Below are 144179 nucleotides of genomic sequence, written 5' to 3'. Positions count from 1 at the left end.
TTTGTACATACTGTACCCGATACCATCTACTGTATCTTGCCTATGCTGCTCTGTACCATCACTCATTCATATATCCTTATGTACATATTCTTTATCCCCTTACACTGTGTACAAGACAGTAGTTTTGGAATTGTTAGTTAGATTACTTGTTATTACTGCATTGTCGGAACTAGAAGCACAAGCATTTCGCTACACTCGCATTAACATCTGCTAACCATGTGTATGTGACAAATAAAATTTGATTTGATTTGATTTGATTTGATTTGATTTGAATTTACCTCGAGACACCAGAAACACACATTCACCAGTAACACGATCCTCAATCAGCTTTCTGAATTTACCTCGAGACACCAGAAACACACATTCACCAGTAACACGATCCTCAATCAGCTTTCTGAATTTACCTCGAGACACCAGAACATCACATTCATCAGTAGTAAGATCCTCCATTGTTTTATTTTAGTTTTTTATTTCACCTTTATTTAACCAGGTGGCCAGTTGAGAACAAGCTCTCATTTACAACTGCGACCTGGCCAAGATAAAGCAAAGCTACACATGGAATAAACAAATGTACAGTCAATAACACAATTGAAAGGTCTATATACAGTGTGTGCAAATGAGGTAAGATTAGGGAGGTAAGGCAATAAATAGGCCATAGCGGCGAAGTAATTACAGTTTAGCATTAACACTGGAGTGATAGATGAGCAGATGATGATGTGCAAGTAGAGATACTGGGGTGCAAAAATAAATAACAATATGGGGATGTGGTAGTTGGGTGGGCTATTTACAGATGGGCTATTTACAGATGGGCTATTTACAGATGGGTGCAGTGATCGTTAAGCTGCTCTGACAGCTGATGCTTAAAGTTAGTGAGGGAGATATGAGTCTCCAGCTTCAATGATTTTTGCAATTAGTTCCAGTCATTGGCAGCAGAGATCTGGAAGGAAAGTCGGCCAAAGGAGGAGTTGGTTCATAGATGAACAAGTGGGTTTGGCGATGAATATGAAGCGAGGGCCAGCCAACGAGAGCATACAGGTCGCAGTGGTGGGTAGTATATGGATATTTGGTGACAAAACGGATGGCACTGTGATAGATTACATCCAATTTGCTGAGTAGAGTGTTGGAGGCTATTTTGTAATTGACATCGCCGAAGACAAGGATCGGTAGGATAGTCAGTTTTACGAGGGTATGTTTGACAAAATGAGTGAAGGATGCTTTTTTGCGAAATAGGAAGCCGATTATAGATTTCATTTTGGATTGGAGATGCTTAATGTGAGTCTGGAAAGAGAGTTTAAAGTCTAACCAAACACCTACAGTTCAAGTCGGAAGTTTACATACATTTAGGTTGGTGTCATTAAAACTCGTTTTTCAACAAATATCTTGTTTAAACTTCTTGGTGACAGGGGGCAGTATTTTCACATCCGGATGAAAAGCAAAGTAAACTGACCGCTACTCAGGCCCAGAAGCTAAGATATGCATATTATTAGTATATTTGGATAGAAAACACTCTGAAGTTTCTAAAACTGTTTGAATCATGTCTGTGTATAACATAACTTATTTGGCAGGCAAAACCCAGAGGACAAACCATTCAGAATTTATTTTTTTGAGGTCACTCTATTTTTCATTGGGATTCCAGATTTCTAAGGGACTTGCTTGCAGTTCCTATCGCTTCCACTGGATGTCAACAGTCTTTAGCAATTGGTTGAGGTTTTTCATTTGAGAAATGAAGAAGTAGCACTGTTCAGAACGAGGGTAGAGGGAAGTGAACTCTTTGTTAGAGGTGCGTGACCTGAAAGCTAGCTCCACTTTGTTTTCCTCCGGTATGGAACACAGTTTATCCCGTCTTAAATTTTATCTTATTTACGTAAAAAACTACCTAACGTTGTATCAGGAAAGTTGTTTGAAATGTTTGGACAAAGATTACAGGTAACTTATGCGATATTTTGTAGTCATGTTGCGTGAGTTGGAACCAGTGTTTTTCTGGATCAAACGATGCCAAATAAATGGACATTTTGGATATATATCGATGGAATTAATCGAACAAAAGGACCATTTGTGATGTTTATGGGACATATTGGAGTGCCAACAGAAGAAGCACGTCAAAGGTAAGACATTAATTATATTTTGATTTCTGCGTTTTGTGTCGCGTCTGCAGGGTTGAAATATGATTGTCTGTGTTTGTTTTCTGGGGTGCTGTCCTCAGATAATAGCATTGTTTGCTTTCGCCGTAAAGCCTTTTTGAAATCTGACACGTTGGCTGGATTCACGACAAGTGTAGCTTTAATTTGGTGTATTGCATGTGTGAATTCATGAAAGTTAAAAAAAAAAGTAATTTATTTGAATTTGGCACTCTGCATTTTCACTGGATGTTGGCCAGGTGGGACGCTACCGTCCCACCTATCCCTGAGAAGTTAACAAACTATAGTTTGGCAAGTTGGTTAGGACACCTACTTTGTGCATGACGCAAGTAATTCTTCCAACAATTGTTTACAGACAGATTATTTCACTTATAATTCACTGTATCACAATTCCAGTGGGTCAGAAGTTTACATACACTAAGTTGACTGTGCCTTTAAAACAGCTTGGAAAATTCCAGAAAATGATGTCATGGCATTAGAAGCTTCTGATATGCTGAATGACATCTGTGGATGTATTTCAAGGCCTGGCTTCAAACTCGGTGCCTTTTTCCTTGACATATTGGGAAAATCAAAAGAAATCAGCCAAGACCTCAGAAAAAAAATGTAGACCTCTACAGGTCTGGTTCATCCTTGGGAGCAATTTCCAAACGCCTGAAGGTACCACGTTCATCTGTACAAACAACAGTACCAAAGTATAAACACCATGGGACCACGCAGCCGTCATACCGCTCAGGAAGGAGACCAAATCAAATGTATTTATATAGCCCTTCGTACATCAGCTGACATCTCAAAGTGCTGAACAGAAACCCAGCCTAAAACCCCAAACAGCAAGCAATGCAGGTGTAGAAGCACGGTGGCTAGGAAAAACTCCCTAGAAAGGCCAAAACCTAAGAAGAACCTAGACACATTCTGTTTCCTAGAGATGAACCTACTTTGGTGCGAAAAGTGAAAATCAATCCCAGAACAACAGCAAAGGACCTTGCTGGAGGAAACAGTATCTATATCCACAGTAAAACGAGTCCTATATCGACATAACCTGAAAGGTCGCTCAGCAAGGAAGAAGCCACTGCTCCAAAACATCCATAATAATGACAGACTACGGTTTGCTACTGCACATGGGGACAAAGATCATACTTTTTGGAGAAATGTCCTCTGGTCTGATGAAACAAAAATAGAACTGTTCGGCCATAATGACCATCGTTATGTTTGGAGGAAAAAGGGGGAGGGTTGCAAGCCGAAGAACACCATCCCAACCGTGAAGCACAGGGGTAGCAGCATCATGTTGTGGGGGTGCTTTGCTGCAGGAAGGACTGGTGCGCTTCACAAAATAGATTGCATCATGAGGAGGGAAAATTATGTGGATATATTGAAGCAACATCTCAAGACATCAGTCAGGAAGTTAAAGCTTGGTCGCAAATGGGTCTTCCAAATGGACAATGACCCCAAGCATACTTCTAAAGTTGTGGCAAAATGGCTTAAGGACAACAAAGTCAAGGTATTGGAGTGGCCATCACAAAGCCCTGACTTCAATCCTATAGAAAATTTGTGGGCAGAACTGAAAAAGCGTGTGCGAGCAAGGAGGCCTACAAACCTGACTCCGTTACACCAGCTCTGTCAGAAGGAATGGGCCAAAATTCACCCGACTTATTGTGGGAAGCTTGTGGAAGGCTACACAAAATGGTTAAAAGTTAAACAATTTAAAAGCAATGCTACCAAATACTAATTGAGTGTATGTAAACTTCTGACCCACTGGGAATGTGATGAAAGAAATAAAAGCTGAAATAAATAATTCTCTCTACTATTATTCTGACATTTCACATTCTTAAAATAAAGTGGTGATCCTAACTGACCTAAGACAGGGAATTTTTACTAGGATTAAATGTCAGGAATTGTGAAACACTGAATTTAAATGTATTTGTCTAAGTTGTATGTAAACTTCTGACTTCAACTGTATGTATTTGTAGTTGTCCACATATTCTAAGTCAGAACCGTCTGGAGTAGTGATGCTAGTCGGGTGGGAGGGTGCGGACAGCGGTCGGTTTAAGAGCATGCATCTAGTTTTACTAGCATTTAAGAGCAGTTGGAGGCCACGGAAGGAGTGTTGTATGGCATTGAAGCTCGTTTGGAGGTTTGTTAACACAGCGTCCATAGATGGGCCAGGAGTATACAGAATGGTGTAGTCTAGGTTGAGGTGGATCAGAGAATCACCAGCAGCAAGAGCGACATCATTGATATCTACAGATAAAAGAGTTGGCCTGAGAATTGAACCCTGGGGCACCCCCATAGGGACTACCAGAGGTCCGGACAACAGGCCCTCCGATTTGACACACTGAATTCTATCTGAGAAGTAGTTGGTAAACCAGGCGAGGCAGTCATTCATTTGAGAAAGCAAGGCTATTGAGTCTGCCGATAAGAATGCGGTGATTGACAGAGTCGAAAGCCTTGGCCAGGTTGATTTTGACGGCTGCATAGTACTGTCTTACAGTAGCCACTCAATTGCAGCTAGCTAGCTGCGATGATTCAGTGTAATGGTCCAGAGCTTGCGTCAGGAATCCGGACTTGTGGTAGAGAAAAGCAGTCCGATTTGCTCTGGCTAACTGGCTACAAGCTAGTTAGCTGGCTAGCTCCTGATGGAGGTTCCAGTTATAAGGAATGAAAATAGCAGATCTGTACCACATTGGGTGAGACAGGTTGCAGGAAAGTATATTTAGTTCATAGATAGAAAGTGAGATTAAAATATATATATATAAAAAAAAACAATTCTTACACGGGATAAGACAAAGACAACGTCCGATTCCATCTTGGACAAATCAGCTTTCTGCCACTGTTCTTGAACCCCTTTTCATTCTTGCTCGGAGGCTGATTTAACAATTCGATGTACATCATTAATTTTCATTTCAGGCAAGTCCTGAAGACACCTAGTAAAAAACTGCGACATAGTGGTAGTAACGCTCCATCGTTGATAACAACTAGACTGACCAGAAATTGCCAAACCGATAGGAAGTGTGTTTAGAAAGTTTGATCATGGAATGTGCATAAGGGCTATTGAGGAAAGCATCAGGTTGCAGGTATGACCCAGTGTCGAAGAAATAAACGTTTATTTTTAAAACAGGGGCAGGCAAACCACAGGTCAAATGCAGGCATGGGTCAGTAATCCAGAGAGGTTGTGTAAGGGTCCAGAACAGCAGGCAGTCTCAGGGTCAGGGCAGGCAGGGGTCAGTAATCCAGACAGGTGTAAGGGTCCAGAACAGCAGGCAGTCTCAGGGTCAGGGCAGGCAGGGTCAGTAATCCATAAAGGTGGGGTAAGGTACAAAATGGCAGGCAGCCTCAGGGCAAGGTCAAAACAAGGCAAGGTCAAAACTGGGGAGGGCTAGAAAACAGGAGCAAGAAACAGGCAGGGGGAAAACGAGCTGGCAACAGACAAACAGATAAAAACAGGTATAAATGCACAGGGGATAATGGGGAAGGTGGGCGACACCTGAAGTGGTGTGGAGACAAGCACAAAGACAGGTGAAACAGATCAGGGTGTGACAGAAGCTTCTGAATTAGCAGTGAGTGATCAACAGTATTGAAAGCCTTTGACCAGTCAATGAAGAAGGCAGCACAATGTTACCTTTTATCCATACAGTTCACATCATTTATAACTAGGGATTGCAGCAGAGATAGTGCTATGACCTGGTCTAAAATCAGACTGATGTAATTTACAATACATTTCAAAGATAAAAAAGATCTCAGCTGAGAATGCATCGTGGATTCTAATATTTTAGCTAGGCATGTTTAGGAATATGTCGATAATCACTTTTATCCCTGACATCCTTACACAGCTCTCTGGTCTTGGCCATTGTGGAGAGGTTGGAGTCTGTTTGATTGAGTGTGTGGACAGGTATCTTTTATACAGGTAACGAGTTCAAACATGTGCAGTTAATACAGGTAATGAGTGGAGAACAGGAGGTTCTAACAGGTCTGTGAGAGCCGAAATTCTTACTGGTTGGTAGGTGATCAAATACTTATGTCATGCAATAAAATGCTAATTAATTACTTAAAAATCATACAATGTGATTTTCTGGATTTTTGTTTTAGATTCCGTCTCTCACAGTTGAAGTGTACCTATGATTAAAAAAAATACAGACCTCTACATGCTTTGTAAGTAGGAAAACCTGCAAAATCGGCAGTGTATTGTCGATGTTCAGCCACGACTCCGTGAAGCATAAGATATTATAGTTTTGAATGTCCCGTTGGTAGTTTAATCTTCTGCGTCAATTATATTCTCCAAAGCAGAATGGAAGGAAGTGGGGGTTTATTTGATCCACCTACGATTTCTCAGAAGGCAGCCCCGCCCTCCGGACCATTTCTCTGCCTCCTCTTCATGCAAATCGCGGGGATTTGGGCCAGTTCCCGAGAAAGCAGAATATCATTCACTTCGGGCTCGTCAGCCTCATTAAAGGGGAAAAAAGTATTTTGCCAGTCCAGGTGAGTAATCGCAGTCCCGGATGACCAAAGTTATTTTCGGTCACAAGAGACGGTAACATTACATTATGTGCAAAATAAGTTACAAACAATGCAAATAAACGAACAAAAAACACAATTGGTTAGGGACACGTAAAACGTCAGACTTCTTCTCCGGCGCCATTAAGGGGTTGAGGGTTTGAATGGTTGCCTTTCACCAGCAGGACCGATATATTTTAAATGTTAAGAAGGTGGACTTTGTGGCCTTTCTAGCTGTGGTAATTAAGGGCACTGCCAAGGTGGAGAGAAGGTGGACTTTGTGGCCTTTCTAGCTGTGGTAATTAAGGGCACTGCTAAGGTGGAGAGAAGGTGGACTTTGTGGCCTTTATAGCTGTGGTAATTAAGGGCACTGCTAAGGTGGAGAGAAGGTGGACTTTGTGGCCTTTCTAGCTGTGGTAATTAAGGGCACTGCCAAGGTGGAGAGAAGGTGGACTTTGTCGCCTTTCTAGCTGTGGTAATTAATGGCACTGCCAAGGTGGAGAGAAGGTGGACTTTGTGGCCTTTATAGCCGAGGTAATTAAGGGCACTGCCAAGGTGGAGAGAAGGTGGACTTTGTGGCCTTTCTAGCTGTGGTAATTAAGGGCACTGCCAAGGTGGAGAGAAGGTGGACCTTGTGGCCTTTCTAGCTGTGGTAATTAAGGGCACTGTCAAGGTGGAGAGAAGGTGGACTTTGTGGCCTTTCTAGCTGTGGTAATTAAGGGCACTGTCAAGGTGGAGAGAAGGTGGACTTTGTGGCCTTTCTAGCTGTGGTAATTAAGGGCGCTGCCAAGGTGGACTTTGTGGCCTTTCTAGCTGTGGTAATTAAGGGCGCTGCCAAGGTGGAGAGAAGGTGGACTTTGTGGCCTTTCTAGCTGTGGTAATTAAGGGCGCTGCCAAGGTGGACTTTGTGGCCTTTCTAGCTGTGGTAATTAAGGGCGCTGCCAAGGTGGAGAGAAGGTCCAGGAAGATATACATTATTGTGGATGCGGCAGAGCGGTTCCACCAAAAATAATAATTCAAGACATTATTTAGATGTGACAAGGCAAGGACACAGTATATTGTGGTGCGTGAACTGGCCATACACGTTCGCTTAAAGTTACAGTCTTACCGTTGGCTAACGTTACCTAGCTAGCTAACTGGCTATCAGCAGCCAAGGACGTTCGCTAGCTTTATTTGTCCATATTTGTTTTGTGCTCTGATTACACGCATGTTTTTTACGTCAGCAATTTACACATGATGACTTCATCCGTAATATGAAAAACCGTTCTTGGCTAAATATAGCTATCTAGATGTCCTCGCAGGTTGGTTAGCTATCTAGCCAACGTTAGTTCTCATCTTTCACTTTTAAACAGTAACATGCAAAACACTAAAAAATTCCACAAAGAAATAAGAAAAATGTAAAATAATGCAGATCCACATTATATCAATTCAAATACAGACATGTAGCGAATAAATTATTTTGACATTTTTTTGTGTGTGTATACATTTGAATGATTCTAAATAGTTTTCTAAATCAGATGTCAAGTTATTAAACCAAATCTTCATCAATTTTGATTTGTGAATGAAACATTTTCCTGATAAAATAAAGAGATATGACATTTTCACGTTAAATTGTGGATTCAGTATTGTAAAAATAACATGTCAAACTTAAGATATTTCAATGGTTGTATGCATTATGTTGCCAAGATATAGTTTTACATCAGTCCAGAACACTTCCCCATGTAAACAATGACAGAATAAGTGTTCAATAGATTCAGTTTCTAGTTCACAAAAACTGCATTCACTGGTAACATCAGGTATATATATATTTAGAAATCAAGCTACGACACGGATAGAATCTATGGAGCATCTTAAAGGAGATCTCCTTTACGTTATTGATTATCACCATACATTTGTTCTGAGTGAGCCAAGCACAGCGCCAGTCTACATCAAACAATGAAGCTCAACAAAATATTGCAGAGGGAATAGACTTCCTGTAGAAAACATCCCATAATAAACAATAGTTGAATTTCTTATCTAGTAAACCTTTGTCATTCACCTGGATACCGCTTACTCTTACTGGTATAATGTCAGAAATTGGCTAGCTACCTTTTTTCCCTGTTCGTTAGCTATCTTTCAGCGGACTGGTGTTCGCTAGCTACAGAGGTTAGCCACTGGACTTTGTACAAGCTAGTTAACGTTAGCTACTTAACTACCTCGCTAATCAAAATATCTGTTTGCATTTATTGATTAGTTACAGTTACAGTTTTAGAGCAGTGGTGTAAAGTACTGAAGTACGTTTACTTTTGATACTTAAGTATATTGTATCAATTATATTTACATTTGATACATAAGTATATGTAAAACCAAATACTTTTAGACTTTTCCTCTAGTATTTTACTGGGTGACTTTTACCTGAGTCATTTTCTATTAAGGTATCTTTACTGTTACTCAAGTATGACAATTGGGTACTTTTTCCACCACTGGTTTTAAAGCACATTCTCTTGCAATTCTATACCTTTTCCCGTGTCTATTGTGTATTCATGTGATACTCGAAAACTACCACAATATCTATGGAATAAAAACCGTGAGCTGACATGGGATAGTTGATCTGGACATTTCAGACAAGTTATAAATATCTCTCTAAGGCTTGTAATGACTGACATGACAGGGTCAGTCTCTGGTCTATTCAGTAGGTCAGGGTTTCGCAAACTCGGTCCTGCCCCCCCTCTCCCGGTGCACGGTCGTTTGCTAGCACTACACAGCTGATCAAGCTTTGGTTATTTTGGGGTGGGGGCAGAAACCGAGTTTGAGAAACCCTGCCGTAGGGCTCGGTACCGTCGGGAGGGTGTAAGTCTTTAGTAGACGACAGTGTGTCTGGGTAATGAATACAGAGGTCCATTACGTCATTCAGACAGGTGCTTTTTTACTCAGTGTTTTCAGACTATACATCACTTGCAGCATAGCTTTTATAGTTGATGCACGTCGATAACTTATATTACGCTAACATTTCATTAAATAAGCCACTATTCAGTCTCTTGAATATAATAAAATTTGCGCTTTGCAATTGGAGACTGCTGTATATGGGCGGGACTTCCTTGTAGCCAACACTGTTTATATGTGCGTGTTGCAGAAATAGCAGAGAGATCTTGCACAGAGCAGATAAGAAGGTAAGGTTGACTTTAGTTCGTCTATTTAGTCTTTATAAATGTCCGCACTCTAAAACGACGTTTAGTCATTTTGAATCTTCATCTCGACCATTATACATTATTATGAACGTCTCCCTTTGACCGTGTTATGGGTGACTGATGGGCAGCAGTCACTTCGGGGAAATTAGCTAACAGCTGATTATGAATACCATAATAATTCAATTTTGCAGTAGGTAACTACCGAGCTACTGCTAGCGGTATATTGGTTACATTCCCGACTGTTGCATTATTGGGAGGTCGGTCGAGGTGACCGCTGTCATTTAGATGCAGTTTGTGCCCAGTAACCCTCCGGATAACTCATAGGTAGCTACATCATAACAATCCTACTGTCTGTCGTTATACTCGTTGCAATATGTCTGCTGTGCAGCTGTGAGTGGGTTTGCTTTAGCACTCGTTTCATATGGATTGTCATTGTTTGTACATTTTTAATAAGAGTGCAGTAATAAACATGTTGTGCAACATCATTCTACTGTACACTGTAGCAGTAACACAGGACTAGTAGCCGTCTCTTCTCCAAGCACATAGACCAGGCTACTGTAGCAAGTCACCAACGTGTTTGTAAACAAGCCAAGGAGGATACATAGCGAAGTGCACGTAGACACACTACTGGACACTGAACACGTCTATGTTAACCACAGCACTGTATTCAACACTGTATTCAACACTGGCTATATTCACCACAACACTGTATTCAACACTGCCTATATTAACCACAACACTGTATTCAACACTGTCTATTTTAACCACAACACTGTATTCAACACTGGCTATATTCACCACAACACTGTATTCAACACTGTCTATATTAACCACAACACTGTATTCAACACTGCCTATATTAACCACAACACTGTATTCAACACTGTCTATATTAACCACAACACTGTATTCAACACTGGCTATATTCACCACAACACTGTATTCAACACTGGCTATATTCACCACAACACTGTATTCAACACTGGCTATATTCACCACAACACTGTATTCAACACTGCCTATATTAACCACAACACTGTATTCAACACTGTCTATTTTAACCACAACACTGTATTCAACACTGGCTATATTCACCACAACACTGTATTCAACACTGGCTATATTCACCACAACACTGTATTCAACACTGTCTATATTAACCACAACACTGTACTCAACACTGGCTATATTCACCACAACACTGTATTCAACACTGGCTATATTCACCACAACACTGTATTCAACACTGTCTATATTAACCACAACACTGTATTCAACACTGTCTATATTAACCACAACACTGTATTCAACACTGGCTATATTCACCACAACACTGTATTCAACACTGGCTATATTCACCACAACACTGTATTCAACACTGGCTATATTCACCACAACACTGTATTCAACACTGCCTATATTAACCACAACACTGTATTCAACACTGTCTATTTTAACCACAACACTGTATTCAACACTGGCTATATTCACCACAACACTGTATTCAACACTGGCTATATTCACCACAACACTGTATTCAACACTGTCTATATTAAGCACAACACTGTATTCAACACTGTCTATATTCACCACAACACTGTACTCAACACTGTCTATATTCACCACAACACTGTATTCAACACTGTATTCAACACTGTCTATATTAACCACAACACTGTATTCAACACTGTCTATATTCACCACAACACTGTACTCAACACTGTCTATATTCACCACAACACTGTATTCAACACTGTATTCAACACTGTCTATATTAACCACAACACTATATTCAACACTGTATTCAACACTGTCTATATTAACCACAACACTGTATTCAACACTGTCTATATTAACCACAACACTGTATTCAACACTGCCTATATTCAAAATCGCACTATATTTCACACTGCCTATATTCACAATAACACTATACTGCAGTTTGTATTACAGGGTGGTATGCTGTTGTGGAGCATAATGCTGGGTTGCAGCTCACGAAGAGGAGGAAGCTGCTATCTGGGATGGCTTATGACCTTAACCCTGACCCTGCCTCTGGCCTCCCTACAGATGGACCACCATGGACACCAAGGTAGGGTCAGGGAACATGGAGTAGGGTCAAGGACCTGGGGTCAGGGAGCATGGAGTAGGGTCAAGGACTCGGGAGCATGGGGTAGGGTCAAGTACTCGGGTGCAAGGAGCATGGGGTAGGGTCAAGGACTCGGGGGCAGGGAGCATGGAGTAGGGTCAAGGCCTCGGGGGGGCAGGGAGCATGGAGTAGGGTCAAGGACTCGGGGGGCAGGGAGCATGGAGTAGGGTCAAGGACTCGGGGGGGCAGGGAGCATGGAGTAGGGTCAAGGACTCGGGGGGCAGGGAGCATGGAGTAGGGTCAAGGACTCGGGGGGGCAGGGAGCATGGAGTAGGGTCATAGACTCGGGGGCCAGGGAGCATGGAGTAGGGTCAAGGACTTGGGGGGCAGGGAGCATGGAGTAGGGTCAAGGACTCGGGGGGCAGGGAGCATGGAGTAGGGTCAAGGACTCGGGGGGCAGGGAGCATGGAGTAGGGTCAAGGACCCGGGGGCAGGGAGCAGGGAGGATGGGGTAGAGACCATGGGGCAGAGACCATGGGGCAGGGAGCATGGAGTAGGGTCAAGGACCAGGGAGCATGGGGTAGGGTCAAGGACCAGGGAGCATGGGACAGGGAGCATGGGGTAGGGTCAAGGACCAGGGAGCATGGGGCAGGGTGCATGAGGCAGGGAGCATGGGGTAGGGTCAAGGACCAGGGAGGATGGGGTAGGATCAAGGACCAGGGAGCATGGGGTAGGGTCAAGGACCAGGGAGCATGGGGTAGGGTCAAGGACCAGGGAGGATGGGGTAGGATCAAGGACCAGGGAGCATGGGGTAGGGCCAAGGACCAGGGAGCATGGGGTAGGGCCAAGGACCAGGGAGCATGGGGTAGGGTCAAGGACCAGGGAGCATGGGGCAGGGAGCATGGGGCAGGGAGCATGGGGCAGGGTCAAGGACCAGGGAGCATGGGGTAGGGTCAAGGACCAGGTAGCATGGGGTAGGGAGCATGGGGCAGGGTCAAGGACCAGGGAGCATGGGAGCATGGGGCAGGGAGCATGGGGCAGGGAGCATGGGGCAGGGTCAAGGACCAGGGAGCATGGGGTAGGGTCAAGGACCAGGGAGCATGGGGTAGGGTGCATGAGGCAGGGAGCATGGGGTAGGGTCAAGGACCAGGGAGGATGGGGTAGGATCAAGGACCAGGGAGCATGGGGTAGGGTCAAGGACCAGGGAGCATGGGGTAGGGTCAAGGACCAGGGAGGATGGGGTAGGATCAAGGACCAGGGAGCATGGGGTAGGGCCAAGGACCAGGGAGCATGGGGTAGGGCCAAGGACCAGGGAGCATGGGGTAGGGTCAAGGACCAGGGAGCATGGGGCAGGGAGCATGGGGCAGGGAGCATGGGGCAGGGTCAAGGACCAGGGAGCATGGGGTAGGGTCAAGGACCAGGTAGCATGGGGTAGGGAGCATGGGGCAGGGTCAAGGACCAGGGAGCATGGGAGCATGGGGCAGGGAGCATGGGGCAGGGTCAAGGACCAGGGAGCATGGGGTAGGGTCAAGGACCAGGGAGCATGGGGTAGGGTCAAGGACCAGGTAGCATGGGGTAGGGAGGGGCAGGGTGGGGCAGGGTCAAGGACCAGGGAACATGGGGCAGGGTGCATGAAGTAGGGTCAAGGACCCGGGAGCATGGGGCATGGAGTAGGGTCAAGAACCCGGGAGCATGGGGCAGGGAGCATGGGGCAGGGAGCATGGGGTAGGGTGCATGGAGTAGGGTCAAGGACCAGGGTCAAGGACCAGGGGGCAGGGTGCATGAAGTAGGGTCAAGGACTAGGGAGCATGGGGCAGGGTGCATGAAGTAGGGTCAAGGACCAGGGAGCATGGGGCAGGGTCAAGGACCAGGGAGCATGGGGCAGGGTCAAGGACCAGGGAGCATGGGGCAGGGTCAAGGACCAGGGAGCATGGGGTAGGGTCAAGGACCAGGGAGCATGGGGCAGGGTGCATGAAGTAGGGTCAAGGACCAGGGAGCATGGGGCAGGGTCAAGGACCAGGGAGCATGGGGCAGGGTGCATGAAGTAGGGTCAAGGACCAGGGAGCATGGGGCAGGGTCAAGGACCAGGGAGCATGGGGCAGGGTGCATGAAGTAGGGTCAAGGACCAGGGAGCATGGGGCAGGGTCAAGGACCAGGGAGCATGGGGTAGGGTGCATGAAGTAGGGTCAAGGACCAGGGAGCATGGGACAAATGCAAGAGATATACATTGCCTACCCCTTTACTAGCAGTGTTGGTCCCTCTTGTTGCAGGCTTTATGTTGCCTGTTGCCATTCTAACATTACCCTCTCCTCTCTCTATACCCCAGGACACCCCCTCCATCCTCACCACCAGGCCACCAGAGGGGCTCGCCCCAAGCTACTGCTGCTGTCTTTCGATGGGTTCCGCTGGGACTACGTGGACCGTGTCCCCACCCCTAACTTCCATGCCCTGATGGAGGAAGGGTCAATAGTTGAGCAGGTTGAGAACACCTACATCACTAAAACCTTCCCTGACCACTACACCCTGGTCACCGGGCTGCATGCCGAGACGCATGGCATCGTGGGTAACGAGATGTACGACCCAGACCTTAACGCCTCCTTCTCCATGGAGACGCATAGCGCCTACGAGCCACGCTGGTGGGCTGGGGCAGAGCCTCTGTGGGTGACCAATCAGAAGCAGGGTGGGCGGAGCGGCGGGGTTATGTGGCCGGGGTCGGACGTGGAGATCGGGGGGGCCTACCCGTCACGCTACCTTCCGTACAACGCATCGCTGAGCTTCGAGAGGCGCGTGGAGACGATGGTAGCCTGGCTGATGGGGGAGAGGCCAGGGGAGGGGGTTCGGTCTGTGCAGGGGGGTGTGGACTTTGGCGTGTTATACTGGGAGGAGCCTGACGAGAGCGGTCACAACCTGGGCCCAGAGAACCCTCTAATGGACGCGGTCATTGCTGATATCGACGACAAGCTGGGCTTCCTCCGCAATGAGCTGCGCAAGATGGGTCTGTACCTGCTGTCTATGTACATTATACATTATGATCTAAATAAGGGGTTGCTAATGTTCCCCCCTGCAATGTCTATTTCTATAGGCACAAGCCCTGTGACAACTGTTCACCCCCCCCTTCCAGTATTAAACTGTTCACCCCCCTTCCAGTATTAAACTGTTCACCCCCCCACCCCCCTTCCAGTATTAAACTGTTCACCCTCCTCTTGTTGGCAGAGAGAACATGTTGCAGGTTTAAAGCTTATTTTCTGCAATTCTACACATTTTGTCATGGGGTACAGAGGACATTTTGTCATGGGGTACAGAGAACATTTTGTCATGGGGGTACAGAGAACATTTTGTCATGGGGGTACAGAGAACATTTTGTCATGGGGGTACAGAGAACATTTTGTCATGGGGTACAGAGAACATTTTGTCATGGGGTACAGAGAACATTTTGTCATGGGGTACAGAGAACATTTTGTCATGGGGGTACAGAGAACATTTTGTCATGGGGGTACAGAGAACATTTTGTCATGGGGGTACAGAGAACATTTTGTCATGGGGGTACAGAGAACATTTTGTCATGGGGGTACAGAGAACATTTTGTCATGGGGGTACAGAGAACATTTTGTCATGGGGGTACAGAGAACATTTTGTCATGGGGGTACAGAGAACATTTTGTCATGGGGGTACAGAGAACATTTTGTCATGGGGGTACAGAGAACATTTTGTCATGGGGTACAGAGAACATTTTGTCATGGGGGTACAGAGAACATTTTGTCATGGGGTACAGAGAACATTTTGTCATGGGGGTACAGAGAACATTTTGTCATGGGGGTACAGAGAACATTTTGTCATGGGGGTACAGAGAACATTTTGTCATGGGGGTACAGAGAACATTTTGTCATGGGGTACAGAGAACATTTTGTCATGGGGGTACAGAGAACATTTTGTCATGGGGGTACAGAGAACATTTTGTCATGGGGTACAGAGAACATTTTGTCATGGGGGTACAGAGAACATTTTGTCATGGGGGTACAGAGAACATTTTGTCATGGGGGTACAGAGAACATTTTGTCATGGGGGTACAGAGAACATTTTGTCATGGGGTACAGAGAACATTTTGTCATGGGGGTACAGAGAACATTTTGTCATGGGGGTACAGAGAACATTTTGTCATGGGGGTACAGAGAACATTTTGTCATGGGGGTACAGAGAACATTTTGTCATGGGGTACAGAGAACATTTTGTCATGGGGGTACAGAGAACATTTTGTCATGGGGGTACAGAGAACATTTTGTCATGGGGGTACAGAGAACATTTTGTCATGGGGGTACAGAGAACATTTTGTCATGGGGGTACAGAGAACATTTTGTCATGGGGGTACAGAGAACATTTTGTCATGGGGGTACAGAGAACATTTTGCAGTTTTAAAGCATATTTTCATGCAATTTTGTGTATTTTGCCATGTTTTATGTGTACTCGTGATATTTGAGACACTCGAACATTACTACAAAATCTATGGGCTAAAAAACATTAGCTGACTGGGATAGTTGATCTGGACATTTCTGACAAGTTATAAATATCTCTAAGGTCTGCAATGACTGACATGACAAGAGGAACTGATGATGCACTACCCAATTTAGAAAGATTACCTTATGCTTTAATACATTTATCAAGAAACGCATGTAATTGATCAATTCATGAAATAAATATTTAAATATTGGTCAATTAAATGTAATTAGTTGTATTTTGACTGCATTCCTAGGTCTGTACGAAAGTGTGAACCTGATTGTGACCAGTGATCATGGCATGACCCAGCTCTCCAAAGACAAGGTGATTGAGCTGGACCAATACCTGGACAGAGACCTCTACACCTGGGTGGACAAGAGTCCTGTGGTGGGGATACTGCCTAGAGACGGTAAGATCCTGGGGATGCTGCCTAGAGACGGTAAGATCCTGGGGATGCTGCCTAGAGACGGTAAGATCCTGGGGATGCTACCTAGAGACGGTAAGATCCTGGGGATGCTGCCTAGAGACAGTAAAATCCTGGGGATGCTGCCTAGAGGAGGTAAGATCCTGGGGATACTGCCTAGAGGAGGTAAGATCCTGGGGATACTGCCTAAAGGAGGTAAGATCCTGGGGATACTGCCTAGAGGAGGTAAGATCCTGAGGATACTGCCTAGAGGAGGTAAGATCCTGGGGATACTGCCTAGAGGAGGTAAGATCCTGGGGATGCTGCCTAGAGGAGGTAAGATCCTGGGGATGCTGCCTAGAGGAGGTAAGATCCTGGGGATGCTGCCTAGAGGAGGTAAGATCCTGGGGATGCTGCCTAGAGGAGGTAAGATCCTGAGGATGCTACCTAGAGGAGGTAAGATCCTGGGGATGCTGCCTAGAGGAGGTAAGATCCTGGGTATGCTGCCTAGAGAAGGGACTGTCCCACCTGTCCTGTAGGTAAGTTAGAGGAGGTGTATAGTAACTGTCTCACCCGTCCTGTAGGTAAGTTAGAGGAGGTGTATAGTAACTGTCTCACCTGTCCTGTAGGTAAGTTAGAGGAGGTGTATAGTAACTGTCTCACCTGTCCTGTAGGTAAGTTAGAGGAGGTGTACAGTGCGCTGGTTGAGGCCAATCCCAACATGGTGGTGTATAGGAGGGAGCAGATCCCCGAGCGTCTCCACTACCGTCACAACAACAGGATCATGCCCATAATTATCGAGGCCAAGGAGGGCTGGACCATCACCCAGAACAGAACCACAGGACCACACATGTGTAAGGAAATACTAGATCAACTAAATTCCAATTTTGAAATATGCAGTATTATTGTAACTCTCAGACTTTCACAAGTTCAGATATTTAGGCTGTCCGTTAAACATTTAGAGTTACCAATATTAGGATTCAGTCCACAATGACCGCTAATTAACAGTAAACGTGTTCTAAATGTTTTAATCCTATTTAATGCTGTTCTCTCTCTGTGTTTCACAGTGGGTAACCACGGCTATGACAACACCCTACCCAGCATGCATCCTGTCTTGGTGGCGCGTGGCCCCGCCTTCCGTCAGGACTACGTGAAGAGTTCCATGCGTTCCGTTGACCTCTACCCACTCATGTGTCACATCCTGTCTGTCCGGCCCCGCCCCAACAATGGTTCTCTAGCCCGGGTTATGGACCTCCTCTCCGAGCCTTCCCCCCCCACACACTCCACCCCGCTGGAGGGCAGATACCAGCCTTCCTTCGCCACCGCCCTGGGCGTGGTCCTGGGGGTTGTCATGGTGACAGGGTTCCTGGTGGTTATCGTCAAACAGATGACGCTCCGACAACTACCCAGCAGGCAGAGCGAGATGGCCCAGCCGCTATTACTTGAAGAACTACAGCTTTAGAGGAGAGGAGAAGAGAGGAGAGGGAGTTAGGAGAAGAGATAGAGGAGAGAAGAAAGTAGAAGGAGAGGATAAGATGAGAGTTGGCTCCGTACACCGGTAAAGGACAGTAGCTTCAGTGTGGTGGAGGAGGAGGAGGAGAGGATAAAGTGTGGCTTTGTTCTGATGGTTATTTTGTTGTTTATCTCATCAGAGAGGAGCAGTCATAATAACAATAAGAGCCAATAGTACACTGGACACCAAGCATAATAAGTGAGTAAATCTAGTATGTGGTTGAGTTGTTATGCTAAGCCGCACAGTGACTCAGAGGTTTTAGACCACTGTGGGATCTGAGTTCAGTTAGTCAGGCTGTTGCTTTCAGTCTTCAATAGATCCATGACTGCCACCTTTACTACTTTAGTCCATGTTGTTGTCGTCATGACTACCACCTTTACTACTTTAGTCCATGTAGTTGTCGTCATGACTACCACCTTTACTACTTTAGTCCATGTAGTTGTCGTCATGACTACCACGTTACTGCTTTAGTCCATACAGTTGTCGTCATGACTACCACCTTTACTACTTTAGTCCATGTTGTTGTCGTCATGACTACCACCTTTACTACTTTAGTCCATGTTGTTGTCGTCATGACTACCACCTTTACTACTTTAGTCCATGTTGTTGTCGTCATGACTGCCACCTTTACTACTTTAGTCCATGTTGTTGTCGTCATGACTACCACGTTACTGCTTTAGTCCATACAGTTGTCGTCATGACTACCACCTTTACTACTTTAGTCCATGTAGTTGTCGTCATGACTACCACGTTACTACTTTAGTCCATGTTGTTGTCGTCATGACTACCACCTTTACTACTTTAGTCCATGTTGTTGTCGTCATGACTACCACCTTTACTACTTTAGTCCATGTTGTTGTCGTCATGACTACCACCTTTACTACTTTAGTCCATGTTGTTGTCGTCATGACTACCACCTTTACTGCTTTAGTCCATGTAGTTGTCGTCATGACTACCACGTTACTGCTTTAGTCCATATAGTTGTCGTCATGACTACCACGTTACTGCTTTAGTCCATATAGTTGTCGTCATGACTGCCACGTTACTACTTTAGTCCATATAGTTGTCGTCATGACTACCACGTTACTACTTTAGTCCATGTTGTTGTCGTCATGACTACCACATTACTACTTGTTCCTGTTCAGTACTTACAGTTATCCTCTACTTCATAGGAGATCATCTTTCTATTATATGTGCAATAATGTTGTTTTAATATTGTTATTGTCTGTAGGGGGCGTGTTTCTGTACAGACGCATGTTTATTGCCCCTATAAAGTGTTAGAATCATAAACCACTAACCATTCAGGGCTTGACATTCAGGTAAATTTGTCAGTGGCACACCTTGCCAGTACCAAGTGGAAAACTACTGTCCCGAATGAGAAAATGACTGGCTGGGCCAAGTTATGCACACAGAATTTGAATCATGGGTGATTTCATGTTTCATTTGTCGTCTGGGCAAGTACCTTTTTTAATTTCCTATAGAGCCATACAATCTGATATTTACACTGGTTGTTTGGAAAACAAAATTAAAGCCACCCCTCTCAGTGATGACATATAGCCTTAACCTTTAAAGAAAATGTCATAAATTAGCCCAATAACATATTGATGACATGTAATATCTTCAGGGCCTATATAGTAAATGGTGCTTATTAGAGGTCGGTATGCCAATAAGCATTATCACCTGTAGCATGATACAGCATGGTGACTACATGGTGACTACATGGTGACTACATGGTATCCTGTCTAATACAGCATGGTGACTACATGGTGACTACATGGTCTCCTGTCTGATACAGCATGGTGACTACATGGTGACTACATGGTGACTACATGGTATCCTATCTAATACAGCATGGTGACTACATGGTGACTACATGGTCTCCTGTCTGATACAGCATGGTGACTACATGGTGACTACATGGTCTCCTGTCTGATACAGCATGGTGACTACATGGTCTTCTGTCTGATACAGCATGGTGACTACATGGTCTTCTGTCTGATACAGCATGGTGACTACATGGTCTCCTGTCTGATACAGCATGGTGACTACATGGTCTCCTGTCTGATACAGCATGGTGACTACATGGTCTCCTGTCTGATACAGCATGGTGACTACATGGTCTCCTGTCTGATACAGCATGGTGACTACATGGTCTCCTGTCTGATACAGCATGGTGACTACATGGTGACTACATGGTCTCCTGTCTGATGCAGCATGGTGACTACATGGTGACTACATGGTCTCCTGTCTGATACAGCATGATGACTAGATGGTCTCCTGTCTGATGCAGCATGGTGACTACATGGTGACTACATGGTCTCCTGTCTGATACAGCATGGTGACTACATGGCCTCCTGTCTGATGCAGCATGGTGACTACATGGTCTCCTGTCTGATGCAGCATGGTGACTACATGGTGACTACATGGTCTCCTGTCTAATGCAGCATGGTGACTACATGGTGACTACATGGTCTCCTGTCTGACACAGCATGGTGACTACATGGTCTCCTGTCTGATACAGCATGGTGACTACATGGTCTCCTGTCTGATACAGCATGGTGACTACATGGTGACTACATGGTCTCCTGTCTAATACAGCATGGTGACTACATGGTCTCCTGTCTGATACAGCATGGTGACTACATGGTGACTACATGGTCTCCTGTCTGATGCAGCATGGTGACTACATGGTCTTCTGTCTGATGCAGCATGGTGACTACATGGTCTCCTGTCTGATACAGCATGGTGACTACATGGTCTCCTGTCTGATATAGCATGGTGACTACATGGTGACTACATGGTGACTACATGGTCTCCTGTCTGATGCAGCATGGTGACTACATGGTCTCCTGTCTGATGCAGCATGGTGACTACATGGTGACTACAATGTCTCCTGTCTGATACAGCATGGTGACTACATGGTCTCCTGTCTGATACAGCATGGTGACTACATGGTCTCCTGTCTGATACAGCATGGTGACTACATGGTCTCCTGTCTGATACAGCATGGTGACTACATGGTGACTACATGGTCTCCTGTCTGATACAGCATGGTGTCTACATGGCCTCCTGTCTGATGCAGCATGGTGACTACATGGTCTCCTGTCTGATGCAGCATGGTGACTACATGGTGACTACATGGTCTCCTGTCTGATGCAGCATGGTGACTACATGGTCTCCTGTCTGATACAGCATGGTGACTACATGGTCTCCTGTCTGATACAGCATGGTGACTACATGGTCTCCTGTCTGATACAGCATGGTGACTACATGGTGACTACATGGTCTCCTGTCTGATGCAGCATGGTGACTACATGGTCTCCTGTCTGATGCAGCATGGTGACTACATGGTGACTACATGGTCTCCTGTCTGATACAGCATGGTGACTACATGGTCTCCTGTCCGATGCAGCATGGTGACTACATGTTGACTACATGGTGACTACATGGTCTCCTGTCTGATGCAGCATGGTGTCTACATGGTCTCCTGTCTAATACAGCATGGTGACTACATGGTGACTACATGGTCTCCTGTCTGATACAGCATGGTGACTACATGTTGACTACATGGTCTCCTGTCTGATGCAGCATGGTGACTACATGGTCTCCTGTCTGATACAGCATGGTGACTACATGGTCTCCTGTCTGATACAGAATGGTGACTACATGTTCTCCTGTCTGATACAGCATGGTGACTACATGGTCTCCTGTCTGATACAGCATGGCGACTACATGGTCTCCTGTCTGATACAGCATGGTGACTACATGGTGTCTACATGGTCTCCTGTCTGATGCAGCATGGTGACTACATGGTATCCTGTCTGATACAGCATGGTGACTACATGGTCTCCTGTCTGATGCAGCATGGTGACTACATGGTATCCTGTCTGATACAGCATGGTGACTACATGGTCTCCTGTCTGATACAGCATGGTGTCTACATGGTCTCCTGTCTGATGCAGCATGGTGACTATATGGTCTCCTGTCTGATACAGCATGGTGACTACATGGTCTCCTGTCTGATACAGCATGGTGACTACATGGTCTCCTGTCTGATGCAGCATGGTGACTACATGGTGACTACATGGTCTCTTGTCCGATACAGCATGGTGACTACATGGTCTCCTGTCCGATACAGCATGGTGACTACATGGTCTCCTGTCTAATACAGCATGGTGACTACATGGTCTCCTGTCTGATACAGCATGGTGACTACATGGTGACTACATGGTCTCCTGTCTAATACAGCATGGTGACTACATGGTGACTACATGGTCTCCTGTCTGATACAGCATGGTGACTACATGGTGACTACATGGTCTCCTGTCTGATGCAGCATGGTGACTACATGGTCTCCTGTCTGATACAGCATGGTGACTACATGGTGACTACATGGTCTCCTGTCTGATACAGCATGGTGACTACATGGTGACTACATGGTCTCCTGTCTGATGCAGCATGGTGACTACATGGTCTCCTGTCTGATACATTATGGTGACTATATGGTCTCCTGTCTGATACATTATGGTGACTACATGGTCTCCTGTCTGATACAGCATGGTGACTACATGGTCTCCTGTCTGATACAGCATGGTGACTACATGGTCTCCTGTCTAATACAGCATGGTGACTACATGGTCTCCTGTCTAATACAGCATGGTGACTACATGGTCTCCTGTCTGATGCAGCATGGTGACTACATGGTCTCCTGTCTGATACATTATGGTGACTATATGGTCTCCTGTCTGATACAGCATGGTGACTACATGGTCTCCTGTCTGATACAGCATGGTGACTACATGGTCTCCTGTCTGATGCAGCATGTTGACTACATGGTGACTACATGGTCTCTTGTCCGATACAGCATGGTGACTACATGGTCTCCAGTCCGATACAGCATGGTGACTACATGGTCTCCTGTCTGATACAGCATGGTGACTACATGGTGACTACATGGTCTCCTGTCTAATACAGCATGGTGACTACATGGTGACTACATGGTCTCCTGTCTGATACAGCATGGTGACTACATGGTGACTACATGGTCTCCTGTCTGATACAGCATGGTGACTACATGGTGACTACATGGTCTCCTGTCTGATGCAGCATGGTGACTACATGGTCTCCTGTCTGATACAGCATGGTGACTACATGGTCTCCTGTCTGATACAGCATGGTGACTACATGGTGACTACATGGTATCCTGTCTGATACAGCATGGTGACTACATGGTCTCCTGTCTGATGCAGCATGGTGACTACATGGTCTCCTGTCTGATACAGCATGGTGACTACATGGTCTCCTGTCTGATACAGCATGGTGACTACATGGTCTCCTGTCTGATACAGCATGGTGACTACATGGTCTCCTGTCTGATACAGCATGGTGACTACATGGTCTCTTGTCTGATACAGCATGGTGACTACATGGTCTCCTGTCTGATACAGCATGGTGACTACATGGTCTCCTGTCTGATACAGCATGGTGACTACATGGTCTCCTGTCTGATACAGCATGGTGACTACATGGTCTCCTGTCTGATACAGCATGGTGACTACATGGTCTCCTGTCTGATACAGCATGGTGACTACATGGTGACTACATGGTCTCCTGTCTGATGCAGCATGGTGACTACATGGTCTCCTGTCTGATACAGCATGGTGGCTACATGGCTGAAGCATGGGATTTCTCCTCTGCATTGTTTACCCCAATTGGTGAATCATTAGCTAGATCAGACTGTAAATATGATATTGTTGCTTGTTTAAGGTATGAAAAAACTACCACTAGCAAATTAATTTAGGAATGTTGCCCAGTGACTGGGTTTATTAGAACACAGCATATAGGAATGTTGCCCAGTGACTGGGTTTATTAAAACACAGCATATAGGAATGTTGCCCAGTGACTGGGTTTATTAGAACACAGCATTTAGGAATGTTCCCCAGTGACTGGGTTTATTAGAACACAGCATATAGGAATGTTGTCCAGTGACTGGGTTTATTAGAACACAGCATTTAGGAATGTTGCCCACAGACTGGGTTTATTAGAACACAGCATATAGGAATGTTGTCCAGTGACTGGGTTTATTAGAACACAGCATTTAGGAATGTTGCCCACTGACTGGGTTTATTAGAACACAGCATTTAGGAATGTTGCCCACTGACTGGGTTTATTAGAACACACTTCTTTCCACCCAGCTGAGGAGTTGAGAGCTCTCGCCATCTGACAGTTGATATTTAGCTGATAAATAAACCACATAGCTCATCTGGAATGTAAATCTGTTTTTTTTAAACAATTATGTGTGTGTGTGTGTGATATATATATATATATATATATATATATATATATATACACACACACATATATAAAATATACATACACACACACACACTACCGTTCAAAAGTTTGGGGTCACATAGAAATGTATTTAGTTTTTTAAAGAAAAGCACATTTTTTTGTACCTTTTTTTAAATTACATCAAATTGATCAGAAATACAGTGTAGACATGACTATTATAGCTGGAAACGGCCTTCTAGGCAGAGTTCCTCTGTCCAGTGTCTCTGTTCTTTTGCCCATCTTAATATTTTATTTTTATTGGCCAGTCTGAGACATGGCTTTTCTTTGCAACTCCCGGAGTCGCCTCTTCACTGTTGATGTTGAGACTGATGTTTTACGGGTACTATTTAATGAAGCTGTAAGTTGAGGACTTGTGAGGCATCTGTTTCTCAAACTAGACACTCTAATGTACTTGTCCTCTTGCTCAGTTGTGCACCGGGACCTCCCACTCTTTCTATTTTGGTTAGACCCAGTTTGCGCTGCTCTATGAAGGGAGTAGTACACAGCGTTGTACAAGATCTTCAGTTTCTTGGCAATTTCTCGCATGAAATAGCCTTCATTTCTCAGAACAAAATAGACTGACGAGTTTCAGAAGAAAGTTCTTTGTTTCTCACCATTTTGGGCCTGTAATCGAACCCACAAATGCTGATGCTCCAGATACTCAACTAGTCTAAAGAAGGCCAGTTTTATTCCTTCTTTAATCAGACAACAGTTTTCAGCTGTGCTAACATAATTGCAAAAGGGTTTTCTAATGATCAATCAGCCTTTTAAAATGACAAACTTAGATTAGCTAACACAATGTGCCATTGGAACACAGGAGTGATGGTTGCTGGAGATGGGCCTCTACGCCTATGTAGATATTCCGTAAAAAATCAGCCTTTTCCAGCTACAATAGTCATTTACAACATTAACTTCGGGATCGAAGATGTAGGCTAATGCGATTAGCATGAGGTTGTAAGTAACAAGAACATTTCACAGGACATAGAAATATCTGATATTGACAGAAAGCTTAAATTCTTGTTAATCTAACTGCACTGTCCAATTTACAGTAGCTATTACAGTGAAAGAATACCATGCTATTGTTTGAGGAGAGTGCACAATTTTGAACATGAAAAATTATTAATAAACACATTAGGCACATTTGGGCGGTCTTGAGACAAATTTTTTAAAAGAAATGCAATGGTTCACTGGATCAGTCAAAAAATGTGCACATACACTGCCATCTAGTGGCCAAAATCTAAATTGCACCTGGGCTGGAATAATGCATTATGGCCTTTCTGTTACATTTCAAAGACGATGGTACAAAAGAACGGTTGGTTTTGTCTTTGTATTATCTTATACCAGATCTATTGTGTTATATTCTCCTACATTCCTTTCACATTTCCACAAACTACAAAGTGTGTCCTTTCAAATGGTGCCAAGAATATGCATATCCTTGTCAGGTCCTGAGGTACAGGCAGTTAGATTTAGAATATGCATATCATTGCGTCAGGTCCTGAGGTACAGGCAGTTAGATTTAGAATATGCATATCATTGCGTCAGGTCCTGAGGTACAGGCAGTTAGATTTAGAATATGCATATCATTGCGTCAGGTCCTGAGGTACAGGCAGTTAGATTTAGAATATGCATATCATTGCGTCAGGTCCTGAGGTACAGGCAGTTAGATTTGGAATATGCATATCATTGCGTCAGGTCCTGAGGTACAGGCAGTTAGATTTAGAATATGCATATCATTGCGTCAGGTCCTGAGGTACAGGCAGTTAGATTTAGAATATGCATATCATTGCTTCAGGTCCTGAGGTACAGGCAGTTAGATTTAGAATATGCATATCATTGCGTCAGGTCCTGAGGTACAGGCAGTTAGATTTAGAATATGCATATCATTGCGTCAGGTCCTGAGGTACAGGCAGTTAGATTTAGAATATGCATATCCTTGCGTCAGGTCCTGAGGTACAGGCAGTTAGATTTAGAATATGCATATCATTGCGTCAGGTCCTGAGGTACAGGCAGTTAGATTTAGAATATGCATATCATTGCGTCAGGTCCTGAGGTACAGGCAGTTAGATTTAGAATATGCATATCATTGCGTCAGGTCCTGAGGTACAGGCAGTTAGATTTAGAATATGCATATCATTGCGTCAGGTCCTGAGGTACAGGCAGTTAGATTTAGAATATGCATATCATTGCTTCAGGTCCTGAGGTACAGGCAGTTAGATTTAGAATATGCATATCATTGCGTCAGGTCCTGAGGTACAGGCAGTTAGATTTGGAATATGCATATCATTGCGTCAGGTCCTGAGGTACAGGCAGTTAGATTTAGAATATGCATATCATTGCGTCAGGTCCTGAGGTACAGGCAGTTAGATTTAGAATATGCATATCATTGCTTCAGGTCCTGAGGTACAGGCAGTTAGATTTAGAATATGCATATCATTGCGTCAGGTCCTGAGGTACAGGCAGTTAGATTTAGAATATGCATATCATTGCGTCAGGTCCTGAGGTACAGGCAGTTAGATTTAGAATATGCATATCATTGCGTCAGGTCCTGAGGTACAGGCAGTTAGATTTAGAATATGCATATCATTGTCAGGTCCTGAGGTACAGGCAGTTAGATTTAGAATATGCATATCATTGCGTCAGGTCCTGAGGTACAGGCAGTTAGATTTAGAATATGCATATCATTGCGTCAGGTCCTGAGGTACAGGCAGTTAGATTTAGAATATGCATATCATTGCGTCAGGTCCTGAGGTACAGGCAGTTAGATTTAGAATATGCATATCATTGCGTCAGGTCCTGAGGTACAGGCAGTTAGATTTAGAATATGCATATCATTGCGTCAGGTCCTGAGGTACAGGCAGTTAGATTTAGAATATGCATATCATTGTCAGGTCCTGAGGTACAGGCAGTTAGATTTAGAATATGCATATCCTTGCGTCAGGTCCTGAGGTACAGGCAGTTAGATTTAGAATATGCATATCATTGCGTCAGGTCCTGAGGTACAGGCAGTTAGATTTAGAATATGCATATCATTGCGTCAGGTCCTGAGGTACAGGCAGTTAGATTTAGAATATGCATATCATTGCGTCAGGTCCTGAGGTACAGGCAGTTAGATTTAGAATATGCATATCATTGCGTCAGGTCCTGAGGTACAGGCAGTTAGATTTAGAATATGCATATCATTGCGTCAGGTCCTGAGGTACAGGCAGTTAGATTTAGAATATGCATATCATTGCGTCAGGTCCTGAGGTACAGGCAGTTAGATTTAGAATATGCATATCCTTGCGTCAGGTCCTGAGGTACAGGCAGTTAGATTTAGAATATGCATATCCTTGCGTCAGGTCCTGAGGTACAGGCAGTTAGATTTAGAATATGCATATCATTGCGTCAGGTCCTGAGGTACAGGCAGTTAGATTTAGAATATGCATATCCTTGCGTCAGGTCCTGAGGTACAGGCAGTTAGATTTAGAATATGCATATCATTGCGTCAGGTCCTGAGGTACAGGCAGTTAGATTTAGAATATGCATATCATTGCGTCAGGTCCTGAGGTACAGGCAGTTAGATTTAGAATATGCATATCATTGCGTCAGGTCCTGAGGTACAGGCAGTTAGATTTAGAATATGCATATCATTGCGTCAGGTCCTGAGGTACAGGCAGTTAGATTTAGAATATGCATATCATTGCGTCAGGTCCTGAGGTACAGGCAGTTAGATTTAGAATATGCATATCCTTGCGTCAGGTCCTGAGGTACAGGCAGTTAGATTTAGAATATGCATATCCTTGCGTCAGGTCCTGAGGTACAGGCAGTTAGATTTAGAATATGCATATCATTGCGTCAGGTCCTGAGGTACAGGCAGTTAGATTTAGAATATGCATATCATTGCGTCAGGTCCTGAGGTACAGGCAGTTAGATTTGGAATATGCATATCATTGCGTCAGGTCCTGAGGTACAGGCAGTTAGATTTAGAATATGCATATCATTGCGTCAGGTCCTGAGGTACAGGCAGTTAGATTTAGAATATGCATATCATTGCGTCAGGTCCTGAGGTACAGGCAGTTAGATTTAGAATATGCATATCATTGCGTCAGGTCCTGAGGTACAGGCAGTTAGATTTAGAATATGCATATCATTGCGTCAGGTCCTGAGGTACAGGCAGTTAGATTTAGAATATGCATATCATTGCGTCAGGTCCTGAGGTACAGGCAGTTAGATTTAGAATATGCATATCATTGCGTCAGGTCCTGAGGTACAGGCAGTTAGATTTAGAATATGCATATCATTGCGTCAGGTCCTGAGGTACAGGCAGTTAGATTTAGAATATGCATATCATTGCGTCAGGTCCTGAGGTACAGGCAGTTAGATTTAGAATATGCATATCATTGCGTCAGGTCCTGAGGTACAGGCAGTTAGATTTAGAATATGCATATCATTGCGTCAGGTCCTGAGGTACAGGCAGTTAGATTTAGAATATGCGGAAATTGAAAAAGAAGGGGCGGATCCTTGAGTTTTTTTTTAACAATGTCTACACTGATCAATTTGATATTTTAAACAAGGACATTTCTAAGTGACCCCAAACTTGTGTGTGTTACAGAATAGCATTATTACAATACCATTTTTTTCTTCTAACAAGTGATTTGTGTAAAGAATGGATGTCTTGATAAGCAAGCAGCTACAAAGTGTAGGCCTAGTTCTAGGTAAACCTTGCCTTGCTAATAATGATATGAAATAATACTGACGATCAGGGGGAGGACTTTTTTTTATTCCGCCTCCGCTGAGAACGGTCTGACGCGAGTATCTAGGCCATACTGTGACGGGGCTTACTCCAGATGGAAGGCTTTGCCTCAGCTTGGAAACCAAATGCTGGTTGATAACAAGTGTGAATCGTCAGATGTCAGGAAGATTGTCAAGGATTAAATCCAAATATAAATCATTATTTTCTGTTTTGTAGTTTGGAAATGTACTGGGCCAAACGGGTCATGTGAAAGCTTGATTTAATTGGCTCGGTGAGCTCGGCAGAAGTTGCCAGCTCGCAGGCCTGAATGTCAAGCCCTGCCCATTAGTTGGTGATGTCATAACCATTCGCTATTGAAAATTGCTATATGTTTTAAGGACTGTGATGTGTGAAGTGCAATAGGTTTTAAGGACTAGGAGGGATTCTTAATTTAGGAGGGATTCTGAATAATATGTGTAATTCTTAACTTTCTGTGTTGATAGTTGACTACTGAGTTGTGCGGTCTGAGAGGCCATTTTGCGCTAAATTAACTGAATTGTGATGAGGGAGCAGTGCGATGAAGTGCTGTGTAGGACATGTATGTTTTTGCACTCTTTATTTACAGAGCCTTCGGAAAGTATTCAGACCCCTTGACTTTTCCACATTTTGTTACGTTACAGCCTTCTTCTAAAATGGATTAAATAGCTTTTTTTCCCTCATCAATCTAGACCCAATATCCCATATTGACATCACAATATCCCATAATGACAAAGCAAAAAACAGTTTTTCTGAAATGTTTGCAAATTTATAAAAAAGCAACAAATGAAAACATTTACGTAAGTTTTCAGACCCTTTACTCAGTACTTTGTTGAAGCACCTTTGGCAGCGATTACAACTTCAAGTCTTCTTGGGTATGACTTGCCTAGTTAAATAAAGGTTAAACATATGTTTATAAATTCAAGCTTGGCACACCTGTATTTGAGGAGTTTCTCCCATTCTTCTCTGCAGATTCTTTCAATCTCTGTCAGGTTGGATGGGGAGTGTCGCTGCACAGCTATTTTCAGGTTTCTCCAGAAATGTTCGATCGGGTTCAAGTCCAGGCTCTTGCTGGGCCACTAAAGGACATTCAGAGACTTGTCCTGTTGGAAGGTGAACCTTCGCCCCAGTCTGAGGACCTGAACGCTCTGGAGCATCATCATCAGGGATTTCTCTGTACTTGGCTCTGTTCATCTTTCCCTTGACCATCACTCCCAGTCCCTTCTGCTGAAAAACATCCCCACAGCATGATGCTGCCACAACCATGCTTCACCGTAGGGATGGTGCCAGGTTTCCTCCAGACGTGACACTTGGCATTCAGGCCAAAGAGTTCATTCTTGGTTTCATCAGGCCAGAGAATCTTGTTTCTCATGGTCTGAGAGTCCTTTAGGTGCCTTTTGGCAAACTCTAAGCGGGCTGTCGTGTGCCTTTTACTGAGGAGTGGCTTCCGTCTGGCCACTCCACCATAAAGGCTTGATTGATGGAGTGCTGCAGAGATGGTTGTCCTTCTGGAAGGTTCTCCCATCTCCACAGAGGAACTCTAGAGCTCTGTCAGAGTGACCGTCTGGTTCTTGGTCATCTCCCTGACCAAGGCTTTTGTCCCCTGATTGCTCAGTTTGGCCAGCCGGCCAACTCTAGGAAGAGTCTTGGTGTTTCCAAACTTCCATTTAATAATGATGGAGGCCACTGTGTGCTTGCGGACCTTCAATGCTGCAGAAATGTTTTGGTACCCTTTCCCAGATCTGTGCCTCGACACAATCCTGTCTCTGAGCTCTACGGACAACTCCTTTGACCTCATGGCTTGGTTTTTGCTCTGACATGCACTGTCAACTGTGGGTCCTTATATAGACAAGTGTGTGCCTTTCCAAATCATGTCCAATCAATTGAATTTACCAACGTGGGTGGACTCTAATCACGTTGTAGAAACATCTCAAGGATGATCAATGGAAACAGGATGTCTGAATACTTTGTTTTTGCTTTGTCATTAATGAGGTATTATGTGTAGATTGATGGGGATTTTTTGTTTTAATCCATTATAGAATAAGGCTGTAACGTAACAAAATATGGATAAAGTCACTGGGTCTGAATACATTCCGAAAGCACTGTAAATGCTTTTTGATGTTGATAACTGATAGGTGCCTCCTGCCAAAATGTTTTTTCATGTATTCAAAGAGTTGACATAGCAGCTTCCTACTCTGTCATAGGATACCTTTTATTGTATCGATACTATAAATCATTGTAGTAGATTTATTTAATTCAGATTATTGAGTGGTAGAAAATGTCCTTTGTGCGATTTTGTTAGACTCATTGATTGATTGATTTAATGAACACCAGCGCCCAAAAATAGACAACTTCACTGTGATGTAATAAATAAGGAGACACTCAGAAAGAATTCAGACCCCATGACTTTTCCCACCATTTCTTTTACAACCCAGTCTAAAATGGATTAAATGATATTCCTCTTCAATCTACACACAATACCCCATAATGACATCACAATACCCCATAATGACATCACAATACCCCATAATGACATCACAATACCCCATAATGACATCACAATACCCCATAAAGACATCACAATACCCCGTAATGACATCACAATACCCCGTAATGACATCACAATACCCCATAATGACATCACAATACCCCATAATGACATCACAATACCCCGTAATGACATCACAATACCCCATAATGACATCACAATACCCCATAATGACATCACAATACCCCATAATGACATCACAATACCCCATAATGACATCACAATACCCCATAATGACATCACAATACCCCATAATGACATCACAATACCCCATAATGACATCACAATACCCCATAATGACATCACAATACCCCATAATGACATCACAATACCCATAATGACATCACAGTACCCCATAATGACATCACAATACCCATAATGACATCACAATACCCATAATGACATCACAATACCCCATAATGACATCACAATACCCCATAATGACATCACAATACCCATAATGACATCACAATACCCCATAATGACATCACAATACCCCATAATGACATCACAATACCCCATAATGACATCACAATACCCCATAATGACATCACAATACCCCATAATGACATCACAATACCCCATAATGACATCACAATACCCATAATGACATCACAGTACCCCATAATGACATCACAATACCCATAATGACATCACAGTACCCCATAATGACATCACAATACCCATAATGACATCACAATACCCATAATGACATCACAATACCCCATAATGACATCACAATACCCCATAATGACATCACAATACCCCATAATGACATCACAATACCCCATAATGACATCACAATACCCCATAATGACATCACAATACCCATAATGACATCACAGTACCCCATAATGACATCACAATACCCATAATGACATCACAATACCCATAATGACATCACAATACCCCATAATGACATCACAATACCCCATAATGACATCACAATACCCATAATGACATCACAATACCCCATAATGACATCACAATACCCCATAATGACATCACAATACCCCATAATGACATCACAATACCCCATAATGACATCACAATACCCCATAATGACATCACAATACCCCATAATGACATCACAATACCCATAATGACATCACAGTACCCCATAATGACATCACAATACCCATAATGACATCACAGTACCCCATAATGACATCACAATACCCATAATGACATCACAATACCCATAATGACATCACAATACCCCATAATGACATCACAATACCCATAATGACATCACAATACCCCATAATGACATCACAATACCCCATAATGACATCACAATACCCATAATGACATCACAATACCCCATAATGACATCACAATACCCCATAATGACAAAGTGAACAGGTTGTTTTCAAATGTATTAAAAATAAAAACAGAAATACCTTATTTACATGGCAAAATGGGATTAACATTAATTTGATCTAATATTAATAAAAAGGAAAGTAATATCTCATCTCGCGTTTTATGATATCTTACAGTATTAGAGGTGTTGTAATTAATGAGGTACGTTAAAGAGGTGTTGTAATTAATGAGGTACGTTAAAGAGGTGTTGTAATTAATGAGGTACGTTAAAGAGGTGTTGTAATTAATGAGGTACGTTAAAGAGGTGTTGTAATTAGTTATGTACATTAAAAGGAGAATCTGGGCTTGTTTTCGTCATGTCTGAGGCATTTCAATGTAATACTGATTGCACTGTATGTTTTTGTGGGTGTACAGTCATGGCCAAAAGTTTTGAGAATGACACATATTAATTTCCACAAAGTTTGCTGCTTCAGTGTCTTTTAGATATTTTTGTCAGATGTTACTATGGAATACTAAAGTATAATTACAAGCATTTCACAAGTGTCAAAGGCTTTTATTGACAATTACATGAAGTTGATGCAAAGAGTCAATATTTGCAGTGTTGACCCTTCTTTTTCAAGACCTCTGCAATCCACCCTGGCATACTGTCAATTAACTTCTGAGCCACAAGCATTAGAATGACACATTTCCTGAACAAATTCAGTGATATCTGCTAACAAGACGTGTCAACCTCTCATTAAGCGATGGTCTTGTACTGCTAAAGAATTCAGATGGTTAGTGATGGCAGCCCAGAATTTGTGGGTTTTTGTTTGTCCACCCGCCTCTTCAGGATTGACCACAAGTTCTCAATGGGATTAAGGTCTCTGGAGTTTCCTAGCCATGGACCTAAAATATTGATGTTTTGTTCCCCGAGCCACTTAGTTATCACTTTTGCCTTATGGCATGGTGCTCCATCATGTTGGAAAAGGCATTGTTCGTCACCAAACTGTTCCTGGATGATTGGGAGAAGTTGCTCTCAGAGGATGTGTTGGTACCATTCTTTATACATGACTGTGTTCTTAGGCAATATTGTGAGTGAGCCCACTCCCTTGGCTGAGAATCAACCCCACACATGAATGGTCTCAGGATGCTTTAATGTTGGCATGACACAGGACTGATGGTAGCGCTCACCCTGTCTTCTCCGGGCAAGCTTTTTTCCGGATGCCCCAAACAATCGGAAAGGGGATTCATCAGAGAAAATGACTTTACTCCAGTCCTCAGCAGTCCAATCCCTGTACCTTTTGCATAATATCAGTCTGTCCCTGATGTTTTTCCTGGAGAGAAGTGGCATCTTTGCTGCCCTTCTTGACACCAGGCCATCCTCCAAAAGTCTTCACCTCACTGTGCGTGCAGATGCACTCACACCTGCCTGCTGCTATTCCTGAGCAAGCTCTGTACTTGTGGTGCCCCGATCCCGCAGCTGAATCAACTTTAGGAGACGGTCCTGGCGCTTGCTGGACTTTCTTTGGCGCCCTGAAGCCTTCTTCACAACAATTGAACTGCTCTCCTTGAAGTTCTTGATGATCTGATAAATGGATGGTTTAGGTGCAATCTTACTGGCAGCAATATCCTTGCCTCCGAAGCCCTTTTTGTGCTGTGCAATGATGACGGAACGTGTTTCCTTGCAGGTTACCATGGTTGACAGAGGAAGAACAATGATTCCAAGCACCACCCTCCTTTTGAAGCTTCCAGTCTGTTATTCGAACTCAATCAGCATGACAGAGTGATCTCCAGCCTTGTCCTCGTCAACACTCACACCTGTGTTAACGAGATAATCCCTGACATGTCAGCTGGTCCTTTTGTGGCAGGGATGAAATGCAGCGGAAATGTTTTTGGGGGATTCAGTTCATTTGCATGGCAAAGAGGGACTTGGCAATTAATTGCAATTCATCTGATCACTCTTCATAACATTCTGGAGTATATGCAAATTACCATCATACAAACTGAGTCAGCAGACTTTGTGAAAATTCATATTTGTGTCATTCTCAACTTTTGGCCACGACTAGATATGGTTGTCCCTGTTCGATAGAGTCATTGGACAACTTTCAGTGATGTTCCTATCGGCAAATTCATTGCTAAATATACAAGTCAACACATTTTTTTCCAATCTCTGAACGTCTACAATTTGTGTGGGGCGATGCTTCATCCTTCCGTCCCTTCCCCAAGGCGGGCATTTTTGAATAGGAAGCTAACGCTAACAACATAATCCTTTGGGCAAAACCGTAAGAACTGACTAGACTACAATGGGTTCATGTGATTCCTTTCATCAACACAGAGCACGGCCAGAGGCAGAGCACGGCCAGACGCAGAGCACGGCCAGACGCAGAGCACGGCCAGACGCAGAGCACGGCCAGACTCAGAACACAGCCAGACGCCGAGCACGGCCAGACTCAGAGCACAGCCAGACACAGAGCATGATAACACGTTAGTGAAAAAATGTATTTGTACCAGCACCAGTCAAAGGTTTGGACACATCTACTCATTCAAGGGTTTTTCTTTATTTTTACTATTTTCTACATTGTAGAATAATAGTGAAGACATCAACACTACGAAATAACACATATAGAGTCATGTAGTAACCAAAAAAAGTGGTTAAACAAATCAAAATATTTTATATTTGCGATTCTTCAAAGTAGTAGCCTTCACTAAACTGAATAAAAAGAAGCAGAAGAAACTATACTATGGAACAAAAATGAAAAATGTAAAAATGAAATTGGGGCCTTAAATGACATTTTGGGCAAAAAAGGCAAACTCAGCTCCGTCATTCATTGAGTCAGAAGGCTCATTCATTACAAAACCCACTGATATTGCCCAGTACTTTAATGATTTTTTCATTTGCAAACGCCAACTCTACTGTCCATATCCAAGTATAACTGACCAAATTCTGGAATGCAAGCATTGTCATTTTGAATTCCGGAAGTGAAAAGGTGAATATTTTTATATTTTTTGTCTGTCAACAACGACAAGCCACCGGGGTCTGACAATCTGGATGGGAAATTACTGAGGATAATAGCAGAAGATATTGCCACATCTCCTATTTACCATATCTTCATTCTAAGCCTACTAGAAAGTGTGTTGCCCTCAGGCCTAGAGGGAAGCTAAAGTCATTCCGCTACCCAAGAATAGTGAAGCCCCGTTTACGGGCTCATACAGCCGACCAATCAGCCTGTTACCAACCCTTAGTAAACTTCTGAAAAAGTGTTTGTCCAGATACAATGCTATTCCACAGCAAACAAATTGACAAACAGACTTTCAGCATGCTGATCGGGAAGGACATTCAACAAGCACAGCACTTACACAAATGACTGACTGGCTTAGAGAAATTGATGATGAAATGATTGTGACATTATTGATCATAGTCTGCTGCTGGAAAAACGTATGTGTTATGGCTTTACACCCCCTGCTATAACATGGATAAAGAGTTACCTGTTTGTAATACCCTTGTTTGAACTAGGTATTGAGTTTATTTGTTATAATTAATTGAAATTAGATTTAAAAGATGATTGAATTGCTCCTAAATTGTAATGTTCTTAATGCATTTCTTTTTGAAGAAATATTTATTGAATTTATAAATGAATAACTTGGTTTACTTTTAAGTTTAAGTTTTGACCAATAGGGTCGCTTGTTAAGATGTGGCCAATGGGAGAGTTGACCTGGTTAATGGGAGGCTTGGGAAAAAGAGAGGGAAAGAGCCGTTGAGAAAATGATGGACGTTTTACATTAGGACCGTTGGTGAAGAGAATTATAAAAGACGACAAAACTAGAACAGAACCCATACCTACTAAGACATGAAGGGAAATACCGATTTTATTTTAAGAGAGATGTTATAATTTTGTTAAGACTAAAAGTAAAGACTGAAGCTACAGTCTCATCGTGGAGGTATTTGACAGCCTTGAGGTTAGCCTAGCATCGTGTTGGGAAAGCTTAACAAGTTCATGTTCCCATGGGATATCGGTTACGGCTAAGGAGTACTGTCTGCATTGATAGCGGTGCTTGCTGTGGATGTTGTGAGGAAACCTGCAAGGAACTGCCATACTTCGCTGAAGGAATAGTAGTGAGTAATCACAACGTGAGGTGCTTCTGGACTTTGTGTGTTGTCTTTTTTTTTTTTTTGCTCCAACGCACGCCAACAGGCTATTAAGCTTTAAATAATTTGGACTTGGGTTGTGCACGACTCATTGGGGTTTATTATTATTTTTATTTTTTTATGTTGTGCTATGAAAATGTAATCATACACATATTGAACCTTATGTATGTTGCCTTGGTGGAGTCATTTAATGTTTCAATTTAATTGAATGCATGGGATAGCCTATCCTGATACAATAACATAAACCTATAATCATTTCATCTTTAGTTAATACCCTATTGTCATCACCCTAGACAGTTTACAATAGGGATTCTTATTGGAGATGTCCTTCTCACCTAACATCACATGCTGTTGAGATACTCTACGTAAGGTAATATCATGAGAGTCAAATTCGAGCCTGGTGAGAGGGTCTACCTGTCTAACAGAACACAGAGGGTGTTCTTTAATGGAAGCCTCTAAAACATAATCCAGGTAGAATCAGGAATTCCCCAGGGCAGCTGTTTAGGACCCTTGCTTTTTTTCAATATTTACTAACGACATGCAACTGGCGTTGAGTAAAGCCAGAGTGTCCATGTATGCAGATGACTCAACACTATACACGTCAGTGTTATGTGTCAGTGTGCAGCGGTTAGGAGGGAGTCAGGCGCAGGACTGAGTAAAATACATACTTTACTCGAAAATAAATAAAAAAAATTCCACACAGGGAAAACACACCAGCTCACAGAAGTCTTGAACACTAAACAAAGAACAAACACGCACAAAACCATGTGGGAACTAGAGGGTTAAATAGGGAATCATTATAACGTAATGGGAACCAGGTGTGTACAATCAAGACAAAACAAATGGAAAAAGAAACGTAGATCGGTGGCAGCTAGAAAGTTGGTGACGACGACCGCCGAACGAACAAGGAGAGGCAGTCAGCTACTACAGCTAATGAAATGACTGCAACACTTAACAAAGAGCTGTTGGTTTCAGAATGGTAGCAAGAAATAAGTTGGTCCTAAATATTTCCAAAACTAAAAGCATTGTATTTGGGACAAATCATTAACTAAACCCTAAACCTCAACTAATTATTGTATTATTAGTAGTAGTAGTATAGTATTATTAGTAGTAGTACTATTAATAGTGTGTAAATATTGTAATATTGTAATTAATAATGTGGAAATTGAGCAAGTTGAGGTACAGTGGGGCAAAAAAGTATTTAGTCAGCCACCAATTGTGCAAGTTCTCCCACTTAAAAAGATGAGAGGGGCCTGTAATTTTCATCATAGGTATACTTCAGGTATGACTGAGAAAATAAATTCCAGAAAATCACATTGTAGGATTTTTAAATTCAAATTATGGTGGAAAATAAGTATTAATAGTATTAGTATAGTATGCAGCTTTTAATCGTCTACACCAGTCTCAATATGTGGACAAAACCAGGACAAAGGATGCATGTTAGCAGCGGGTATAAATGGGTCTCTTGATAAGGAGTTTCTCTGTAGTGATTTCAGACTATATGCTATGTGGTGATTATTGTGAAGGGTTTGCCCACCTGCACCCACCCTGCAGGGTGTTATGTCACATTCCAAATAGCACCCTATTCCCTATGTAGTGCACTACTTTAGACCAGAGCCCTATGGCACCCCATTCCCTATATAGTGCACTACTTTAGACCAGAGCCCTATGGCACCCTATTCCCAATACAGTGCACTACTCTAGACTAGAGCCCTATGGCACCCTATTCCCAATATAGTGCACTACTCTAGACCAGAGCCCTATGGCACCCTATTCCCTATATAGTGCACTACTCTAGACCAGAGCCCTATTCCCTACATAGTGCACTACTCTAGACCAGAGCCCTATGGCACCCCGTTCCCTATATAGTGCACTACTTTAGACCAGAGCCCTATGGGGGTCGTGCACTATATAAGGCATTGGGGAGCCTATATGCTCTGTTCCCGTCTGTACCAGTGTTTTCACTTGTTCATATACAGGATGTCACAATGATGTCATACCTTCCTTCCTTTAGAAGTATAGACATGCTGTGTGACATCTCCAATGTTATTATTATTATCGGCTAATGGGGATCCTAATGGATCCAATCAAATAGTTAACGTGTGAAATACCAGCCATCGTTAAAGGCTAGTCTTTATAACCAGGTCTCCTTACAAGCAGCCAGCTAGGGCTTGAATCACCTGAGACCGGGCTGCTACTGAAGGATCAAAGTTCTGTCTGAGTTATCATTGCTAGAGCTCACTCATGCGCGTAATCAGGGGGAGGGGGGAGAGAGAGAGAGAGAGGGCAAGCCCATTGCACCGAGAGTGAGAGAGACCAGCGCGGCTACAGACAATCACCAGTCAGTTAGTTGCAGCAACCTTGTAACGGACAACTCTCCCCCCCAGTCGGCCCTGAACATTTAGCCAGAGAAGCGGCCAGCATGGAGAACTTGTACGAGACCGTAACAGAGGGGAGCGTGTATGAGCGGCCCGACAGTCCTGCCGAGGCCAAGTATGAGAACCAAGGAGTTATCTATGAAACTCCCAGTGAGGTGGAAGAGGCGTTGCACAGAGAGGAGCAGGTGTACTCATCCCCGAGAGGGAAGCGATCTTCGCCGGACTACATGGACACCAGAGACGCGCCGGAACAGGCAGCAGAGAAAGATTGTTCTTCTTCAGCCTCCTCGTACGGCAACAACGAGGAGGATAAGTGCACGGTGGAGGAGATTAAATTAGCAGCAGAGGTTGAGGCTGTCCTCGAGGTTAACGGTGATGGAGCTGGCTCGAGACGGTCATCGTCATCATCATCCTCCTCTTCCTCCTCCAAGCACGAGGACAACCTGCAGGACAGGCTGGTGGATGCCTACAGCCACAGTGAGAAGAGTCTGAGCGACAAGGAGGAGGAAGAACCGGTGGACTACAGTCTGAAGACCATCGAGACTCTAGAAGCCATTACTCTGAACGAGGACAGTGCCACTCCTGATGACCCCAATGCGCCCGAAATCTCCCTGTTTGTCAAGGTAAGGAAGAGGAATTGTCAACTTTCTCAAACTGTCTCCAACTGTCTCAGAAGGGATATTCCTATAAACAACCGTGGAATAGGTATAGACAGGCTCCGAGATAAACAGGATTAGGATTAAACAGCTGTTTCTCCAACTGTCTCAGAAGGTAGGCCTAAGGAATGGGATTAAACAGCTGTTTCTCCAACTGTCTCAGAAGGTAGGCCTAAGGAATTTGATTAAATAGCTGTTTCTCCAACTGTCTCAGAAGGTAGGCCTAAAGAATGGGATTAAACAGCTGTTTCTTCAACTGTCTCAGAAGGTAGGCCTAAGGAATGGGATTAAACAGAACTCCCGTTGTGTGACAGTTGGAGAAACACGGATTACGTTGGCCTATATATATGTCTATAATTGAGGAAGAGGAATATATATAGTATATATAGGCCAACATAATCTGTATTTCTGCAACTGTCACACATGGTTTCAAATGTTTTCAAATGTCATTAGTCTTCTGAGGGATAAAGGTGATGTTTAAAACAGCCATAAGAAAGCAAGCATTGACTATAACGTGTGTTAAAGGTTGTATATGGTCTGTATACGATCTATCTTCATCAGATAGTGTTTTTCAGGGAAAGACAGGGTCATTGAGTTACCGTCTAAGATTGGCCCGTACCCTCCTCACCACTCTGCAGTAGTCTGAAGGTCGTTAAGGTGTGGCTGTGTGAGTGGTCATCCCCCTCCACATGGACTTTGCTATAGTAGGCCTCACAGCAGGATAGGCCTCGTCCAGGGCTATCCACATCCGAGCCTGGAGGTCCAGACGACAGCAGGTTTCCTGTTCTACCTGATAATGAACCCACCTGGTGTTTAAATCAGGTGGGTTCATCAGGTTTAAATCAGTTCTTGAAATAGAATGAAAATCAGTGGTGGAACTGTCTTCGACCCTCAGATTTGAAAACACAGAGTCCGACAGAACACAGTGGTTATAGGGAGTTCAGAGAGGCACTTGGCCTCCTATTAATGTTTTCTTTATCAACAAGCTCATTTCTGTGTGTAGAGCAGGAAGTGCTGTTTTATTCCACTGTGTCTATATCCTCTGTACACCGTCTTTGACTTTGACAAGCCCTGGAGTCAGCCTTGTAATCATTAACTATAGTTCACTGTACCACCATAGAAACAAGAGGTGAGCTCTATGGCTGGGCAAACCCCCCCCCCCCCCCCCCCCGCCACACACACACTGGCTGTAATCAGTGTTTTCTGTTCTAGCACGGTCACCCTGATAATTGAGCAACACAGATTAACAGAGAGAGAGAGAGAGAGAGAGAGAGAGAGAGAGAGAGAGGGGTTTGAACAAGAGAGTGGTTGGACATGTTTGAGTCTGAGAAAGTCCAGATATACGGTAGCCTCGTACCTATCTCCTGCCCTAGCTCTTATCCCCTATCCCCTAGCCCATAGACCCTATCCCCAAGCCCATATACCCTATCCCCTAGCCAATAGACCCTATCCCTTAGCCCATAGACCCTATCCCCTAGCCCATAGACCCTATCCCCTAGCCAATAGACCATATCCCCTAGCCAATATACCCTATCCCCTAGCCAATATACCCTAGCCAATAGACCCTATCCCCTAGCCAATAGACACTATCCCCTAGCCAATAGACCCTATCCCCTAGCCCATAGACCCTATCCCGTAGCCCATAGACCCTATCCCGTAGCCCATAGACCCTATCCCCTAGACAATAGACCCTATCCCCTAGCCAATAGACCCTATCCCCTAGCCAATATACCCTAGCCAATAGACTCTATCCCCTAGCCAATAGACCCTAGCCAATAGACCCTATCTCCTGCCCTAGCTCTTATCCCCTAGCCAATAGACCCTAGCCCCTAGCTAATATACCCTATCCCCTAGCCAATAGACCCTATCCCCTAGCCAATAGACCCTAGCCAATAGACCCTATCCCCTAGCCAATAGACCCTATCCCCTAGCCAATAGACCCTATCCCCTAGCCAATAGACCCTATCTTCTAGCCAATAGACCCTATTTCCTAGCCAATAGACCATATCCCCTAGCCAATATACCCTATCCCCTAGCCAATAGACCCTATCCCCTAGCCAATAGACCCTATCCCCTAGCCAATAGACCCTATCCCCTAGCCAATAGACCCTATCCCCTAGCCAATAGACCCTATCCCCTAGCCAATAGACCCTATCCCCTAGCCCATAGACCCTATCCCCTAGCCCATAGACCCTATCTCTTGCCCTAGCCCTTATCCCCAGCCCCTATCCCCTAGCCAATAGAACCTATCTCCTGCGCTAGCCCTTATCCCATAGCCCCTAGCCAATATAACCTATCTCCTGCCCTAGCCCATAGACCCTATATCCTGCCCTAGCCCTTATCCCCTAGCCTCTATCTCCTATATCCTGCCCTAGCCCATAGACCCTATCTCCTGCCCTAGCCCTTATCCCCAGCCCCTATCCCCTAGCCAATAGAACTTATCTCCTGCCCTAGCCCTTATCCCCTAGCCAATAGAACCTATCTCCTGCCCTAGCCCATAGACCCTATATCCTGCCCTAGCCCTTATCCCCTATATCCTGCCCTAGCCCTTAGACCCTATCTCCTGCCCTAGCTCTTATCCCCTAGCCCCTAGCCCGATTTACATTTTTTTTTTATGGGTTTTGTTTTTTCTCTCCTGAGTAGCCTCGTTTCACTGCCAAAAATAACATTAAACCTTCTAGTGTTCAGCGAAATAACAACACAAGGTCAAATACAGGAAGCCTAGTCAAATAATTAAGATCTAATCACATTAACCGTGTCACCACTCCTCTAGTGTCACCACACCTCTACACCTCTAGTGTCACCACACCTCTAGTGTCACCACTCCTCTAGTGTCACCACTCCTCTAGTGTCACCACTCCTCTAGTGTCACCACACCTCTAGTGTCACCACTCCTCTAGTGTCACCACTCCTCTACACCTCTAGTGTCACCACACCTCGAGTGTCACCACTCCTCTAGTGTCACCACTCCTCTAGTGTCACCACTCCTCTAGTGTCACCACACCTCTAGTGTCACCACACCTCTAGTGTCACCACACCTCTACACCTCTATTGTCACCACTCCTCTAGTGTCACCACTCCTCTAGTGTCACCACACCTCTACACCTCTAGTGTCACCACTCCTCTAGGGTCACCACACCTCTACACCTCTAGTGTCACCACTCCTCTAGTTTCACCACTCCTCTAGTGTCACCACTCCTCTAGTGTCACCACTCCTCTAGTGTCACCACACCTCTAGTGTCACCACACCTCTAGTGTCACCACACCTCTACACCTCTATTGTCACCACTCCTCTAGTGTCACCACTCCTCTAGTGTCACCACACCTCTACACCTCTAGTGTCACCACTCCTCTAGGGTCACCACACCTCTACACCTCTAGTGTCACCACTCCTCTAGTTTCACCACTCCTCTAGTGTCACCACAGCTCTACACCTCTGTCACCACACCTCTAGTGTCACCACACCTCTACACCTCTAGTGTCACCACTTCTCTAGTTTCACCACTCCTCTAGTGTCACCACTCCTCTAGTGTCACCACTCCTCTAGTGTCACCACTCCTCTAGTGACACCACTCCTCTACACCTCTAGTGTCACCACACCTCTAGTGTCACCACTCCTCTAGTGTCAACACTCCTCTAGTGTCACCACACATCTAGTGTCACCACACCTCTAGTGTCACCACACCTCTACACCTCTAGTGTCACCACTCCTCTAGTGTCACCACACCTCTAGTGTCACCACACCTCTAGTGTCACCACTCCTCTAGTGTCACCACACCTCTAGTGTCACCACTCCTCTAGTGTCACCACACCTCTAGTGTCACCACTCCTCTAGTGTCACCACACCTCTAGTGTCACCACTCCTCTAGTGTCACCACACCTCTAGTGTCACCAATCCTCTACAACTCTAGTCTCACCACACCTCTAGTGTCACCACACCTCTAGTGTTACCAATCCTCTACACCTCTAGTGTCACCACTCCTCTAGTGTCACCACACCTCTAGTGTCACCAATCCTCTACACCTCTAGTGTTACCACAACTCTAGTGTCACCACTCCTCTACACCTCTTGTGTCACTACTCCTCTAGTGTTACCACACCTCTAGTGTCACCAATCCTCTACACCTCTAGTGTTACCACAACTCTAGTGTCACCAATCCTCTACACCTCTAGTGTCACCAATCCTCTACACCTCTAGTGTCACCACACCTCTAGTGGTACCACTCCTCTACACCTCTAGTGTCACCACTCCTCTTGTGTGACCACTCCTCTCGTGTCACCACTCCTCTAGTGTCACCACACCTCTAGTGTCACCACTCCTCTACACCTCTATTGTCACCACACCTCTAGTGTCACCACTTCTCTATTGTCACCACTCCTCTAGTGTCACCACTCCTCTATTGTCACCACTCATCTAGTGTCACCACTCCTCTAGTGTCACCACTCTATTGTCACCACTCCTCTATTGTCACCACTCCTCTAGTGTCACCACACCTCTACACCTCTAGTGTCAGCACTCCACTAGTGTCACCACTCCTCTAGTGTCACCACACCTCTAGTGTCACCATGCATCTAGTGTCACCACACCTCTAGTGTCACCACACCTCTAGTGTTACCAATCCTCTACACCTCTAGTGTCACCACTCCTCTAGTGTCACCACACCTCTAGTGTCACCAATCCTCTACACCTCTAGTGTTACCACACCTCTAGTGTCACCACTCCTCTACACCTCTTGTGTCACTACTCCTCTAGTGTTACCACACCTCTAGTGTCACCAATCCTCTACACCTCTAGTGTCACCAATCCTCTACACCTCTAGTGTCACCACACCTCTAGTGGTACCACTCCTCTACACCTCTAGTGTCACCACTCCTCTCGTGTCACCACTCCTCTAGTGTCACCACACCTCTAGTGTCACCACTCCTCTACACCTCTAGTGTCACCACACCTCTAGTGTCACCACTTCTCTATTGTCACCACTCCTCTAGTGTCACCACTCCTCTATTGTCACCACTCATCTAGTGTCACCACTCCTCTAGTGTCACCACTCTATTGTCACCACTCCTCTATTGTCACCACTCCTCTAGTGTCACCACACCTCTAGTGTCACCATGCATCTAGTGTCACCACACCTCTAGTGTCACCACACCTCTACTCCTCTAGTGTCACCAATCCTCTAGTGTCACCACGCCTCTAGTGTCACCACACCTCTACTCCTCTAGTGTCACCAATCCTCTAGTGTCACCACACCTCTAGTGTCACCAATCCTCTAGTGTCACCACACCTCTAGTGTCACCACTCCTCTAGTGTCACCACTCCTCTAGTGTCACCACTCCTCTATTGTCTCTACACCTCATGTCTCTACACCTCTAGTGTCACCACTCCTCTATTGTCTCTACACCTCTAGTGTCACCACGCCTCTACTGTCACCACTCCTCTAGTGTCACCACTCTATTGTCACCACTCCTCTATTGTCACCACTCCTCTATTGTCACCACTCCTCTACACCTCTAGTGTCACCACTCCTCTAGTGTCACCACACCTCTAGTGTCACCACTCCTCTACACCTCTAGTGTCACCACACCTCTAGTGTCACCACTTCTCTATTGTCACCACTCCTCTAGTGTCACCACTCCTCTATTGTCACCACTCATCTAGTGTCACCACTCCTCTAGTGTCACCACTCTATTGTCACCACTCCTCTATTGTCACCACTCCTCTAGTGTCACCACACCTCTACACCTCTAGTGTCAGCACTCCTCTAGTGTCACCACTCCTCTAGTGTCACCACACCTCTAGTGTCACCATGCATCTAGTGTCACCACACCTCTAGTGTCACCACACCTCTACTCCTCTAGTGTCACCAATCCTCTAGTGTCACCACGCCTCTAGTGTCACCACACCTCTACTCCTCTAGTGTCACCAATCCTCTAGTGTCACCACACCTCTAGTGTCACCACACCTCTAGTGTCACCACTCCTCTAGTGTCACCACTCCTCTAGTGTCACCGCACCTCTACTGTCACCACTCCTCTATTGTCTCTACACCTCGTGTCTCTACACCTCTAGTGTCACCACTCCTCTATTGTCTCTACACCTCTAGTGTCACCACGCCTCTATTGTCACCACTCCTCTAGTGTCACCACTCTATTGTCACCACTCCATAGACCCTATCCCCTAGCCAATAGACCATATCCCCTAGCCAATATACCCTATCCCCTAGCCAATATACCCTAGCCAATAGACCCTATCCCCTAGCCAATAGACACTATCCCCTAGCCAATAGACCCTATCCCCTAGCCCATAGACCCTATCCCGTAGCCCATAGACCCTATCCCCTAGACAATAGACCCTATCCCCTAGCCAATAGACCCTGTCCCCTAGCCAATATACCCTATCCCCTAGCCAATAGACTCTATCCCCTAGCCAATAGACCCTAGCCAATAGACCCTATCTCCTGCCCTAGCTCTTATCCCCTAGCCAATAGACCCTAGCCCCTAGCTAATAGACCCTATCCCCTAGCCAATAGACCCTAGCCAATAGACCCTATCCCCTAGCCAATAGACCCTATCCCCTAGCCAATATACCCTATCCCCTAGCCAATAGACCCTATCCTCTAGCCAATAGACCCTATCCCCTAGCCAATAGACCCTATCTCCTAGCCAATAGACCCTATCTCCTAGCCAATAGACCATATCCCCTAGCCAATATACCCTATCCCCTAGCCAATAGACCCTATCCCCTAGCCAATAGACCCTATCCCCTAGCCAATAGACCCTTTCCCCTAGCCAATAGACCCTATCCCCTAGCCAATAGACCCTATCCCCTAGCCAATAGACCCTATCCCCTAGCCCATAGACCCTATCCCCTAGCCCATCGACCCTATCTCTTGCCCTAGCCCTTATCCCCAGCCCCTATCCCCTAGCCAATAGAACCTATCTCCTGCGCTAGCCCTTATCCCATAGCCCCTAGCCAATAGAACCTATCTCCTGCCCTAGCCCATAGACCCTATATCCTGCCCTAGCCCTTATCCCCTAGCCCCTATCTCCTATATCCTGCCCTAGCCCATAGACCCTATCTCCTGCCCTAGCCCTTATCCCCAGCCCCTATCCCCTAGCCAATATAACTTATCTCCTGCCCTAGCCCTTATCCCCTAGCCAATAGAACCTATCTCCTGCCCTAGCCCATAGACCCTATATCCTGCCCTAGCCCTTATCCCCTATATCCTGCCCTAGCCCTTAGACCCTATCTCCTGCCCTAGCTCTTATCCCCTAGCCCCTAGCCCCTATCTCCTGCCCTATCCCCTAGCTCCTATCTCCTGCCCTAGCCCATAGACCCTATCTCCTGCCCTAGCCCTTATCCCCAGCCCCTATCCCCTAGCCAATATAACTTATCTCCTGCCCTAGCCCTTATCCCCTAGCCAATAGAACCTTTCTCCTGCCCTAGCCCATAGACCCTATATCCTGCCCTAGCCCTTATCCCCTATATCCTGCCCTAGCCCTTAGACCCTATCTCCTGCCCTAGCTCTTATCCCCTAGCCCCTAGCCCCTATCTCCTGCCCTAGCCCATAGACCCTATCTCCTGCCCTAGCCCCTATCTCCTGCCCTATCCCCTAGCCCCTATCTCCTGCCCTATCCCCTAGCCCCTATCTCCTGCCCTAGCCCATAGACCCTATCTCCTGCCCTAGCCCCTATCTCCTGCCCTATCCCCTAGCCCCTATCTCCTGCCCTATCCCCTAGCCCCTATCTTCTGCCCTATCCCCTAGCCCTATCTCCTGCCCTAGCCCATGTATACCCAAACTGGGGTACGTGCAATGCCGTCCGGGGTACGCCGATTTACATTTTTTTTTTATGGGTTTTGTTTTTTCTCTCCTGAGTAGCCTCGTTTCACTGCCAAAAATAACATTAAACCTTCTAGTGTTCAGCGAAATAACAACACAAGGTCAAATACAGGAAGCCTAGTCAAATAATTAAGATCTAATCACATTAACCGTGTCACCACTCCTCTAGTGTCACCACACCTCTACACCTCTAGTGTCACCACACCTCTAGTGTCACCACTCCTCTAGTGTCACCACTCCTCTAGTGTCACCACTCCTCTAGTGTCACCACTCCTCTAGTGTCACCACACCTCTAGTGTCACCACTCCTCTAGTGTCACCACTCCTCTACACCTCTAGTGTCACCACACCTCTAGTGTCACCACTCCTCTAGTGTCACCACTCCTCTAGTGTCACCACTCCTCTAGTGTCACCACTCCTCTAGTGTCACCACACCTCTAGTGTCACCACACCTCTAGTGTCACCACACCTCTACACCTCTATTGTCACCACTCCTCTAGTGTCACCACTCCTCTACACCTCTAGTGTCACCACTCCTCTAGTTTCACCACTCCTCTAGTGTCACCACACCTCTAGTGTCACCACACCTCTACACCTCTAGTGTCACCACTTCTCTAGTGTCACCACTCCTCTAGTGTCACCACTCCTCTAGTGTCACCACTCCTCTAGTGTCACCACTCCTCTAGTGACACCACTCCTCTACACCTCTAGTGTCACCACACCTCTAGTGTCACCACACCTCTACACCTCTAGTGTCACCACTCCTCTAGTGTCACCACACCTCTACACCTCTAGTGTCACCACTCCTCTAGTTTCACCACTCCTCTAGTGTCACCACTCCTCTAGTGTCACCACAGCTCTACACCTCTGTCACCACACCTCTAGTGTCACCACACCTCTACACCTCTAGTGTCACCACTTCTCTAGTGTCACCACTCCTCTAGTGTCACCACTCCTCTAGTGTCACCACTCCTCTAGTGTCACCACTCCTCTAGTGACACCACTCCTCTACACCTCTAGTGTCACCACACCTCTAGTGTCACCACTCCTCTAGTGTCAACACTCCTCTAGTGTCACCACACATCTAGTGTCACCACACCTCTAGTGTCACCACACCTCTACACCTCTAGTGTCACCACACCTCTAGTGTCACCACACCTCTAGTGTCACCACTCCTCTAGTGTCACCACACCTCTAGTGTCACCACTCCTCTAGTGTCACCACACCTCTAGTGTCACCACTCCTCTAGTGTCACCACACCTCTAGTGTCACCAATCCTCTACAACTCTAGTCTCACCACACCTCTAGTGTCACCACACCTCTAGTGTTACCAATCCTCTACACCTCTAGTGTCACCACTCCTCTAGTGTCACCACACCTCTAGTGTTACCAATCCTCTACACCTCTAGTGTCACCACTCCTCTAGTGTCACCACACCTCTAGTGTCACCAATCCTCTACACCTCTAGTGTTACCACACCTCTAGTGTCACCACTCCTCTACACCTCTTGTGTCACTACTCCTCTAGTGTTACCACACCTCTAGTGTCACCAATCCTCTACACCTCTAGTGTCACCAATCCTCTACACCTCTAGTGTCACCACACCTCTAGTGGTACCACTCCTCTACACCTCTAGTGTCACCACTCCTCTTGTGTCACCACTCCTCTCGTGTCACCACTCCTCTAGTGTCACCACACCTCTAGTGTCACCACTCCTCTACACCTCTAGTGTCACCACACCTCTAGTGTCACCACTTCTCTATTGTCACCACTCCTCTAGTGTCACCACTCCTCTATTGTCACCACTCATCTAGTGTCACCACTCCTCTAGTGTCACCACTCTATTGTCACCACTCCTCTATTGTCACCACTCCTCTAGTGTCACCACACCTCTACACCTCTAGTGTCAGCACTCCACTAGTGTCACCACTCCTCTAGTGTCACCACACCTCTAGTGTCACCATGCATCTAGTGTCACCACACCTCTAGTGTCACCACACCTCTAGTGTTACCAATCCTCTACACCTCTAGTGTCACCACTCCTCTAGTGTCACCACACCTCTAGTGTCACCAATCCTCTACACCTCTAGTGTTACCACACCTCTAGTGTCACCACTCCTCTACACCTCTTGTGTCACTACTCCTCTAGTGTTACCACACCTCTAGTGTCACCAATCCTCTACACCTCTAGTGTCACCAATCCTCTACACCTCTAGTGTCACCACACCTCTAGTGGTACCACTCCTCTACACCTCTAGTGTCACCACTCCTCTTGTGTCACCACTCCTCTCGTGTCACCACTCCTCTAGTGTCACCACACCTCTAGTGTCACCACTCCTCTACACCTCTAGTGTCACCACACCTCTAGTGTCACCACTTCTCTATTGTCACCACTCCTCTAGTGTCACCACTCCTCTATTGTCACCACTCATCTAGTGTCACCACTCCTCTAGTGTCACCACTCTATTGTCACCACTCCTCTATTGTCACCACTCCTCTAGTGTCACCACACCTCTACACCTCTAGTGTCAGCACTCCACTAGTGTCACCACTCCTCTAGTGTCACCACACCTCTAGTGTCACCATGCATCTAGTGTCACCACACCTCTAGTGTCACCACACCTCTACTCCTCTAGTGTCACCAATCCTCTAGTGTCACCACGCCTCTAGTGTCACCACACCTCTACTCCTCTAGTGTCACCAATCCTCTAGTGTCACCACACCTCTAGTGTCACCAATCCTCTAGTGTCACCACACCTCTAGTGTCACCACACCTCTAGTGTCACCACACCTCTAGTGTCACCACTCCTCTAGTGTCACCACTCCTCTAGTGTCACCACTCCTCTATTGTCTCTACACCTCTAGTGTCACCACGCCTCTACTGTCACCACTCCTCTAGTGTCACCACTCTATTGTCACCACTCCTCTATTGTCACCACTCCTCTATTGTCACCACACCTCTACACCTCTAGTGTCAGCACTCCTCTAGTGTCACCACACCTCTAGTGTCACCATGCATCTAGTGTCACCACACCTCTAGTGTCACCACACCTCTACTCCTCTAGTGTCACCAATCCTCTAGTGTCACCACGCCTCTAGTGTCACCACACCTCTACTCCTCTAGTGTCACCAATCCTCTAGTGTCACCAATCCTCTAGTGTCACCAGACCTCTAGTGTCACCACACCTCTAGTGTCACCACACCTGTAGTGTCACCACACCTCTAGTGTCACCACTCCTCTAGTGTCACCACTCCTCTAGTGTCACCACACCTCTAGTGTCACCACTCCTCTATTGTCTCTACACCTCGTGTCTCTACACCTCTAGTGTCACCACTCCTCTATTGTCTCTACACCTCTAGTGTCACCACACCTCTAGTGTCACCACTCCTCTAGTGTCACCACTCCTCTAGTGTCACCACACCTCTAGTGTCACCATTCCTCTATTGTCTCTACACCTCGTGCCTCTACACCTCTAGTGTCACCACACCTCTAGTGTCACCACTCCTCTATTGTCTCTACACCTGTAGTGTGATGGGTGATTTTTTTTATGTTTTATTCCATGTTGAATTCAGGCTGTAACAACAACATGTGTAATAAGTCAGGGGGTATGAATACTCTCTGAAGGCACTGTATGTATGTTTGTATAATAATATTCTGAATCTAAATCAAATAATATTGTCATACTAAGTGTTATTTTGTTCCCAGTTACCACAGTGTTCTACAACTAGGAGTGGGTAGAATACCTGTCACACCCTACCTTGATGTTTCAATCCATCCGGAAAGTATTTAGACCCAATTGTGTTTTTTTCCTCATCAATCTACACACAATACCCCATAATGACAAACTACAAACTGGTTTTTAGAAATGTTTGCAAATGTATATAAAAAAAAAAATCCAACTGAAATATCACATTTACATTATTCAGACTCAGTATTTTGTTGAAGCACCTTTGGCATCGATTACAGAATCGAGTCTTCTTGGGTATGACGCTACAAGCTTAGCAAACCTGTATTTGGAGAGTTTCTCCCATTCTCCTCTGCAGATCCTCTCAAGCTCTGTCAGGTTGGTTGGGGAGTGTTGCTGTACAGCTATTTTCAGGTCCCTCCAGAGAAGTTCTATCGGGTTTAAGTCCGGGCTCTAGCTGGGCCACTCAAGGACATTCAGAGACTTGTCCTGAAGCCACTCCTGCTTTGTCTTGGCTGTGTGTTTAGGGTTGTTGTCCTGATGGAAGGTTTAACCTTTCCCCAGTCTGAGGTTCTGAGTGATCTGGAGCAGGTTTTCATCAAGGATCTCTCTGTACTTTGCGCCGTTCATATTTTCCTCAACCCTGACTAGTCTCTCAGTCCCTGCCGCTGAAAAACATCCCCACAGCATGATGCTGCCACCACCATGCTTCGCCGTAGGGCTGGTGCCAGGTTTCCTCCAGGCATTCAGGCCAAACAATTAAATCTTGCTTTCATCAGATCAGAGCATCTTGTTTCTCATGGTCTAAGTCCTTTAGGTGCCTTTTGGCAAACTCCAAGCGGGCAGTCATGTGCCTTTTACTGAGGAGGGGCTTCCGTCTGGCCACTCTACCATACAGGCCTGATCGGTGGAGTGCTGCAGAGATGGTTGTCCCATCTCCACAGAGGAACTCTGCAGCTCTGTCAGAGGGACCATCTGTTTTTTTGGACACCTCCCTGACCAAGGCCCTTGTCCCGATTGCTCAGTTTGGCCTGGCGGCCAGCTCTAGGAAGAGTCTTGGTGGTTCTAAACTTCTTTCATTTCAGAATGATGGAGGCTGCTGTGTTCTTGGGGACCTTCAATGCTGCAGACATTTTTTGGTACCCTTCCCCAGATCTGTGCCTCGACATAATCCTGTCTCGGAGCTCTACAGACAATTTTTTCAACCTCTGTGGTGGAAATTCAGTTCTGAGAGACTTTGGTTATTTCTTCAAACAATCATCTTTATTTAATATCGATTAATTATTGCAATAATGAAACCGTGAAAGAGCCTTCACTTTACAGACAATGCACAGTTTATATAGCTAATACCCAGAATGCTTGCTTCCACCCCTCCCATATAGATTGGGGGGGACCATAAGCCACTTTGGGTTCATCCTCTGGTCATCTTCCTCGGATGTGGTCTCCCAGATGCTAGGATAATTAGGAATATTGAGGCCTTTGTAACCGAGAGAGTCTGGAGGAACAGAACAATCACCCCACAACCTGTCCATGGAATACATCTCCCTAAGTTCACCACTGATCATAGAATGGAATGTGGCTGTAAAGTTTTATCGCCCTCTAGTAAAACCCATTTCCTCAGTTCACCACTGATCATAGAATGGAATGTGGCTGTAAAGTTTTATCGCCCTCTAGTAAAACCCATTTTCTCAGTTCACCACTGATCATAGAATGGAATGTGGCTGTAAAGTTTTATCGCCCTCTAGTAAAACCCATTTCCTCAGTTCACCACTGATCATAGAATGGAATGTGGCTGTAAAGTTTTATCGCCCTCTAGTAAAACCCATTTCCTCAGTTCACCACTGATCATAGAATGGAATGTGGCTGTAAAGTTTTATCGCTCTCTAGTAAAACCCTAAGTGCCCAGACAAGCTGCAGGAAGCCAGAGTGGACACCATACAACTCAGCCTTAGCAGGCCAGTCTTACTCTTAGTTAAATATATAATAATTGACTTTTAATATCAAACAAATCAGGTAAGTACGTAATATTTCTATCATACCTCCTGGCTTGGTTCTTTGCTGTGACATGAACTGTCAACTGTGGGACCTATATATAGACAGGTGTCAGCCTTTCCAAATCATGTCCAATCAATTGAATTTACCACAGGTGGACTCCAAAGTTGTAGAAATATCTCAAGGATGATCAATGGAAATTGCAAGTCTCATAGCAAAAGGTCTGAATACTTATGCAATTAAGGTATTTCTGTTTTCACATTTTTATACATTTGCAAAAATGTAGTAATTCCAAGTACGTTTTTGGAAATGTTTAGATGTTTATAGGATATTTGTTTTCAGTTTAACACAATATTCCATTGATGTTCAAGAATTATACATTTTACCAAGTCTTATATTTAAGTTTGACCTAATATTACCACTAGACTCCCAGCATGCACATTTGTATCTCATTAAAGCATGAAAGATCAGACTGGAATACATCCCCATTATGTTTCTACAGACTGGAATACATCCCCATTATGTTTCCCTCCAGATTGTAATACATCCCCATTATGTTTCTACAGACTGGAATACATCTCCATTATGTTTCTACAGACTGGAATACATCCCCATTATGTTTCTACAGACTGGAATACATCCCCATTATGTTTCTACAGACTGGAATGCATCCCCATTATGTTTCTATAGACTGGAATGCATCCCCATTATGTTTCTACAGACTGGAATACATCCCCATTATGTTTCCCTCCAGACTGTAATACATCCCCATTATGTTTCTATAGACTGGAATACATCCCCATTATGTTTCTACAGACTGGAATACATCCCCATTATGTTTCCCTCCAGATTGGAATACATCCCCATTATGTTTCCCTCCAGACTGTAATACATCCCCATTATGTTTCTATAGACTGGAATACATCCCCATTATGTTTCTATAGACTGGAATACATCCCCATTATGTTTCTATAGACTGGAATGCATCCCCATTATGTTTCTATAGACTGGAATACATCCCCATTATGTTTCTATAGACTGGAATACATCCCCATTATGTTTCTATAGACTGGAATACATCCCCATTATGTTTCTATAGACTGGAATACATCCCCATTATGTTTCCCTCCAGATTGTAATACATCCCCATTATGTTTCTCTATAGACTGGAATACATCCCCATTATGTTTCTATAGACTGGAATACATCTCCATTATGTTTCTATAGACTGGAATACATCCCCATTATGTTTCTATAGACTGGAATACATCCCCATTATGTTTCTACAGACTGGAATACATCCCCATTATGTTTCTATAGACTGGAATACATCCTCATTATGTTTCCCTCCAGACTGGAATACATCCCCATTATGTTTCTATAGACTGTAATACATCCCCATTATGTTTCCCTCCAGACTGGAATACATCCCCATTATGTTTCTATAGACTGGAATACATCCCCATTATGTTTCTATAGACTGGAATACATCCCCATTATGTTTCCCTCCAGATTGTAATACATCCCCATTATGTTTCTATAGACTGGAATACATCCCCATTATGTTTCCCTCCAGATTGTAATACATCCCCATTATGTTTCCCTCCAGATTGTAATACATCCCCATTATGTTTCTATAGACTGGAATACATCCCCATTATGTTTCCCTCCAGATTGTAATACATCCCCATTATGTTTCTATAGACTGGAATACATCCCCATTATATTTCTATAGACTGGAATACATCCCCATTATGTTTCCCTCCAGATTGTAATACATCCCCATTATGTTTCTACAGACTGGAATACATCCTCATTATATTTCTATAGACTGGAATACATCCCCATTATGTTTCCCTCCAGATTGTAATACATCCCCATTATGTTTCCCTCCAGACTGGAATACATCCCCATTATGTTTCCCTCCAGATTGTAATACATCCCCATTATGTTTCTATAGACTGGAATACATCCCCATTATGTTTCTATAGACTGGAATACATCCCCATTATGTTTCCCTCCAGATTGTAATACATCCCCATTATGTTTCTATAGACTGTAATACATCCCCATTATGTTTCTATAGACTGGAATACATCCCCATTATGTTTCTATAGACTGGAATACATCCCCATTATGTTTCTATAGACTGGAATACATCCCCATTATGTTTCCCTCCAGATTGTAATACATCCCCATTATGTTTCTACAGACTGGAATACATCCCCATTATATTTCTATAGACTGGAATACATCCCCATTATGTTTCCCTCCAGATTGTAATACATCCCCATTATGTTTCCCTCCAGATTGTAATACATCCCCATTATGTTTCTACAGACTGGAATACATCCCCATTATATTTCTATAGACTGGAATACATCCCCATTATGTTTCTATAGACTGGAATACATCCCCATTATGTTTCTATAGACTGGAATACATCCCCATTATGTTTCTACAGACTGGAATACATCCCCATTATGTTTCTATAGACTGGAATACATCTCCATTATGTTTCTATAGACTGGAATACATCCCCATTATGTTTCCCTCCAGATTGGAATACATCCCCATTATGTTTCTACAGACTGGAATACATCCCCATTATATTTCTACAGACTGGAATACATCCCCATTATGTTTCTATAGACTGGAATACATCCCCATTATATTTCTACAGACTGGAATACATCCCCATTATGTTTCTATAGACTGGAATACATCCCCATTATGTTTCCCTCCAGACTGGAATACATCCCCATTATGTTTCTATAGACTGGAATACATCTCCATTATGTTTCTATAGACTGGAATACATCCCCATTATGTTTCTATAGACTGGAATACATCCCCATTATGTTCCCTTTCAGATTGGAATACATCCCCATTATGTTTCCCTCCAGATTAGAATACATCCCCATTATGTTTCTATAGACTGGAATACATCCCCATTATGTTTCTATAGACTGGAATACATCCCCATTATGTTTCTATAGACTGGAATACATCCCCATTATGTTTCTATAGACTGGAATACATCCCCATTATGTTTCTATAGACTGGAATACATCCCCATTATGTTTCCCTCCAGACTGGAATACATCCCCATTATGTTTCTATAGACTGGAATACATCCCCATTATGTTTCCCTCCAGATTGTAATACATCCCCATTATGTTTCTATAGACTGGAATACATCCCCATTATGTTTCCCTCCAGATTGTAATACATCCCCATTATGTTTCTATAGACTGGAATACATCCCCATTATGTTTCTATAGACTGTAATACATCCCCATTATGTTTCCCTCCAGATTGGAATACATCCCCATTATGTTTCTATAGACTGGAATACATCCCCATTATGTTTCTATAGACTGGAATACATCCCCATTATGTTTCCCTCCAGATTGGAATACATCCCCATTATGTTTCTATAGACTGGAATACATCCCCATTATGTTTCTATAGACTGGAATACATCCCCATTATGTTTCTATAGACTGGAATACATCCCCATTATGTTTCTATAGACTGGAATACATCCCCATTATGTTTCTATAGACTGGAATACATCCCCATTATGTTTCCCTCCAGATTGGAATACATCCCCATTATGTTTCCCTCCAGATTGTAATACATCCCAATTATGTTTCTATAGACTGGAATACATCCCCATTATGTTTCTATAGACTGGAATACATCCCCATTATGTTTCTATAGACTGGAATACATCCCCATTATGTTTCTATAGACTGGAATACATCCCCATTATGTTTCTATAGACTGGAATACATCCCCATTATGTTTCCCTCCAGATTGTAATACATCCCCATTATGTTTCTATAGATTAGAATACATCCCCATTATGTTTCTATAGACTGGAATACATCCCCATTATGTTTCTATAGACTGGAATACATCCCCATTATGTTTCTATAGACTGGAATGCATCCCCATTATGTTTCTACAGACTGGAATACATCCCCATTATATTTCTACAGACTGGAATACATCCCCATTATGTTTCTATAGACTGGAATACATCCCCATTATGTTTCTATAGACTGGAATACATCCCCATTATGTTTCTATAGACTGGAATACATCCCTATTATGTTTCTATAGACTGGAATACATCTCCATTATGTTTCTATAGACTGGAATACATCCCCATTATGTTTCCCTCCAGATTGTAATACATCCCCATTATGTTTCCCTCCAGATTGTAATACATCCCCATTATGTTTCCCTCCAGATTGTAATACATCCCCATTATGTTTCTACAGACTGGAATACATCCCCATTATATTTCTACAGACTGGAATACATCCCCATTATATTTCTATAGACTGGAATACATCCCCATTATGTTTCCCTCCAGATTGTAATACATCCCCATTATGTTTCCCTCCAGACTGGAATACATCCCCATTATGTTTCCCTCCAGATTGTAATACATCCCCATTATGTTTCCCTCCAGACTGGAATACATCCCCATTATGTTTCCCTCCAGATTGTAATACATCCCCATTATGTTTCTATAGACTGGAATACATCCCCATTATGTTTCCCTCCAGATTGTAATACATCCCCATTATGTTTCTATAGACTGGAATACATCCCCATTATGTTTCCCTCCAGATTGTAATACATCCCCATTATGTTTCTATAGATTGTAATACATCCCCATTATGTTTCTATAGACTGGAATACATCCCCATTATGTTTCTATAGACTGGAATACATCCCCATTATGTTTCTATAGACTGGAATACATCCCCATTATGTTTCTATAGACTGGAATACATCCCTATTATGTTTCTATAGATTGGAATACATCTCCATTATGTTTCTATAGACTGGAATACATCCCCATTATGTTTCCCTCCAGATTGTAATACATCCCCATTATGTTTCCCTCCAGATTGTAATACATCCCCATTATGTTTCCCTCCAGATTGTAATACATCCCCATTATGTTTCTACAGACTGGAATACATCCCCATTATATTTCTACAGACTGGAATACATCCCCATTATGTTTCTATAGACTGGAATACATCCCCATTATGTTTCCCTCCAGACTGGAATACATCCCCATTATGTTTCTATAGACTGGAATACATCTCCATTATGTTTCTATAGACTGGAATACATCCCCATTATGTTTCCCTCCAGATTGTAATACATCCCCATTATGTTTCTATAGACTGGAATACATCCCCATTATGTTTCTATAGATTGTAATACATCCCCATTATGTTTCTATAGACTGGAATACATCCCCATTATATTTCTATAGACTGGAATACATCCCCATTATGTTTCCCTCCAGATTGTAATACATCCCCATTATGTTTCCCTCCAGACATGAATACATCCCCATTATGTTTCCCTCCAGATTGTAATACATCCCCATTATGTTTCTATAGACTGGAATACATCCCCATTATGTTTCCCTCCAGACTGGAATACATCCCCATTATGTTTCCCTCCAGATTGTAATACATCCCCATTATGTTTCCCTCCAGACTGGAATACATCCCCATTATGTTTCCCTCCAGATTGTAATACATCCCCATTATGTTTCTATAGACTGGAATACATCCCCATTATGTTTCTATAGACTGGAATACATCCCCATTATGTTTCTATAGACTGGAATACATCCCCATTATGTTTCTATAGACTGGAATACATCCCCATTATGTTTCTATAGACTGGAATACATCCCCATTATGTTTCCCTCCAGATTGTAATACATCCCCATTATGTTTCCCTCCAGACTGGAATACATCCCCATGATGTTTCCCTCCAGATTGTAATACATTCCCATTATGTTTCTATAGACTGGAATACATCCCCATTATGTTTCCCTCCAGATTGTAATACATCCCCATTATGTTTCTATAGACTGGAATACATCCCCATTATGTTTCCCTCCAGATTGTAATACATCCCCATTATGTTTCTATAGATTGTAATACATCCCCATTATGTTTCTATAGACTGGAATACATCCCCATTATGTTTCTATAGACTGGAATACATCCCCATTATGTTTCTACAGACTGGAATACATCCCCATTATGTTTCCCTCCAGATTGTAATACATCCCCATTATGTTTCTATAGACTGGAATACATCCCCATTATGTTTCTATAGACTGGAATACATCCCCATTATGTTTCCCTCCAGATTGTAATACATCCCCATTATGTTTCTATAGACTGGAATACATCCCCATTATGTTTCCCTCCAGACTGGAATACATCCCCATTATGTTTCCCTCCAGATTGTAATACATCCCCATTATGTTTCTACAGACTGGAATACATCCCCATTATATTTCTACAGACTGGAATACATCCCCATTATGTTTCTATAGACTGGAATACATCCCCATTATGTTTCCCTCCAGACTGGAATACATCCCCATTATGTTTCTATAGACTGGAATACATCTCCATTATGTTTCTATAGACTGGAATACATCCCCATTATGTTTCCCTCCAGATTGTAATACATCCCCATTATGTTTCTATAGACTGGAATACATCCCCATTATGTTTCTATAGATTGTAATACATCCCCATTATGTTTCTATAGACTGGAATACATCCCCATTATATTTCTATAGACTGGAATACATCCCCATTATGTTTCCCTCCAGATTGTAATACATCCCCATTATGTTTCCCTCCAGACATGAATACATCCCCATTATGTTTCCCTCCAGATTGTAATACATCCCCATTATGTTTCTATAGACTGGAATACATCCCCATTATGTTTCCCTCCAGACTGGAATACATCCCCATTATGTTTCCCTCCAGATTGTAATACATCCCCATTATGTTTCCCTCCAGACTGGAATACATCCCCATTATGTTTCCCTCCAGATTGTAATACATCCCCATTATGTTTCTATAGACTGGAATACATCCCCATTATGTTTCTATAGACTGGAATACATCCCCATTATGTTTCTATAGACTGGAATACATCCCCATTATGTTTCTATAGACTGGAATACATCCCCATTATGTTTCTATAGACTGGAATACATCCCCATTATGTTTCTATAGACTGGAATGCATCCCCATTATGTTTCTACAGACTGGAATACATCCCCATTATATTTCTACAGACTGGAATACATCCCCATTATGTTTCTATAGACTGGAATACATCCCCATTATGTTTCTATAGACTGGAATACATCCCCATTATGTTTCTATAGACTGGAATACATCCCTATTATGTTTCTATAGACTGGAATACATCTCCATTATGTTTCTATAGACTGGAATACATCCCCATTATGTTTCCCTCCAGATTGTAATACATCCCCATTATGTTTCCCTCCAGATTGTAATACATCCCCATTATGTTTCCCTCCAGATTGTAATACATCCCCATTATGTTTCTACAGACTGGAATACATCCCCATTATATTTCTACAGACTGGAATACATCCCCATTATATTTCTATAGACTGGAATACATCCCCATTATGTTTCCCTCCAGATTGTAATACATCCCCATTATGTTTCCCTCCAGACTGGAATACATCCCCATTATGTTTCCCTCCAGATTGTAATACATCCCCATTATGTTTCCCTCCAGACTGGAATACATCCCCATTATGTTTCCCTCCAGATTGTAATACATCCCCATTATGTTTCTATAGACTGGAATACATCCCCATTATGTTTCCCTCCAGATTGTAATACATCCCCATTATGTTTCTATAGACTGGAATACATCCCCATTATGTTTCCCTCCAGATTGTAATACATCCCCATTATGTTTCTATAGATTGTAATACATCCCCATTATGTTTCTATAGACTGGAATACATCCCCATTATGTTTCTATAGACTGGAATACATCCCCATTATGTTTCTATAGACTGGAATACATCCCCATTATGTTTCTATAGACTGGAATACATCCCTATTATGTTTCTATAGATTGGAATACATCTCCATTATGTTTCTATAGACTGGAATACATCCCCATTATGTTTCCCTCCAGATTGTAATACATCCCCATTATGTTTCCCTCCAGATTGTAATACATCCCCATTATGTTTCCCTCCAGATTGTAATACATCCCCATTATGTTTCTACAGACTGGAATACATCCCCATTATATTTCTACAGACTGGAATACATCCCCATTATGTTTCTATAGACTGGAATACATCCCCATTATGTTTCCCTCCAGACTGGAATACATCCCCATTATGTTTCTATAGACTGGAATACATCTCCATTATGTTTCTATAGACTGGAATACATCCCCATTATGTTTCCCTCCAGATTGTAATACATCCCCATTATGTTTCTATAGACTGGAATACATCCCCATTATGTTTCTATAGATTGTAATACATCCCCATTATGTTTCTATAGACTGGAATACATCCCCATTATATTTCTATAGACTGGAATACATCCCCATTATGTTTCCCTCCAGATTGTAATACATCCCCATTATGTTTCCCTCCAGACATGAATACATCCCCATTATGTTTCCCTCCAGATTGTAATACATCCCCATTATGTTTCTATAGACTGGAATACATCCCCATTATGTTTCCCTCCAGACTGGAATACATCCCCATTATGTTTCCCTCCAGATTGTAATACATCCCCATTATGTTTCCCTCCAGACTGGAATACATCCCCATTATGTTTCCCTCCAGATTGTAATACATCCCCATTATGTTTCTATAGACTGGAATACATCCCCATTATGTTTCTATAGACTGGAATACATCCCCATTATGTTTCTATAGACTGGAATACATCCCCATTATGTTTCTATAGACTGGAATACATCCCCATTATGTTTCTATAGACTGGAATACATCCCCATTATGTTTCCCTCCAGATTGTAATACATCCCCATTATGTTTCCCTCCAGACTGGAATACATCCCCATGATGTTTCCCTCCAGATTGTAATACATTCCCATTATGTTTCTATAGACTGGAATACATCCCCATTATGTTTCCCTCCAGATTGTAATACATCCCCATTATGTTTCTATAGACTGGAATACATCCCCATTATGTTTCCCTCCAGATTGTAATACATCCCCATTATGTTTCTATAGATTGTAATACATCCCCATTATGTTTCTATAGACTGGAATACATCCCCATTATGTTTCTATAGACTGGAATACATCCCCATTATGTTTCTACAGACTGGAATACATCCCCATTATGTTTCCCTCCAGATTGTAATACATCCCCATTATGTTTCTATAGACTGGAATACATCCCCATTATGTTTCTATAGACTGGAATACATCCCCATTATGTTTCCCTCCAGATTGTAATACATCCCCATTATGTTTCTATAGACTGGAATACATCCCCATTATGTTTCCCTCCAGACTGGAATACATCCCCATTATGTTTCCCTCCAGATTGTAATACATCCCCATTATGTTTCTACAGACTGGAATACATCCCCATTATATTTCTACAGACTGGAATACATCCCCATTATGTTTCTATAGACTGGAATACATCCCCATTATGTTTCCCTCCAGACTGGAATACATCCCCATTATGTTTCTATAGACTGGAATACATCTCCATTATGTTTCTATAGACTGGAATACATCCCCATTATGTTTCCCTCCAGATTGTAATACATCCCCATTATGTTTCTATAGACTGGAATACATCCCCATTATGTTTCTATAGATTGTAATACATCCCCATTATGTTTCTATAGACTGGAATACATCCCCATTATATTTCTATAGACTGGAATACATCCCCATTATGTTTCCCTCCAGATTGTAATACATCCCCATTATGTTTCCCTCCAGACATGAATACATCCCCATTATGTTTCCCTCCAGATTGTAATACATCCCCATTATGTTTCTATAGACTGGAATACATCCCCATTATGTTTCCCTCCAGACTGGAATACATCCCCATTATGTTTCCCTCCAGATTGTAATACATCCCCATTATGTTTCCCTCCAGACTGGAATACATCCCCATTATGTTTCCCTCCAGATTGTAATACATCCCCATTATGTTTCTATAGACTGGAATACATCCCCATTATGTTTCTATAGACTGGAATACATCCCCATTATGTTTCTATAGACTGGAATACATCCCCATTATGTTTCTATAGACTGGAATACATCCCCATTATGTTTCTATAGACTGGAATACATCCCCATTATGTTTCCCTCCAGATTGTAATACATCCCCATTATGTTTCCCTCCAGACTGGAATACATCCCCATGATGTTTCCCTCCAGATTGTAATACATTCCCATTATGTTTCTATAGACTGGAATACATCCCCATTATGTTTCCCTCCAGATTGTAATACATCCCCATTATGTTTCTATAGACTGGAATACATCCCCATTATGTTTCCCTCCAGATTGTAATACATCCCCATTATGTTTCTATAGATTGTAATACATCCCCATTATGTTTCTATAGACTGGAATACATCCCCATTATGTTTCTATAGACTGGAATACATCCCCATTATGTTTCTACAGACTGGAATACATCCCCATTATGTTTCCCTCCAGATTGTAATACATCCCCATTATGTTTCTATAGACTGGAATACATCCCCATTATGTTTCTATAGACTGGAATACATCCCCATTATGTTTCCCTCCAGATTGTAATACATCCCCATTATGTTTCTATAGACTGGAATACATCCCCATTATGTTTCCCTCCAGATTGTAATACATCCCCATTATGTTTCTATAGATTGTAATACATCCCCATTATGTTTCTATAGACTGGAATACATCCCCATTATGTTTCTATAGACTGGAATACATCCCCATTATGTTTCTATAGACTGGAATACATCCCTATTATGTTTCTATAGATTGGAATACATCTCCATTATGTTTCTATAGACTGGAATACATCCCCATTATGTTTCCCTCCAGATTGTAATACATCCCCATTATGTTTCCCTCCAGATTGTAATACATCCCCATTATGTTTCCCTCCAGATTGTAATACATCCCCATTATGTTTCTACAGACTGGAATACATCCCCATTATATTTCTACAGACTGGAATACATCCCCATTATGTTTCTATAGACTGGAATACATCCCCATTATGTTTCCCTCCAGACTGGAATACATCCCCATTATGTTTCTATAGACTGGAATACATCTCCATTATGTTTCTATAGACTGGAATACATCCCCATTATGTTTCCCTCCAGATTGTAATACATCCCCATTATGTTTCTATAGACTGGAATACATCCCCATTATGTTTCTATAGATTGTAATACATCCCCATTATGTTTCTATAGACTGGAATACATCCCCATTATATTTCTATAGACTGGAATACATCCCCATTATGTTTCCCTCCAGATTGTAATACATCCCCATTATGTTTCCCTCCAGACATGAATACATCCCCATTATGTTTCCCTCCAGATTGTAATACATCCCCATTATGTTTCTATAGACTGGAATACATCCCCATTATGTTTCCCTCCAGACTGGAATACATCCCCATTATGTTTCCCTCCAGATTGTAATACATCCCCATTATGTTTCCCTCCAGACTGGAATACATCCCCATTATGTTTCCCTCCAGATTGTAATACATCCCCATTATGTTTCTATAGACTGGAATACATCCCCATTATGTTTCTATAGACTGGAATACATCCCCATTATGTTTCTATAGACTGGAATACATCCCCATTATGTTTCTATAGACTGGAATACATCCCCATTATGTTTCTATAGACTGGAATACATCCCCATTATGTTTCCCTCCAGATTGTAATACATCCCCATTATGTTTCCCTCCAGACTGGAATACATCCCCATGATGTTTCCCTCCAGATTGTAATACATTCCCATTATGTTTCTATAGACTGGAATACATCCCCATTATGTTTCCCTCCAGATTGTAATACATCCCCATTATGTTTCTATAGACTGGAATACATCCCCATTATGTTTCCCTCCAGATTGTAATACATCCCCATTATGTTTCTATAGATTGTAATACATCCCCATTATGTTTCTATAGACTGGAATACATCCCCATTATGTTTCTATAGACTGGAATACATCCCCATTATGTTTCTACAGACTGGAATACATCCCCATTATGTTTCCCTCCAGATTGTAATACATCCCCATTATGTTTCTATAGACTGGAATACATCCCCATTATGTTTCTATAGACTGGAATACATCCCCATTATGTTTCCCTCCAGATTGTAATACATCCCCATTATGTTTCTATAGACTGGAATACATCCCCATTATGTTTCCCTCCAGACTGGAATACATCCCCATTATGTTTCCCTCCAGATTGTAATACATCCCCATTATGTTTCTACAGACTGGAATACATCCCCATTATATTTCTACAGACTGGAATACATCCCCATTATGTTTCTATAGACTGGAATACATCCCCATTATGTTTCCCTCCAGACTGGAATACATCCCCATTATGTTTCTATAGACTGGAATACATCTCCATTATGTTTCTATAGACTGGAATACATCCCCATTATGTTTCCCTCCAGATTGTAATACATCCCCATTATGTTTCTATAGACTGGAATACATCCCCATTATGTTTCTATAGATTGTAATACATCCCCATTATGTTTCTATAGACTGGAATACATCCCCATTATATTTCTATAGACTGGAATACATCCCCATTATGTTTCCCTCCAGATTGTAATACATCCCCATTATGTTTCCCTCCAGACATGAATACATCCCCATTATGTTTCCCTCCAGATTGTAATACATCCCCATTATGTTTCTATAGACTGGAATACATCCCCATTATGTTTCCCTCCAGATTGTAATACATCCCCATTATGTTTCCCTCCAGACTGGAATACATCCCCATTATGTTTCCCTCCAGATTGTAATACATCCCCATTATGTTTCTATAGACTGGAATACATCCCCATTATGTTTCTATAGACTGGAATACATCCCCATTATGTTTCTATAGACTGGAATACATCCCCATTATGTTTCTATAGACTGGAATACATCCCCATTATGTTTCTATAGACTGGAATACATCCCCATTATGTTTCCCTCCAGATTGTAATACATCCCCATTATGTTTCCCTCCAGACTGGAATACATCCCCATGATGTTTCCCTCCAGATTGTAATACATTCCCATTATGTTTCTATAGACTGGAATACATCCCCATTATGTTTCCCTCCAGATTGTAATACATCCCCATTATGTTTCTATAGACTGGAATACATCCCCATTATGTTTCCCTCCAGATTGTAATACATCCCCATTATGTTTCTATAGATTGTAATACATCCCCATTATGTTTCTATAGACTGGAATACATCCCCATTATGTTTCTATAGACTGGAATACATCCCCATTATGTTTCTACAGACTGGAATACATCCCCATTATGTTTCCCTCCAGATTGTAATACATCCCCATTATGTTTCTATAGACTGGAATACATCCCCATTATGTTTCTATAGACTGGAATACATCCCCATTATGTTTCCCTCCAGATTGTAATACATCCCCATTATGTTTCTATAGACTGGAATACATCCCCATTATGTTTCCCTCCAGACTGGAATACATCCCCATTATGTTTCCCTCCAGATTGTAATACATCCCCATTATGTTTCTATAGACTGGAATACATCCCCATTATATTTCTATAGACTGGAATACATCCCCATTATGTTTCCCTCCAGACTGGAATACATCCCCATTATGTTTCTATAGATTGGAATACATCCCCATTATGTTTCTATAGACTGGAATACATCCCCATTATGTTTCTATAGATTGGAATACATCCCCATTATGTTTCCTTTCAGATTTAACAGATATTCATTTTTGAAGGTGAAATAGAGACACATGCCATTTAAATTTTATTCGTAGGACATTTGAACAGCATTTAATTGTACAAACAGCCATATTTTTTACCCTTCATATGTTGACAAGTCGTGTTTGAACCTGCAATCTTTGGTCTTTTACCCTCTGCACCACAAGGGAAGCTCTCATCCATCTTGTTTTTTCAGTATATAGTCATGGCAGTATGGTCAATCAGGAATTCTCATGCTTCCTTTTTAGACTTCTGCATTTCTGACTGGATGTATAAATCTTGATGAAATAAAGACATCTTTTAGTAAATTACACTGCTCAAAAAAATAAAGGGAACACTAAAATAATACATCCTAGATCTGAATGAATGAAATATTCTTATTAAATACTTTTTTATTTACATAGTTGAATGTGCTGACAACTAAATCACACAAAAAATATTGATAAATTGATAATTTATCAACCCATGGAGGTCTGGATTTGGAGTCACACTCAAAATTAAAGTGGAAAAACACACTACAGGCTGATCCAACTTTGATGTAATGTCCTTAAAACAAGTCCAAATGAGGCTCAGTAGTGTGTGTGGCCTCCACGTGCCTGTATGACCTCCCTACAACGCCTGGGCATGCTCCTGATGAGGTGGCGGATGGTCTCTTGAGGGATCTCCTCCCAGACCTGGACTAAAGCATCCTCCAACTCCTGGACAGTCTGTGATGCAACGTGGCGTTGGTGGATGGAGCGAGATAATGATGTCCCAGATGTGCTCAATTGGATTCAGGTCTGGGGAACGGGCGGGCCAGTCCATAGCATCAATGCCCTTCTCTTGCAGGAACTGCTGACACACTCCAGCCACATGAGGTCTAGCATTGTCTTGCATTAGGAGGAATCCAGGACCAACCACACCAGCATATGGTCTCACAAGGGGTCTGAGGATCTCGGTACTTAATGGCAGTCAGGCTACCTCTGGCGAGCACATGGAGGGCTGTGCGGCCGCCCCAAAAAATGCCACCCCACACCATGACTGACCCACTGCCAAACCGGTCATGCTGGAGGATGTTGCAGGCAGCAGAACGTTCTCCATGGTGTCTCCAGACTCTGTCACGTCTGTCACGTGCTCAGTGTGAACCTGCTTTCATCTGTGAAGAGCACAGGGCGCCGGTGGGGAATTTGCCAGTCTTGGTGTTCTCTGGCAAATGCCAAACGTCCTGCACGGTGTTGGGCTGTAAGCACAACCCCCACCTGTGGACGTCGGGCCCTCATACCACCCTCATAGAGTCTGTTTCTGACCGTTTGAGCAGACACATGCACATTTGTGTCCTGCTGGAGGTCGTTTTGCAGGTCTCTGGTAGTGCTCCTCCTGCTCCTCCTTGCACAAAGGCGGAGGTAGCGGTCCTGCTGCTGGGTTGTTGCCCTCCTACGGCCTCCTCCACGTCGGCTGATGTACTGGCCTGTCTCCTGGTAGCGCCTCCATGCTCTGGACACTACGCTGACAGACACAGCAAACCTTCTTGCAAACATGTGCCATCCTGGATGAGCTGCACTACCTGAGCCACTTGTGTGGGTTGTAGACTCCGTCTCATGCTTCCACTAGAGTGAAAGCACCGCCAGCATTCAAAAGTGACCAAAACATCAGCCAGGAAGCATAGGAACTGAGAAGTGGTCTGTGGTTACCACCTGCAGAACCACTCCTTTATTGGGGGTGTCTTTCTAATTGCCTATATTTTCCACCTGTTGTCTTTTCCATTTGCACAACAGCATGTGACATTTATTGTCAATCAGTGTTTCTTCCTAAGTGGACAGTTTGATTTCACAGAAGTGTGATTGACTTGGAGTTACATTGTGTTGTTTAAGTGTTCCCTTTATTTTTTTGAGCAGTGTATATCTGAGCCTCAATTTCATCTATAAGTCATCTATAAATAAATCTCCGCCTTATCTCAGCTCGCTGGTCACCATAGCAGCACACACCCATAGCTCCAGCAGGTATATTTCACTGGTCACCCCCAAAGCCAACCCTCATTTGGCCGCCTTTCCTTCCAGTTCTCTGCTGCCAATGACTGGAACGAATTGCAAAAAGTCACTGAAGCTGGAGACTCATTTCTCCCTCACTAACTTTAAGCATCAGCTGTCAGAGCACCTTACTGATCATTGCACCTGTAAATAACCCATCTGTAAAAAGCCCATCCAACTACCTCATCCCCATACTGTTATTTATTTTTTCTTCTCCTTTGCACCCCAGTATCTCTACTTGCACATTCATCTGCACATCTATAACTCCAGTGTTTAATTGCTAAATTGTAATTACTTCGCCACCATGGCCTATGTATTGCCTTACCTCCCTAATCTTACCTCATTTGCACACACTGTATATAGACCTTTCAATTGTGTTACTGACTGTACTTTTGTTTATTCCATGTGTAACTCTGTGTTGTTGTTTGTGTCACACTGCTTTGCTTTATCTTGGCCAGGTCGCAGTTGTAAATGAGAACTTGTTCTCAACTGGTCTACCTGGTTAAATAAAGGTTAAATAAAACACTAAAATAAAACAATGGAGGATCTTACTACTGATGAATGTGATGTTCTGGTGTCTCGAGGTAAATTCAGAAAGCTGATTGAGGATCGTGTTACTGGTGAATGTGTGGTTCGGGTGTCTCGAGGTAAATTCAGAAAGCTGATTGAGGATCGTGTTACTGGTGAATGTGTGGTTCTGGTGTCTCGAGGTAAATTCAGAAAGCTGATTGAGGATCGTGTTACTGGTGAATGTGTGGTTCGGGTGTCTCGAGGTAAATTCAGAAAGCTGATTGAGGATCGTGTTACTGGTGAATGTGTGGTTGTAATTGAGAACTTGGTCTCAACTGGCCTACCTGCTAAATAAAAGTGAAATAAAAATGATTTTTTTTAAAACATTTTCTTTTTCTCAAAAGAAACATGGTTAAAATGTTAAAATGTGGGATTGTTCATCTTCAACTCTGCAGTCAGATGACATCATATAAACATCCCCATCAAAGTCTGTCAGTTTAAACTAGAGCTGTCAGTTTAAACTAGAGCCGTCAGTTTAAACTAGAGCCGTCAGTTTAAACTAGAGCCGTCAGTTTAAACTAGAGTCGTCAGTTTAAGCTAGAGCCGTCAGTTTAAACTAGAGCCGTCAGTTTAAGCTAGAGCCGTCAGTTTAAACTAGAGCCGTCAGTTTAAGCTAGAGCCGTCAGTTTAAACTAGAGCCGTCAGTTTAAACTAGAGCCGTCAGTTTAAACTAGAGCCGTCAGTTTAAACTAGAGCCGTCTGTTTAAACTAGAGCCGTCAGTTTAAGCTAGAGCTGTCAGTTTAAACTAGAGCTGTCAGTTTTTTGCATGGGCTGCATCTCAATATGACGGTCTTCAGTGGTGTTTGTCAGACCATGAGACATCCCGAACAATCGGTATTTTCACTAAATGTCTGTAGCTTCTGCAAACTATTATGACCACTCTATCGAAAGGGGATACTCTCACTGATACGATGGTGTCCTCCGTTTGGCTCTACGACCCCCACAATTATCACAGGACTCGTCTGAAGTCGGTAACGCGGACGTGCCAAGTTCTGTCTGTAGCGTCCGAACCGTTTGAGCTACAAATGACCCCGCTATGGAAAAGGGAGACTCACAAACACAATGGTTTTCTCCATTTTGTTATTTTGGGAGCTTTGGGATGGTAATCCATCCAAATTAATGAAAGTATTGAGGTACTTTTGTGCCAACAAAAATAAGGGGTTAAATATGTGTAAAAAAAATAAAATAAATATATATTTATCCTGAGGTGTCTTATATCTCAGACAAACACTTAAAAACCTAATTCTTTATGATTTATGTTTTCCCCATTCATGAAGGTGTTATTCAATGCGTTTCTAAGGGCTATAGCAATAAAATTCAATATTTAACCAAATAATTTGTAAATATATTTTGGGGATACCTAAAAGTCCTAAAATTCAAAAGGATCCATGGTATGACCATCTTAAGACGATCCCATATGTTACAAAGCATGATTCTTTATTTGTAATGTTCTTGAAATGTTCTCCAAAACAAAGTAAAATGTACATTGGAATATTATATTAAATGTAAAACAAATGTGCTAAGAACATCATAAAAATGTACTTATTTAGAAAATTGTGGAACATTATGTAGCATTGTGGGAATGTTCTGTGCAGCCTTTGAATATCACAATAATATTCTTGCAACATTAAGAGAATGTAATCTCTTGTAATGTACCCACATTGTTCCTGCTCAGCTAGACAGTCTTAGTGTTTTGGGAACATGTCTTTTGTGATGTCCCCATAATGTTCCCACAACCTAATGAAACATTGTGGGAACCTTTTAAAGAACAGACTAAATGGGTTCTGGGAACGTTCTTGCAATATCAGGCGAATGTTTTATACAAACATTGTACAATCATCATCATGAATGGACAGTTTTGGTGTTATGAGAACATTTGCCACAACCTAACGAATGTTCTTTCAGAGACACAATTTTGATTTGCTGGGAAAACATTACTGTTTGTGTTATTGTGTTATTACATTCCCTGGAAACATAATGAGAACGTTTGGGGAACGTTCTGTTGCAGTTGTTACAAATGTTGTGCACAACATTTAAGGTGAATGTTAGGAGAACATTCCAAGGATAATTCATTTAAAACATAAATATTTTGTTATCAAAAACGTTCTTTGAATGTTTTGGGGATGTTATCCTCCTAACGTTAGATAAAACCCTAACTAGAACTTAATAGTTATGTTGGTTATGTTCTTGGTTTGCTGGGATGTGAAACATTCCTGATATGAGTGGTTCACAGTCTTTAGAGACATCACAATACATTCAACAGGTATTATATGTGAAGCGTTTTAATATACCACTGGGTATTGAGAGGAAGAGACAGTGATGTTTGACTAGTCAAAGAACAAAAGGAGATCAGCTCTGAGATCACTGTCCTGTTTCACTAATCATTCACCTCAGCACTAAATCATTGACAGATGGGCTGTGTGTGTGTTGCACTGTGTCATAAGCTGCTCTGTACAGAGAGGCCTTTGAACCCTGTAGTTACTACAATTGAATAATAACGCCACTGACGGACTGACTGACTGGCTGGCTGACTGGTTAGCTGACTGGCTAGCTGACTGGCTAGCTGACTGGCTGGCTGACTTGTTGGCTGACTTGTTGGCTGTCTGACTGGCTAGCTGACTTGTTGGCTGTCTGACTGGCTAGCTGACTGGCTAGCTGACTTGTTGGCTGTCTGACTGGGTAGCTGACTGGCTAGCTGACTTGCTGGCTGTCTGACTGGGTAGCTGACTGGCTAGCTGACTGGCTGGCTGACTGTCTGACTGGCTAGCTGACTTGCTAGCTGTCTGACTGGCTGGCTGACTTGCTGGCTGACTTGTTGGCTGTCTGACTGTGTGGCTGACTTGCTGGCTGACTTGTTGGCTGTCTGACTGTGTAGCTGACTGGCTAGCTGACTTGTTGGCTGTCTGACTGGGTAGCTGACTGGCTAGCTGACTTGTTGGCTGTCTGACTGGGTAGCTGACTGGCTAGCTGACTTGTTGGCTGTCTGACTGGGTAGCTGACTGGCTAGCTGACTTGCTAGCTGTCTGACTGGCTGGCTGACTTGCTGGCTGACTGGCTAGCTGACTTGCCTGCTGTCTGACTTGCTGACTGATTTTATTTATTATGATCCCCATTAGCCGACACCAATGGCGACAGCTAGTCTTACTGGGATCCCCATTAGACGACACCTTAACCCTAAACGCAGGACAAGGGAGAACTGTCTAACAGCTGACATGCTCTGCTGTTCCAGTTGAAGTCGGAAGTTTACATACACCTCAGCAAAATACATTTAATTTTTTATGACTGCAGGGGCAGTATTGAGTAGCTTGGATGAAAAGGTGCCCATTGTAAACGGCCAGCTCCTCAGTCTCAGTTGCTAATATATGCATATCATTATTAGCATTGGATGGAAAACACTCTAAAGTTTCCAAAACTGTCAAAATATTGTCTGTCAGTATAACAGAACTGATATTGCAGGCGAAACCCTGAGGAAAATCAAAACAGGAAGTGGCTTCTATTTTGAAAACTCAATGTTCCATAGCCTCCCTTTGCTGGATTTAAAGGGATATGAACCAGATTCCTTTTCCTATCGCTTCCTCAAGGTGTCAACAGTCTTCAGACGTAGTTTCAGGCTTTTATTTTGAAAAAATGAGCCAGAACGATAACATCAAGTGGTCACATGAGTTTTGCTCACGCAACAGAGTTTGGATAGGTATTGCTTTTCCCTCTCCTACTGTGAAAGACATTTGCGGTTGATATATTATCGATTATATTTTTTAAAAACAACCTGAGGATTGATTATAAAAAACGTTTGACATGTTTCTGTGGACATTATGGAAACTATTTGGAATTTTCGTCTGTGTTGTCGTGACCGCTCTTTCCTGTGGATTTCTGAACATAACGCGACAAACAAACGGAGGTATTTAGGATATAAAATCATCTTTATGAAAAAAACAGAACATTTGTTGTGTAACTGGGAGTCTCGTGAGTGAAAACATCCGAAGATCATCAAAGGTAAACGATTCATTTGATTGCTTTTCTGATTTTCGTGACCGAGCTACCTGATGCTAAGTGTACTTTATGTTTTGTCATGCGATCGATAAACTTACACAAACACTTGGATTGCTTTCGCTGTAAAGCATAATTTCAAAATCTGACACAACAGGCTAAGCAGTGTTTTCCTATATTGCACTTGTCATTTCATGAATATAAATATTTATAGTAATATGTATTGTATGTAGCGCTATGCTATTCAGCGGTTGTTGATGACACTTATCCCGATATCGGGATTGCAGCCATAAAAAGTTAAACTCAGTTTTTTACAATTCCTGACATTTTAATCCTACAAAAAATCCCTGTTTTAGGTCAGTTAGGATCACCACTTTATCTTAAGGATGTGAAATGTCAGAATAATAATATAGAGAGTGATTTATTTAAGCTTTTATTTCTTTCATCACATTCCCAGTGGGTCAGTAGTTTACATGCACTCAACTAGTATTTGGTAGCATTGTCTTTAAATTGTTTAACTTGGGTCAAACGTTTCGGTTAGCCTTCCACAAGCTTTCCACAATAAGTTGGGCGAATTTTGGCCCATTCCTCCTGACAGAGCTGGTGTAACTGAGTCAGGTTTGTAGGCCTCCTTGCTCGCACACGCTTTTTCAGTTCTGCCCACAAATTTTCTATAGGTTTGAGGTCAGGGCTTTGTGATGGCCACTCCAATACCTTGACTTTGCTGTCCATAAGCCATTTTGCCACAACTTTGGAAGTATGCTTGGGGTCATTGTCCATTTGGAAGCGGCTTCTTCCTTGCTGAGCGGCCTTTCAGGTTATGTCGATATAGGACTCGTTTTACTTTGGATATAGATACAGATGTACCTGTTTCCTCCAACATCTTCACAAGGAATTTTGCTGTTGTCTGAGAATGATTTGTACTTTTCGCACCAAAGAACGCATCTCCTTCCTGAGCAGTACGACAGCTGCCTGGTCCCATGGTGTTTATTCTCGCGTACTATTGTTTGTACAGATGAACGTGGTACCTTCAGGTGTTTTGGAAATTGCTCCCAAGGATGAACCAGACTTGTGGAGGTCTACAATTATTTTTCTGAGGTCTTGGCTCATTTATTTTGAATTTTCCATGATGTCTAGCAAAGAGGCACTGAGTTTGAAGGTAGGCCTTGAAATAAATCCACAGGTATACCTCCAATTGACTCAAATGATGTCAATTAGCCTATCAGAAGCCTCTAAAGCCATGACATTTTCCTGGAATTTTCCAAGCTGTTTAAAGGCCCAGTCAACTTAGTGTATGTAAACTTCTGACCCCCTGGATACAGTGAATTACTGTAACGGTTGTCTGTGGTGAAGAAGGTGAGGACCAACGCAAAGCGTGGTAAGTGTTCATATTCTTTAATAGAACTCAGAACACTAAAATAGAGAACCAACAAGAGAACAAAATGAAACCGAAACAGTTCTGTCTGGTACAGATACGAAACAGAAAATATTCACCCACAACTCAAGGGTGAAAACAGGCTGCCTACGTATCGTTCTCAATCAGGGACAACGATTGACAGCTGTCTCTGATTGAGAACCATACCAGGCCTAACACAGAAATCCCATACTAAAACAAAGACATAACAAAAGAACTAAGGTCAGAACGTGACAATTACAAGTGAAATAATCTGTCTGAACAATTGTTGGAAAAAATTACTTGTGTCATGCAACAAAGTAGATGTCCTAACCGACTTGTCAAAACTATAGTTTGTGGAGTGGTGGAAACAACAAGTTTTAATAACTCCAACCTAAGTTTATGTAAACTTCCGACTTCACCTGTATATGTACCACTATATTCACCTGTATATGTACCACTATATTCACCTGTATATGTACCACTATATTCACCTGTATATGTACCACTATATTCACCTGTATATGTACCACTATATTCACCTGTATATGTACCACTATATTCACCTGTATATGTACCACTATATTCACCTGTATATGTACCACTGTATATGTACCATATGTACCACTATACGTACCACTATATTCACCTGTATATGTACCACTATATCCACCTGTATATGTACCACTATATTCACCTGTATATGTACCACTATAATCACCTGTATATGTACCACTATATTCCCCTGTGTATGTACCACTATATTCACCTGTATATGTACCACTATGTTCACTTGTATATGTACCACTATGTTCACCTGTATATGTACCACTATGTTCACCTGTATATGTACCACTATGTATTCCTCAGGGTCAGTAGTTATATACAGGGTCAGTAGTTATATACAGGGTCAGTAGTTATATACAGGGTCAGTAGTTATATACAGGGTCAGTAGTTATATACAGGGTCAGTAGTTATATACAGGGTCAGTAGTTATATCCAGGGTCAGTAGTTATATACAGGGTCAGTAGCTATATACAGGGTCAGTAGCTATATACAGGGTCAGTAGCTATATACAGGGTCAGTAGTTATATACAGGGTCAGTAGTTATATACAGGGTCAGTAGCTATATACAGGGTCAGTTCCAGGGTCAGTAGCTATATACAGGGTCAGTAGTTAGTTATATACAGGGACAGTTCCAGGGTCAGTAGCTATATACAGGGTCAGTAGTTAGTTATATACAGGGACAGTTCCAGGGTCAGTAGTTATATACAGGGACAGTTCCAGGGTCAGTAGCTATATACAGGCTCAGTTCCAGGGTCAGTAGTTATATACAGGGACAGTTCCAGGGTCAGTAGTTATATACAGGGACAGTTCCAGGGTCAGTAGCTATATACAGGGTCAGTAGTTAGTTATATACAGGGACAGTTCCAGGGTCAGTAGTTATATACAGGGACAGTTCCAAGGTCAGTAGCTATATACAGGGACAGTAGCTATATACAGGGTCAGTTCCAGGGTCAGTAGCTATATACAGGGTCAGTAGCAATATACAGGGTCAGTAGCTATATACAGGGACAGTTCCAGGGTCAGTAGTTAAATACAGGGTCAGTTCCAGGGTCAGTAGCTATATACAGGGTCAGTTCCAGGGTCAGTAGTTATATACAGGGACAGTTCCAGGGTCAGTAGCTATATACAGGGACAGTTCCAGGGTCAGTAGTTATATACAGGGACAGTTCCAGGGACAGTAGTTATATACAGGGACAGTTCCAGGGTCAGTAGTTATATACAGGGACAGTAGTTATATACAGGGACAGTTCCAGGGTCAGTAGTTATATTCAGGGTCAGTTCCAGGGTCAGTAGTTATATACAGGGACAGTTCCAGGGACAGTAGTTATATACAGGGACAGTAGTTATATACAGGGACAGTAGTTATATACAGGGACAGTTCCAGGGTCAGTAGTTATATACAGGGACAGTTCCAGGGACAGTAGCTATATACAGGGACAGTACCAGGGACAGTAGCTATATACAGGGTCAGTTCCAGGGTCAGTAGTTATATACAGGGACAGTTCCAGGGTCAGTAGCTATATACAGGGACAGTTCCAGGGACAGTAGCTATATACAGGGACAGTTCCAGGGTCAGTAGATATATACAGGGTCAGTTCCAGGGTCAGTAGCTATATACAGGGTCAGTTCCAGGGTCAGTAGTTATATACAGGGTCAGTTCCAGGGTCAGTAGCTATATACAGGGTCAGTAGCTATATACAGGGTCAGTAGCTATATACAGGGTCAGTTCCAGGGTCAGTAGATATATACAGGGACAGTAGCTATATACAGGGACAGTTCCAGGGTCAGTAGTTATATGCAGGGACAGTAGCTATATACAGGGACAGTTCCAGGGTCAGTAGTTATATACAGGGTCAGTTCCAGGGTCAGTAGTTATATGCAGGGACAGTAGCTATATACAGGGACAGTTCCAGGGTCAGTAGCTATATACAGGGACAGTTCCAGGGACAGTAGCTATATACAGGGTCAGTTCCAGGGTCAGTAGTTATATACAGGGACAGTTCCAGGGTCAGTAGTTATATACAGGGACAGTTCCAGGGTCAGTAGTTATATACAGGGTCAGTTCCAGGGTCAGTAGCTATATACAGGGACAGTTCCAGGGACAGTAGCTATATACAGGGTCAGTAGCTATATACAGGGTCAGTAGCTATATACAGGGTCAGTTCCAGGGACAGTAGCTATATACAGGGTCAGTAGTTATATACAGGGTCAGTAGCTATATACAGGGTCAGTTCCAGGGACAGTAGCTATATACAGGTTCAGTAGCTATATACAGGGTCAGTAGCTATATACAGGGACAGTTCCAGGGACAGTAGCTATATACAGGGTCAGTAGTTATATACAGGGACAGTTCCAGGGTCAGTAGTTATATACAGGGACAGTTCCAGGGTCAGTAGTTATATACAGGCTCAGTTCCAGGGACAGTAGTTATATACAGGGACAGTTCCAGGGTCAGTAGTTATATACAGGGACAGTTCCAGGGACAGTAGTTATATACAGGGACAGTGCCAGGGTCAGTAGTTATATACAGGGACAGTTCCAGGGACAGTAGTTATATACAGGGACAGATCCAGGGTCAGTAGTTATATACAGGGACTGTTCCAGGGTCAGTAGCTATTTACAGGGACAGTTCCAGGGACAGTAGTTATATACAGGGACAGTTCCAGGGTCAGTAGTTATATACAGGGACAGTTCCAGGGACAGTAGTTAAATACAGGGACAGTTCCAGGGTCAGTAGTTATATACAGGGACAGTTCCAGGGTCAGTATTTATATACAGGGACAGTAGTTATATACAGGGACAGTTCCAGGGTCAGTAGTTATATACAGGGACAGTTCCAGGGACAGTAGTTATATACAGGGACAGTAGTTATATACAGGGACAGTAGTTAGATACAGGGACAGTTCCAGGGACAGTAGTTATATAGAGGGTCAGTTCCAGGGACAGTAGTTATATACAGGGACAGTTCCAGGGACAGTAGTTATATACAGGGACAGTAGTTATATACAGGGACAGTTCCAGGGACAGTAGTTATATACAGGGACAGTAGTTAGATACAGGGACAGTTCCAGGGTCAGTATTTATATACAGGGACAGTAGTTATATACAGGGACAGTTCCAGGGTCAGTAGTTATATACAGGGACAGTTCCAGGGACAGTAGTTATATACAGGGACAGTTCCAGGGACAGTAGTTATATACAGGGACAGTAGTTAGATACAGGGACAGTTCCAGGGTCAGTAGTTATATACAGGGACATTTCCAGGGACAGTAGTTATATACAGGGACAGTTCCAGGGTCAGTAGCTATATACAGGGACAGTTCCAGGGTCAGTAGTTAAATACAGGGTCAGTTCCAGGGACAGTAGTTATATACAGGGACAGTTCCAGGGTCAGTAGTTATATACAGGGACAGTTCCAGGGTCAGTAGCTATATACAGGGACAGTTCCAGGGTCAGTAGTTATATACAGGGACAGTTCCAGGGACAGTAGTTATATACAGGGACAGTAGCTATATACAGGGACAGTTCCAGGGTCAGTAGTTATATACAGGGACAGTTCCAGGGACAATAGTTATATACAGTCACAGTAGTTATATACAGGGACAGTTCCAGGGACAGTAGTTATATACAGGGTCAGTTCCAGGGACAGTAGTTATATCCAGGGACAGTTCCAGGGTCAGTAGATATATACAGGGACAGTAGCTATATACAGGGACAGTTCCAGGGACAGTAGTTATATACAGGGACAGTTCCAGGGTCAGTAGCTATATACAGGGACAGTTCCAGGGACAGTAGTTATATACAGGGACAGTTCCAGGGTCAGTAGCTATATACAGGGACAGTTCCAGGGTTCCAGTCTGTCATCACCAAACCCCTCCGTGCTCTCATACAATCTATAGATGTGTCATTCATTATTATCTCATTTAGTTTCATTGGAACTCTTATGACACACCAAAACCTTCCTCCTGAAACGTCCTCGTGGGTAGGGTGCGATCTCAACTCATCTTTCTACGATTCCTCACTTACTGTCTCTTCTCCTCCTATCTCCTCGCCAGTTTTCTCCAATGGGTTTTGAGAGGTGAGGGGAGGATTTAAGGAATCAAGGTTTTGATGGCTAGTTACAGACAGATCCCGTCACCAGGACAGAGAGAAGTGTAGTTTTTCAGGAATAAAAAAAATATATAAACAGTTTAATTTAAGACATCAGCAAAAGGAAATCACCTGCACCACAAAGTTGTATAGAGAGTTTACCTGGTTTATTAAACATTTATATATTATCATAGTATTTATGGAGTTAGTTGAGCTCTCTATGTACAGTAAATTGCTTTGGAAATTACTGTCATGTCCCCAGTCAATGTGCAGGCTGCAGAGAACACACTATACATTCAGTATATGACTGATTAGGAATGGATGGAGTTACAGTGTATCCTAGCCCCCTGTCTCTCAGTGTATCCTAGCCCCCTGTCTCTCAGTGTATCCTAGCCCCCTGTCTCTCAGTGTATCCTAGCCCCCTGTCTCTCAGTGTATCCTAGCCCCCTGTCTCTCAGTGTAATCTAGCCCCCTGTCTCTCAGTGTATCCTAGCCCCCTGTCTCTCAGTGTATCCTAGCCCCCTGTCTCCCAGTGTATCCTAGCCCCCTGTCTCTCAGTGTATCCTAGCCCCCTGTCTCTCAGTGTATCCTAGCCCCCTGTCTCTCAGTGTATCCTAGCCCCCTGTCTCTCAGTGTATCCTAGCACCCTGTCTCTCAGTGTTAGTGTATCCTAGCCCCCTGTCTTTCAGTGTATCCTAGCCCCCTGTCTCCCAGTGTATCCTAGCCCCCTGTCTCCCAGTGTATCCTAGCCCCCTGTCTCTCAGTGTTACAGTGTATCCTAGCCCCCTGTCTCCCAGTGTATCCTAGCCCCCTGTCTCCCAGTGTATCCTAGCCCCCTGTCTCTCAGTGTATCCTAGCCCCCTGTCTCTCAGTGTATCCTAGCCCCCTGTCTCAGTGTATCCTAGCCCCCTGTCTCTCAGTGTATCCTAGCCCCCTGTCTCTCAGTGTATCCTAGCGCCCTGTCTCCCAGTGTATCCTAGCGCCCTGTCGCTCAGTGTTACAGTGTATCCTAGCCCCCTGTCTCTCAGTGTATCCTAGCCCCCTGTCTCTCAGTGTATCCTAGCCCCCTGTCTCTCAGTGTATCCTAGCCCCCTGTCTCTCAGTGTATCCTAAACCCCTGTCTCTCAGTGTATCCTAGCCCCCTGTCTCTCAGTGTATCCTAGCCCCCTGTCTCTCAGTGTATCCTAGCCCCCTGTCTCTCAGTGTATCCTAGCGCCCTGTCGCTCAGTGTATCCTAGCGCCCTGTCTCTCAGTGTATCCTAGCACCCTGTCTCTCAGTGTATCCTAGCCCCCTGTCTCTCAGTGTATCCTAGCGCCCTGTCTCTCAGTGTATCCTAGCGCCCTGTCGCTCAGTGTATCCTAGCCCCCTGTCTCTCAGTGTATCCTAGCCCCCTGTCTCTCAGTGTATCCTAGCCCCCTGTCGCTCAGTGTAACCTAGCCCCCTGTCTCTCAGTGTATACTAGCCCCCTGTCTCTCAGTGTATCCTAGCCCCCTGTCTCTCAGTGTATCCTAGCCCCCTGTCTCTCAGTGTATCCTAGCACCCTGTCGCTCAGTGTATCCTAGCCCCCTGTCTCTCAGTGTATCCTAGCACCCTGTCGCTCAGTGTATCCTAGCCCCCTGTCTCCCAGTGTATCCTAGCCCCATGTCTCCCAGTGTAACCTAGCCTATGTCTCTCAGTGTATCCTAGCCCCCTGTCTCTCAGTGTATCCTAGCCCCCTGTCTCCCAGTGTATCCTAGCCCCCTGTCTCTCAGTGTACCCTAGCACCCTGTCTCTCAGTGTATCCTAGCACCCTGTATCTCAGTGTATCCTAGCACCCTGTCTCTCAGTGTATCCTAGCCCCCTGTCTCTCAGTGTATCCTAGCCCCCTGTCTCCCAGTGTATCCTAGCCCCCTGTCTCCCAGTGTATCCTAGCCCCCTGTCTCTCAGTGTATCCTAGCCCCCTGTCTCTCAGTGTATCCTAGCCCCCTGTCTCTCAGTGTATCCTAGCCCCCTGTCTCTCAGTGTATCCTAGCGCCATGTCTCCCAGTGTATCCTAGCCCCCTGTCTCCCAGTGTATCCTAGCCCCATGTCTCCCAGTGTATCCTAGCCCCTGTCTATCAGTGTATCCTAGCCCCCTGTCTCTCAGTGTATCCTAGCCCCCTGTCTCCCAGTGTATCCTAGCCCCCTGTCTCTCAGTGTACCCTAGCACCCTGTCTCTCAGTGTATCCTAGCACCCTGTCTCTCAGTGTATCCTAGCACCCTGTCTCTCAGTGTATCCTAGCGCCCTGTCGCTCAGTGTATCCTAGCCCCCTGTCTCTCAGTGTATCCTAGCCCCCTGTCTCTCAGTGTATCCTAGCCCCCTGTCTCTAAGTGTACCCTAGCACCCTGTCTCTCAGTGTATCCTAGCGCCCTGTCGCTCAGTGTTACAGTGTATCCTAGCCCCCTGTCTCTCAGTGTATCCTAGCGCCCTGTCTCTCAGTGTATCCTAGCACCCTGTCTCTCAGTGTATCCTAGCGCCCTGTCGCTCAGTGTTACAGTGTATCCTAGCCCCCTGTCTCTCAGTGTTACAGTGTATCCTATCCCCCTGTCTCCCAGTGTATCCTAGCCCCCTGTCTCTCAGTGTATCCTAGCCCCCTGTCTCTCAGTGTATCCTAGCCCCCTGTCTCTCAGTGTATCCTAGCCCCCTGTCTCTCGGTGTAATCTAGCCCCCTGTCTCTCAGTGTATCCTAGCCCCCTGTCTCTCAGTGTATCCTAGCCCCCTGTCTCCCAGTGTATCCTAGCCCCCTGTCTCTCAGTGTATCCTAGCCCCCTGTCTCTCAGTGTATCCTAGCCCCCTGTCTCTCAGTGTATCCTAGCCCCCTGTCTCTCAGTGTATCCTAGCACCCTGTCTCTCAGTGTTAGTGTATCCTAGCCCCCTGTCTTTCAGTGTATCCTAGCCCCCTGTCTCCCAGTGTATCCTAGCCCCCTGTCTCCCAGTGTATCCGAGCCCCCTGTCTCTCAGTGTTACAGTGTATCCTAGCCCCCTGTCTCCCAGTGTATCCTAGCCCCCTGTCTCCCAGTGTATCCTAGCCCCCTGTCTCTCAGTGTATCCTAGCCCCCTGTCTCTCAGTGTATCCTAGCCCCCTGTCTCAGTGTATCCTAGCCCCCTGTCTCTCAGTGTATCCTAGCCCCCTGTCTCTCAGTGTATCCTAGCGCCCTGTCTCCCAGTGTATCCTAGCGCCCTGTCGCTCAGTGTTACAGTGTATCCTAGCCCCCTGTCTCTCAGTGTATCCTAGCCCCCTGTCTCTCAGTGTATCCTAGCCCCCTGTCTCTCAGTGTATCCTAGCCCCCTGTTTCTCAGTGTATCCTAGCCCCCTGTCTCTCAGTGTATCCCAGCCCCCTGTCTCTCAGTGTATCCTAGCCCCCTGTCTCTCAGTGTATCCTAGCCCCCTGTCTCTCAGTGTATCCTAGCCCCCTGTCTCTCAGTGTATCCTAGCCCCCTGTCTCTCAGTGTATCCTAGCCCCCTGTCTCTCAGTGTATCCTAGCCCCCTGTCTCTCAGTGTATCCTAAACCCCTGTCTCTCAGTGTATCCTAGCCCCCTGTTTCTCAGTGTATCCTAGCCCCCTGTCTCTCAGTGTATCCCAGCCCCCTGTCTCTCAGTGTATCCTAGCCCCCTGTCTCTCAGTGTATCCTAGCCCCCTGTCTCTCAGTGTATCCTAGCCCCCTGTCTCTCAGTGTATCCTAGCCCCCTGTCTCTCAGTGTATCCTAGCGCCCTGTCTCTCAGTGTATCGTAGCGCCCTGTCTCCCAGTGTATCCTAGCCCCCTGTCTCTCAGTGTACCCTAGCACCCTGTCTCTCAGTGTATCCTAGCCCCCTGTCTCTCAGTGTACCCTATCACCCTGTCTCTCAGTGTATCCTAGCCCCCTGTCTCTCAGTGTATCCTAGCCCCCTGTCTCTCAGTGTATCCTAGCCCCCTGTCTCTCAGTGTATCCTAGCGCCCTGTCTCTCAGTGTATCCTAGCGCCCTGTCTCCCAGTGTATCCTAGCCCCCTGTCTCTCAGTGTACCCTAGCACCCTGTCTCTCAGTGTATCCTAGCCCCCTGTCTCTCAGTGTACCCTATCACCCTGTCTCTCAGTGTATCCTAGCCCCCTGTCTCTCAGTGTATCCTAGCCCCCTGTCTCTCAGTGTATCCTAGCGCCCTGTCTCTCAGTGTATCGTAGCGCCCTGTCTCCCAGTGTATCCTAGCCCCCTGTCTCTCAGTGTACCCTGGCACCCTGTCTCTCAGTGTATCCTAGCGCCCTGTCTCTCAGTGTATCCTAGCCCCCTGTCTCTCAGTGTATCCTAGCCCCCTGTCTCTCAGTGTATCCTAGCGCCCTGTCTCCCAGTGTATCCTAGCGCCCTGTCTCCCAGTGTATCCTAGCGCCCTGTCTCTCAGTGTATCCTAGCCCCCTGTCTCTCAGTGTATCCTAGCCCCCTGTCTCTCAGTGTATCCTAGCCCCCTGTCTCTGTGTATCCTAGCCCCCTGTCTCTCAGTGTATCCTAGCCCCCTGTCTCTCAGTGTATCCTAGCCCCCTGTCTCTCAGTGTAACCTAGCCCCCTGTCTCTGTGTATCCTAGCCCCCTGTCTCTCAGTGTAACCTAGCCCCCTGTCTCTCAGTGTATCCTAGCCCCCTGTCTCTCAGTGTATCCTAGCCCCCTGTCTCCCAGTGTATCCTAGCCCCCTGTCTCTCAGTGTATCCTAGCCCCCTGTCTCTCAGTGTATCCTAGCACCCTGTCTCTCAGTGTATCCTAGCCCCCTGTCTCTGTGTATCCTAGCCCCCTGTCTCTCAGTGTAACCTAGCCCCCTGTCTCTCAGTGTATCCTAGCCCCCTGTCTCTCAGTGTATCCTAGCCCCCTGTCTCTCAGTGTATCCTAGCCCCCTGTCTCTCAGTGTATCCTAGCCCCCTGTCTCTGTGTATCCTAGCACCCTGTCTCTGTGTATCCTAGCCCCCTGTCTCTCAGTGTATCCTAGCCCCCTGTCTCTGTGTATCCTAGCACCCTGTCTCTGTGTATCCTAGCCCCCTGTCTCCCAGTGTATCCTAGCCCCCTGTCTCTGTGTATCCTAGCCCCCTGTCTCTCAGTGTATCCTAGCCCCCTGTCTCTCAGTGTATCCTAGCCCCCTGTCTCTCTGTGTATCCTAGCACCCTGTCTCTGTGTATCCTAGCCCCCTGTCTCCCAGTGTATCCTAGCCCCCTGTCTCTCAGTGTATCCTAGCCCCCTGTCTCTCAGTGTATCCTAGCCCCCTGTCTCTCAGTGTATCCTAGCCCCCTGTCTCTCAGTGTATCCTAGCCCCCTGTCTCTCAGTGTATCCTAGCCCCCTGTCTCTCAGTGTATCCTAGCGCCCTGTCGCTCAGTGTATCCTAGCGCCCTGTCTCTCAGTGTATCCTAGCACCCTGTCTCTCAGTGTATCCTAGCCCCCTATCTCTCAGTGTATCCTAGCGCCCTGTCTCTCAGTGTATCCTAGCGCCCTGTCGCTCAGTGTATCCTAGCCCCCTGTCTCTCAGTGTATCCTAGCCCCCTGTCTCTCAGTGTATCCTAGCCCCCTGTCTCTCAGTGTAACCTAGCCCCCTGTCTCTCAGTGTATACTAGCCCCCTGTCTCTCAGTGCATCCTAGCCCCCTGTCTCTCAGTGTATCCTAGCCCCCTGTCTCTCAGTGTATCCTAGCACCCTGTCGCTCAGTGTATCCTAGCCCCCTGTCTCCCAGTGTATCCTAGCCCCATGTCTCCCAGTGTAACCTAGCCTATGTCTCTCAGTGTATCCTAGCCCCCTGTCTCTCAGTGTATCCTAGCCCCCTGTCTCCCAGTGTATCCTAGCCCCCTGTCTCTCAGTGTACCCTAGCACCCTGTCTCTCAGTGTATCCTAGCACCCTGTATCTCAGTGTATCCTAGCACCCTGTCTCTCAGTGTATCCTAGCCCCCTGTCTCTCAGTGTATCCTAGCCCCCTGTCTCCCAGTGTATCCTAGCCCCCTGTCTCCCAGTGTATCCTAGCCCCCTGTCTCTCAGTGTATCCTAGCCCCCTGTCTCTCAGTGTATCCTAGCCCCCTGTCTCTCAGTGTATCCTAGCGCCATGTCTCCCAGTGTATCCTAGCCCCCTGTCTCCCAGTGTATCCTAGCCCCATGTCTCCCAGTGTATCCTAGCCCCTGTCTATCAGTGTATCCTAGCCCCCTGTCTCTCAGTGTATCCTAGCCCCCTGTCTCCCAGTGTATCCTAGCCCCCTGTCTCTCAGTGTACCCTAGCACCCTGTCTCTCAGTGTATCCTAGCACCCTGTCTCTCAGTGTATCCTAGCACCCTGTCTCTCAGTGTATCCTAGCGCCCTGTCGCTCAGTGTATCCTAGCCCCCTGTCTCTCAGTGTATCCTAGCCCCCTGTCTCTCAGTGTATCCTAGCCCCCTGTCTCTCAGTGTACCCTAGCACCCTGTCTCTCAGTGTATCCTAGCGCCCTGTCGCTCAGTGTTGCAGTGTATCCTAGCCCCCTGTCTCTCAGTGTATCCTAGCGCCCTGTCTCTCAGTGTATCCTAGCACCCTGTCTCTCAGTGTATCCTAGCGCCCTGTCGCTCAGTGTTACAGTGTATCCTAGCCCCCTGTCTCTCAGTGTTACAGTGTATCCTATCCCCCTGTCTCCCAGTGTATCCTAGCCCCCTTTCTCCCAGTGTATCCTAGCCACCTTTCTCCCAGTGTATCCTAGCCCCCTGTCTCTCAGTGTATTCTAGCCCCCTGTTTCTCAGTGTATCCTAGCACCCTATCTCTCAGTGTATCCTTGCCCCCTGTCTCCCAGTGTATCCTAGCCCCCTGTCTCCCAGTGTATCCTAGCGCCCTATCTCTCAGTGTATCCTAGCCCCCTGTCTCCCAGTGTATCCTAGCCCCCTGTCTCCCAGTGTATCCTAGCCCCATGTCTCCCAGTGTATCCTAGCCCCCTGTCTCTCAGTGTATCCTAGCCCCCTGTCTCTCAGTGTATCCTAGCCCCCTGTCTCTCAGTGTATCCTAGCCCCCTGTCTCTCAGTGTATCCTAGCCCCCTGTCTCTCAGTGTATCCTTGCCCCCTGTCTCTCAGTGTATCATAGCCCCCTGTCTCTCAGTGTATCCTAGCCCCCTGTCTCTCAGTGTATCCTAGCCCCCTGTCTCTCAGTGTATCCTAGCCCCTGTCTCTCAGTGTATCCTAGCCCCCTGTCTCTCAGTGTATCCTAGCCCCCTGTCTCTCAGTGTATCCTAGCCCCCTGTCTCTCAGTGTATCCTAGCCCTGTGTCTCTCAGTGTTACAGTGTATCCTAGCCCCCTGTCTCTGTGTATCCTAGCCCCCTGTCTCTCAGTGTTAGTGTATCCTAGCCCCCTGTCTCTCAGTGTAACCTAGCCCCCTGTCTCTCAGTGTTAGTGTATCCTAGCGCCCTGTCTCTCAGTGTTACAGTGTATCCTAGCCCCCTGTCTCTGTGTATCCTAGCTCCCTGTCTCCCAGTGGTGAGCTATTCTGAAAGCCCATTCAGTCTAGCTAAGTCGCAAATGGGTCCCTATTCCCTAAATAGTGCACTGCTTTACAATAGAGACTCTTGGGAATAGGGTGCTATTTGGGACACACCTTCGGCAGTCTCTAGACTTCAACGTGATTACTGTTCCTGTCTGTTTTATGACACAGCTAGGACCTTCATAAAGGCTGTTGTGAAATCTGCCACACCTTCTCACCATGGTTTCACTCTGACTGGGAGGTAGGGAGTTGGAGTTGGAGTTGGAGTTGGAGTTGGGGTTGGGGTTTGTGTGTGTGTGTGTGTGTGTGTGTGTGTGTGTGTGTGTGTGCGTGTGTGCGTGTGTGCGTGCGTGCGTGCGTGCGTGCGTGCGTGCATTGGGTTGATCTGGCTAGGTAGGTAGAATGGGGTTGATCTGGCTAGGTAGGTAGAATGGGGATGATCTGACTAGGTAGGTAGAATGGGGTTGATCTGGCTAGGTAGGTAGAATTGGGTTGATCTGGCTAGGTTAGTAGAATGGGGTTGATCTGACTAGGTAGAAATGGTGGGGCTTACTCTAAAGAAAATCTCTATGTAGAAAAAAGTTATGATATTTAAAAAATGCATAATTAATCAGGAGCTCGTAAAACCGCTGATATGCAATGTAGCGACAATCTCACTCTGAAGAGGCATGTGCCCTTGTTCACTCTGAAGAGCAGTGTGTCAGTCGACCACTAGAGGGGGGTGTTGTCTCTCTCTCCAGGGTTAATCCAACCGAGCTTCCATCGGTATAGAGACCTGTGTGATGAAAGGTAGTAATTATACCTGTGAATAAATATTTCATATATTCAGGGATGAAGAGGTAATAGGGTGGGACGTACTTATGTAGAGGACATTATCATCCCTTACAGTCAGAGCAGTTGTTGTTGTTCACATACTCTAGATTTACAGAAACCTTGAGGCCCCAGGGTTAGTCCCCATGCAGCAGACACCTTGAGGCCCCAGGGTTAGAGTCCTCACCAGCAGACACCTTAAGGCCCCAGGGTTAGAGTCCTCACCAGCAGACACCTTGAGGCCCCAGGGTTAGAGTCCTCACCAGCAGACACCTTGAGGCACCAGGGTTAGATTCCCCAAGCAGCAGAAACCCAGACCATGGGGTTAGAGTCCCCATTGAGCAGAAACTCAGGCCCCAGGGTTAGAGTCCCAAACAGCAGAAACCGAGGCCCCTGGGTTCGAGTCCCAAACAGCAGAAACCGAGGCCCCTGGGTTAGAGTTCCCATGCAGCAGAAACCGAGTCCCCTGGGTTAGAGTTCCCATGCAGTAGAAACCGAGGCCCCTGGGTTAGAGTCCCCATGCAGCAGAAACCGAGGCCCCTGGGTTAGAGTCCCCGTGCAGTAAAAATATTGAGGCCCCTGGGATAGAGTCCCCATGCAGCAGAAACCGAGGCCCCTGGGTTAGAGTCTCCCAGCAGCTAAAACCAAATCCAAGCATGAATAATGTAACAGGATTCCTCTCTGTCAGATCAGATATAAGCTGTGCTAGTTAGCCTGCCAGGCAGAACTGTGAACACACATTAAAAATACATGATTCTCTCTCTCTCTCTCTCTCTCTCTCTCTCTCTCTCTCTCTCTCTCTCTCTCTCTCTCTCTCTCTCTCTCTGCTGCTGGGGGAAGTGTTCACCTGTTTATCTACGAGATTATAGTTACTCCAAGGGGTTAATTTATTTAGAATTCTAGGATTTGGAGGTTGAAGGGTGTGATTTCAGACTAGGTTGAAGGGTGTGATTTCAGACTAGGTTGAAGGGTGTGATTTCAGACTAGGTTGAAGGGTGTGATTTCAGACTAGGTTGAAGGGTGTGATTTCAGACTAGGTTGAAGGGTGTGATTTCAGACTAGGTTGAAGGGTGTGATTTCAGACTAGGTTGAAGGGTGTGATTTCAGACTAGGTTGAAGGGTGTGATTTCAGACTAGGTTGAAGGGTGTGATTTCAGACTAGGTTGAAGGGTGTGATTTCAGACTAGGTTGAAGGGTGTGATTTCAGACTAGGTTGAAGGGTATGATTTCAGACTAGGTTGAAGGGTGTGATTTCAGACTAGGTTGAAGGGTATGATTTCAGACTAGGTTGAAGGGTGTGATTTTAGACTAGGTTGAAGGGTGTGATTTCAGACTAGGTTGAAGGGTGTGATTTCAGACTAGATTGAAGGGTGTGATTTCCGACTAGGTTGAAGTTTATTGTTTTCAGACTAGGTTGAAGGGTATCATTCAGATTTTTAGAAGTCAGAGCAGATTTAATACTTCTATAGTAAGGACTCAATCAAAAGAGCAGGAGATGCAGCTTATTTCCGTATCTAACACCTGTTTATGTTTGTGACTAGAATGTCATGCAAAGATCATTGAACAAGTGACCACACAGCCTTCAGAGAGGAGGCGCTGTACCTGACCTGATTCCACTGACGGTAGTAGTGAGTTTTCAGTGATGCTGAGGCGGAGAGAGAGAGAGATGGAGGAAGGGAGATGAGAGAGGGAGGGAGGGGGGAGAAATAGAGAGGAGGGTGAAGTGTGCAAGAGGTGAGGGAGAGAGTTGGTGAAGTGAGATGGAGAGAGAGAGAGAGAGATGGACTGAGTGAGGGGTACAGAGCTCCGCCCCCTTGCTATAGTCTGCCACCTGTTCTGTTCCCCTCTCTCTCTCTCTCTGTGTGTCAGTCAGAGCTATCTGCTTCTCATCACTCAGCTGTAGAAGGGGCCAAATCAGAGTCACACCTGGTCTACAGCTGTTACTACCTGTAACCTGTTTCACATCCTTCCTGACAACATTGTTGGAGCCTGGAGGAAACAGGAGGAAGGTAGAGCTGCGGAGCAGGACAGAACAAAGCATCCTAACCTAAGGACTGAGCCAGGACCAGGAGAGCAGTCACTATGAGCTCTGTCATCAGAACAGACAGGAGGATGTAGGCTTCAGGACTGTGGATGGGACTTGCTTTTGAAGACGTGCAGATTTGGCTCTTACTGCAACGTAAGGGGACAGTAAACTCAAAGGACAGACAGACAGCCTGTCAGAAAGACAGATATGACCTCACCAAACGGAGAAGACAGAGACCCTGAGATAGAGCTTTTTGTCAAGGTAAGATGTGTGTGACAGGTGTGTGTAGTGTAGTAGTGGACAGTGTGTGACAGGTGTGTGTGTGTGTGTGTGTGTGTGTGTGTGTGTGTGTGTGTGTGTGTTTGGTCCATGTTTCACGCACAAGATTCAGTTTTAGAGATAACATGATAGAAGTGTTTTAAACTATATATATATAAATTATTTTTAGCAAATTTCAGATTTCTGATTTAGGGTCAGAGTTGTATTGCACCGTCAGTGTTGTTTAGTGGAAAGTATATGTTGCATATGTGTTCTGGACTGTAGTAGTGGACAGTCTGTTCTGTACTGTAGTAGTGGACAGTCTGTTCTGGACTGTAGTAGTGGACAGTCTGTTCTGTACTGTAGTAGTGGACAGTCTGTTCTGGACTGTAGTAGTGGACAGTCTGTTCTGGACTGTAGTAGTGGACAGTCTGTTCTGGACTGTAGTAGTGGACAGTCTGTTCTGGACTGTAGTAGTGGACAGTCTGTTCTGTACTGTAGTAGTGGACAGTCTGTTCTGGACTGTAGTAGTGGACAGTCTGTTCTGTAGTGGAGTAGTGGACAGTCTGTTCTGGACTGTAGTAGTGGACAGTCTGTTCTGTACTGTAGTAGTGGACAGTCTGTTCTGGACTGTAGTAGTGGACAGTCTGTTCTGGACTGTAGTAGTGGACAGTCTGTTCTGTACTGTAGTAGTGGACAGTCTGTTCTGTAGTGGAGTAGTGGACAGTCTGTTCTGGACTGTAGTAGTGGACAGTCTGTTCTGTAGTGGAGTAGTGGACAGTCTGTTCTGTAGTGGAGGAGTGGACAGTCTGTTCTGTACTGTAGTAGTGGACAGTCTGTTCTGGACTGTAGTAGTGGACAGTCTGTTCTGGACTGTAGTAGTGGACAGTCTGTTCTGGACTGTAGTAGTGGACAGTCTGTTCTGGACTGTAGTAGTGGACAGTCTGTACTGTAGTAGTGGACAGTCTGTTCTGTACTGTAGTAGTGGACAGTCTGTTCTGGACTGTAGTAGTGGACAGTCTGTTTTGGACTGTAGTAGTGGACAGTCTGTTCTGGACTGTAGTAGTGGACAGTCTGTTCTGGACTGTAGTAGTGGACAGTCTGTTCTGTACTGTAGTAGTGGACAGTCTGTTCTGTACTGTAGTAGTGGACAGTGTGTGTGTTCTGTAGTGTAGTAGTGGACAGTGTGTGTGTGTGTGTTCTGTAGTGTAGTAGTGGACAGTGTGTGTGTTCTGTAGTGTAGTCGTGGACAGTGTGTGTGTTCTGTAGTGTAGTAGTGGACAGTGTGTGTGTTCTGTAGTGTAGTAGTGGACAGTGTGTGTGTTCTGTAGTCTAGTAGTGGACAGTGTGTGTGTGTGTGTGTTCTGTAGTGTAGTAATGGACAGTGTGTGTGTTCTGTAGTGTAGTAGTGGACAGTGTGTGTGTTCTGTAGTGTAGTAGTGGACAGTGTGTGTGTGTGTGTGTGTTCTGTAGTGGAGTAGTGGACAGTGTGTGTGTGTGTGTGTTCTGTAGTGGAGTAGTGGACAGTGTGTGTGTGTGTGTGTGTTCTGTAGTGTAGTAGTGAACAGTGTGTGTGTTCTGTAGTGTAGTAGTGGACAGTGTGTGTGTGTGTGTGTGTGTGTGTGTGTGTTCTGTAGTGTAGTAGTGGACAGTGTGTGTGTTCTGTAGTGTAGTAGTGGACAGTGTGTGTGTTCTGTAGTGTAGTAGTGGACAGTGTGTGTGTGTGTGTTCTGTAGTGTAGTAATGGACAGTGTGTGTGTTCTGTAGTGTAGTCGTGGACAGTGTGTGTGTTCTGTAGTGTAGTAGTGGACAGTGTGTGTGTGTGTTCTGTAGTGTAGTAGTGGACAGTGTGTGTGTTCTGTAGTGTAGTAATGGACAGTGTGTGTGTTCTGTAGTGTAGTAGTGGACAGTGTGTGTGTTCTGTAGTGTAGTAATGGACAGTGTGTGTGTTCTGTAGTGTAGTAGTGGACAGTGTGTGTGTTCTGTAGTGTAGTAATGGACAGTGTGTGTGTTCTGTAGTGTAGTAGTGGACAGTGTTTGTGTGTGTGTTCTGTAGTGTAGTAGTGGACAGTGTGTGTGTTCTGTAGTGTAGTAGTGGACAGTGTGTGTTGTAATAGGTGGGTTAGAGTTTCAACAGCAACAGGTTCTGCTGAGGTCGACCCACGAGACACCAATACTCTAGGTGTTAATGGCAGAGTAACACAGCCTTCTCCGACCTGCCCTATGGCTATAGCGGTAAAACACTATCCCACCTTATCCACTGTATATCCTCATACACACTATCCTACTTTATCCACTGTATATCCTCATACACACTATCCTACCTTATCCACAGTATGTCCTCATACACACTATCCTACTTCAAATCAAATCAAATTTTATTTGTCACATACACATGGTTAGCAGATGTTAATGCGAGTGTAGCGAAATGCTTGTGCTTCTAGTTCCGACAATGCAGTAATAACAAGTAATCTAACTAACAATTCCAAAACTACTGTCTTGTACACAGTGTAGGGGGATAAAGAATATGTACATAAGGATATATGAGTGAGTGATGGTACAGAGCAGCATAGGCAAGATACAGTAGATGGTATCGGGTACAGTATGTACAAATGAGATGAGTATGTAAACAAAGTGGCATAGTATAGTATAAAGTGGCTAGTGATACATGTATTACATAAGGATACCGTCGATGATATAGAGTACAGTATATACGTATACTGTACTCTATATCATCGACGGTATCCTTATGTCCTCATACACACTTTATCCACTGTATATCCTCATACACACTATCCTACCTTATCCACTGTATATCCTCATACACACTATCCTACCTTATCCACTGTATATCCTCATACACACTATCCTACCTTATCCACTGTATGTCCTCATACACACTATCCTACCTTATCCACTGTATGTCCTCATACACACTATCCTACCTTATCCACTGTATATCCTCATACACACTATCCTACCTTATCCACTGTATATCCTCATACACACTATCCTACCTTATCCACTGTATATCCTCACACACTATCCTACCTTATCCACTGTATGTCCTCATACACACTAGCCTACCTTATCCACTGTATGTCCTCATACACACGATCCTACTTTATCCACTGTATATCCTCATACACACTATCCTACCTTATCCACTGTATATCCTCATACACACTATCCTACTTTATCCACTGTATATCCTCATACACACTATCCTACCTTATCCACAGTATGTCCTCATACACACTATCCTACTTTATCCACTGTATATCCTCATACACACTATCCTACCTTATCCACTGTATATCCTCATACACACTATCCTACCTTATCCACTGTATATCCTCATACACACTATCCTACCTTATCCACTGTATGTCCTCATACACACTATCCTACCTTATCCACTGTATATCCTCATACACACTATCCTACCTTATCCACTGTATATCCTCATACACACTATCCTACCTTGTCCACTGTATATCCTCACACACTATCCTACCTTATCCACTGTATGTCCTCATACACACTATCCTACCTTATCCACTGTATGTCCTCATACACACGATCCTACTTGATCCACTGTATATCCTCATACACACTATCCTACCTTATCCACTGTATGTCCTCATACACACTATCCTACCTTATCCACTGTATATCCTCATACACACTATTCTACCTTATCCACTGTATATCCTCATACACACTATCCTACCTTATCCACTGTATATCCTCATACACACTATCCTACCTTATCCACTGTATATCCTCATACACACTATCCTACCTTATCCACTGTATGTCCTCATACACACTATCCTACCATATCCACTGTATGTCCTCATACACACTATCCTACCTTATCCACTGTATATCCTCATACACACTATCCTACCTTATCCACTGTATATCCTCATACACACTATCCTACCTTATCCACTGTATATCCTCACACACTATCCTACCTTATCCACTGTATGTCCTCATACACACTAGCCTACCTTATCCACTGTATGTCCTCATACACACGATCCTACTTTATCCACTGTATATCCTCATACACACTATCCTACCTTATCCACTGTATGTCCTCATACACACTATCCTACCTTATCCACTGTATATCCTCATACAAACTATCCTACCTTATCCACTGTATATCCTCATACACACTATCCTACCTTATCCACTGTATATCCTCATACACACTATCCTACTTTATCCACTGTATATCCTCATACACACTATCCTACCTTATCCACTGTATGTCCTCATACACACTATCCTACCTTATCCACTGTATATCCTCATACACACTGTATGTCCTCATACACACTATCCTACCTTATCCACTGTATGTCCTCATACACACGATCCTACTTTATCCACTTTATATCCTCATACACACTATCCTACCTTATCCACTGTATATCCTCACACACTATCCTACCTTATCCACTGTATGTCCTCATACACACTATCCTACCTTGTCCACTGTATATCCTCATACACACTATCCTACCTTATCCACTGTATATCCTCACACACTATCCTACCTTATCCACTGTATGTCCTCATACACACTATCCTACCTTATCCACTGTATGTCCTCATACACACGATCCTACTTTATCCACTGTATATCCTCATACACACTATCCTACCTTATCCACTGTATGTCCTCATACACACTATCCTACTTTATCCACTGTATATCCTCATACACACTATCCTACCTTATCCACTGTATATCCTCATACACACTATCCTACCTTATCCACTGTATATCCTCATACACACTATCCTACCTTATCCACTGTATGTCCTCATACACACTATCCTACTTTATCCACTGTATATCCTCATACACACTATCCTACCTTATCCACTGTATGTCCTCATACACACTATCCTACTTTATCCACTGTATATCCTCATACACACTATCTTACCTTATCCACTGTATATCCTCATACACACTATCCTACCTTATCCACTGTACATCCTCATACACACTATCCTACCTTATCCACTGTATATCCTCATACACACTATCCTACCTTATCCACTGTATGTCCTCATACACACTATCCTACCTTATCCACTGTATATCCTCATACACACTATCCTACTTTATCCACTGTATATCCTCATACACACTATCCTACCTTATCCACTGTATGTCCTCATACACACTATCCTACTTTATCCACTGTATATCCTCATACACACTATCCTACCTTATCCACTGTATATCCTCATACACACTATCCTACCTTATCCACTGTATATCCTCATACACACTATCCTACCTTATCCACTGTATATCCTCATACACACTATCCTACCTTATCCACTGTATATCCTCATACACACTATCCTACCTTATCCACTGTATATCCTCATACACACTATCCTACTTTATCCACTGTATATCCTCATACACACTATCCTACCTTATCCACTGTATATCCTCATACACACTATCCTACCTTATCCACTGTATATCCTCATACACACTATCCTACCTTATCCACTGTATATCCTCATACACACTATCCTACCTTATCCACTGTATATCCTCATACACACTATCCTACCTTATCCACTGTATATCCTCATACACACTATCCTACCTTATCCACTGTATATCCTCGGTACACACTGACGTCCAACTGTATCCTTCCTGGTTCTGGACCGTATGCACAAAGTATCCAGGATCAGTTTGGGCTTTTAAATCATAATGAATAAGAGGGGAGGGGGGCTGATCCTGGATCAGTAACTGAGATACTAAGTGAATACAGGTCCTGATATCAGCCACATGATATCTGCTGTTGAGTTCTCCACAGCCCCCCCCCCCCCCCCCCCCTGAGGGTTACAGCAGGTGTGGGTACCTGGAGGACTAGAGCAAAGGGGAGGCAGAGAGAAGCAGGTGTGGGTACCTGGAGGACTCAAGGAAGGTTAAGAATCAGTGTGCAGCCAGCCATGTAGCCTGAAAATCAGCTGACATGGTCTCAGGGGACAACAGACACATCACTGACACAGCTGACGTGGTCTCAGGGGACAACAGACACATCACAGACACAGCTGACATGGTCTCAGAGGACAACAGACACATCACTGACACAGATGACATGGTCTCAGGGGACAACAGACACATCACTGACACAGCTGACATGGTCTCAGGGGACAACAGACACATCACTGACACAGCTGACGTGGTCTCAGGAGACAACAGACACATCACTGACACAGCTGACATGGTCTCAGGGGACAACAGACACATCACAGACACAGCTGACATGGTCTCAGGGGACAACAGACACATCACAGACACAGCTGACATGGTCTCAGAGGACAACAGACACATCACTGACACAGATGACATGGTCTCAGGGGACAACAGACACATCACTGACACAGCTGACGTGGTCTCAGGGGACAACAGACACATAGCTGACGTGGTCTCAGGAGACAACAGACACATCACTGACACAGCTGACATGGTCTCAGGGGACAACAGACACATCACTGACATGTTCTCAGGAGACAACAGACACATCACTGACACAGCTGACGTGGTCTCAGGGGACAACAGACACATCACTGACACAGCTGACATGATATTAGGGCACTGGACAACAGACACACTGGACAACAGACACATCACTGACACAGCTGACATGGTCTCAGGGGACAACAGACACATCACTGACACAGCATGGTCTCAGGGGACAACAGACACATCACTGACACAGCATGGTCTCAGGGGACAACAGACACATCACTGACACAGCATGGTCTCAGGAGACAACAGACACATCACTGACATGTTCTCAGGAGACAACAGACACATCACTGACACATCACTGACATGGTCTCAGGGGACAACAGACACACCACTGACACAGCTGACATGGTCTCAGGGGACAACAGACACATCACTGACACAGCTGACATGGTCTCAGAGGACAACAGACACATCACTGACACAGCTGACGTGGTCTCAGGGGACAACAGACACATCACTGACATGTTCTCAGGAGACAACAGACACATCACTGGCACAGCTGACATGGTCTCAGGGGACAACAGACACATCACTGACACAGCTGACATGGTCTCAGGGGACAACAGACACATCACTGACACAGATGACATGGTCTCAGGGGACAACAGACACATCACTGACACAGCATGGTCTCAGGGGACAACAGACACATCACTGACACAGCATGGTCTCAGGAGACAACAGACACATCACTGACATGTTCTCAGGAGACAACAGACACATCACTGACACAGCTGACATGGTCTCAGGGGACAACAGACACATCGCAGACACATCACTGACATGGTCTCTTGGGACAACAGACACACCACTGACACAGCTGACATGGTCTCAGAGGACAACAGACACATCACTGACACAGCTGACATGGTCTCAGAGGACAACAGACACATCACTGACACAGCTGACGTGGTCTCAGGGGACAACAGACACATCACTGACATGTTCTCAGGGGACAACAGACACATCACAGACACAGCTGACATGGTCTCAGAGGACAACAGACACATCACTGACACAGATGACATGGTCTCAGGGGACAACAGACACATCACTGACACAGCTGACATGGTCTCAGGGGACAACAGACACATCACTGACACAGCTGACATGTTCTCAGGGGACAACAGACACCTCACTGACACAGCTGACGTGGTCTCAGGGGTCAACAGACACATCACAGACACATCACTGACATGGTCTCAGGGGACAACAGACACATCACTGACTGTTCTCCACTGTACACGCTCCTTGTTTTAAGAGCTATTGTTTTAAGAGTCCAAGGCTGAAAACCAGACATGTTGCATCTGTTCCCCATGCTGCCCTGGGGGACCTGCCCTATATAGAGGGAGTGACAGACATCACATGGACCAGCGCTGCATCTCATAGGATCCAAGATAACTCACATCACACATGTTAAAGGACCCACATATTAAGGTCAGGAAGAGGAGGTTCACACATTAAGGTCTGGAAGAGGAGGCTTACACATTAAGGTCAGGAAGAGGAGGTTCACACATTAAGGTCAGGAAGAGGAGGTTCTCACATTAAGGTCAGGAAGAGGAGGCTCACACATTAAGGTCAGGAAGAGGACTATTGATTTGAAGAGATTCTGATACTACTTACCATTAGACAGCTCACAGTGCTTTAGCCTCAACTAAATCTCTCTTCTGAGACAAGGGGATTGACCTGGAATTGATTCACCCTAGCGTACTGTGGACAGTGGGTACTATCAAAACAAACCAGGGCATCCTCATGGTAAACATCCTGGTGTCTTTGGTAAGAGGAGATGAGAGTTGTAGTAGGTTCATCAGGTCAATGTATCAGGCCCGTGTATCAGGTCAGTTCAGTCCAGTGCCCTAATATCAGGTCGGTGCAGGTCAGTCTATCAGATCTGCTGAACCACTGCTCTGAGAATCCATGACTAGCCTGGAGTTTATTCACCCCAAGGGACTGTGGGTAGTGGACACGCACCATAACAAACCTGGGCAACTTCCTCTTATTTGATTGTAAATGTTTTGGATTTGAACAAACTGTCATCTCTCCAATGAACTTCAGGTCATTCCAGTTGAGTTTAATCCTGTGCTTTGTACCCTGTTTGTCTGTTGTCAGTCCATCATCCTCAGGTCAGTCTTGTCAACCCATCCTCAGGTCAGTCTTATCAGCCCCTCCTCAGGTCAGTCCGTCGTCAGCCCCTCCTCAGGTCAGTCTGTTAGGTCAGTCTTATCAGCCCCTCCTCAGGTCAGTCGGTTAGGTCAGTCCTTCCTCAGATCAGACAGTTGTCAGTCCTTCCTCAGGTCAGTCCGTCGTCAGCCCCTCCTCAGGTCAGTCTGTTAGGTCAGTCTGTTGTCAGCCCTTCCTCAGGTCAGTCCTTCCTCAGGTCAGTCTGTTGTCAGTCCTTGCTCTGGTCAGTATGTTGCCAGTCTGTTGTCAGTCCTTCCTCAGGTCAGCCCTTCCTCAGATCAGTCTGTTGTCAGTCCTTCCTCTGTTCAGTATGTTGCCAGTCTGTTGTCAGTCCTTCCTCAGATCAGTCCATTGTCAGCCCTTCTTCAGGTCAGTCTGCCGTCAGGTCAGTCTGTTGTCAGACCTTCCTCAGGTCAGTCTGTCGTCAGGTCAGTCTGTTGTCAGCCCTTCCTCAGGTCAGTCTGTCGTCAGGTCAGTCCGGTTTCAGTCCTTCCTCAGGTCAGTCTGTCGTAAGGTCAGTCTGTTGTCAGTCCTTCCTCTGGTCAGTATATTGCCAGTCTGTTGTCAGCCCCTCCTCTGGTCAGTCTGTTGTCAGCCACTCCTCTGGTCAGTCTGTTGTCAGTCCTTCCTCTGGTCAGTCTGTCGTCAGATCAGTCCGTTGTCAGCCCTTCCTCTGGTCAGTCCGTTGCCAGCCCTTCCCCTGTCAGTCCGTTGCCAGCCCTTCCCCTGTCAGTCCGTTGCCAGCCTTTCCTCTGGTCAGTCCGTTGCCAGCCCTTCCTCAGGTCAGCCCTTCCTCAGGTCAGCCCTTCCTCAGGTCAGTCCTTCCTCTGGTCAGCCCTTCCTCTGGTCAGCCCTTCCTCAGGTCAGCCCTTCCTCAGGTCAGTCCGTTGTCAGCCCTTCCTCAGGTCGGTCCGTTGTCAGCCCTTCCTCAGGTCAGCTCTTCCTCTGGTCAGTCCGTAGCCAGCCCTTCCTCTGGTCAGTCCGTTGCCAGCCCTTCCTCTGGTCAGTCCGTTGTCAGCCCTTCCTCAGGTCAGTCTGTTGTCAGTCCTTGCTCTGGTCAGTTTGTTGCCAGTCTGTTGTCAGTCCTTCCTCAGGTCAGCCCTTCCTCAGGTCAGTCTGTTGTCAGCCCTTCCTCAAGTCAGTCTGTTGTCAGCCCTTCCTCAGATCAGTCTGTTGTCAGTCCTTCCTCTGTTCAGTATGTTGCCAGTCTGTTATCAGTCCTTCCTCAGATCAGTCCATTGTCAGCCCTTCCTCAGGTCAGTCTGTCGTCAGGTCAGTCTGTTGTCAGCCCTTCCGCAGGTCAGTCTGCCGTCAGGTCAGTCTGTTGTCAGACCTTCCTCAGGTCAGTCTGTCGTCAGGTCAGTCTGTTGTCAGCCCTTCCTCAGGTCAGTCTGTCGTCAGGTCAGTCTGTTGTCAGCCCTTCCTCTGGTCAGTCTGTCGTCAGGTCAGTCTGTTGTCAGCCCTTCCTCAGGTCAGTCTGTTGTCAGTCTGTTGTCAGGTCAGTCCGGTTTCAGTCCTTCCTCAGGTCAGTCTGTCGTAAGGTCAGTCTGTTGTCAGTCCTTCCTCTGGTCAGTATGTTGCCAGTCTGTTGTCAGCCCCTCCTCTGGTCAGACTGTTGTCAGCCCCTCCTCTGGTCAGTCTGTTGTCAGTCCTTCCTCTGGTCAGTCTGTCGTCAGATCAGTCCGTTGTCAGCCCTTCCTCTGGTCAGTCCTTTGCCAGCCCTTCCCCTGTCAGTCCGTTGCCAGCCCTTCCCCTGTCAGTCCGTTGCCAGCCTTTCCTCTGGTCAGTCCGTTGCCAGCCCTTCCTCAGGTCAGCCCTTCCTCAGGTCAGTCCTTCCTCTGGTCAGCCCTTCCTCTGGTCAGCCCTTCCTCAGGTCAGCCCTTCCTCAGGTCAGTCTGTTGTCAGCCCTTCCTCAGGTCAGTCCGTTGTCAGCCCTTCCTCAGGTCAGCCCTTCCTCAGGTCAGCTCTTCCTCTGGTCAGTCCGTTGCCAGCCCTTCCTCTGGTCAGTCAGTTGCCAGCCCTTCCTCTGGTCAGTCCGTTGTCAGCCCTTCCTCAGGTCAGTCTGTTGTCAGCCCTTCCTCAAGTCAGTCTGTTGTCAGCCCTTCCTCAGATCAGTCTGTTGTCAGTCCTTCCTCTGTTCAGTATGTTGCCAGTCTGTTGTCAGTCCTTCCTCAGATCAGTCCATTGTCAGCCCTTCTTCAGGTCAGTCTGTCGTCAGGTCAGTCTTTTGTCAGCCCTTCCTCAGGTCAGTCTGTCGTCAGGTCAGTCTGTTGTCAGTCTGTTGTCAGGTCAGTCTGTTGTCGCCCTTCCTCAGGTCAGTCTGTTGTCAGTCTGTTGTCAGGTCCTTCCCTTCCTCAGGTCAGTCTGTCGTAAGGTCAGTCTGTTGTCAGTCCTTCCTCTGGTCAGTATATTGCCAGTCTGTTGTCAGCCCCTCCTCTGGTCAGTCTGTTGTCAGCCCCTCCTCTGGTCAGTCTGTTGTCAGTCCTTCCTCTGGTCAGTCTGTCGTCAGATCAGTCCGTTGTCAGCCCTTCCTCTGGTCAGTCCGTTGCCAGCCCTTCCCCTGTCAGTCCGTTGCCAGCCCTTCCCCTGTCAGTCCGTTGCCAGCCTTTCCTCTGGTCAGTCCGTTGCCAGCCCTTCCTCAGATCAGCCCTTCCTCAGGTCAGCCCTTCCTCAGGTCAGTCCTTCCTCTGGTCAGCCCTTCCTCTGGTCAGCCCTTCCTCAGGTCAGTCTGTTGTCAGTCCTTGCTCTGGTCAGTATGTTGCCAGTCTGTTGTCAGTCCTTCCTCAGGTCAGCCCTTCCTCAGGTCAGTCTGTTGTCAGCCCTTCCTCAAGTCAGTCTGTTGTCAGCCCTTCCTCAGATCAGTCTGTTGTCAGTCCTTCCTCTGTTCAGTATGTTGCCAGTCTGTTATCAGTCCTTCCTCAGATCAGTCCATTGTCAGCCCTTCCTCAGGTCAGTCTGTCGTCAGGTCAGTCTGTTGTCAGCCCTTCCTCAGGTCAGTCTGCCGTCAGGTCAGTCTGTTGTCAGACCTTCCTCAGGTCAGTCTGTCGTCAGGTCAGTCTGTTGTCAGCCCTTCCTCAGGTCAGTCTGTCGTCAGGTCAGTCTGTTGTCAGCCCTTCCTCTGGTCAGTCTGTCGTCAGGTCAGTCTGTTGTCAGCCCTTCCTCAGGTCAGTCTGTCGTCAGGTCAGTCTGTTGTCAGCCCTTCCTCTGGTCAGTCTGTCGTCAGGTCAGTCTGTTGTCAGTCCTTCCTCTGGTCAGTATGTTGCCAGTCTGTTGTCAGCCCCTCCTCTGGTCAGACTGTTGTCAGCCCTTCTTTTGGTCAGTCTGTCGTCAGATCAGTCCGTTGTCAGCCCTTCCTCTGGTCAGTCCTTTGCCAGCCCTTCCCCTGTCAGTCCGTTGCCAGCCCTTCCCCTGTCAGTCCGTTGCCAGCCTTTCCTCTGGTCAGTCCGTTGCCAGCCCTTCCTCTGGTCAGTCAGTTGCCAGCCCTTCCTCTGGTCAGTCCGTTGTCAGCCCTTCCTCTGGTCAGTCCGTTGTCAGCCCTTCCTCTGGTCAGTCCGTTGTCAGCCCTTCCTCTGGTCAGTCCGTTGTCAGCCCTTCCTCTGGTCAGTCCGTTGTCAGCCCTTCCTCTGGTCAGTTTGTTGCCAGTCTGTTGTCAGCCCTTCCTCAGGTCAGTCTGTCGTCAGCCCTTCCTCTGGTCAGTCCTTCCTCAGGTCAGTCTGTTGTCAGAGCTTCCTCAGGTCAGTCTGTTGTCAGTCCTTCCTCAGGTCAGTCTGTTGTAAGTCCTTCCTCAGGTCAGTGTGTTGTCAGGTCAGTCCGGTTTCAGTCCTTCCTCAGGTCAGTCTGTTGTCAGTCCTTCCTCAGGTCAGTCCGGTTTCAGTCCTTCCTCAGGTCAGTCTGTTGTCAGTCTGTCGTCAGGTCAGTCTGTTGTCAGTCCTTCCTCAGGTCAGTCCTTCCTCAGGTCAGTCTGTTGTCAGTCCTTCCTCTGGTCAGTCCTTCCTCAGGTCAGTCCTTCCTCAGGTCAGTCTGTTGTCAGTCCTTCCTCAGATCAGTCTGTTGTCAGTCCTTCCTCAGGTCAGTCCTTTGTCAATGTTGTGAACTGCCCCATGGTGTCGGTGGGATTATGGTATTGGCAGGCATAAACTACGGACAGTGAACACAATAGCATTTTATTGATTGCAATTTGAATGCACAGAAATACCTTGATCAAATCAAATGTCATTGGTCACATACACATGGCTATCAGATTTTATTTGGAGTGTAGCAAAATGCTTCTGAGACCCATTGTAAGGTCAATTTTTATTAAAGGTGTTTGTGGCCAACATACAGTGTATTCAGAAAGTACTCAGACCCCTTGACTTTTTCCACATTTTGTTACGTTACAGCCTTATTTAAAACATGGATTAAATGTTTCTCCCCCATATATAGACACAATACCCCATAATGACAAAGCAAATATCACATTAACATAAATATTCAGACCCTTTATTCAGTATTTGTTGAAGCGCCTTCGGCAGGCAATTACAGTCTCGATTCTTCTTGGGTGTGACGCTACAAGCTTGGCACACCTATATTTGGGGAGTTTCTCCCATTCTTCTCTGCAGATCCTTTAAAGGTTGGATGAAGAGAGTTGCTGCACAGCTATCTTCAGGTCCCGCCAGAGATGTTCGATCGGGTTCAAGTCCGGGCTCTGGATGGGCCACTAAAGGACATTCAGAGCCTCCTGCATTGTCTTGGCTGTGTGCTTAGGGTCGTTGTTCTGTTGGAAGGTGAACCTTCGCCCCAGTCTGAGGTCCTGAGCGCTCTGGAGCAGGTTTTCATCAAGGATCTCTGTACTTTGCTCCATTCATCTTTCCCTCGATCCTGACGAGTCTCCCAGTCCCTGCCGCTGAAAAACATCCTCACGGCATTATGCTGCCACTATCATGCTTGACAGTAGGGATGGTGCCAGGTTTCCTCCAGGCGTGACACACAAAGAGTTCAATCTTGGTTTCATCAGATTGGAGAATCTTGTTTCTCATGGTCTGAGTCCTTTAGGTGGCTTTTGGCAAACTCCAAGAGGGTTGTCATGTGCCCTTCACTGATGAGGGGCTTCCGTCTGGCCACTCTACCATAAGGCCTGATTGGTGGAGTGTTGCAGAGATGATTGTCTTTCTGGAAGGTTCTCCCATCTCCACAGAGGAACTCTGCAGCTCTGTCAGAGTAACCATCGTGTTCTTTGTCACCTCCCTGACCAAGGCCCTTCTCCCACTATTGCTCAGTTTGGCCGGGCGCGGCCAGCTCTAGGAAGAGTCTTGGTGGTTCTAAACTTCTTTCATTTAAGAATGATGGGGGACATTCAATGATGCAGAATTTTTTTGATACCCTTCCCCAGATCTGTGCCTTGCCACAATCCTGTCTCTGAGCTCTACAGACAATTCCTTGGCTTGGTTTTTGGTCTGACATTCACTCTCAACTGTGGGACCTTATATAGACAGGTGTGTGCCTTTCCAAATCATGTTCAATCAATTGAATATACCACAGGTGGACTCCAATCAAGTTGTAGAAAATCAAGCTGTAGAAACATCAAGGATGATCAATGGAAACAGGATGCACCTGAGCTCAATTTCGAGTCTTATAGAAAAAGGACTATGCAAATAAGGTATTTCTTGTTTTTTATTTAAATACATTTGCAAAAAATGTCTAAAACCCTTTTTATTTTTTGCTTTTCATTCTCATTGATGAGGAGGGAAAAAAATCAAGGCTCTAATGTAACAAAATGTAGAAAAAGTCAAGGGGTCTGAATACTTTCCAAGTACACTGCATATCCATCTGTATTCCCAGTCATGTTAAATCCATAGATTAGGGTCTAATGGATTCGTTTCAATTGACTGATTTCCTCATATGAACTGTAACTCAGTAAAATCTTTGAAATTGTTGCATGTTGCGTTTATATTTTTGTTCCATATACAGAATAGGATCAATAACCCAAAACAACTACTCCTTTTCTGCTTCAATAAGAACTTTTGATTTGTGTTTTTGGTTGATTTGAAAAAAAAAAAGTTTTTCTGAATATTTAGACAAGTTAGCTGGCTCCTAACTCCTTGATCCTGCTTTTGAATTTGGTCAGTTTAGTCAAGGAACGCCCTACAGATGTAGGATCTTAATCTGAGCCAGTCTCCTACAGCAGGAAAATAATCCTGCAGCAACAGGAAATGTGAATAATTCATTTGGATTATAAATTTGTAGCGGTGGATACATTTTTAGTAAAGGAAAAATTAAGTCTGAAATTTAAAAGTGGAAATTACAAACTATGGAAGCCTTTTAAACCTCAAGTACACTAAATGTTTAAAAATTGACGCAGTGAGCAAATTAAGTGTTTGCATAGTACAGGTCAGTGTATTAGGGTCAGTCCTCTGCCCTGCTGTCCCTCTATAGTGTGTTCAATTGTCCTCAGTGTTCTAGATGTTGACTATCTATTATGATCAGCAGTGTATTGTGTTACCACAGGACCCATAGAACTCAGCTCAGCAACAAACAATACACACACACACACACACACATACACACACACACACACACACACACACACACACACAGACACAGACAGAAGCTTCACTACAGGGGGGGCATTGGCATACAGTCTAGTCAGCATGGTACAGAGAGACAGTGGCTCATCAGATACAGTGGTCCATCATACTACACTAGCTATCCTGACCTCCCTGCCCCATACTACACTAGCTAGCTAGCCTGACCTCCACACCCCATATTACACAGGCTAGCTAGCCTGACCTCCACATCCCATATTACACACGCTAGCTAGCCTGACCTCCACACCCCATATTACACACGCTAGCTAGTCTGACCTCAACACCCCATATTACACACGCTAGCTAGTCTGACCTCAACACCCCATATTACACACGCTAGCTAGCCTGACCTCCACACCCCATATTACACAGGCTAGCTAGCCTGACCTCCACACCCCATATTACACACGCTAGCTAGCTTGACCTCCACACCCCATATTACACACGCTAGCTAGCCTGACCTCCACACCCCATATTACACAGGCTAGCTAGTCTGACCTCCACACCTCATATTAAACAGGCTAGCTAGCCTGACCTCCACACCCCATATTACACAAGCTAGCTAGCCTGACCTCCACAACCCATATTACACAGGCTAGCTAGCCTGACCTCCACACCCCATATTACACAAGCTAGCTAGCCTGACCTCCACACCCCATATTACACAGGCTAGCTAGCCTGACCTCCACACCCCATATTACACAGGCTAGCTAGTCTGACCTCCACACCCCATATTACACAAGCTAGCTAGCCTGACCTCCACACCCCATATTACACACGCTAGCTAGCCTGACCTCCACACCCCATATTACACAAGCTAGCTAGCCTGACCTCCACACCCCATATTACACAGGCTAGCTAGCCTGACCTCCACACCCCATATTACACAGGCTAGCTAGCCTGACCTCCACACCCCATACTGCAATAGCTAGCTAGCAAGCCTCGCCCCATACTACACTAGCTACCCTTACAGCAATTAACCGTGGTTCTACCATGGTACTTTCATTCATACCATGGTACTAATATGGTACTTTCACTTATACCATGGTATAGTCTCAATCATAGAAATGTACCATGGTTTAGCCTTGAAGTATGATGGTACTGCCATTAAATATTACCATGATATGGCATAATTTTCACCATGGTATATATATGTGGATCATGTGTAACCGATGTGAAATAGCTAGCTAGTTAGCGGTGGTGCGCGCTAAATAGCGTTTCAATCGGTGACGTCACTCCCTCTGAGACCTTGAAGTAGTGGTTCCCCTTGCTCTGCAAGGGCCGTGGCTTTTGTGGAGCGATGGGTAACGATGCTTCGTGGGTGTCAGTTGTCTGTGTGTGCAGAGGATCCCTGGTTCGAGGCGAGGAGAGGGAAGGAAGCTATACTGTTACACATGGAAATAGCGTGGTTTTAACCTACATTCTACATTATACCATGGTAATGCACGATTGTGATAAATGGTACCGTCTTTATTAATTGTGCGTTACCATAGTACAACAGTACAATGGCAGATCCAAGCCAACTGAAAACTGTACCGTGATGATAACTATCACCGTGATGATAACTTTAGACCCGCTAATCACCGCGATAACTATCACCGTGATGATAACTTTAGACCCGCTAATCACCGTGATGATAACTATCACCGTGATGAAAACTGTACCGTGATGATAACTATCATCGTGATGATAACTATCACCGTGATGATAACTTTAGACCCGCTAATCACCGCGATGATAACTATCACCGTGATGATAACGTTTAAAATATTGAATTCATCTGGTGCATATTCTGTTTTTCTGAAATACATTGTTTTCATATCAAAATGTTTCTTTAGACTGGGTAGCTGCAGGAACAGGGTAGGAGAGCCCATGGTATAGAGGAATGGCATGGAGCATAGCCAGATAACGTACAGTAGGGTAACTCATATTCTGTTCTTCTGAAATACATTGTTTTCATATCAAAACGTTTCTTTAGACCCGCTAATCAGCGGCTTGTAGGCGCGGAGATCTGGAGATGCTGAACGTGTTTATGTTAATTAACCCCCTAGAGTCGATTGACCCATCAATCTAATTTACATAACAAATGCATGAATGCGTCTCAATCTACTGTATCCGCCTACGTAACACTTCGGGTGAAAGGTGAAAGAGCTAGACCGTGGTTTGTCAGACCTTGAGATATCCTGAAAATCTGTCTTCTAACAACAACAAAAAACATCTGTAGCGTCCTACAAACTATTATGACCTCTCTATGGAAAGTGGAGACAAACACGACGGTGTTCTCCGATTTGCTCGAGACCCTCACAACTGTCTGCTCTACAATACTCACAAGTGTCATCCGGGTTCATCTGAAGGTAACCGGTTCATTGCCACATACCCAGCCCTGTAGACCCCTAGCTCCATACCCAGCCCTGTGCATCCTAGCTCCATACCCAGCACAGTGCCCCTAGCTCCATACCCAGCCCAGTGCCCCTAGCTCCACACCCAGCCCTGTAGATCTTAGCTCCACACGCAGCCCTGTAGATCTTAGCTCCATACCCAGCCCTGTGGACCCTAGCTCCATACCCAGCCCTGTAGACCCTAGCTCTATACCCAGCCCTGTAGACCCTAGCTCCATACCCAGCCCTGTAGACCCTAGCTCCATACCCAGCCCAGTGCCCCTAGCTCCACACCCAGCCCTGTAGATCTTAGCTCCACACGCAGCCCTGTAGATCTTAGCTCCATACCCAGCCCTGTGGACCCTAGCTCCATATCCAGCACTGTAGACCCTAGCTCCATATCCAGCACTGTAGACCCTAGCTCCATACCCAGCCCTGTAGACCCTAGCTCCATACCCAGCCCTGTAGACCCTAGCTCCATACCCAGCCCTGTGGACCCTAGCTCCATACCCAGCCCTGTGGACCCTAGCTCCATACCCAGCCCTGTAGACCCAAGCTCCATACCCAGCCCTGTGGACCCTAGCTCCACACCCAGCCCCGAAGACCCTAGCTCCGTACCCAGCCCTGTGGATCCTAGCTCCATATCCAGCCCTGTAGACCCTAGCTCCATACCCAGCCCTGTGCATCCTAGCTCCATACCCAACCCAGTGCCCCTAGCTCCACACCCAGCCCTTTAGATCTTAGCTCCATACCCAGCCCTGAGACTCTTAGCTCCATACCCAGCCCTGTAGATCTTAGCTCCACACCCAGCCCTGTAGATCTTAGCTCCATACCCAGCCCTGTGGACCCTAGCTCCATACCCAGCCCTGTAGATCCTAGCTCCATACCCAGCCCTGTAGATCCTAGCTCTATACCCAGCCCTGTAGACCCTAGCTCCATACCCAGCCCTGTAGATCCTAGCTCCATACCCAGCCCTGTAGATCCTAGCTCCATACCCAGCCCTGTAGATCCTAGCTCTATACCCAGCCCTGTGGACCCTAGCTCCATACCCAGCCCAGTGCCCCTAGCTCCACACCCAGCCCTGTAGATCTTAGCTCCATACCCAGGCCTGAGACTCTTAGCTCCATACCCAGCCCTGTAGATCCTAGCTCCATACCCAGCCCTGTAGATCCTAGCTCCTTACCCAGCCCTGTGGACCCTAGCTCCATACCCAGCCCTGTGGATCCTAGCTCCATATCCAGTCCTGTAGACCCTAGCTACATACCCAGCCCTGTTTATCCTAGCTACATACCCAGCCCTGTTTATCCTAGCTACATACCCAGCCCAGTGCCCCTAGCTCCACACCCAGCCCTTTAGATCTTAGCTCCATACCCAGGCCTGAGACTCTTAGCTCCACACCCAGCCCTGTAGATCTTAGCTCCACACCCAGCCCTGTAGATCTTAGCTCCATACCCAGCCCTGTGCACCCTAGCTCCATACCCAGCCCTGTAGACCCTAGCTCCATACCCAGCCCTGTAGACCCTAGCTCCATACCCAGCCATGTAGACCCTAGCTCCATACCCAGCCCTGTACACCCTAGCTCCATACCCAGCCCTGTAGACCTTAGCTCCATACCCAGCCCTGTAGACCCTAGCTCCATACCCAGCCCTGTGCACCCTAGCTCCATACCCAGCCCTGTAGACCCTAGCTCCATACCCAGCCCTGTAGACCCTAGCTCCATACCCAGCCATGTAGACCCTAGCTCCATACCCAGCCCTGTACACCCTAGCTCCATACCCAGCCCTGTAGACCTTAGCTCCATACCCAGCCCTGTAGACCCTAGCTCCATACCCAGCCCTGTAGACCCCTAGCTCCACACCCAGTCCTGTAGATCCTAGCTCCATACCCAGCCCCGTGGATCCTAGCTCCATACCCAGCCCTGTAGACTCCTAGCTCCATACCCAGCCCTGTAGACCCTAGCTCCATACCCAGCCCTGTAGACCCCTAGCTCCACACCCAGTCCTGTAGATCCTAGCTCCATACCCAGCCCCGTGGATCCTAGCTCCATACCCAGCCCTGTAGACCCTAGCTCCATACCCAGCCCTGTACACCCTAGCTCCATACCCAGCCCTGTAGACCCCTAGCTCCATACCCAGCCCTGTAGACACTAGCTCCATACCCAGCCCTGTGCATCCTAGCTCCATACCCAACCCAGTGCCCCTAGCTCCACACCCAGCCCTTTAGATCTTAGCTCCATACCCAGCCCTGAGACTCTTAGCTCCATACCCAGCCCTTTAGATCTTAGCTCCATACCCAGGCCTGAGACTCTTAGCTCCATACCCAGCCCTGTAGATCTTAGCTCCACACCCAGCCCTGTAGATCTTAGCTCCATACCCAGCCCTGTGGACCCTAGCTCCATACCCAGCCCTGTAGATCCTAGCTCCATACCCAGCCCTGTAGATCCTAGCTCTATACCCAGCCCTGTAGACCCCTAGCTCCACACCCAGTCCTGTAGATCCTAGCTCCATACCCAGCCCCGTGGATCCTAGCTCCATACCCAGCCCTGTAGACTCCTAGCTCCATACCCAGCACTGTGGATCCTAGCTCCATACCCAGCCCTGTGGATCCTAGCTCCATACCCAGCCCTGTAGACTCCTAGCTCCATACCCAGCCCAGTGCCCCTAGCTCCATACCCAGCCCTGAGACTCTTAGCTCCACACCCAGCCCTTTAGATCTTAGCTCCATACCCAGCCCTGAGACTCTTAGCTCCATACCAGCCCTGTAGATCCTAGCTCCATACCCAGCCCTGTAGATCCTAGCTCTATACCCAGCCCTGTAGACCCCTAGCTCCACACCCAGTCCTGTAGATCCTAGCTCCATACCCAGCCCCGTGGATCCTAGCTCCATACCCAGCCCTGTAGACTCCTAGCTCCATACCCAGCACTGTGGATCCTAGCTCCATACCCAGCCCTGTGGATCCTAGCTCCATACCCAGCCCTGTAGACTCCTAGCTCCATACCCAGCCCTGTAGATCTTAGCTCCATACCCAGTCCTGTGGATCCTAGCTCCATACCCAGCCCAGTGCCCCTAGCTCCATACCCAGCCCTGAGACTCTTAGCTCCACACCCAGCCCTTTAGATCTTAGCTCCATACCCAGCCCTGAGACTCTTAGCTCCATACCAGCCCTGTAGATCTTAGCTCCACACCCAGCCCTGTAGATCTTAGCTCCATACCCAGCCCTGTGGACCCTAGCTCCATACTCAGCACTGTAGGTCCTAGCTCCATAACCAGCCCTGTAGACCCCAGCTCCATACCCAGCCCTGTAGACCCTAGCTCCATACCCAGCCCTGTGGATCCTAGCTCCATACCCAGCCCTGTAGACCCCTAGCTCCATACCCAGCCCTGTAGACTCCTAGCTCCATACCCAGCCCTGTAGATCTTAGCTCCATACCCAGTCCTGTGGATCCTAGCTCCATACCCAGCCCAGTGCCCCTAGCTCCATACACAGCCCTGAGACTCTTAGCTCCACACCCAGCCCTTTAGATCTTAGCTCCATACCCAGCCCTGAGACTCTTAGCTCCATACCCAGCCCTGTAGATCTTAGCTCCACACCCAGCCCTGTAGATCTTAGCTCCATACCCAGCCCTGTGGACCCTAGCTCAATACCCAGCCCTGTAGGTCCTAGCTCCATAACCAGCCCTGTAGACCCTAGCTCCATACCCAGCCCTGTAGACCCTAGCTCCATACCCAGCCCTGTAGATCCTAGCTCCATACCCAGCCCTGTGGACCCCTAGCTCCATACCCAGCCCTGTGGACCCTAGCTCCATACCCAGCCCTGTGGATCCTAGCTCCATACCCAGCCCAGTGCCCCTAGCTCCATACCCAGCCCTGTAGACCCTAGCTCCATACCCAGCCCTGTAGACCCTAGCTCCATACCCAGCCCTGTAGACCCTAGCTCCATACCCAGCCCTGTAGACCCTAGCTCCATACCCAGCCCTGTACACCCTAGCTCCATACCCAGCCCTGTAGACCCTAGCTCCATACCCAGCCCTGTACACCCTAGCTCCATACCCAGCCCTGTAGACCCCTAGCTCCATACCCAGCCCTGTAGACACTAGCTCCATACCCAGCCCTGTGGATCTTAGCTCCATACCCAGCCCTGTGGACCCTAGCTCCATACCCAGTCCTGTGGACCCTAGCTCCATACCCAGCCCTGTGGACCCTAGCTCCATACCCAGCCCTGTGGACCCTACCTCCATACCCAGCCCATTGCTATGTAAAGGTATCTCTGTGGTCAATGAAGCAGGTAATGGAATCAGTATTCATAATTCAGTCAGTCCATGGTGTCAGGTGACTGGGTTAGTTTCCACCGCTATGGAAACTACACACACACACGCACACACACACGCACACACACACACACACACACACACACACACACACACACACACACACACACACACACACACACACACACACACACAGAGTGAGATACCTGATCTCTCCCCCCTTCTCTCTCTCCCCCTCCTTCTCTCTCTCTCTCCCCTGTTCTCTCTCGCTCCCCCTTCCTTTTCTCTCTCTCTCTCTCTCTCTCTCTCTCTCTCTCTCTCTCTCTCTAAAGCTTTACTGCTTTATTGGTATGGGAAACATATGTTTACATTGCCAAAGCAAGTGAAAGTGATATTAAATCAAATTTAAATAAACAAAAAAAATGAAGAGTAAACATTACACCCACAAAAGTTTATTTTATTTAACTAGGCAAGTCAGTTAAGAACAAATTATTTTTTACAATGACGGCCTACCCCGGCCAAACCCTAACGACGCTGGGCCAATTATGCACCTCCCTATGGTACTCCCATTCACAGCCGGTTGTGATACAGCCTGGAATCGACCCAGGGTCTGTAATGACGCTGATAGCACTGAGATGCAGTGCCTTAGACCTCTGCGCCACTCGAGAGAATAAAGATATTTCAAATGTCCTATTGTGTCTATGTACAGTGTTGTAATGATGTGCAAATAGTTAAAGTACAAAAGGGAAAATAAATAAACATAAATATGGGTTGTATTTACAATGGTGTTTGTTCTTCACTGGTTGCCCTTTTCTTGTGGCATCAGGTCACACATCTTGCTGCTGTGATGAACACTGTGGTATTTCACCCAGTATATATGGGAGTTTATCAAAAGTGTAATTGTTTTTTGAATTCTTTGTGTATCTGTGTAATCTGAGGGAAATATGTCTCTCTAATATGGTCATACATTTGGCAGGAGGTTAGGAAGTGCAGCTCAGTTTCCACCTCATTTTGTGGGCAGTGAGCACATAGCCTGTCTTCTCTTGAGAGCCAGGTCTGTCTACGGTGGCCTTTCTCAATAGCAAGGCTATGCTCACTAAGTCTGTACATAGTCAAAGCTTTCCTTAAGTTTGGGTCAGTCACAGTGTTCAGGTATTCTGCCACTGTGTACTCTCTGTTTAGGGACAAATAGCTTTCTAGTTTAGTTTTTGGTAAATTCTTTCCAATGTGTCAAGTAATTATCTTTTTGTTTTCTCATGATTTGGTTGGGTCTAATTGTGCTGCTGTCCTGGGGCTCTGTGGGGTGTGTTTGTGTTTGTGAACAGAGCCCCAGGACCAGATTGCTTCTCCAGGTTCATCTCTTTGTAGGTGATGGCAAACAGTAGACATTTGACTTCAGATTCTAGTAGGGTGAGGCCGGGTGCTGCAGACTGTTCTAGTGCCCGCGCCAATTCGTTAATATATATGTTGAAGAGGGTGGGGCTTAAGCTGCATCTCTGTCTCACCCCACGGCCCTGTGGAAAGAAATGTGTGTATTATTTGCCAATTTTAACCGCACACTGGTTGTTTGCGTACATGGATTTTATAATGTCATACGTTTTCCCCCAACAACACTTTCCATCAATTTATATAGCAGACCCTCGAGGCAAATTGCACTTGTTTTGGTTTGTTTGTCAATTAGGGTGTGCTGGGTGAATACGTGGTCTGTCGTACGGTAATTTGGTAAAAAAGCCTATTTGACATTTGCTCAGTACATTGTTTTCACTGAGGAAATGTACGAGTCAGCTGCTAATGATAATGCTCTCTCTCTCTAGGCGGGTAGCGATGGAGAGAGTATCGGGAACTGTCCGTTCTCCCAGCGTCTCTTCATGATCCTGTGGCTGAAGGGAGTGGTCTTCAATGTCACCACCGTCGACCTCAAGAGGTATGCCAGGGGTTAGGGGTTAAGGGACAGGGGCTAAAGAGGTACGCCAGGGGTTAGGGGTTAAGGGACAGGGGTTAAAGAGGTATGCCAGGGGTTAAGGGACAGGGGCTAAAGAGGTATGCCAGGGGTTAGGGGTTAAGGGACAGGGGCTAAAGAGGTACGCCAGGGGTTAGGGGTTAAGGGACAGGGGTTAAAGAGGTATGCCAGGGGTTAAGGGACAGGGGCTAAAGAGGTATGCCAGGGGTTAGGGGTTAAGGGACAGGGGCTAAAGAGGTACGCCAGGGGTTAGGGGTTAAGGGACAGGGGCTAAAGAGGTACGCCAGGGGTTAGGGGTTAAGGGACAGGGGCTAAAGAGGTACGCCAGGGATTAGGGGTTAAGGGACAGGAGCTAAAGAGGTATGCCAGGGGTTAGGGGTTAAGGGACAGTGGCTAAAGAGGTATGCCAGGGGTTAGGGGTTAAGGGACAGGGGCTAAAGAGGTATGCCAGGGGTTAGGGGTTAGGGGTTAAGGGACAGGGGCTAAAGAGGTATGCCTTGGGGTTAGGGGTTAAGAGACAGGGGATAAAGAGGTACGCCAGGGGTTAGGGGTTAAGGGACATGGACTAAAGAGGCACGCCAGGGGTTAGGGGTTAAGGGACAGGGGCTAAAGAGGTATGTGGGACAGAGGACACACCACAGAGGACAGGGACAGAGGACACACCACTGAGGAAAGGGACAGAGGACACACCACAGAGGAAAGGGACAGTATCACCTTGGTAACACTCCCAGGTGTCTGATCCACTGAGGAAAGGGACAGTATCACCTTGGTAACACTCCCAGGTGTCTGATCCACTGAGGAAAGGGACAGTATCACCTTGGTAACCCTCCCAGGTGTCTGATCCACTGAGGAAAGGGACAGTATCACCTTGGTAACACTCCCAGGTGTCTGATCCACTGAGGAAAGGGTCAGACATGACAACCAGGTGACTCAGTAGTAGAGGTCATGCTACATCAGCTCAGATTTATGTCACAAATTGGGATTTTCAATCAAACTTCCATTTAGACTCTTGATGATGTTAGAAGTTTACAAACACTCACCTGTCTCTCTCTGCTTTAATAGGAAGTAACCCTGTCTCTCTCTGCTTTAATAGGAAGTAACCCTGTCTCTCTCTGCTTTAATAGGAAGTAACCCTGTCTCTCTCTGCTTTAATAGGAAGTAACCCTGTCTCTCTCTGCTTTAATTGGAAGGTTCCCTGTCTCTCTCTGCTTTAATGGGAAGTAACCCTGTCTCTCTCTGCTTTAATAGGAAGTAACCCTGTCTCTCTCTGCTTTAATAGGAAGAAACCCTGACCCTCTCTGCTCCAATTAGAAGTAACTATATCTATCTGTTGTCTAATAGGAAGCCAGCTGACCTCCATAACCTAGCCCCAGGGACCCATCCTCCGTTCCTGACATTTAATGGAGAGGTGAAGACAGACATCAATAAGATAGAAGAGTTCCTGGAGGATGTACTGGCTCCACCCAAGTAAGGATACAGTAACACGCTGTATGAATACAACAGCACAACGTCACACATCTTCCGAGGAGTACGTCCTCTCTCCAGATAACTGTCAACTTGTACACAGGCAGCTCTCCAACCATAATGTGTATCACACAGAAATCCTCTGTACCGTTCGGCTTCATATGCCATCACCCAAAGTAGTGTCAGTGCAAGTCCTGATCCAGCTCGCTCGATTATATCCACTGAATACAGCTCAATAGATGAGACTGTGACCCAGATGTTTTCCACTGTCTCTGTGTCTGACTGTGTCTGGTTGTGTCTTAGTATCTCAGTATTCCTGTATCTGACTGTATCTGACTGTATCTCTGTGTCTTCCTCTTGCAGGTACCCTAAGTTGGCAGCCAAGCAGAGAGAGTCCAACACAGCTGGAAACAACATCTTTGCCAAGTTCTCAGCGTACATCAAGAACACCAAGCCTGAAGCTAATGGAGGTAGGACACATAGTATAACCCTTGACCCCTACCCTTAACCCTTAACCCTAACACTTAGAACACCAAGCTAATGGAGGTAGGACACATAGCCTAACCCCTGACCCCTACCCTTAACCCTAACCCCTAGAACATGTCTTGTGGAGTATGCATGGGTGTCTGAGCTGTAGTTTAAACAGATAGCTCCGTGCTTTCAACATGTCAACACTTCTCACAAATAACAAGTAGTGAGGAAGTCAATCTCTCCTCCACTTTGAGCCAGGCGAGATTGAAATGCATATTATTAATATTAGCTCTCTGTACTTCCAAGGGCCAGCCGTGCTGCCCTGTTCTGAGCCAATTGCAATTTTCCTAAGTCCTTTTTTGTGGCACCTGACCACACGACTGAACTGTAGTCAAGGTGCGACAAAACTAGGGCCTGTAGGACCTGCCTTGTTGATAGTGTTGTTAAGAAGGTAGAAACTAGGACCTGCCTTGTTGATAGTGTTGTTAAGAAGGTAGAAACTAAGACCTGTAGGACCTGCCTTGTTGATAGTGCTGTTAAGAAGGTAGAAACTAGGGCCTGTAGGACCTGCCTTGTTGATAGTGCTGTTAAGAAGGTAGAAACTAGGACCTGTAGGACCTGCCTTGTTGATAGTGCTGTTAAGAAGGTAGAAACTAGGGCCTATAGGACCTGCCTTGTTGATAGTGCTGTTAAGAAGGCAGAGCAGGGCTTTATTATGGACAGACTTCTCCCCATCTTAGCTACTACTGCATCAATATGTTTTGACCATGACAGTTTACAATCCAGGGTAAGCCCAATTAGTTTAGTCATCTCAACTTGCTCAATTTCCACATTATTTAGTACAATAATTAGTTGAGGTTTAGGGTTTAGTGAGTGTTTTGTCCCAAATACAAAGCTTTTAGTTAAAAAAATATTTAGAACTAACTTATTCCTTACCACCCACTCTGAAACTAACTGCAACTCTTTGTTAAGTGTTGCAGTCATTTCAGTCGCTGTAGTAGCTGACGTGAATAGTGTTGAGTCATCCACATATATAGACACTCTGGCTTTACTCAAAGTCAGTGGCATGTCATTAGTAAAAAATTAAAAAAGCAAGGGGCCTAAACAGTTACCCTGGGGAATTCCTAATTCTAACTTGATTATATTTGAGATGCTTACATTAAAGAACACCCTCTGTGTTTGTTTGTGGCACAGTCGATAGCACGCTGGACTTCGGGCCTTTAGAAGGTCGAGGGCTCAAGACCTGCACCTAACCCTAACCCTAACCCTAACCCTAACCCTAACCCTGTTTCATTACAATAATAAACAAGTGAAATGTCTTAATTAAGCGTTTTCCACGCACATACCGTGCCTTCAGAAAGTATTCACAGCCCTTGACTCTTTCCACATTTTGTTGTGTTAATTAAAGCCTGAATTTAAAATAGATTAAATTGAGTTTTTTTTTACAGGCCTACACACAATAACCCATAATATCAAAGTGCAATAATGTTTTTCAATGTTTTTTACAAATTGATTACAAATGAAAAACTGAAATATCTTGAGTCAACCCCTTTGTTATGCCTTAATAAGTTCAGGAGTAAAAATGTGCTTAACAAGTCACATAATAAGTTGCATGGACTCACTATGTTTGCAATAATAGTGTTTAACATGACCTCATCTCTGTACCCTACACATACAATTATATGTCAGGTCCCTCAGCCAAGCAGTGAATTTCAAACACAGATTGAACCACAAAGACCAGGGAGGATTTCCAAATGCCTCACAAAGATGGGCAGCTATTGGTAAATGTGTAAAAAAAAAACAGACCTTGAATATCCGTTTGAGCATGGTGAAGTTATTGATTACACTTTGGGTGATGAATCAATACACCCAGTTACTGCAAAGAAACATGTGTCCTTCCTAACTCAGTTACTGGAAAGGAAGGAAACCGCTCAAGGATTTCACCATGAGTGTCTTTAAAACAGTTACAGTGTTTAATAGCTGTGATAGGAGAAAGCTGAGGATGGCTCAACGACATTGTAGTTACTCCACAATAGTAACCTAAATGACAGAGTGGAAGAAGTGACAGAAGGAAGCCTGTACAGAAGAAAAAAATTATTCCAAAACATGCATCCTGTTTGAATCAAGGCTCTAAAGTAATACTGCAAAAAAATGTTACAAAGCAATTCACTTTTTGTCCTGAATACAAAATGTTATATTCGGGGCAAATCCAATACAACACATTACTGAATACCACTCTCCATATTTTCAAGCATAGTGGTGGCTGCATCATGTTATGGGTATGCTTGTACGTTTTTCAGTTTTTCAGGATAAAAAATACATGTAATGAACTTGAAAATCTATGGCAAGACCTTAAAATAGTTGTCTAGCAATGATCAACAACCAATTTGACAGAGCTTGAAAACCTTTGAGAAGAATAATGGGCAAATGTTGCACAATCCAGGTGTGTAAAGATCTTAGAGACTGACCCAGAAAGACTCACAGCTGTAATCGCTGCCAAAGGTGCTTCAGACGCAGGGGTGTGAATACTTATGTAAATTAGATATTTCTGTATTTCATGTTCACTAAATTTGCAAGCATGTTTTCACTTTGTCATTATGGGGTATTGCATATAGATGGGTAAGAAAACAAATCAATTTGGTCTATTTTGAATTCAGGCTGTGACACAACAAAATGTGGAATAAGTCAAGGGGTATGAATACTTTCTGAAGGCACTGTAGCTACTTGTAGTCTACTTGGACACCGGGTCTCCACATTTCCCACTCTTCCACAGCGAATAGCCTGAAGCCACAGGGCTCTTCTCACAGGATCGATTTCCCTATCTGGGAGCATTGTGAATTGTAGGTCTGTATTTTTGACCTGGTTACATTGAACAACACAGCAGCTTTTTAGGGCATGTTTTGTTATTGCTTTATAACAAAAATTGGCAACGAAGTTGGCTCTTTTACAATGAAGGGTCAAAAGTCAAGAATGTTTGTATTCCACAAATTGTGGGTTCTGGTTGAACTGGTCATACTTCATATGAGATGAATACCGACTTGGGAGTAGTGGCAGTTAATTTGAATAAAGTATGGACTCATTCCTCTAAAACTGTCTGGCTAGCTAGCTAACAAACACACAGTACAGATACATTCTTCAAATTCATTATTTTACACCATCTTATCACAGCACTGGCAAACCATGGTTGACCAACTCCCTGACCATCATGGCTGACCTTTATCCCATCGTAAGAAGGTTCATGTCCATTCTAGTATTCTGATTCCTATGGCCTAACCTCTATCCCTCTGCAAACCTCTGTCACTATATCATTGAACTTTGTGGAAGGGTCGTAGGTTGCTATACGTTATTATTGTGTCTCATACTTACATTTAGCAGGTTTAGTCTCATTGAGATTTACTTTTTAAACTAGTGTGAATATCAGAAGCAATATCAGACATGTCCAACTGTTAGCTGCCACTAAATGGTAGCAGAGTCAATCCTACTACACAGAAGGAACCTGGCTGTGGCCTGCTGTGGCTGTGCACTATGCTGTACTGCCACCTGGTGGATATGATGGAGATGACTGTACTGTCCTGTACTGCCACCTGGTGGATATGATGGAGATGACTGTACTGTCCTGTACTGATACCTGGTGGATATGATGGAGATGACTGTACTGTCCTGTACTGCCACCTGGTGGATATGATGGAGATGACTGTCCTGTCCTGTACTGATACCTGGTGGATATGATGGAGATGACTGTACTGTCCTGTACTGATACCTGGTGGATATGATGGAGATGACTGTACTGTCCTGTACTGATACCTGGTGGATATGATGGAGATGACTGTACTGTCCTGTGCTGCCACCTGGTGGATATGATGGAGATGACTGTACTGTCCTGTGCTGCCACCTGGTGGATATGATGGAGATGACTGCACTGTCCTGTACTGCCACCTGGTGGATATGATGGAGATGACTGTACTGTCCTGTACTGCCACCTGGTGGATATGATGGAGATGACTGTACTGTCCTGTGCTGCCACCTGGTGGATATGATGGAGATGACTGCACTGTCCTGTACTGCCACCTGGTGGATATGATGGAGATGACTGTACTGTCCTGTACTGATACCTGGTGGATATGATGGAGATGACTGTACTGTCCTGTACTGCCACCTGGTGGATATGATGGAGATGACTGTACTGTCCTGTACTGATACCTGGTGGATATGATGGAGATGACTGTACTGTCCTGTGCTGCCACCTGGTGGATATGATGGAGATGACTGTACTGTCCTGTACTGCCACCTGGTGGATATGATGGAGATGACTGTACTGTCCTGTACTGATACCTGGTGGATATGATGGAGATGACTGTCCTGTACTGATACCTGGTGGATATGATGGAGATGACTGTACTGTCCTGTACTGATACCTGGTGGATATGATGGAGATGACTGTACTGTCCTGTGCTGCCACCTGGTGGATATGATGGAGATGTGCTCCCTTTTCCTGATTTCTCTTTATATGACAAATGGACTAAAATCTCTCTCTCTCTCCCCCTCCCTTCTAGTCCTGGAGAAGGGTCTGCTGAAGGCACTGAAGAAGTTAGATGACTACCTGGCTGGTCCCCTCCCAGAGGAGATCGATGCAGACAGCATGGAGGAGGAGAGGGGGTCCACCAGACGCTTCCTGGATGGAGATGACCTCACCCTGGCTGACTGCAACCTACTGCCCAAACTACATATAGTCAAGGTACACACACACACACACACACACACACACACACACACACACACACACACACACACACACACACACACACACACACAGACACAGGCTCTCAGACGTTCTATTACCTGAGTGTGAGGTGTGTTCTTTCTGTGTTTTGTTACCAGGTGGTTGCTAAGAAGTATCGTAACTATGAGATTCCGTCTGAGCTGGGTGGGGTGTGGCGCTATCTGAAGAATGCATATACACGAGACGAGTTCACCAACACCTGCGCTGCCGACAACGAGATAGAGATGGCTTACCTGGATGTGGCCAAGAGACTGGAGAAGTGACATTTAACCCCTAACCTCTAACCTACAACCATGATTTTTAACCCCTGGCCTCTAACCCCTGACCTCTAACCCCTGTCCTCTAAACTACAAGCCTGATTTTTAACCCCTTGAAACCTAACCCCTGACCTCTAACCCCTGACCTCTAACCCCTTATCTCTAATCCCTGACCTCTAATCCCTGACCTCTAACCCCTGACCTCTAACCCCTGATCTCTAACCCCTGACTTCTAACCTACAAGCGTGATTTTTAACCCGTTGACTCCTAATCCCAACCCATATCAGCAGTTACCATGAAGCCAGTCCACAGTGACCAGCTGGTTGAATTTATTTATAATTTCCCCTGCTGTAGTCTGCCTCCACCATCAACATCTGGCTACTGATTATACTAATATATTGATTGATGTATTGATCTGTAATTGATAATACACTGCGTTGAAAGGTCCATTACAATCACGAGCTTCACTTGGTTGATTTTCATATCGTTTTGCTGTAGTCTCTCTATTTGAGACAGATCTTATGTTGAGAAGTTGATTTGATAATTTGTTAACAAATTTTAATGTATTTTAAAAACTTTCGAACAAACAAGGAGAAACGGCGTTGTGTATTAAGAGAACATTACTATGGGTGCATTCCAGGGCCCTATTGCCCTATAGTGCACTAATCATGACCAGCACCATAGGGAACAGGGTTACTATAGGGAACAGGGTTATTATAGAGAACAGGGTTATTATAGGGAACAGGGTTATTATAGGGAACAGGGTTATTATAGGGAAGAGGGTGACTATAGGGAACAGGGTTATTATAGGGAACAGGGTTACTATAGGGAACAGGGTGACTATAGGGAACAGGATTACTATAGGGAACAGGGTTATTATAGGGAACAGGGTTATTATAGGGAACCGGGTTATTATAGGGAACAGGGTTATTATAGGGAACAGGGTGACTATAGGGAACAGGGTTACTATAGGGAACAGGGTGACTATAGGGAACAGGGTTATTATAGGGAACAGGGTTATTATAGGGAACAGGGTTATTATAGGGAACAGGATTATTATAGGGAACAGGGTGACTATAGGGAACAGGGTTATTATAGGGAACAGGGTGCCTATAGGGAACAGGGTGACTATAGGGAACAGGGTGACTATAGGGAACAGGGTGACTATAGGGAACAGGGTTACTATAGGGAACAGGGTTACTATAGGGAACAGGGAGACTATAGGGAACAGGGTTACTATAGGGAACAGGGAGACTATAGGGAACAGGGTGACTATAAGGAACATGGTGACTATAGGGAACAGGGTTATTATAGGGAACAGGATTACTATAGGGAACAAGGTTATTATAGGGAACAGGGTTATTATAGGGAACAGGATTATTATAGGGAACAGGGTTATTATAGGGAACAGGGTTATTATAGGGAACAGGATTACTATAGGGAACATGGTGACTATAGGGAACAGGGTTATTATAGGGAACAGGATTATTATAGGGAACAGGGTTATTATAGGGAACAGAGTTACTATAGGGAACAGGGTTATTATAGGGAACAGGGTTATTATAGGGAACAGGGTTACTATAGGGAACAGGATTATTATAGGGAACAGGGTTATTATAGGGAACAGAGTTACTATAGGGAACAGGGTGACTATAGGGAACAGGGTTATTATAGGGAACAGGGTTACTATAGGGAACATGGTGACTATAGGGAACAGGGTTATTATAGGGAACAGGGTTACTATAGGGAACAGGGTTATTATAGGGAACAGGGTTACTATAGGGAACAGGGTTATTATAGGGAAGCACTTTATACTGTGTTTGGCCTCTGATAGAAGCCTGGAACAAAGCTCTCTTCTGGTTGGTTCTCCTGAATAAACCTGTTGCTACGTTGTTGCTATTGTTTAACTTTGATTGTTCATCAGAACTAGTTCTAGAATGGATCTCATCCTGAACCATGTGCCTATTTGGAAATGTCCAAATTCCAAGCCAAGTAAAAATGGATTGATTAACATGATAATAACAATCTTTATTAAATTAAATCCTAAACGTTTGTCCACAGACAGGTGTTTAGAATATTTAACCTCTAGCTATCAGTTAGAACGTGTCCGTCATGTTGGTTTAATATGGAGTTAAAAGAGATGACTTTAGATTCAGATAATATTTATTTAGAGTCCATTCAGGCCTGGGCGATGACAATGTACCAGATCCACCCTAGAGTGGTTGGAGTCTGGCAGGCATCTGTAATGTAGTCAGCCTGGAACGCAGACACAATTTCCACGCAGCGAGTTCAGATTCTAAAACTTTATTGTCCATTCAGGGTAAAACAGTCATCAGTCTCTGTCTCATGGTCTTTGGCTGACTTCCTGTCTATAACCTGTGTACTTCCTGTTCTGACCCATAGTGTTCTGGTGTGGTTTGGATGGTCATGTGATCTGAAAGAAGAGCCATGTTTAGAGTGGACCGCTAGGAAATAAAATCATATTTTCACAGATACTCTGTTTTCTGCTTCTGTCTCTGTGTCTTTTATTTCTGAAACACAAAACAGCAGCTACTGGAGATCATCAATCACCCATTACACCGACCGACCTACTAGAGTCTCAGAGGGAATAGTGTGCAACCCCAAATGGCACCCTATTCCCTTTATAGTGCACTACCTTTGACCAAAGGCCTATAAGCCGTGGTCTAAAGTAGTGCACTATATATGGAATAAGGTGCCATTTGGGACACATGCTAATATGATGAAGAGTAAAGTCCTGTCTTCACTGTGCTTTGCAGAGAAAGAGTTAACTCTGCCTGGCATCACCGATCAGACGCAGTTGAGTAGATCAGTTTCTGCTCCATGTGTTTAAGAGAGAGACAGGGAGAGAGACAGGGGAAGAGACAGGGAGAGAAACAGGGAGAGCCACAGGGAGAGCCACAGGGAGAGAGACTGAGAGAGAGACTGAGAGAGAGACAGGGAGATAGACAGAGAGAGAGACAGAGAGAGAAACAGGGAGAGAGACAGGGAGAGCAACAGGGAGAGAGACAGGGAGAGCCACAGGGAGAGAGACAGGGAGAGCCACAGGGAGAGCCACATGGAGAGAGACAGGGAGAGCCACAGGGAGAGAGACAGGGAGAGATACAGGGAGATCCACAGGGATAGAGACAGGGAGAGTCACAAGGAGAGCCACAGGGAGAGAGACAGGGAGAGCCACAGGTAGAGCCACAGGGAGAGATACAGGGAGAGAGACAGGGAGAGATACAGGGAGAGAGACAGGGAGAGCCACAGGGAGCGATACAGCGAGAGAGACAGGGAGAGAGACAGGGAGAGCCACAGGGAGAGATACAGGGAGAGAGACAGGGAGAGCCACAGGGAGGGAGACAGGGAGAGCCACAGGGAGGGAGACAGGGAAAAAGACAGGGAGAGAAAGTGGGAGACAATGCTGACAACTTTAAATGGAGGTTACCATGCCAAACACCACCTCTCCTCCTCTCCTCTCCACTGCCTCTCCTCCCCTCATTCCTCATCTCTACTCTCTCATTAGGCTAGAAAACTTGAGTGCGGCCATCCATCTGATCTGTCTCTCCCCTCTGAGGATTCTAATTCATAGGATCTGCTGCTGTGGACTCTACAATGAGACCAGCGGTGTTTACTGAGATTAGCCCTCTGCCAGGAACAACAGGCCATCCCAAATGGCACACTCTTCTCTATATAGTTTATGGGGCTCTGGTACAAAGTAGTGAACTATATAGGGAAAAGGGTGCTACAGGGCTCTGGTCTAAAGTAGTGCACTATATAGGGAATAGGGTTCTATAGGGATCTGGTCTAAAGTAGTGAACTATATAGGGAAAAGGGTGCTACAGGGCCCTGGTCTAAAGTAGTGCACTATATAGGGAAAAGGGTGCTACAGGGCTCTGGTCTAAAGTAGTGCACTATATAGGGAATAGGGTGCTACAGGGCTCTGGTCTATAGTAGTGCACTATATAGGGAATAGAGTGCTACAGGGCTCTGGTCTAAAGTAGTGCACTATATAGGGAATAGAGTTCCATAGGGCTCTGGTCTAAAGTAGTGCACTATATATAGGGAATAGGGTTCTATAGGGCTCTGGTCTAAAGTAGTGAACTATATAGGGAAAAGGGTGCTACAGGGCTCTGGTCTAAAGTAGTGCACTATATAGGGAAAAGGGTGCTACAGGGCTCTGGTCTAAAGTAGTGCACTATATAGGGAATAGGGTGCTACAGGGCTCTGGTCTATAGTAGTGCACTATATAGGGAATAGGGTGCTACAGGGCTCTGGTCTAAAGTAGTGCACTATATAGGGAATAGAGTTCCATAGGGCTCTGGTCTAAAGTAGTGCACTATATATAGGGAATAGGGTTCTATAGGGCTCTGGTCTAAAGTAGTGAACTATATAGGGAAAAGGGTGCTACAGGGCCCTGGTCTAAAGTAGTGCACTATATAGGGAAAAGGGTGCTACAGGGCTCTGGTCTAAAGTAGTGCACTATATAGGGAATAGGGTGCTACAGGGCTCTGGTCTATAGTAGTGCACTATATAGGGAATAGGGTGCTACAGGGCTCTGGTCTAAAGTAGTGCACTATATAGGGAATAGAGTTCCATAGGGCTCTGGTCTAAAGTAGTGCACTATATAGGGAATAGGGTGCTACAGGGCTCTGGTCTAAAGTAGTGCACTATATATAGGGAAAAGGGTGCCATTTGGGCTGGAGCTATGAGCTGTGGCTGGCGCTCAGTATAGGGCGGCATGGGACTGGGATGCATGGGACTGGGCTGAATGGGACTGGGCTGCATGGCTGTATGGGACTGGGCTGATTGGGACTGGGCTGAATGGGACTGGGCTGCATGGTTGTATGGGACTGGGCTGATTGGGACTGGGCTGCATGGCTGTATGGGACTGGGCTGATTGGGACTGGGCTGCATGGCTGTATGGGACTGGGCTGAATGGCTGCATGGGACTGGGCTGAATGGGACTGGGCTGAATGGGACAGGGCTGCATGGGACTGAGCTGCATGGCTGTATGGGACTGGGCTGATTGGGACTGGGCTGAATGGGACTGGGCTGAATGGGACTGGGCTGCATGGGACTGGAATGAATGGGACTGGGCTGAATGGGACTGGGCTGCATGGCTGATTGGGACTGGGCTGAATGTGAGGGCTGAATGGGACTGGGCTGCATGGCTGTATGGGACTGGGCTGATTGGGACTGGGCTGAATGGGACTGGGCTGCATGGCTGATTGGGACTGGGCTGAATGTGAGGGCTGAATGGGACTGGGCTGCATGGCTGTATGGGACTGGGCTGATTGGGACTGGGCTGAATTGGACTGGGCTGCAGCTCTTTTGGATGCTCTACGACAGCTCTATGGATGCTCTACGACAGCTCTATGGATGCTCTACGACAGCTCTATGGATGCTCTACGATAGCTCTATGGATGTGCTATGACAGCTCTATGGATGCTCTACGACAGCTCTATGGATGCTCTACGACAGCTCTAAGGATGCGCTATGACAGCTCTATGGATGCTCTACGACAGCTCTATGGATGCTCTACGACAGCTCTATGGATGCTCTACGACAGCTCTAAGGATACGCTATGATTGAATGATTGATTGATTGACAGAGACATAGTTGTCTGCTGAGTGAATAAAATGTAAATGTATAGTGGAAACAGCATCCTTGGATGCTGCCCTGACCTTTTCCTTACCTGTCCTGTCCTTTTCCTTACCTGACCTGACCTTTTCCTTACCTGACCTGACCTTTTCCTTACCTGACCTGACCTTTTCCTTACCTGCCCTGCCCTTTTCCTTACCTGTCCTGTCCTTTTCCTTACCTGCCCTGACCTTTTCCTTACCTGACCTGACCTTTTCCTTACCTGTCCTTTTCCTTACCTGCCCTGACCTTTTCCTTACCTGTCCTGTCCTTTTCCTTACCTGACCTGACCTTTTCCTTACCTGACCTGACCTTTTCCTTACCTGACCTGACCTTTTCCTTACCTGCCCTGACCTTTTCCTTACCTGTCCTGTCCTTTTCCTTACCTGACCTGACCTTTTCCTTACCTGACCTGACCTTTTCCTTACCTGCCCTGACCTTTTCCTTACCTGACCTTTTCCTTACCTGACCTGACCTTTTCCTTACCTGACCTGACCTTTTCCTTACCTGACCTGACCTTTTCCTTACCTGCCCTGACCTTTTCCTTACCTGTCCTTTTCCTTACCTGCCCTGACCTTTTCCTTACCTGTCCTGTCCTTTTCCTTACCTGACCTGACCTTTTCCTTACCTGTCCTGTCCTTTTCCTTACCTGACCTGACCTTTTCCTTACCTGACCTGACCTTTTCCTTACCTGCCCTGCCCTTTTCCTTACCTGTCCTTTTCCTTACCTGCCCTGACCTTTTCCTTACCTGACCTGACCTTTTCCTTACCTGTCCTTTTCCTTACCTGCCCTGACCTTTTCCTTACCTGTCCTGTCCTTTTCCTTACCTGACCTGACCTTTTCCTTACCTGACCTGACCTTTTCCTTACCTGACCTGACCTTTTCCTTACCTGCCCTGACCTTTTCCTTACCTGTCCTGTCCTTTTCCTTACCTGACCTGACCTTTTCCTTACCTGACCTGACCTTTTCCTTACCTGCCCTGACCTTTTCCTTACCTGACCTTTTCCTTACCTGACCTGACCTTTTCCTTACCTGACCTGACCTTTTCCTTACCTGACCTGACCTTTTCCTTACCTGCCCTGACCTTTTCCTTACCTGTCCTTTTCCTTACCTGCCCTGACCTTTTCCTTACCTGTCCTGTCCTTTTCCTTACCTGACCTGACCTTTTCCTTACCTGTCCTGTCCTTTTCCTTACCTGACCTGACCTTTTCCTTACCTGACCTGACCTTTTCCTTACCTGACCTGACCTTTTCCTTACCTGACCTGACCTTTTCCTTACCTGACCTGACCTTTTCCTTACCTGCCCTGACCTTTTCCTTACCTGTCCTGTCCTTTTCCTTACCTGACCTGACCTTTTCCTTACCTGACCTGACCTTTTCCTTACCTGCCCTGACCTTTTCCTTACCTGACCTTTTCCTTACCTGACCTGACCTTTTCCTTACCTGACCTGACCTTTTCCTTACCTGACCTGACCTTTTCCTTACCTGCCCTGACCTTTTCCTTACCTGTCCTTTTCCTTACCTGCCCTGACCTTTTCCTTACCTGTCCTGTCCTTTTCCTTACCTGACCTGACCTTTTCCTTACCTGTCCTGTCCTTTTCCTTACCTGACCTGACCTTTTCCTTACCTGACCTGACCTTTTCCTTACCTGACCTGACCTTTTCCTTACCTGACCTGACCTTTTCCTTACCTGACCTGACCTTTTCCTTACCTGCCCTGACCTTTTCCTTACCTGTCCTTTTCCTTACCTGCCCTGACCTTTTCCTTACCTGCCCTGTCCTTTTCCTTACCTGACCTGACCTTTTCCTTACCTGACCTGACCTTTTCCTTACCTGACCTGACCTTTTCCTTACCTGCCCTGACCTTTTCCTTACCTGCCATTTCCTTACCTGTACTGACCTTTTCCTTACCTGTCCTTTTCCTTACCTGCCCTGACCTTTTCCTTACCTGCCCTTTTCCTTACCTGCCCTTTTCCATACCTGTCCTTTTCCTTACCTGTCCTTTTCCTGCCCTGTCCTTTTCCTTACCTGCCCTGCCCTTTTCCTTACCTGTCCTTTTCCTTACCTGCCCTGACCTTTTCCTTACCTGCCCTGTCCTTTTCCTTACCTGCCCTGACCTTTTCCTTACATGTCCTTTTCCTTACCTGCCCTGTCCTTTTCCTTACCTTCCCTGTCCTTTTCCTTACCTGCCCTGACCTTTTCCTTACCTAACCTGTCCTTTTCCTTACCTGTCCTTTTCCTTACCTGCCCTGTCCTTTTCCATACCTGTCCTTTTCCTTACCTGCCCTGTCCTTTTCCTTACCTGCCCTGGCCTTTTCCTTACCTGCCCTGGCCTTTTCCTTACCTGCCCTGGCCTTTTCCTTACCTGCTCTGGCCTTTTCCTTACCTAACCTGTCCTTTTCCTTACCTGCCCTGTCCTTTTCCTTACCTGCCCTGCCCTTTTCCTTACCTGCCCTGTCCTTTTCCTTACCTGCCCTGTCCTTTTCCTTACCTGCCATGTCCTTTTCCTTACCTGCCCTGTCCCTTTCCTTACCTGTCCTGCCCTGTCCTTTTCCTTACCTGTCATTTTCCTTACCTGCCCTGTCCTTTTCCTTACCTGTCCTTTTCCTTACCTGCCCTATCCTTTTCCTTACCTGCCCTGCCCTTTTCCTTACCTGCCCTGTCCTTTTCCTTACCTGCCCTGTCCTTTTCCTTACCTGCCCTGCCCTTTTCCTTACCTGCCCTGTCCTTTTCCTTACCTGCCCTGTCCTTTTCCTTACCTGCCCTGCCCTTTTCCTTACCTGCCCTGTCCTTTTCCTTACCTGTCCTTTTCCTTACCTGCCCTGTCCTTTTCCTTACCTGCCCTGTCCTTTTCCATACCTGCCCTGGCCTTTTCCTTACCTGCCCTGTCCTTTTCCTCACCTGTCCATTTCCTTACCTGCCCTGTACTTTTCCTTGCCCTGTCCTTTTCCTTACCTGCCCTGTCCTTTTCCTTACCTGTCCTGCCCTGTCCTTTTCCTTACCTGTCCTTTTCCTTACCTGCCCTGTCCTTTTCCTTACCTGCCCTGTCCTTTTCCTTACCTGCCCTGTCCTTTTCCTTACCTGTCCTGCCCTGTCCTTTTCCTTACCTGTCCTTTTCCTTACCTGCCCTGTCCTTTTCCTTACCTGTCCTTTTCCTTACCTGCCCTGTGCTTTTCCTTACCTGCCCTGCCCTGCCCTTTTCCTTACCTGCCCTGTCCTTTTCCTTACCTGCCCTGTCCTTTTCCTTAACTGCCCTGCCCTTTTCCTTACCTGCCCTGTCCTTTTCCTTACCTGTCCTTTTCCTTACCTGCCCTGTCCTTTTCCTTACCTGCCCTGTCCTTTTCCTTACTTGTCCTTTTCCTTACCTGCCCTGTCCTTTTCCTTACCTGCCCTGTACTTTTCCTTACCTGTCCTTTTCCTTACCTGCCCTGTCCTTTTCCTTACCTGCCCTGTCCTTTTCCTTACCTGCCCTGTCCTTTTCCATACCTGTCCGTTTCCTTACCTGCCCTGTCCTTTTCCTTCCCTGTCCTTTTCCTTACCTGTCCTGCCCTGTCATTTTCCTTACCTGTCCTTTTCCTTACCTGCCATGTCCTTTTCCTTACCTGCCCTGCCCTTTTCCTTACCTGCCCTGTCCTTTTCCATACCTGCCCTGTCCTTTTTCTTACCTGCCCTGTCCTTTTCCTTACCTGCCCTGTCCTTTTCCTTACCTGCCCTGTCCTTTTCCTTACCTGCCCTGTCCTTTTCCTTACCTGCCCTGTCCTTTTCCTTACCTGCCCTGTCCTCTTCCTTACCTGTCCTTTTCCTTACCTGCCCTGTCCTTTTCCTTATCTGTCCTTTTCCTTACCTACCCTGTCCTTCTCCTTACCTGTCCTGTCCTTTTCCTTACCTGCCCTGTCCTTTTCCTTACCTGTCCTTTTCCTTACCTGCCCTGTCATTTTCCTTACCTGCCCTGTTATTTTCCTTACCTGCCCTGTCCTTTTCCTTACCTGTCCTTTTCCTTACCTGCCCTGTCCTTTTCCTTACCTGCCCTGTCCTTTTCCTTACCTGCCCTGTCCTTTTCCTTACCTGCCCTGTCCTTTTCCTTACCTGCCCTGCCCTTTTCCTTACCTGCCCTGTCCTTTTCCTTACCTGCCCTGTCCTTTTCCTTACCTGTCCTTTTCCTTACCTGTCCTGTCCTTTTCCTTACCTGCCCTGTCCATTTCCATACCTGTAATTTTCCTTACCTGCCCTGTCCTTTTCCTTACCTGCCCTTTTCCTTACCTGCCCTGTCCTTTTCCTTCCCTGTCCTTTTCCTTACCTGTCCTTCCCTGTCCTTTTCCTTACCTGTCCTTTTCCTTACCTGCCCTGTCCTTTTCCATACCTGTAATTTTCCTTACCTGCCCTGTCCTTTTCCTTACCTGCCCTGTCCTTTTCCTTACCTGCCCTGTCCTTTTCCTTACCTGCCCTGTCCTTTTCCTTACCTGCCCTTTTCCTTACCTGCCCTGTCCTTTTCCTTACCTGCCCTTTTCCTTACCTGCCCTGTCCTTTTCCTTACCTGTCCTTTTCCTTACCTGCCCTGTCCTTTTCCATACCTGTCATTTTCCTTACCCGCCCTGTCCTTTTCCTTACCTGCCCTGTCCTTTTCCTTACCTGTCCTTTTCCTTACCTGCCCTGTCCTTTTCCTTACCTGCCCTGTCCTTTTCCAAACCTGTCCTTTTCCTTACCTGCCCTGTCCTTTTCCATACCTGTCCTTTTCCTTACCTGCCCTGTCCTTTTCCTTACCTGCCCTGTCTTTTTCCATACCTGCCCTGTCCTTTTCCATACCTGCCCTGTCCTTTTCCTTACCTGCCCTGTCCTTTTCCATACCTGCCCTGTCCTTTTCCTTACCTGTCCTTTTCCTTACCTGCCCTGTCCTTTTCCTTACCTGCCCTGTCCTTTTCCATACCTGCCCTGTCCTTTTCCATACCTGCCCTGTCCTTTTCCTTACCTGTCCTTTTCCCTACTTGTCCTTTTTCTTACCTGTCCTTTTCCTTACCTGTCCTTTTCCTTACCTGCCCTGTCCTTTTCCATACCTGTCCTTTTCCTTACCTGCCCTGCCCTTTTCCTTACCTGCCCTGTCCTTTTCCTTACCTGTCCTTTTCCTTACCTGCCCTGTCCTTTTCCTTACCTGCCCTGTCCTTTTCCATACCTGCCCTGGCCTTTTCCTTACCTGCCCTGTCCTTTTCCTCACCTGTCCATTTCCTTACCTGCCCTGTACTTTTCCTTACCTGCCCTGTCCTTTTCCTTACCTGCCCTGTCCTTTTCCTTACCTGTCCTGCCCTGTCCTTTTCCTTACCTGTCCTTTTCCTTACCTGCCCTGTCCTTTTCCTTACCTGTCCTTTTCCTTACCTGCCCTGTCCTTTTCCTTACCTGCCCTGCCCTGCCCTTTTCCTTACCTGCCCTGTCCTTTTCCTTACCTGCCCTGTCCTTTTCCTTAACTGCCCTGCCCTTTTCCTTACCTGCCCTGTCCTTTTCCTTACCTGTCCTTTTCCTTACCTGCCCTGTCCTTTTCCTTACCTGCCCTGTCCTTTTCCTTCCCTGTCCTTTTCCTTACCTGTCCTTTTCCTTACCTGCCCTGTCCTTTTCCATACCTGTCCTTTTCCTTACCTGCCCTGTCCTTTTCCTTACCTGCCCTGTCCTTTTCCTTACCTGCCCTGTCCTTTTCCTTACCTGCCCTGTCCTTTTCCTTACCTGCCCTTTTCCTTACCTGTCCTGCCCTGTCCTTTTCCTTACCTGCCCTTTTCCTTACCTGCCCTGTCCTTTTCCTTACCTGTCCTTTTCCTTACCTGCCCTGTCCTTTTCCATACCTGTCATTTTCCTTACCCGCCCTGTCCTTTTCCTTACCTGCCCTGTCCTTTTCCTTACCTGTCCTTTTCCTTACCTGCCCTGTCCTTTTCCGTACCTGCCCTGTCCTTTTCCAAACCTGTCCTTTTCCTTACCTGCCCTGTCCTTTTCCATACCTGTCCTTTTCCTTACCTGCCCTGTCCTTTTCCTTACCTGCCCTGTCTTTTTCCATACCTGCCCTGTCCTTTTCCATACCTGCCCTGTCCTTTTCCTTACCTGCCCTGTCCTTTTCCAAACCTGTCCTTTTCCTTACCTGCCCTGTCCTTTTCCATACCTGTCCTTTTCCTTACCTGCCCTGTCCTTTTCCTTACCTGCCCTGTCCTTTTCCATACCTGCCCTGTCCTTTTCCTTACCTGTCCTTTTCCTTACCTGCCCTGTCCTTTTCCTTACCTGCCCTGTCCTTTTCCATACCTGCCCTGTCCTTTTCCATACCTGCCCTGTCCTTTTCCTTACCTGTCCTTTTCCCTACTTGTCCTTTTTCTTACCTGTCCTTTTCCTTACCTGTCCTTTTCCTTACCTGCCCTGTCCTTTTCCATACCTGTCCTTTTCCTTACCTGCCCTGCCCTTTTCCTTACCTGCCCTGTCCTTTTCCTTACCTGTCCTTTTCCTTACCTGCCCTGTCCTTTTCCTTACCTGCCCTGTCCTTTTCCATACCTGCCCTGGCCTTTTCCTTACCTGCCCTGTCCTTTTCCTCACCTGTCCATTTCCTTACCTGCCCTGTACTTTTCCTTACCTGCCCTGTCCTTTTCCTTACCTGTCCTGCCCTGTCCTTTTCCTTACCTGTCCTTTTCCTTACCTGCCCTGTCCTTTTCCTTACCTGTCCTTTTCCTTACCTGCCCTGTCCTTTTCCTTACCTGCCCTGCCCTGCCCTTTTCCTTACCTGCCCTGTCCTTTTCCTTACCTGCACTGTCCTTTTCCTTAACTGCCCTGCCCTTTTCCTTACCTGCCCTGTCCTTTTCCTTACCTGTTCTTTTCCTTACCTGCCCTGTCCTTTTCCTTACCTGCCCTGTCCTTTTCCTTACTTGTCCTTTTCCTTACCTGCCCTGTCCTTTTCCTTACCTGCCCTGTACTTTTCCTTACCTGTCCTTTTCCTTACCTGCCCTGTCCTTTTCCTTACCTGCCCTGTCCTTTTCCTTACCTGCCCTGTCCTTTTCCATACCTGTCCGTTTCCTTACCTGCCCTGTCCTTTTCCTTCCCTGTCCTTTTCCTTACCTGTCCTGCCCTGTCCTTTTCCTTACCTGTCCTTTTCCTTACCTGCCATGTCCTTTTCCTTACCTGCCCTGCCCTTTTCCTTACCTGCCCTGTCCTTTTCCATACCTGCCCTGTCCTTTTTCTTACCTGCCCTGTCCTTTTCCTTACCTGCCCTGTCCTTTTCCTTACCTGCCCTGTCCTTTTCCTTACCTGCCCTGTCCTTTTCCTTACCTGCCCTGTCCTTTTCCTTACCTGCCCTGTCCTCTTCCTTACCTGTCCTTTTCCTTACCTGCCCTGTCCTTTTCCTTATCTGTCCTTTTCCTTACCTACCCTGTCCTTCTCCTTACCTGCCCTGTCCTTTTCCTTACCTGCCCTGTCCTTTTCCTTACCTGTCCTTTTCCTTACCTGCCCTGTCATTTTCCTTACCTGCCCTGTTATTTTCCTTACCTGCCCTGTCCTTTTCCTTACCTGTCCTTTTCCTTACCTGCCCTGTCCTTTTCCTTACCTGCCCTGTCCTTTTCCTTACCTGCCCTGTCCTTTTCCTTACCTGCCCTGTCCTTTTCCTTACCTGCCCTGCCCTTTTCCTTACCTGCCCTGTCCTTTTCCTTACCTGCCCTGTCCTTTTCCTTACCTGTCCTTTTCCTTACCTGTCCTGTCCTTTTCCTTACCTGCCCTGTCCATTTCCATACCTGTAATTTTCCTTACCTGCCCTGTCCTTTTCCTTACCTGCCCTTTTCCTTACCTGCCCTGTCCTTTTCCTTCCCTGTCCTTTTCCTTACCTGTCCTTCCCTGTCCTTTTCCTTACCTGTCCTTTTCCTTACCTGCCCTGTCCTTTTCCATACCTGTCCTTTTCCTTACCTGCCCTGTCCTTTTCCTTACCTGCCCTGTCCTTTTCCTTACCTGCCCTGTCCTTTTCCTTACCTGCCCTTTTCCTTACCTGTCCTGCCCTGTCCTTTTCCTTACCTGCCCTTTTCCTTACCTGCCCTGTCCTTTTCCTTACCTGTCCTTTTCCTTACCTGCCCTGTCCTTTTCCATACCTGTCATTTTCCTTACCCGCCCTGTCCTTTTCCTTACCTGCCCTGTCCTTTTCCTTACCTGTCCTTTTCCTTACCTGCCCTGTCCTTTTCCAAACCTGTCCTTTTCCTTACCTGCCCTGTCCTTTTCCATACCTGTCCTTTTCCTTACCTGCCCTGTCCTTTTCCTTACCTGCCCTGTCTTTTTCCATACCTGCCCTGTCCTTTTCCATACCTGCCCTGTCCTTTTCCTTACCTGCCCTGTCCTTTTCCATACCTGTCCTTTTCCTTACCTGCCCTGTCCTTTTCCATACCTGTCCTTTTCCTTACCTGCCCTGTCCTTTTCCTTACCTGCCCTGTCCTTTTCCATACCTGCCCTGGCCTTTTCCTTACCTGTCCTTTTCCTTACCTGCCCTGTCCTTTTCCTTACCTGCCCTGTCCTTTTCCATACCTGCCCTGTCCTTTTCCATACCTGCCCTGTCCTTTTCCTTACCTGTCCTTTTCCCTACTTGTCCTTTTTCTTACCTGTCCTTTTCCTTACCTGTCCTTTTCCTTACCTGCCCCGTCCTTTTCCATACCTGTCATTTTCCTTACCCGCCCTGTCCTTTTCCTTACCTGCCCTGTCCTTTTCCTTACCTGTCCTTTTCCTTACCTGCCCTGTCCTTTTCCTTACCTGCCCTGTCCTTTTCCAAACCTGTCCTTTTCCTTACCTGCCCTGTCCTTTTCCATACCTGTCCTTTTCCTTACCTGCCCTGTCCTTTTCCTTACCTGCCCTGTCTTTTTCCATACCTGCCCTGTCCTTTTCCATACCTGCCCTGTCCTTTTCCTTACCTGCCCTGTCCTTTTCCATACCTGTCCTTTTCCTTACCTGCCCTGTCCTTTTCCATACCTGTCCTTTTCCTTACCTGCCCTGTCCTTTTCCTTACCTGCCCTGTCCTTTTCCATACCTGCCCTGTCCTTTTCCTTACCTGTCCTTTTCCTTACCTGCCCTGTCCTTTTCCTTACCTGCCCTGTCCTTTTCCATACCTGCCCTGTCCTTTTCCATACCTGCCCTGTCCTTTTCCTTACCTGTCCTTTTCCCTACTTGTCCTTTTTCTTACCTGTCCTTTTCCTTACCTGTCCTTTTCCTTACCTACCCTTTTCCTTACCTGCCCTGTCCTTTTCCTTACCTGTCCTGCCCTGTCCTTTTCCTTACCTGCCCTTTTCCTTACCTGCCCTGTCCTTTTCCTTACCTGTCCTTTTCCTCACCTGCCCTGTCCTTTTCCATACCTGTCATTTTCCTTACCCGCCCTGTCCTTTTCCTTACCTGCCCTGTCCTTTTACTTACCTGCCCTTTTCCTTACCTGCCCTGTCCTTTTCCTTACCTGTCCTTTTCCTTACCAGCCCTGTCCTTTTCCTTACCTGCCCTGTCCTTTTCCATACCTGTCCTTTTCCTTACCTGCCCTGTCCTTTTCCATACCTGTCCTTTTCCTTACCTGCCCTGTCCTTTTCCTTACCTGCCCTGTCCTTTTCCTTACCTGTCCTGCCCTGTCCTTTTCCTTACCTGCCCTTTTCCTTACCTGCCCTGTCCTTTTCCTTACCTGTCCTTTTCCTCACCTGCCCTGTCCTTTTCCATACCTGTCATTTTCCTTACCCGCCCTGTCCTTTTCCTTACCTGCCCTGTCCTTTTACTTACCTGCCCTTTTCCTTACCTGCCCTGTCCTTTTCCTTACCTGTCCTTTTCCTTACCAGCCCTGTCCTTTTCCTTACCTGCCCTGTCCTTTTCCATACCTGTCCTTTTCCTTACCTGCCCTGTCCTTTTCCATACCTGTCCTTTTCCTTACCTGCCCTGTCCTTTTCCTTACCTGCCCCGTCCTTTTCCATACCTGCCCTGTCCTTTTCCATACCTGCCCTGTCCTTTTCCTTACCTGCCCTGTCCTTTTCCATACCTGTCCTTTTCCTTACCTGCCCACATGAGCAGCACGACCACAATGATGATCACCTCTCCTGTCTGGAGCTGCCGTGACTTGTCCAGACCTTCCACTGCAGGGAAGTAGTGACGGACAGAGACAACAGACCCATTTACTATTTTTTTGTTTATATATATTTTTTGCACCAAATAATATATATATTTTTTTATTTCACCTTTATTTAACCAGGTAGGCCAGTTGAGAACAAGTTCTCATTTACAATTGCGACCTGGCCAAGATAAAGCAAAGCAGTGCGACACAAACAACAACACAGAGTTACACATGGAATAAACAAACATACAGTCAATAATACAGTAGAACAAAAGTCTATATACAGTGAGTGCAAATGGCGTGAGGAGGTAAGGCAATAAATAGGCCATGGTGGCAAAGTAATTACAATTTAGCAAATTAACACTGGGGTGATAGATGAGTAGATGGTGATGTGCAAGTAGCGATACTGGTGTGAAAAAGAGCAAAAAAGTAAATAAAAACAGTATGGGGATGAGGTAGGTGGATTGGGTGGGCTATTTACGGATGGGCTGTGTACAGCTGCAGCGATCGGTTATCTGCTCAGATAGCTGATGTTTAAACTTAGTGAGGTTGATATAAGTTTCCAACTTCAGCAATTTTTGCAATTCGTTCCAGTCATTGGCAGAAGAGAACTGGAAGGAAAGGTGGCCAAATGAGGTGTTGGCTTTGGGGATGACCAGTGAGATATACCTGCTGGAGCGCGTGCTACGGGTGGATGTTGTTATCATGACCAGTGAACTGAGTCTGCCGATAAGAATATGGTGACTGACAGAGTCGAAAGCCTTGGCCAGGTCGATGAAGACGGCTGCACAGTACTGTCTTTTATCGATGGCAGTTATGATATCGTTTAATAACTTGAGGTTGGCTGAGGTGCACCCGTGACTAGCTCGGAAACCGGATTGCACAGCGGAGAAGGTACGGTGGGATTCTAAATGGTCAGTGATCTGTTTGTTAACTTGGCTTTCAGAGAGAGAGAGAGAGAGAGAGAGAGAGAGAGAGAGAGAGAGAGAGAGAGAGAGAGAGAGAGAGAGAGAGAGAGAGAGAGAGAGAGAGAGAGAGAGAGAGAGAGAGAGAGAGAGAGAGAGAGAGAGAGAGAGAGAGAGAGAGAGAGAGAGAGAGAGAGAGAGAGAGAGAGAGAGAGAGAGAGAGAGAGAGAGAGAGAGAGAGAGAGAGAGAGAGAGAGAGAGAGAGAGAGAGAGAGAGAATGAGGGAGAGAGAGGGCTGGCCTGCAGCTCCTTGAGCCTGACAGAGATGATAGGATATGGTGTAATTATAGGGTATAGTGTTTGCAACGGGAAGACAGAGGGGTGGGTGGAGGGGTGGAGGAGAGGAAGTGTTGGCACAGGGATGAAGAAGAGCTTTAGGACGAAGATGTCTATTGTTTGTTTGTTTGATTCTGTCCATGTGGTCCTGTCACACCGGTACTTTCACTGTCACTCCTGGTCTGGAGGACTATCAGTAGTTCCAGTAGTTTATTCTCCTGGTCTGGAGGACTAGTAGTAGTTCCAGTAGTTTATTCTCCTGGTCTGGAGGACTAGTAGTAGTTCCAGTAGTTTATTCTCCTGGTCTGGAGGACTAGTAGTAGTTCCAGTAGTTTATTCTCCTGGTCTGGAGGACTAGTAGTAGTTCCAGTAATTTATTATCCTGGTCTGGAGGACTAGTAGTAGTTCCAGTAGTTTATTCTCCTGGTCTGGAGGACTAGTAGTAGTTCCAGTAGTTTATTCTCCTGGTCTGGAGGACTAGTAGTAGTTCCAGTAGTTTATTCTCCTGGTCTGGAGGACTAGTAGTAGTTCCAGTAGTTTATTCTCCTGGTCTGGAGGACTAGTAGTAGTTCCAGTAGTTTATTATCCTGGTCTGGAGGACTAGTAGTAGTTCCAGTAGTTTATTATCCTGGTCTGGAGGACTAGTAGTAGTTCCAGTAGTTTATTCTCCTGGTCTGGAGGACTAGTAGTAGTTCCAGTAGTTTATTCTCCTGGTCTGGAGGACTAGTAGTAGTTCCAGTAGTTTATTCTCCTGGTCTGGAGGACTAGTAGTAGTTCCAGTAGTTTATTATCCTGGTCTGGAGGACTAGTAGTAGTTCCAGTAGTTTATTATCCTGGTCTGGAGGACTAGTAGTAGTTCCAGTAGTTTATTATCCTGGTCTGTAGGACTAGTAGTAGTTCCAGTAGTTTATTCTCCTGGTCTGGAGGACTAGTAGTAGTTCCAGTAGTTTATTCTCCTGGTCTGGAGGACTAGTAGTAGTTCCAGTAGTTTATTCTCCTGGTCTGGAGGACTAGTAGTAGTTCCAGTAGTTTATTCTCCTGGTCTGGAGGACTAGTAGTAGTTCCAGTAGTTTATTCTCCTGGTCTGGAGGACTAGTAGTAGTTCCAGTAGAGTAGTTTATTCTCCTGGTCTGGAGGACTAGTAGTAGTTCCAGTAGTTTATTCTCCTGGTCTGGAGGACTAGTAGTAGTTGCAGTAGTTTATTCTCCTGGTCTGGAGGACTAGTAGTAGTTCCAGTAGTTTATTCTCCTGGTCTGGAGGACTAGTAGTAGTTCCAGTAGTTTATTATCCTGGTCTGGAGGACTAGTAGTAGTTCCAGTAGTTTATTCTCCTGGTCTGGAGGACTAGTAGTAGTTCCAGTAGTTTATTCTCCTGGTCTGGAGGACTAGTAGTAGTTCCAGTAGTTTATTATCCTGGTCTGGAGGACTAGTAGTAGTTCCAGTAGTTTATTCTCCTGGTCTGGAGGACTAGTAGTAGTTCCAGTAGTTTATTCTCCTGGTCTGGAGGACTAGTAGTCGTTCCAGTAGTTTATTCTCCTGGTCTGGAGGACTAGTAGTAGTTCCAGTAGTTTATTCTCCTGGTCTGGAGGACTAGTAGTAGTTCCAGTAGTTTATTCTCCTGGTCTGGAGGACTAGTAGTAGTTCCAGTAGTTTATTATCCTGGTCTGGAGGACAAGTAGTAGTTCCAGTAGTTTATTATCCTGGTCTGGAGGACTAGTAGTAGTTCCAGTAGTTTATTATCCTGGTCTGGAGGACTAGTAGTAGTTCCAGTAGTTAATTCTCCTTTTTGCATTTATTAAAAGTAATACATTCACAAAGGTTACACAAAGGAAATTCCTCCGTAATTAATATTACCTGATTGAGCTAATCATGTAAATGTAATTAACTAGAGAGTCTGGGTGCCACTAAATAATATTTATAGAGATGTTATCTTCCGAATAAATTCTTAAAGACCTAGTAATATTTTACATCAATAGCAGTCAATATTAATCGTCATCTTATTTCAGTCTCATCTGAAAGTTGTAAATTCTTGGTTATCTGCACGAACCCTGGCTAACAAGTTGAATCAGCAATACAAAATTGGGTTCAATTATTTATTTACTAAATACCTAACTAATCACACAGAATTACACATAATTAAATCATAACTTGATTACAAATGACGTCATAAAGGAAAACGTCCCTGGTGGGCGGAACAGATATGACAGTTTGTTACGCAAAGGAAAAGGGGTGGGGTTTGAGTGAAAGATGGGGAAGACTGAGGAACAAAGGGAAGAAGCTGTGCTATCGTAAATACAGTTTCTTATGCATTCTAAATTACCGGCCATTTGGAAAATGAAAAATGCAATACATATTTACTCTGAGCTGCACCTCAAGATGTTGGTTGTAGATGGAAGGCCGTGTTGCCCAACATTTTCCTGTCCCCGGAATAATGTCTCTGGTGGTAAACTGGATACGTTGTAGTATCGTCGTCGTGTGTTAGACTGGATCCGTCGTCCGTCCTTTCCTAGTCCACGTTTACAGCGGCCGCTGCTAACTCAACGGCTAGGCGGTATCACTTCTGTAGTGAATAAGAGTTCAACGTTCATACCATTCACAACCAAAGCTCACGCTGAGGTTGGCTTCATTCTGTAGTTGTTATCTGAACCATTCTGACATCGGATCGTCATCCTAATGTACCCGGAACAGGAGGTTACATTTTCATCAAGGGCTCATATAGCGGAATGAGAGAAGGGTCTGTTTCATAGTTTATAACCCATGTCTCTTCACTGAGTGAGCAGAGCTTTAAAGCTTTAACCTTATGAAAACCCAATTTTCTCATTTGGAAGCTAAAATCACATTGAATCCATTTAAATATTTAAACATTTAAATTGCACAACAATTCCATGTCTGATAACTATAATGTTCAGACTTTCCAGGATACAGTTTATGTCATCCTATCATTATCAAGAATGTCTCAGATGACAACCGTACTGACATCATATTCATTAAATCACACATGTAAGATATCAAATTAAAGCTACACTCGTTGTGAATCCAGCCAACATGTCAGATTTCAAAAAGGCTTTTCGGCGAAAGCATAAGAAGCTATTATCTGATGATAGCACAACAGTTAACAAAGAGAGAATAGCATATTTCAACCCTGCAGGCGCTACACAAAACGCATAAATAAAATATAAAACATGCATTACCTTTGACGAGCTTGTTTTGTTGGAACTCCAATATGTCCCATAAACATCACAAATGGTCCTATTTGTTAGATTAATTCCATCCATATATATCCAAAATGTCCATTTATTTGGCATGTTTGATCCAGAAAAAAACAGCTTCCAATTTGCGCAAAGTCACTTCAAAATATCTCAAAAGTTACCTGTAAACTTTGCCAAAATTTTTCAAACTACTTTTGTAATACAACTTTAGGTATTTTTAAATGTTAATAATCAATCAAATTGAAGACGGGTCTGTCTGTTTTAGGTGGATCACAAACTAATCACAAACTAACGCTACTCTCAAACAGTACACATAACGTTACCCTGATCCAAGATGGCCGTACTTCTTCATTACACAAAGGAATAACCTCAACCAATTTCCAAGACTGGTGACATCCAGTGGAAAAGGTAGGAACTGCAAATAAGTCCCTTAGAAATCTCGTTTCCCAATGAAAACTCATTGAATAGACAGTGACCTCAAAATAATTACAATTCTGAATGGTTAGTCCTCTGGGTTTTTCCTGCTACATAAGTTCTGTTTTACTCACAGACATGATTCAAACAGTTTTAGAATCTTCCGAGTGTTTTCTATCCAATTCTACTAATAATATGCATTTCTTATATTCCTGGCATGAGTAGCAGGAAGTTGAAATTGGGCATGCTATTTATCCAAAAGTGAAACTGCTGCCCCCTATCCCAAAGAGGTTTTAAGGTCAGATGGTCTTTAAGGTCAGATGGTCTTTAAGGTCAGATGGTCTTTAAGGTCAGATGGTCTTTAAGGTCAGTTGGTCTTTAAGGTCAGGTGGTCTTTAAGGTCAGGTGGTCTTTAAGGTCAGTTTATCTTTAACGTCAGATCTGCTCTAGGAGAAACCACAGATCTAGGGACAGTTTACCTCCCCCCGTATCCTAACCTTAACCATTAACACTGGTCTTAGATCAGTGTTTAAGGGCAACTTCCTCCTCTCTGAGTTGGGTGGGGGGGATGGGTTTTGGAGGAGCGTTCTTCACTGGCAGACTACCCCATGTGAGCCGTTGGAAAAAGCCAGTTTCCAGGACAGAGAGCAAAAGTAGATGGATGAAGTGGCAACTGATCTGTTTGCTCTAAAAGCAATACGAACCGGGCTCCGTCTGCCTTTAATGATCCCATGGAAGAGGTTAGGACTTCAGGGGCACACGACTCACCACAGAGACAACCAGAGAAGTTTCCTAAAACAAGACTGGCAATGCCTGGGCCAGATGGACAGAAATGGAGGAGAGGAGGAGGGGAGAAGGAGAGTAGGATGAGGGGAGAGGGGGATGAGAAGAGGAGGAGAGGGGGATGGGGGAGAGGGGGATGAGAAGAGGAGGAGAGGGGGATGAGGGGAGAGGGGGAGGTGGAGAAGAGAGGAGAGGGGGAGGAGAAGAGGAGGTGGTGAGGACGAGAAGAGGAGGAGAGGGGGAGGAGAAGAGGAGGTGGGGAGGAGGAGAAGAGGAGGTGGGGAGGAGGAGAAGAGGAGGAGGACTGGAGGAGATGAGGAGGTGGGGAGGAAGAGAAGAGGAGGTGGGGAGGAGGAGAGGAGGAGAGGGGGAGGAGATGAGGAGGAGAAGAGGAGGTGGGGAGGAGGTTAAGAGGAGGAGGGGGCGAGGAGATGAGGAGGTGGGGAGGAGGAGAAGAGGAGGTGGGGAGGAGGAGAAGAGGAGGAGAGGGGGAGGAGAAGAGGAGGTGAGGAGGAGGAGAAGAGGATGTGGGGGGGAGGAGAAGAGGAGGAGAGGGGGAGGAGAAGAGGAGGTGAGGAGGAGGAGAAGAGGAGGTGGGGGGGAGGAGAAGAGGAGGAGAGGGGGAGGAGTGTGTGTTAGTGTGTATTAGTGTGTGTTAGTGTGTGTTAGTGAGTCAGTGTGTGTTAGTGTGTGTTAGTGTGTTAGTGTGTGTTAGTGTGTGTTAGTGTGTTAATGTGTGTTAGTGAGTTGGTGTGTGTTAGTGTGTTAGTGTGTGTTAGTGTGTGTGTTTGTGTGTTAGTGTGATAGTGTGTGTTAGTGTGTTAGTGTGTGTTAGTGTGTTAGTGTGTGTTAGTGTGTGTTAGTGTGTTAGTGTGTTAGTGTTTGTTAGTGTGATAGTGTATGTTAGTGTGTTAGTGTGTGTTAGTGTGTTA

General features: G+C 45.5%; 2 protein-coding genes across 3 annotated transcripts; both read left to right on the top strand.

Annotated features, from left to right (window-relative positions):
• The first annotated feature begins 9356 nt into the window (after nt 1–9356).
• LOC139407445 (ectonucleotide pyrophosphatase/phosphodiesterase 5) lies at nt 9357–18790 on the top strand. 2 transcript variants are annotated; one of them, XM_071151240.1, is made up of 6 exons: nt 9357–9772; nt 11744–11879; nt 14203–14871; nt 16624–16776; nt 17445–17624; nt 17838–18790. In XM_071151240.1, the coding sequence occupies exons 2-6, from the start codon at nt 11750–11752 to the stop codon at nt 18230–18232; spliced, it is 1527 nt and encodes a 508-aa protein (XP_071007341.1). In that variant the 5' UTR covers nt 9357–9772; nt 11744–11749; the 3' UTR covers nt 18233–18790. The 2 variants fall into 2 exon arrangements, with proteins under 2 accessions (XP_071007341.1, XP_071007340.1); XM_071151239.1 differs by having other exon boundaries at nt 9359–9772; nt 11732–11879.
• Nucleotides 18791–39600: 20810 nt separating this feature from the next.
• On the top strand, nt 39601–122073 carry LOC139407444 (chloride intracellular channel protein 5-like). The gene is made up of 6 exons (XM_071151238.1): nt 39601–40361; nt 114776–114885; nt 116263–116388; nt 116749–116855; nt 121410–121591; nt 121735–122073. Exons 1-6 carry the CDS (start codon nt 39783–39785, stop codon nt 121897–121899), a joined length of 1269 nt encoding a protein of 422 aa, XP_071007339.1. The 5' UTR covers nt 39601–39782; the 3' UTR covers nt 121900–122073.
• The last annotated feature ends 22106 nt before the right edge of the window (nt 122074–144179 follow it).

Source organism: Oncorhynchus clarkii, chromosome 4 (genome assembly GCF_045791955.1).
Source record: "Oncorhynchus clarkii lewisi isolate Uvic-CL-2024 chromosome 4, UVic_Ocla_1.0, whole genome shotgun sequence".
Taxonomy (NCBI): domain Eukaryota; kingdom Metazoa; phylum Chordata; class Actinopteri; order Salmoniformes; family Salmonidae; genus Oncorhynchus; species Oncorhynchus clarkii.
This window is presented reverse-complemented; position numbering and strand designations above follow the sequence as displayed.

Excerpts from the sequence above, each read along its gene's own strand:
- LOC139407444 (XM_071151238.1), top strand. The coding sequence starts at position 39,783 with ATGGAGAACTTGTACGAGACCGTAACAGAGGGGAGCGTGTATGAGCGG. Across the intron at positions 114,886-116,262 it reads ACCACCGTCGACCTCAAGAG|GAAGCCAGCTGACCTCCATA; the intron begins GTATGCCAGGGG and ends GTTGTCTAATAG. Across the intron at positions 116,856-121,409 it reads CAAGCCTGAAGCTAATGGAG|TCCTGGAGAAGGGTCTGCTG; the intron begins GTAGGACACATA and ends CCTCCCTTCTAG.
- LOC139407445 (XM_071151240.1), top strand. The coding sequence starts at position 11,750 with ATGCTGTTGTGGAGCATAATGCTGGGTTGCAGCTCACGAAGAGGAGGA. Across the intron at positions 11,880-14,202 it reads GGACCACCATGGACACCAAG|GACACCCCCTCCATCCTCAC; the intron begins GTAGGGTCAGGG and ends TCTATACCCCAG. Across the intron at positions 17,625-17,837 it reads AACCACAGGACCACACATGT|TGGGTAACCACGGCTATGAC; the intron begins GTAAGGAAATAC and ends TGTGTTTCACAG.